Raw genomic sequence first — 126,220 nt, forward strand, 5'->3', positions numbered from 1 at the left:
TCTGTGCGGTTGTTGTTCTCAATTCCAAATCCTGCCAGTGAATCAAAATGGCCTCATCCTTCAGCAGTCTAGCATCAGTGAGCCATTTGTCTGCCTTCTGCTGTAGTATGTCCCGCACGTTGTGCGGTGCAAATACCGCCAACGGTGCGCCGGAGGTTGCCTTCTTGGCTTCCTCCACCAGCAATGCTGCAGCGACAATCGCCTGCACGCAGGTGGGCCAGCCCTGCTGACCGGATCCAAAAGCCTTGACAAGTAACCCACCGGTGTCCTGACCCCTGCCCAGTCCTGTGTCAGCACCCCATGTGCTGTGTGACTGCTCACATCCACAAACAACTGAAAGGGTTTCTTCACATCAGGGAGGCTCAGCACTGGTGCTGCTGTGAGTGCTTCCTTGACTCCCCTGAATTCTTCTTTGTCTTTCTCCATCCATTTGATTCGGTCTGTGGTGAGTTTCTCATATAGAAACTTCACCTTTTCGCTGTACCCTTCAATCCACTGCTGGCAATATCCCAACAACCCCAAAAGCTGTCTGACCTCCTGTCTCAGTCTCTCTGCAAGCCTCTCAAGCCCCTGGGCCAGTACCGAGTCGGCAGACACTGGGGGGAGCAGCCCCAACACGGCCGACAGCGGGGAGACACTCTCTGTGCCCCGAGGGTGCTGAGGGCACTTAGGCTGGTTGCCTTCACTGCAGCAGAGACAGCAGAGACATCGGTAGAAGAGAAGGGGCCGACTCCCAGCAGGGGTTAATCCAAGGTTTTATTTAGGAGTCCCGAAGGAGCTCCTGCACCTCAGGGAGCCTCCTGCCGAGAGCCTCGGGGGGGCTGTCCCAAGGTTACATTTAAAGGGAGGTGGAAACCAAAAGTAGATAACATTTTACTAACCAATAGGTATCTCTGGGGGATGGGTGCTGGGGGGATAGACACACGGAACAGCGTATGGGGCAGGGCTTGGGGGGCTGACCCCTAGCCTCTGGCTAATCACTCGATGACTTGGACCAAAACTTCTGGATAGGGGGGATGGGATGCTGAGTGATTGACAGAGAGCCAGGGTGGGGGTTTTGGGGATGATCTCATCCCGGGAGAGGGATAACACAGGTAGAAGGAGGGGGGTACAGTCTGGGATAAACCATTTGGGAAAAATATGGGAATACAAAACAAACTACTTCAAAGTATTACAAAATATAAAAACGCACTACAACATCTCCCTCTTTTCATTTAAATAAAAAAAGGAAGAGGCACCTAAACATTAAATTTCAGCTCGGAGTGATATCAAGCATCAGCAAACCAAGGCTGTTTTGTAAATTCTGCAGAGGTTTCTGTCTCTTCCTCAGAAGAGGTGGGAACAGTCACCTGATTGATCTCTAAAGGGGAAATAGCTTTCGATATCAGTTTGGTCACAATGCTCTTGATGATCCCAAAACTGATCAAAATAAGAAGAACAAGCAAAACTAAAAATACAGATTTCAATGTGGATCTGACCCAGCCCGAGAGTCCCCATCCTTGAAAAAGTCCATCCATCCAGTCCGCTGTTTCTTGCTTGATGTCTTGGACCATTTGTTGCATCTTTCCGATGATTTTGTGGACATTTTCAGCCTTGGATGACAGATTCAGGCAACAGAGACCTTCAAACTCCTCACAACGATGATTATGTAGCAAGAGAAGAAAATCAATTGCAGCACGATTTTGTAGGGTGGCTTGCCTTGTTGTTTCATCGTCTGCCAGGAGGTCTGAAAGTGCAGCTGATGTAATATTGGCCTGTTTAGCAACCCAACACTCTAGATGTGATAATTCACCTAGAGCTTTAGCTGCAGACACCCATGGCAAAAACACGGTGATCGCAAGCCCTTTTGGTTTGGACCAATGTACAATTTCAGAATCGCAATTTGGGTCCAGATTCCTTAAATCTCTCTTTTTGCGGGCCGAATCGCGGGCGCTGGTTTTGGTTCGCCAAACCATGATTTGGGTTTTGTTGGGTGTAAACAGGCTCAGCTTTCCAATGGTGCATGGACCTCCGATTAGACGAGAGGGGATGCCTGCCCATGCCCTGTCACCACAAATGAGGAAAAACCCCTTAGGAAGGGCACGGGGCTTATTATCAGGGGTAGAAGGCATTCCTACTTGGGAAATTTTCTTACACCAAATTTTTGCTGTATAATTCACTTTAAACTGTTTAACTTCATGGTACAATTCTACTTGATCTTTTGGTGTAAACGTAAACTGAACACAATAAAATGCTTTTGCAGAACCAAGGAGTTCAAATTCTTGGGGTTCTTTTTCTGATACTGCTTGTCTATCAATTAATTTTGCCCAAGGGGATAACGGATTATATACTGGGGGAAGGGGAGCAGCTAATGTTGGCGGAAATTCATCATATTTAGATGGGATCCCCACAAGGCAAGTGGACATCGGGTCAGACACAGAAGAGGCTGACAAACAAATGTGGTCTTGGTTGAGGACTCTGGCGAGGGTGGTCCACACATTTGCCTGAGGCTGCGGAACGATCCACATCTGACTTGGATGGACGGCTGTCAACAGAAGCAACGGAAGGATGGGGCTCATTCTGATGACACCAGGGCTGAGTTCAGATCAAAGGAAAACACTAAAACTGAAAATAAAAAATGTTAGGAATAAGGTTCAGGTGACAACAATTTAACTTTAAAGAGTCTGACGGCGCTTCCTCCTCCAGCAGGCACTGGCTACCTGTGTTGTAGCTTTGTCCTTTGACACCTTAGGTGTGGTAGGCCAGGGACAGGCGCTCGGAAGATTTCGGGCTGTAACGGAAAGTTACAGGAATCCTTCTACCCCCCTCCCCATAGATAAGGATCACCCTTGGAATGTAGCCAGACGTGTAGCCCCCCTAACCTATGCATGCCAGTAACTTTCCACTCCATACTAACCCTAGAAAGTATAGCCAAACCCCTGTCTGACGTAGAGAGACCCCTTAGTCCATAAATACCCTTAAGACCCCTCAATAAAGGCCTTTAACCATCCACCACATTGGTGTCAGCGTCCGTTATTGGCCACAAGGGATCCCACAAAGGAGATCGAAGTGTTGGACCCTGAAACCAGGTCGCCGTGGCCTTCACAAGAAGGCAACATAGTGGTGCCGAAACCCAGGATCGGGACGAAGGGACAAGTCCGGGCGACGGGAGTACTCCTGGCCAGGGGACAGCACTCAACGCCGGAACGGCCATAGCGAAGAAGGGGGACGCCCCAGAGACCCGCGATTCGTATGGAAGCGATAGCGAAGGTCGTAAGTTTGATACATATGCAATGGGGAATCAAATGTGAGCTCAGGAATTTTAATCTCGCATTGACGAGACTCTTAGAGCTTGGGGTCATTTCTCGACCCATAGATATATTACACTCTGAGGTGTGGCAGAAATGTACTGTCGCGCTAGCAGAGGACACAAAAGCCACAGGCAGCAGCAAAAGCCTGAAAGCGTGGGGGAAGGCAGAAGCCGCCCTACGCAAAGCATTAGAAGAACGGGAGACGTGGAATGCTGCACGCTCCTGTTTCTTAATCGCGCCACAGCTGGGGGAGGGGCCGATAACGCGAAACCCCCCTGGTGGCGACCCGATTGAAAACGGGGAAACGCGGGGGCCGGGCGCATCCCATCCCTCCTCCAGCCCAAAGCCCCCGGAGCCCTCGGAGCCCCCGGGGGACCCCCTGACCCCTTCGGGGGACCCGCCGGGACCCAGACCACCTCCAGAGCCCTCTGGGGTGCCCGCGGACCCCTCGCCCAACCCTTCCCCGCTGCTAGCCGACTTAGCGCAAGAAGCGGAGGGACTCGCACGGTCCTTTTGGGAGGGGTTGGCGGCAGAAGCCCGAAATATCGAGAGGGCTGGCGCGCGGGCGAGCGGCGGAGGGGATCCGCCGCCCTACCCGTTTGAATATGGCGCGGGTGGCCAGGGAGAGGGGTGGAGCCCGCCGGCTCGCGGTGGGAAGAACCCAGAACCGCGGCCAGCCGCGAACACGCATGCGCGGGAAACCAGCGCTGAGCCCATGCCCGGCCGAGAGCCGAGGGTCCCAGCAGACGCGCATGCGTGGGGGTGCGACAGAGGGCAGGCACTCGCTTGGGAGCCGCGCCCACTGCTGCCACCATATATGGGAGAGATCCCTCCCTGCGGGAGGCAGGGCGAGCCCAGGGGGCGGCACCGCCAGCAACATCAGCACCGCCCCCGAGGGGAGGAGCGGGGCCGTAGCCGGACAAAACGGCAGCAGAGACCGGAAGTATATTGGCAGTCGACTTCCGACTCTGAAGGGAGCCACAGCTCCCCAGATCACTCTGCGGAGCCCACCGAGTCCAGCAGCGACTCGGAAGCAGAGAAAACAGAATCAATGCGGTTTCGGACGAAACCAATTAAAACTTTTAACACAACCGGGAACCAGCCCCAATACGAACTCACCGACTGGGGTAAAATCAAAATCGAATGCGCGGAATGGGCATCCGCAGCATCGGTGCATGCCTTCCCGGTGAGAATTACGGGACCCCAGGGGAACCAGCAAAGAACGTATACTCCCGTTAATTCCAAAGACGTTCAAACAATAGTAAAAGCCATCTCAGAAAAAGGAATTAACTCAGGGGTGGTTTCCACTCTCGTGGATGGTCTTTTTAGCAATGATGATTTACTCCCTTTCGATATAGTGCAAATAAGCCGTATGCTTTTTGATGGGGCGGGTTTGATAATATTTAAACAGGAATGGACGGACCAATGTGCAACCATGCTCGCTCAGACAGCGGGGGAAGGGCAGCCACTCCACGGGTCGAGTTTATCTAGGTTGTTGGGGAAGCACGACGAAGTGGCCACACCCCAGCAACAAGCTGCGCAGCTTCGGATCGAGGAAGTCAGGGCAACTTCCCGGGCGGCCAGAGAAGCTATACGCGCCGCATCCAGGGTGGTGGCCAGACCGACACCATGGTCGACCATCAAACAGGGGGAGAGTGAAAGCTTTACACAATTTGTTGACCGCCTTCAGGCTGCCGTGGACTCTTCTAATCTACCCGCTGTCGCAAAAGGCCCGGTGGTAACTGACTGCCTTCGGCAACAATGTAACACCGTAACCAAAGATATATTGCGTTCCCTACCAGCCGGGGCCAGCCTGGCTGACATGATTAAGCATGTTGTGAGGGAAGAGCAGTTGGCCCCACTTCAGGCAACCGTGCACACCCTAACCAGTGTGATGGCTTGCTTCAAATGTGGTCAGTCAGGTCATGTTGCGGCTAACTGCCCCCAGCCGACACAGCGTCCCCAGGCAACACCCTCGCCCCAACAGCGCCCCAGAGGGACCTGCTGGAGCTGTGGGAAGAGAGGTCACCTCGCTAGGGACTGTAGATCCCGGCCCCGGGGAAACGGGAGAGGGGGGGGGGGCGTGCGGGCCATATTCAGCCCCCTCCCACTATGGATGTGAGACGGCCCATCTATGCCAACCCACAATGGGGCAGGGGATCCTCATACCCTATGCTCCCACAGGAGGCAGTCAGTATCGCACCCTCGCCAGCGATACAATGGCAGAGCTATGCAGTACCACCAACCGTACCCTCACACCCCCCATCATCACAAGCCACGCAAGTGCTACAGGACCAGCAGGGGACGCCCCAAACCGGGACCCCTGGGTGGCCCTGGCCATGAGAATAGGGAAGGAACCCCCGAGGGTGAGGGGGACATGCCGCCTATATGGCAGTCAGGACCCCCACATTATAGGACTTCAGTTTTGGGTAGACACGGGATCAGACTGCACGATTCTCCCTCAGCGACATTGGCCCAGACATTGGCGGTTTAAGGAAGTCCCCCCAGTGAACGGGGTGGGGGGACAAACCCGGGCGTGGAAAAGCACCCAGCTGGTGGCTATCACACTTCACACAAACAAGGGACCAGAACAGACAGTAGCAATTTACCCCTACATTTTGCAAAACTCTCCGCCATTAATAGGAAGGGACGTCCTTGCTATGCTAGGAGTCAAGATTACAAATTTATCATAGGGGCCACTGCTGTACACCCTCAGCTGCCGATCAAATTGACTTGGAAATCATCAGATCCTGTTTGGAGAGAGCAGTGGCCTTTGTCAGAGCCTTGAGTGGCAGCTTTGCTGGAACTGGTCAACCGTGAACTGCAAAAGGGTCACATAGAACCCTCCACCAGTCCATGGAACACCCCTGTGTTTGTAATCCCCAAAAGGTCCGGAGAGGGTTATCGTCTCGTCCACAACCTGAGAGAAGTGAACAAGACGATTCGACCCATGGGTCCGGTCCAGACACTGCTACCCATGAATTCAGCCATCCCTGAAGGACAGCCGTGCGCAGTGCTGGACATCAAAGACTGTTTCTTCTCGATACCCCTGCATCCGGACGACAGAGAACGCTTTGCCTTTTCCGTCGCGTTTCCAAACAGTAATCGGCCTAACCTCCGTTTCCAATGGAGGGTACTTCCCCAGGGCCTAGTGGACAGTCCGGTTATCTGCCAGATCACCGTGGACAGAGCGCTGATGCCAGTCCGACATTCCTACCCTGCCGCAACCATCATCCAATACATGGACGACATCCTAGTCGCTGCACCATCGACGAGCCAGGTGGACCACCTGGTGTCTGCGATCACGGAAACCCTCCGGGCCAACGGCTTCGAGATCGCAAGTGCAAAGGTCAAGAGAGGTCCCTGTGTGACCTTCCTGGGAGTGGGAATCACAAGCTCCTATGTGACTCCTCCCAAGGTAAGGATCAACCAGGACATCAAGACACTTCACGATGTGCAATGCCTGGTGGGATCGCTGCAGTGGGTCCGCAATGTCGTCCTGATCCCCCCCGAGGTCATGGACCCTTTATATGACCTCCTGAAGGGACAACACCCCTGGGAACCCAAGGAGCTGACACCACAAGCGGCGAGCTCCCTCGATTTCATCGATCAGCAGATGTCCACTGGCACGCTAGCCAGGTGGAACCCGGCCATGCCCCTGGACTTATACATACACTTCACGCCAAAGGGCGGAGTGGGGGCACTGGCACAAGGGCCTTCTGAAAAGGCCCGGCCGATCCAATGGGTGGTCCTCGGGAGACCTGCCCGTGCATTCTCCCCAGGAGTCGAATGCGTCGCTAACCTCATCAGGAAAGGCAGGAAACTCGCCCTGAGACACCTAGGAACTGAGCCGACAAGAATACATCTTCCCTTTCGCAAGCAACCGTCTGCAGAGTCACCCGCAATTTCAGAACACCTAGCCCTCGCTCTCATCGGCTTCGGAGGAGAAATCTCCTACTCGGAAAAACCGCCCTGGACTCGGCTGCTGACCATTGTCGACATAGACATACCGCCAAAGGTCAAGGACCGACCGCAGCCAGGACCAACGGTCTTCACGGACGCTTCCTCCACGACTTCTACTGCAACGGCAGTGTGGCAGGCAGGAGAGCAACGGCATTGTATCAAAGCATGTGACCCCACACTGTCAGTGCAGCAACTGGAAGCAGCAGCAGTGGTCTTGGCGTGCGGACTTTTCAAAGATGAACACCTCAATATAATAACAGACTCTATATTCGTGGCAAGGCTTTGCCTAGCCATGGCAGGACCGGGTGTGTCAACATCTACAGCAGCCCTAATGCTGGAAGAAGCGCTTTCTTCACGACAGGGCACCGTATCCATCATTCACGCCAACAGCCACGACCCAATCAAAGGTTACTTCCAGACAGGCAACGACAAGGCGGACGCAGCAGCAAAAGGCGTATGGACGTTGCAGGAAGCTCGTCAGCTGCATGAATCGCTCCATATCGGGGCTAAGGCCCTGGCAAAGAGATGCGGGATTTCAACAGCGGACGCAAGGCATGTGGTGGCTACATGTCCTCACTGCCAGAAGTCACCCCTGTGGACCAGTGGGATCAACCCGAGAGGTCTCAAGCCTTCACAAATCTGGCAGTCGGACTTCACCTTGTGTCAACTGCTGAAGCCCCGAGCGTGGCTTGCCGTGACGGTGGACACTTTCAGCGGAATGATCGTGGCCACACAGCACCCCAAAACTAACTCTAAAGCCACAATTCAGCACTGGCTGACAGCCATGGCGTGGCTTGGCATCCCCAAGCAGATAAAAACTGACAACGGTTCCAATTTCACCTCCAAACCAGTGCAAGAATTCGCCTCGAAATGGGGCATCACATTAGTACAGGGTATACCGTATAACAGTACTGGGCAGGCCATAGTAGAGCGGGCGAATCAGACCCTGAAAACCAGGCTGGAGGTGTTGGCAAAAGCAGAGGGTTTTGTCAATTCCATTCCCCCGGGAGAACAGGCACGCATGCTAGCAACCGCTTTGCTAGCACTGAATCAGTTTCCCAGGGGGGATGAATCAAACAGCCCCGTCCAGAAACACTGGGCCACCAGAGCTCTAGAGGAAGGCCCACAGGTTGTGATTAGAAATGAGCTAGGAGAATGGGAACAGGGCTGGAGGTTGATGCTCACGGGACGAGGGTACGCAGCTGTCAAAAAGGACGGCGAAATTAGGTGGTGTCCACTTAGGTCAATCAAGCCCGACCTTCACAGTGGGCGGGACAAGACTGATGAGAACTGTGAGTTTCTATTTACAGGACATGCTTATTGGCCGTCCCCGGGATGCGTATGTTCCCCTCCCAGAGGAAAGTGACAGTCCACCGAGCCACCGGACAGCACCTGAGAGACCCACACGGGCGAGACCCAAGCAAACACGGTGTTTCTGCGTGATCATGTTATTGGGGCTTGTCGCCGGAGGACAAGCCAGCCCAGACTACTACCCTCATCAGCCCTTCAGGTGGGTCATGCAACATGTTGCTGGTGACAAGGTGCTCAGAGTCATCACCACGCCGAACGCCCCATCCTTCGTGCTTCACATCACCGACCTGTTTCCAGAACAACCAAAGGTAGACCCCCATTCTTCACACGCCACGCACATGTACCTATCTTACTGGTGCCCAGCCTCAAACCCAGGAAAAAGTTATTGCAATCGCCCAGGGTGGGGATACTGTGGGCACTGGGGCTGCGAAACAATAGTTACAGACGCCAGGCCGTCAGGACCTGGGTGGGACCCACAAGAGCCCGACAGATTCCTACGGTTCACCTGGGCACCCACAGGTTGCAAAACACCCGTCTTCCTCCAGGGAAGTTTTTATCGAAACCAACATAAAGTCCCCAAATTCCGGAAATGCACTCACTATAACATGACAGTTCTGCAGCCGAATCACCCTAGCTGGGCCGTGGGCAAAGCATGGACAGTAGTCCTTCAAGGGTCGGAAAAGTGGGTGAATGTGCGAATTACCAGACTCCCACCGTCAGCACCCAGAGCAGTCGGGCCCAACAAAGTGATCAAAAGCACACAGAAAGGGAAAAATATGACCTACCCCAAACCCTTACCCACAAGGGTCACCGACGTCCTGACTGGCGATGAGGAAGCCTTCCAGATAGGCCAATCAGCCAGCTCAGGCTCGAACCCAATCCTTCGCATGTTAGAAGCCACCTTTCTATCCCTGAATGAATCTAACCCTAACCTAACCGAGTCCTGCTGGCTTTGCTATGATGTTAAACCCCCCTTTTACGAAGGAGTCGCTTTAGATACCCCCTTCAGCTATTCCACAGCCGATGCCCCTCGCCAGTGCAGATGGGACACACCCCGCAAAGGAATTACCCTGAGTCAAGTCACAGGTCAGGGCAGATGCTTTGGCAATGCAACCCTAGCTAAGCGGAAAGGCGACATCTGCACCGAAGTAGTTGAGCCCGACAGGAAGAATAATAAGTGGGTAGTCCCATCCACATCTGGGATGTGGGTTTGCCAGAGATCTGGAGTAAGTCCCTGCGTGTCTCTTGCCAAATTCGATAACTCTAACGATTTTTGTGTTCAAGTTCTGATCATCCCTAGGATCCTGTACCACTCAGACGAAGAGGTGTACCACCTTTCCGAAAATAACAACCGGCTCCACAAGAGAGAAATATTAACAGGTATAACTATCGCAATGCTGCTCGGCCTAGGAGCGGCTGGAACGGCAACAGGTGTCTCAGCCCTAGCAACTCAACACCAAGGACTGTCCCAGCTGCAGATGACCATCGATGAGGACCTGCAGAGGATCGAGAAATCCATTTCATTTCTAGAAAAGTCAGTCTCTTCACTCTCAGAAGTGGTCCTGCAGAACAGGCGAGGACTGGATCCCCTGTTCATGCAGCAAGGGGGCCTGTGCGCTGCCTTGAAAGAGGAATGCTGTTTCTACGCTGACCATACAGGAGTCGTTAGAGACTCCATGGCAGAACTCCGAAACAGACTGGCTCAGAGACAGAAAGACAGGGAAGCCCAACAGAACTGGTTCGAATCCTGGTTCAATCAATCACCATGGCTAACCACCCTAATTTCTACCCTAATAGGTCCATTGGCAATGCTGCTTTTAGCTATTACCTTCGGGCCATGCCTGCTGAACAAGCTAGTCTCATTCGTTCAGGCCCGCCTGGAACGGGCTAACATCCCGTTCCTGGGACAGCCACAATTCCTGTGAACTCAACAGGAGACGCTGCCAGTCACGAGAGACTTGCCTGGCAGAAACTTACTCAGGTTTCCCAAGACCCTTTTCCCTAATCAGATCTCATCTTCCTACCTCATTTTAGTGCCTATGTATAAGACTACCTCGTTCATTTGTGAAAGAGGGGGGGGAAGTGTGGTAGGCCAGGGACAGGCGCTCGGAAGATTTCAGGCTGTAACGGAAAGTTACAGGAATCCTTCTACCCCCCTCCCCATAGATAAGGATCACCCTTGGAATGTAGCCAGACGTGTAGCCCCCCTAACCTATGCATGCCAGTAACTTTCCACTCCATACTAACCCTAGAAAGTATAGCCAAACCCCTGTCTGACGTAGAGAGACCCCTTAGTCCATAAATACCCTTAAGACCCCTCAATAAAGGCCTTTAACCGTCCACCACATTGGTGTCAGCGTCCGTTATTGGCCACAAGGGATCCCACAAAGGAGATCGAAGTGTTGGACCCTGAAACCAGGTCGCCGTGGCCTTCACAAGAAGGCAACACTTAGGAATGTACGGTCTCACCCACCTGGAGGGGATCCATCTCAAGCCTGAGGGAGTGGATACGCACGCATATCCCCTACCCCAGACTACGAGCTCATGGGGCCCCTCTATTTTCCAAGTTTCAGGGTCTTTTATGAGGACTGGTGGACGGACTTTTAGTTTGTGCTGACTGTTCTCGTTAAAATGTCTTATAATAGGTGGGTTAAGGTTTTCATAGGTACAGTTCAAAAAATTCAGTGTGAACAGCGCTTTGGACAGCTGGATTTGAGGGGTCTCCATCTTCATAACTTCCCGTTGTCGGTGAAGAACCTTTTTTAGGTTCTGATGGGCTCTCTCCACCACAGCTTGGCCTGTCGGGGAATAGGGGATGCCTGTTTTGTGTTCTATTCCCCATTGCTGCAGGAAGCTCCGAAGGTCTTTGGACTTGTACGCTGGGCCATTGTCTGTTTTGATGACCTTAGGGATTCCTAATGTGGAGAAGGCTTGCATGAAATGCTTCTTTACTTCACTGGCTTTCTCCCTTGTGTGGGCAGAAGCATAGATGGCACCAGAAAAGGTATCCACGGAGACGTGGACACATTTAAATTTGCCAAGTGATGGGATGTGGGTTACATCTGTCTGCCACACTTCGCAGCTCTGCAAGCCCCTAGGGTTTGCTCCTGTACTTAAGGTAGGTAGTGACTGATTTTGACAAGAAGGGCACGTGGCTACGATGGCTTGGGCTTGTTTGTGCTTCAGGTGGAATTGCCGAACTAAGGCAGGTGCATTCTGATGAAAAAATTGATGACTGATCTTTGCTTGTTGGAATACATGTGGGAGCGGGGCCATCTTGGCTGCTGCCGCAAGGGCATCAGCCCTACGGTTGCCTTCTGCAATGAACCCCGGCAGGTCTGTGTGTGACCTAACATGCATCACATAAAAGGGTTGTTCTCGGCAAGAGATAATTCTTACTAACTTGGAAAGTAATTCATATAAAGGAATGTTGGAAACTTCTTGCAACACAGCATTCTCTGCCCTAGACACTACACCTGCAACATAAGCTGAATCAGTAACTACATTTAAAGGCTCGGGAAACTTCTCAAAAGCTCTGACTACAGCGGCCAACTCAGCAATTTGGGGTGATCCTTCCACCTTGGCAATATCTGCTTCCCACTGTTGAGTTTGGGGATCTTTCCAAGTTACCACTGACTTGTGAGACGCACCAGACACATCAGTAAAAACTGTCAGTGCTTTTAGAGGTGTCCTGCTCTGAATACTTGTCAGTGATAATGAAAACTGAACATCTGAATTGAAAATTTTGTGGGCCGGTCGGTGAATCGAAATTTGGCCTGTGTAGCTATCTAGCGCTAATTGCAAGGCTTCATTCTCTTGATAAAATTGCTCTAGCATTGCTTGAGACAAATGGCCTGATTTCAGGTTTAAGGAAATGTAAATGCAGTCAAAGTCACACCCTGCCAATTCTCTGATCCGAATCCTTGCTTTCCGGATCAATTCTGCCATCAGCTCCTGTGGCATTGTCATCCTTTTGGACCTGATGTGACTGAGAAAGACCCACTCTATAATTAAGAGGGGATCTTTCTTGACCTGGTCACCTTTCCTTGCCTGGACAGTTTCCCACTGAAAAATCATCTCATGGAGGTGTGGCAACTTGCCTAAAATGATAAATTTGAAGGGGAGACCCTGCTGGCACCTGTGGGCCTGTCTAGTAGACATGATTTCCTGAACTTTCTCCAGTGCGGTTCTCACTTCCTGGGTGAGGGTCCTAGGAGCACTAACGTCATCTCCCCCTTTTAACAAATTGAAAAGGGGGGCTAGGTCTTCGATGGAAATGCCTAGCCAAGGTCTCACCCAATTTAAGGATCCACAAAGTTGATGGAGATCCGCTAAGGTTTTGATGTCATGTTTGATAGTTAATTTTTGCGGCACAATGGTCCGCTTTCCAATTTCGAGGCCCAGGTACTTCCAAGGTGGCATCTTTTGAATCTTTTCTTCTTGGAGCTCGAACCCTGCAGCAACCAATGCATTGATTGTCAGGTCAAGTGTGTGAGTAAGCATGTCGTCAGTTGGGGCACACACCAGGATGTCATCCATGTAGTGCAGGATGATGGAATCTCCTGCAGCTTCACGGACTGGAAACAACAAGGAAGAGACATACCGCTGGCAAATCACAGGGCTCACCTTGAGACCTTGTGGGAGAACTTTCCAGTGGTATCTCTTCATTGGGGCCTCCAGGTTAATGGTGGGAACCGAAAAGGCAAAACGCGGGGCATCATCAGGATGTAGGGGAATTTGAAAAAAATAATCTTTGATGTCAATTACAGCTAAAGACCAATTTTGTGGAAGCATGCTTGGTGACGGCATCCCTGGTTGTAGAGAGCCCATGTCCTCAATAACGTTGTTGATTTGACGGAGATCATGGAGAAGCCGCCACTTGTCTTTGTTTGGTTTTTTAATGACAAAGACAGGCGAATTCCACGGCGACGTGGTCTCCACAATGTGACCTTTCTTTAACTGCTCTTGTACAAGCTCTTCAAGCGCCTTTAATTTGGTTTTGTTGAGCGGCCACTGAACTACCCTTATTGGAGTATCAGTTTTCCAAATCAATTTTTGGGCATGGCGCACTTCAGCGACCGCTCCCCGAAAAACCTGCGGGTTTTCTGGGATGTCAATTGTGGTTCCCCATTGAACCATTAAATCTCTGCCCCAGAGGGGCTCTGTGTAGTCTAAAACAAACGGGCGAATGGAAGCTACTTTGCCATTAGGTCCTTCAATTTGAACAACATTTTTTGACTGTCTTGCCAATTGAATTCCCCCTACACCTTGCACGTGTCCTGCTACGTTTTGCAATTCCCAGTGTGATGGCCACTCTTTAGATGGAATGATCGTAATATCTGCTCCGGTATCTAAAAGTCCTTGTATAGATTTGTACTCACCACCACGGTGCAACCCACATGATAGCTTGGGTTTTTCTTTTCCCAATACCTGAGTCCAGCAGACATTGGGATGGAGTTTACCTCTGAGGGTGTCTGCTTGCTCCTGGTCCCATGGAGGCTCAGGCACTGGGATGGCTTGGGCTATTATTTGGCCCTTGGGCAAGTACACGGGTGGGTGAGTACAATGGAGCCAAATGACAAATTGTTTTGGGTCTGATGATATGAGACCCGGAGGAATATTAATTTCTTGGGGTGTGTGTTTTGTGTCCCCAAGGACGACATACTTACTGTGACGTTTCTGGCAAAGCTGTGTCCAAGTACCTGGCTGTTCAGGGTTAACAGATATGAAATGCCAGTTAGTGTCTCTGAGATGGAGAGGCTCTGTCAGCGCCAGCCTGTAAGGGTTGTGGGGAGAATCGGTAGTTAGAATTGGTCTGGGATTGTCCCAATCAAATGAATGTTCTGTTTTGTTCAATGCCAGTGCCTCACTTGGCACAAATACATCTTTTGCACTAGATTTCTTGTCCCTCCCCTGTACTTGAATTGAGCCCACCCTATTTTTGTCATAGCGCTGGGGAAAGGAGCGCTCTTTACTCAGTTTTTTGAGGGGTAGTCCTTTGGGGAATTCTGGTTTTTAAGCTTATTGTATTTAAAATCTAAAAACTGCTTTTTCAGAGGGCAGTCAGGCATCCAATGCCCTAACTTCCCACAAAGATGGCAAGGTCGATTAGAGTTGGAGATTCTCTCTTGTGGCATCGTGACGTGCTGAAGCTGGCTGGTGAATGGTGGATCAGGGGTGTCCACCGCTGCAATCCTTCTCTGTGGTTTTGGTCTCTCATCCTGGTCAGCAAGAGTGATGGTAACCTTCCTCTCACACACTTCTAGCATCATTTGCAGTGTTGGCGTTGGATCGAGAGGCAGGCTCAGGATGGCAGCTTTACACTTCTCATTGGCATTTTCTTTAGCAATCTCGGTGAGGATTTCCATCCTGGCTCCTTCGTTCTGAACTTGCAATTCAACAGCTTTTCTCAACCTTTCCACAAAACTCAAAAAGGACTCAGATGAAGATTGTGTTATTTTCAAATAATTTTCAAGCGGAACACCAGGACGGAGCCCAAAGAAAGCTTTCTCAGCTGCTCTAGCACATTCTTTGAAAACCTTTCTGGGAATGCCCTCTGCCTGATTTGCTCCATCCTCCCAGTCCCCCTGTCCACAGAGATGGTCGAGAGATATCAATTTACCATAAACATCATGGACAGTAGCTCTATCAGCCCACAGAGTTGGTAAAATTTCTCTCAATCCTTTTTGCCATGCTGCATCCCACAAGAGATATTCAGAGGAGGATAACAGGCAGGAAAAAAGGTGTTTGATATCAGCGGGGGTTAAAATATTCGCAAACAGTGTAGCTTTAAGGAGTCCTCTAAAATATTCACTTGATCTCCCAAAATCCTTTTGGGCTTTGGCAAGTTCTTTGACAGAATCAACAGAAAGGGGGGTATAGTGTGGCTGGCTTCCCCCGTTTAAATCTGAAATATATGACACAGGGGCTGCAGAAAGAAGCAGTGATGTTTCCGGCTTCTGGCTGCCGAGCTCAGCATCTCTGGTTACACTGACTTGGGAGCCGGAGGGCGGGCCGTGGGGGGGGCGGAGGGAGGCCGCGGTGGGCGGGCAGAGCTCTGAGGGGACAGGGGGGGCGGGGCCAGAGCAGGAGGGGGGGCCGGGGCCGGTGCGGGAGGAGGGGGCGGGGGGAGGGTGCAGGGAGGGCGGGTTTCGGGGGCGGGGTGTTCCGAGCAGAATGGGTTGTTGGGAGAGCGAAAAGGATTTTGGGAAGAAGAAGAAACAGGCACGGCCATGTGGCATCCTCCATTATGGACCGGGGAAATTACCTGAAGCGGATCAGGGGTACAAAGGCGGGCACTAAAGTTGTGGGACAGGGTATCATAACTTGGGGAAGCAGGGGGGAGGGTGGGGTCCCGGGGAGTTTGTCTAGAACTGTCCGGGTTGGAGACAGAGGGCTTCTGAGGGAAACTAGGGAGTATAGCTTTCTTCAGAATGTCTCGGGCCGGGGCTGGGGGTGAGGAAAGAGGGTTAGGAGAGGGAGAACATAACTTGGAGGGGGGTAGATCGGGTTTCTGGGCAACAGAGGTGTTGAAACTGTTCCCGGATGGCTGTTCCTGCATCTTTGAATTAGATTTTACAACATTTCTTATCTGCATGGCTAAAAAAGCAAACTTTGTCGGAGAGATGTCGCCTGACTTCCCTGCTCTCAATAACTCATTACCAATTTTGTCCCAAAAAGCCAAATCACTAATATTTTCAGTTGATACATCGGGAAGATGAAGGAACAGCCACCTAACAAATTGTTTAACATCTGTTTTTGAAAATCGGATTTTTTCACTCTTAAGAATGTTCAAAAGATGATAGTAGACACCTTTGTGAGATACAGAAAGCCTAGCACCCATTGTGGCTATGATTTTAAATTTTGTATCTCAAATTTCACCAACCCAGGTGGCGGGGGGGGGGAGGAAAAAAAGCCTGCGGCTGGCAGCCTGCCAAAAATAGAGAAAAAAAAACCTTGGCTCTCCGTGGCGGGCCTGAAAACAAAGGCAGGGAAACACCCCCCTCCCAAAGAGGGGAGAAACAAGAGAAAGGTAAAACTTACCAATCCAGCTGCAGGACAGGAAAACGGAAGATCCTGGGATGGTGCCTTCTACCTGAAACTGACTTTTGAGGGTACTTCAAAAGCTACCAGTTTCCTCCACAGGAGAGCAACTCACTAAAACGGAGTGTGTTCTTCTGAGGTAGCTTGCCTGCCAAAGGCTTTACGAACAGTCTGAAAGAATGTCCGAGCCCCTTCTGTGAGCTCCGGGGATGGTCTCAGAGCCGCACGTCTGGGCGCCAAGCTGTCTCAGTCTCTCTGCAAGCCTCTCAAGCCCCTGGGCCAGTACCGAGTCGGCAGACACTGGGGGGAGCAGTCCCAACACGGCCGACAGCGGGGAGACACTCTCTGTGCCCCGAGGGTGCTGAGGGCACTTAGGCTGGTTGCCTTCACTGCAGCAGAGACAGCAGAGACATCGGTAGAAGAGAAGGGGCCGACTCCCAGCAGGGGTTAATCCAAGGTTTTATTTAGGAGTCCCGAAGGAGCTCCTGCACCTCAGGGGGCCTCCTGCCGAGAGCCCCGGGGGGGGGGGGGGGGGGGGGGGCGGGGGCTGTCCCAAGGTTACATTTAAAGGGAGGTGGAAACCAAAAGTAGATAACATTTTACTAACCAATAGGTATCTCTGGGGGATGGGTGCTGGGGGGATAGACACACGGAACAGCGTATGGGGCAGGGCTTGGGGGGCTGACCGAAACTTCTGGATAGGGGGGATGGGATGCTGAGTGATTGACAGAGAGCCAGGGTGGGGGTTTTGGGGATGATCTCATCCCGGGAGAGGGATAACACAGGTAGAAGGAGGGGGGTACAGTCTGGGATAAACCATTTGGGAAAAATATGGGAATACAAAACAAACTACTTCAAAGTATTACAAAATATAAAAACGCACTACAAAAACCTCCCTTTTTGTTTGCAAGGGTGGTAAGGCAATAATCCCTGCCACCCTCTCTGGATCCAATTTCTTTTTTCCCCTGGTTAACCAATGTCCCAAGTACCTGACCTCGGGCTCTGTGAACTGCAACTTTGACTTCGACACCTTCAACCCCTTTTCCCCTAAAAAGTTCAAAAGCTCAATGGTGCTCACCCTTACAACCTCCTCCCTTGGACCTGCAACCAACAAATCGACTACATATTGTAGCAATTTTGTCCCCTCTGTTGGTACAAAATGACTCAACACCTGCTCAAGTGCATGCCTGAATAAATTCAGGGAATCCACAAAGCCCTGAGGCAACGATGTCCACCTGAACTGCTGCTTTCTGTTCGTCTCCGGGTCTTCCCACTGAAATGCAAAATAATCTCTGCTGCCCTCTGCTAAAGGACACGTCCAAAAAGCATCCTTCAAGTCCAACATGCTGTACTACGTGTCCTCAGGAGAAATATTATTCAACAAAGTGTAAGGATTTGAGACCATGGAGAACAAAGTCTTAGTGCTCTGATTCACAGGCCTTAATTTTTGCACCAGCCTAATGCTCCCATCTGTCTTTCCCACAGCCAAAATTGGGGTGTTGTGCTGAGACATGCATGGCTCCAACGTTCCTTTCTTTATCAATTCGTCAATCACTGGTTTCAATCCCTTTCTCCCCTCCATGGCGGTGGGATATTGTTTGACCCGTATATTGTTTGACCCTCATAGGGTCTTCTGGTCTCCCAATTTTGACACAAATCTGCTCTATGTCCAACCTCCCAGCTTCCCCTTCAACATACCACACCTTCGGGTCTATTTTCTCCTCTTCCTGAACAGTGAGTTTATACATTCTCACCCTGAGCCGGGAATTCTCCACTGCCAAGCCGATGTCTAGGGCTACCATCATGTCCCGCCACAGTAAATTAAAATCCGCATCCCGTATCATTAATATATGTCCTGTACGTCTTTTGTTTTCCGTTTCTATTTCTACATCTTTTATGATCGGAACCTCAAAGGGTTCCCCTTTTGCCCCGATTACCATCACTGAGTCGTCACTCAGAGAGCACCCTTGTGGCAGCTGCTGCACTGCTGTCCGTTCCGCCCCCGAGTCTACCATAAACCACATCTCCTGCCTGTGGGGTCCTACTTTTAATTTTATCAAGGGCTCCCTCGGTGTCTCGGACCCCAAACTGAAAAGCCCCTGACACCCGTAAACTTCTTGAAACATTGCCTGGTCCTTGGCTTTGTTGGGACAATTCCTTCGGATGTGTCCCTTTTGCTTGCAGTAATAGCACTCGAAATCTCTCCTCTGATCATTCGATCCTTTTCCTTGGGAAGAGTTCTGTTTCTTTGCCAGCGCCTTCTTCGCCGTGTCTCTGACCTGCTCCTGTTTTTCTGCTTCCCTTACCACAGCTACCAATACCTTAGCTTGGATCTTCTGTTTCTCTTCGCCTCATCTCATGTAGACTTTCTGGGCTTCCTGAAGCAGCTCCTGCAACCCCTTTTCCTGCCACCCATGTATCTTTTCTAACTTTTTCCGAATGTCCTCCCAGGATTTTGCTACAAACTGAGTTTTTAGCAAAACTGCCCTGATGGGAGAATTGGGATCCATGACCAAATACATTCTCAAGCCCTTGTGGAGCCTCTCCAACCATTCCGTGGGAGTTTCATCTTTTCCCTGGCACTCTCTGAGTACCTTCCTCATGTTCTGTCCCTTGGGTACCGCTTCCCTGATACCCTGAATTATCATATTTCTGAAAATTATCATTTTCTGCCTCCCCTCCTCCGTCTGGGCATTCCAGGACAATTTTTGGTTTGGCCATCTCTCATCCCCGCTTTCCCTGTTGGGGTTTCTCTTTTCCCAGTCTTTGATCACGGCTAGTCTGATCATGTCCCTCTCCTCATTGTTGAACAGCGATCTCATGATCGCTTGGAGATCCTCCTAGGTGTAGGTGCTGGTCCCTAGAAATTCATCTAGCCTTTCTGCCACCCCCAAAGGATCATCCATTAATTTTCCCATCTCGTTCTTGAACGCTCACACATCACTGGTGTCTATTGGGGCGTGTACAAAGCCAATAACTCCAGGAGCCGTCGGCACCTTCCGTAAAGGGAAGAAATGGGGCTTCTCTTCCTCATCCTCACTGTCTCCCGTGGTTGCCCTCCTCATTCACTGCCTCGTTCAATAGGCCAAGGGAGATCTGACTTTGGGGATGGTTACCTGTTTTTCTTCAGTTTTGGGAAGGGTCGGCAGCAGCAGTTCATCACATGGGAGCGGAGTCGCCGCCGCTTGTTCATGTGGAGGGGAAGGCGCCACAGCCTGCTCCGGTGGGAGCCTGGAGGAGTGGGGGGATCGGCCCAGGCTCTGTGCTTGTTCAGAATCCCTGAGTGCAGCAAACGGGAGAGTTCCCGGCTCGGAGAGGCTCTGCTCAGAGGGAGTCTCTGGCCCAGGAGAGCTCCAAGGGCTCCTTTTGGAGCGCTGTTTGCAGGGCCCCAAGAGAGGGGCTTCAGTCCCAGCAATGCTTCATCCTGGCCGCACTGGGCACCAACAGCTTTCTTTGGCAGGGTGAGAACAGGGATCTTGTGCCACTGAGGGAACAAAACCAGTTCCCAGGGCTGCTGCTAAAGGAAGCAGGAGCTGGTTGGGCAGCAGCAGTGCCTGGAGCAGACAGTGTTTGTGATGAGCTGCAGAGGAGCTGAGCCCAGGGGCTGTTGGCCAAGGCCGAGGCCCAAGGAGCATTTCTCAGCTGGCAGGGTGGCCTGAGAAGGGCAGGGGGGAATGCACCAGCACAGGGCCATGGAACCAAGGGACCATTGTGACACTATGGGGCCCTGTGAGACCAAGGGACCATTGTGAAACTGTGGAGCCCTGTGAGACCAAGGGACCATTGTGACACTGTGGGGCCCTGTGAGACCAAGCGACCACTGTGACATTGCTGGGCCTCATGGAACCAAGGGGACTGTACTGACACTGTGTGGCTCCATGGAATGTAGGGATCATTGTGACAGTGAGAGGCCTCATCAAACCAAGGGTCCATTGTGACACTGTGGGGCCTCATGGCCCCATGGAGACCATTATGACACTTTGGGGTATCATGGAACCAAGGGGCCCTTGTGACACTGCAAGACCCCATGGAACCAAAGGTTCATTGTGACATTGCAAGGCCTCATGGAACCATGCAAAGACAATTAAGACACTTTACAGCCTTAAGGAACCAAGGAGCCATTGTGACACTGAGGGGCACCATGGAATCATGGAGACCATTGTGCCCCTGGGAGTCCCCAGAGAACCAAGAGGACCATTGTGATTTTTTGGGGCCTCGTGAAACCAAGAGGCCTTTGTGACACTGCAGGGCTGCATGGAACCAAAGGTCCATTGTGACACTGCAGGGCCTCATGCCATCACTGGTCCATTGTGACACTGAGCAACCAAAGGAGACCTTTGTGACACTGCAGGGCTGCATGGAACCAAAGGTCCATTGTGACACTGCAGGGCCTCATGTCATCACTGGTCCATTGTGACACAGGGCAACCAAAGGAGACCATTGTGACACTGCAGGGCTGCATGGAACCAAAGCTCCAGGGTGACACAGAGTGGCCTCCGGTCATCAATGGTCCATTGTGACACTGTGGAGCCAGAGGGGACCATTGTGACACAGCAAAGCCCCAGGGTCCAAAGGTCCATTGTGACATTGCAGGGCTCATGGAACAGAGGAGTCACGCGACATTGTGGGGCCTGGGGAACCATGGAGACCATTGTGACACTGCAAGGCCTCATGGAATCCTTGGGACCATTGTGACACTGTGGGGCCTTATGACACCTGGGGGCCACTATGACACTGTGGGACCTAATCGAACCAAGGGGCCAGTGTGACACTGCAGGTCTTCTTGTAATCAAGGGGCCACTGTGACACTGCTGGAACCCATGGAATCAAGTCACCATTATGACACTGCGGGGCCCCATGGATCCAAGGCACCATTGTGACACTACGGAGCCCCATAAAACCAAGGGAACATAGAACAGGTCTGGCTGGTTTGGCCTCCCATGGGCTGCCTGACTGCTCCAAGGGACCTTTGCATGTAGAGGGTCACTTCTCATCTGCTGCTGAAACACTGGGGCTCTATGCTTTCCTTCCCAATGGAAAGAACTGTCCTTCTGCTTCAGGCAGCCATGGCCAGAATTGGGATTTCACCTCCAAATTTCTTTCTATCCAGGGATTCTTCCCATAAGAATATTGCCAGGACAAGTCTGTCTAGAAGTGGTTTCACCTCTCATCTATCCCCAAAACACTGAGGGAGGTTCCATGCTCTCCTTCCCATGGGAAAGAACTGTCCTGCTTCTCCAGGTGCCCATGGCCGAGATTGGGTTTCCACCTCCAAAATACCCTAAATCCACAATCTGCTATTACTGACAAGTCTGTCTGGCCTTGGCCTACTGAGGCTCTCACCTGCCTTCCAAAACTTTGGAGCTCTGTGCTTTCCTTTCTATGGAAAAGAACTGTCCTTCTCAGCCAGGTGCCCATGGCCACAATTGGGATTGCACCTCCAACATTGCCTGTTGTGACAGACTGGAGGAGATTGTTGGCTCCAAACATTTTGTGTGTGGGGGAGGAAGGGGCAGGTCCGGCCTTGCCCTGCCCTGTAAGCCCAGCCCTGCCCTGCCCTGTGACCCCAATGCCCCCAGGGGCCTCCAGTGGGTTTACGGTTTCTACCTGAACCGCGGCACACTGAACCCCCAGCACCGCCGTCCGAGCCTGGGCACTGGGGCCCTCTTGGCTCTACTCAGTGCTGCTGCTGTACTCGGGGCACCCCAAACCCCGGTAGGGACCCGTGTCCCCCCACTCCAGGGATTGTGTGCGACTCACACTGCCTCGATCCTCCACGCACCTGGAGCTCCGTTCGGGGTTTGCGTGCCAACTCACCAATTCGTCTGCCACCCTCAGCACGCCCTGAGGGCGCCTACCAAGCCTGAAGGGGGAAGGCCGACCCCTTGTGTGCCACTCACATTTCTATTCCTCCCACGCCCGGAGCGGGGCCCACCTTATCCCCCTGGGAGGCGTCTCACTCACTCAGGCTTCTCCTGCTTCCCTCCGTTTCTGGCCGGTCCCCTGGCAGGAGTCCGGAACCGCGGTACTCGGAGGCCCACAGCTGCTTCGGGGCTCCGAGCTGCCAGGCCCCGTCTCACACACACTTCTTTCGCTTGCCTCCTACTCCTGACACCGCCTTTACTTACCCATGCTCCTCCACACTCTTTGGTCCTAGGCTGCTGCCGACCGCTCCAGATAGGGCCAGATATCCCGCAGGCCCTCAGTCCTCTTCGGATGTGGCCTGTCCCAGACCAGTCCCCCAGACTGTTATGAATGGCACATGAGCAGCTCTTTAGTGATTTCAGCTTTACTGGAAACAGTCTAGGCAGGGGACCCATGGGGTGTGCGCACACCACCGCTCCTCCCGAGACAGCGTTGAGGAGGAGGAGGTCAGCTCCGTCCTCCAGCAGAGCTGGGTCTTCTTTCCTCACAAGAGTCTCTGAGTAGACGCCTGTTGATTTCAGGTTCATAATCTTTATACTGCTCTTGGCCCACTCTCGTTAGGTTGATGAAGGCAAAAATTCTGACCAGGATCTTTGATATTGTCTTATGTTCTCTTTGTTTAGAGGTGGTATTTTGATTCTTTATTTGCATGGTGGTTGGTTGTTCTAGGGGTTTTTGTTATGTAATCCTTTTCTGCTTAGTCTTATGGGAGTTTCATATTTGTTTATTAGGTGCCGTAATCATCCTCTTTATGGTCTCGGGTGGTTTGCCATTTTAGATGAGAGTGGAAGCAGCGGGGGGAATACGCAACAGTAAGGGGATTTACATAATTATAAAACCTTTAAAAAAACAATTAAAACTACCACCGACACTTTACATAACTATAAAACATTAAACAAACAATCTATACCTATCATTGGAATTTTCTATTAACTCCTTTAACAATGTATTCTCTACAACACTCTGGGAAGTTGTGGAACCAAGGGGATCATTGTGGCACTGTTGGGGCCCATGGAACCAAGGGGCCAGTGTGGAAACAAGAGGCCATTGTGAGCCTGTGGGGTGTAACAGCCCAGAACACTGAAATGCTGCAGGTAACCAAAGGCTCCTTTACTCGAGTTTGGTGCACAGCAGGAACACCAGCCAGATATTCTCAAGAGGTCAAAATGACACAAAATGTTACTGGCAAAGTACAAAAACACAAGAAACTTTGGAAGAGGATTTCATGCAACATCCAATTACACAGAAAACACTTATCATAGCAGTAACTTCATTAACTTAGCTCATTTAACCTCGAAATCATTGAACACGTAAGCTGCTGAGGTGCCCAAAAAATGGTGCATATAAAGAGCATTAGAAGGAGAAGAAAGAGAGAAAGAGAGAAAGACAGAAGCTCTATAGAAAGACACTCATATGATTATCAGTTCCTAGGGTTCCAGTGTGGGTGAGACACAAACCCCAGGAGAAGGCAGAGTCCATACCAGGGGCTGAACTTGTGCTCCGTGTTTTTAAGCCCCCGGGCCTTTGTGGGCCTGCCCCCAGGTGGGATTTCTGATCGCTCAGGCAATCAGGGCTGGGTTAGCACTGTCCCCACTGTGTGACTGATTGACAGCTCATCCCACAGTGTCACAGGACATTGATCTCATCCAGCCTCTGACAGTGACCATGGTGACACCGCGGAACCTCATGGAACCATGGGTCGGTTGTGACCAGGTGGGTCCAAGGACACCACGATGACACTGGGGAACCTCATGGGAACAAGTGGCCATTGTGACGCTGTGGGTCCCAATGGAACCAAGGGAACATGGAACAGGCTGATGCCTTCAGTTTTAGCTGTCATATCTCCAGATTCTGTACTGCATTAGTCTGTAACTCCGGACTTCATACAGAGTGTTAGCAAGTTCTCTTCACACTGTAGTCTGACAAAACAGTCCTTTTCCAGCCCCAGAACCAGATGCTGTTGCAGCTTCAGGCCCCAAAAGTGCAAACAACAGCAAATTGAGAAGAGCAAACTGGGAGGATGGGACTGCATCACCTGAGGCTGTAATTGGACATTTAACCCCAATATTTAAATGGACCAAACCTTATAAAAGTGGGAAAACTCCTGACCAGTCATCCATTTTGAGTCTAGCCTTGGCTGGGCTCTTGTCCTGCTCAAGGTGAATCACTTGAAGGCCTTGTAATAAATCCCTACTTTATTCCTTTAACTCTGCCCAGCCTCTGTTCCAGGGAGCCTCTCCAGGCATCAAGCTGATCAGTGCCTGGAGAGCAAAGGATTGCTCAGGAAGTCTCCCTCACCCTCGGACAGTCCCATCTGACCAGGGCAAAAATCCAGTGGGGAGGAGAACATTATCTTGGGCCCTGGAAGGTGTGTTCTGCCTTTGCTTTGCACTTCCTTTCCTTGGACATTTGTGACGTCCACTTTGAGGAACTGAGGCTCATGGAGCTGGCACCAAATCTCCCATGGGGCTCCTCAGAGTGCACAAAGCCCAAAGGAGCTGCACCTCGACAAGAATTATTTTCAAGAATTAGTTTTGTCAGGAGTGGAATTAATGAAAAATATTTCAATGAGCAATTACTTTAAATGATTTTTTTCCCCCATTTTCAAGATTTTCTCTCCTTAGTTTTCTTTTCATAAGAAGCAATATAACATTATTTTCTAATTGATATTGAAGCAGGGTGTTCCCTAAGGAAGTCTTGATTGGTAGGAAAGGTCTTCCTTGAGGTCAGGCACTGCCTCTATGGATAAAACTTTGCTTCTCACATTTCCAATACTGCCATTTCTCTCCTGGGCCCCCAGGCACCTGCATCCCTTTTCACCTTCTAGAAGGCAGTGAGCTGCATCTCAGCTGCTTTTACTTTTTGGGAAGTTAATGATGTTTTCTGTGGTGGTGAAACAGCAGCCAAAGGCCAACAAACTGAATCCTGACCCGAGCTGACAGAAGCCATGAGAAAGCTGACAACTCTTTGTGAGAACAGAGTTGTGGAGCAGTGAAAAACAACTTGTTTTTCCTGAAAAAGAGCTCTAGGACTGTGATAAACACTAGCCACCCGCATAAACTGTTTTTTCACTCTTAGATAGAAAAATGAAAACTATCTCTCACAAACAACTTTTCCTGCACTTACACACCAGGGGTTTGAGTGACCAATCAATCACCTCTGGGTAAACAATCTCCAAACACATTCTGCACATGAGCCCAACGCAGGAGAAGCAAATGAGATAAGAATTGTTTCCCTTTTCCTCTGAGGCTTCTCAGCTTCCCAGGAGAAAAATCCTGGGCGTAGGGATTTTTTCAGAGAATGTGAATGCCCCAGTGTTAGAGATGAGTAATGAGATGGTTGGCTCTCCCAATTAAAGGGTGAACATGATAAGTATGTTAAGAGAAGTTGTACAGATGTAGAGTTATGTTGCTGCAATGTGTCCCCCCCGCCCAGCATTGTTATCCCGGGATGATCTTGGTAGTGCAGGCATTTGGGGAGGGGCAGATTGTTCCTAAGAGGCACGGCTTAGCAACAGCTGAGCTCCAATCCAGTTCCAAGAAAGCAGTCTGCACCAATGGACAGCGACCAAGAGTCAAGAGACAGCCTTTGGGAGGAGCTAGGGCTGCCTGTTGCAACAGCAAGGATATAAAAGGGAGAGCAGCCATTGTGTGGATGAGCCAGCCCCGTGGTTACCAGCCACAAAGTGGGGGAGGCTCCCAGCACTGTCACTTTTTCCTTATTTAGTCCTTTGGTTGTAAGTTTTGTTAACTTTTTTAATAGACCTTTCAAAATTTTGAGAAGTGAGCACTCATTTCTCACAGGGAAAAAAAGTTTTAAAAGAAAGCTTTTTTTGAATTTATTTTTTGTCTTTTAAGCCCAGGCCATTCCTACCACGCTCACAGTGAACCACAGCCTTTCTCACCACCTGCACAGCCACCCCCCACTCAACCCACTCCCCCTGGACTCTGCACAACTCCCAACACACCATTTGTCTGGGGGAAAGCACAGACTGTGTCAAGGCAGCAGAGCCCAGACCTGGCCTGACTTCCCTGGACCACTGGAAAGGAGGAAATCCAGACCCACGGACACACACACAGACACAGAGCAAAGCTTTGCTCAAAGGGTTTATTGATTCTTGATTGATTATTCTTCAGGGGAAATGGCCCAGGGCTCAAAGGGTTCAGGGGGTTCCTGCAGGGATGATCATCTCCTCATGCCACTGGAGAGGAAAAAGGACACTGGTCCTTGCCAGCCTAAAAGACAAAGCCCAGAAGGTGACCTCTGGAGCCCACTGGGCCATGGCTGGGCTTTGTCCCCAGCCCTGTCCCTGCAGGCACGGCTCACCTAGGCATCCAGAGAGGCAGCCAGGCGCTTCTGCCGCAGGAGAGCCCGCAGCTCTTCAGCCACAGGGGGCTGGGGACAAAGGCAGCGTTAGAGACACACTGGGGGCACTGGGCTGCACTGGGAGGCAGGGGAGAGCAGGGGGGCTTGGGGAAGGGGCTGTGGGAGCAATGGGGTGCAGGAGCTGCTGTGCTGCTGCCCAGAAGCACTGGGCTCCTGGCCAAGAGGCACAGCTGGGGCAGGGGCTGTGTCCTGGCTCATCCAGGGGCTCCTGGGCTGACAGGGATGGGAATGCAGCAGGGCCCTGGGCAAAGGCTTCCCTGGGGAGCAGCCCTGGGGCAGGGCATTGTCTGGGCTGTCAGGAGGGGTGCACTGGGCTCTGCTGGGACAGACTGGGATGGCCTGGGCTGTGCTGGCCAGGCAAGGGGAGGCTCTGACAGCGGCAGAACTCGTGGTACCCACCAGAGGCGTTTCCAGGACCGCGACATTGTCTAAATCCAACTGCAGAGAGACCAGGAGACCTCGCTGGTCACTGGGATGTCCCCGGTGCCAGCAAGGGATGGGGGGACACCACTGCCCCCCAATGCCCTGAGGGGATGCCCTCCCATGCCAGCATCCCACTCACCTCCTGGAGATCATCTTGGGTTCCTTCCAGGAGCGCCTGGAAAGGAGAACAAAGGCTGGGTCTGGACTGGACCTTGTGGGGCTGGGGGGGACACTGGTGCAGGGAGCAGGGCACAGGCAGAGGGATGGGAATTCAGGGCCTCCAAGGAGATCTGTTTGAGGTGGGGGGAGACCCAAAGACACTGATCTGGGGTCACTTGAGGGCCCAGGGGACAGGGCTGGGGGTGTGGAAGGAGAAGGGTGTGAGGTACAGGGGAGGAGAAAGGAATTGAGGTGTAGGGACATGGGTGGGCAAGGGAGGGACTTGGCAGGGACAGAAGAATGAGGACAGGTGGGGACAAAACCAACGGGACTGGGAGATCATTGGAGTATGGGGAGTGAGTCAGGGAATTCTATAGAGAAACCCTCTGCAGTGGCCAGGAAGAAAGGCAAAGGATTGAGAGGGGACAGGAAAGGCCTCAGGAATGGTCAGTGGGGAGGCATTTGGGGACCCTGAATGGGACACAGAGGAGGCACCAAAAGGGTGGGATGGGAGACAACAAAGGGCAGGATGTGGCGACAGCGTTTGGCTGGTGCCTCACCTTGGCCTGTGCCGGGGCGCACAGCAGGATGGAGAAGAGCAGGGCCACGCTGAGCACAGCCACCTTCATCTTCTTCTCGCTCTGGGCAGCGCTTCCTGAGGCTGCAGCAGGTGAGGAGCACCTTTATCCCTGCCGGGACTCCTCCCTGCACCCTCCCTGCCAGCCCCCAGGCCAAAGCCCAGCCTGGCACAGCCCCCAGCCCTGGCCACAAGCCCAGCCCTGGCACAGAGTCCACCCCACCCCACCTGTGGCACGGATCCAGCCCCCTTGCCCGGCATCCCTCCAGCTTCCTGCACGGGGCAGCTGCCCCTGGAAGGGCCCAGGCACCTGGGGGGCCAAGGGGGGCAGGCAGGGAGCCAAAGGCACCTGGGGACCCTGTGGGGACAGCCCCCAGTCCAACACAATCCATCCTCCAACAGCCCCCAGTGCCAGATCCCCCATCTCCTGCTGCCCCTCCCCTCCCAGAGCTTTCCCTGGGGGACACCCCAGAGCTGAGCCCGGCCCCAAACCCAACATGTGGGAGAACAAGGGGAACAAGGGACATGGGATCAGGTGGCTGATTGGCATCTCAGTCACTGCAGACACTGGGGAGCACTGGGCAATGCTGAGCACCTGCAGACAAGGCTGAGGCCTGGGGAATGCCTCACGAGTGACAATTCCCACATCCACACAACCCGATATCCCTTTCCCTGCAGATGCCAAACCCCACCAAGCTCCATGCCCACAGCCCTGTCCGAGGGGAATATGCCCTGCCCTGCCCCTCATCCTGTCACACCTGCAGCCACGCAGCCCTCCCAGAGCACCTGGGTCATGGCCCTGGCTCTGGGCCCAGGCCAGCACTGGCCCTGAGCAGGATGTGCCCATCCCAGGCACATGGGGAAGTGGGCACCTGTCCCCAGGCAGCCACTCGGAGCTAATTGGGGGAACAGAGGTGCCCTGTGAGGAGGAGGGGTGTTGGTGCCCTGCCAGCCTCTCTGACAAGCCCTGTTTACCCAGGCCCTGAGGCACCAGGAGCACATTCAGACATCTTGGGCTTCCAGGAAGGAAAATCCACACTGAAGTGGTTCCTGAGAGCTGTCCATGGCTGTGATTCCTCTTTGATATTCCAGGGCGTTAGTGAAGGGTTCTGCACATCTCTTTCCCCAGGGACAATGTGCATCCATCAGAGAAGTGTTATGGCTCAGCTGGGAAAACATTTCAGGCCACTGCCTTGATTGTTTGCTCTGGAACTCACCCAAGGAGGTACAGGGCCCAAGGGGGATGATTTCCCTCGGGGGTTTTGCTGCTTTGTGCCCTTGGAGGAGACACCAGAGTGTCCCCGTGTGAGATTCTTGACCAGATGGATAAGAGCTGTGATGTCATTGCTTTTCTGAGGTCACCTTGGAGAGAAATTGAGGAAGTGTCTGCAGGACCCTCAACAGTGAATGAATGGATGAAGGAGATTCTCATTGTCCTGACCCACTATCCAGCAAAACCACAGCCAAGGGAAGAGGCCTGGTGGAATCAGGGGGGAAGGAGACCTTGTTGAGCCTGGTGCACACTGGGCACTGTGGGGTGATCCCCTGCTGGTGTCCCAGCTGTCAGTGCAATACCACTGCTCTGATAAGACTGGGTCCTTAAGAAACAAAAGAAGTGCTCAAGCTCAGGGGAGGAGGGGATCTGCTCGCACTTCTCTTCTCTGGCAGTTTCTCTCCCAGGGGGGACATTACATGAGAATTGGGATGCGGTAAAGGACAGGGCTGAGGGCAGCTGCTCCCTCTCTCTCTGGGCTTCGCAGGAGGACGCTGGGAGCAGCTGCCTGGGAAAAGGAATTGGTTGCTGCGGGTGGCCAGAGCAGCTTCCCCAGGCAGGCGCTGTCAGGCGCCTGCAGCACCGAAAGCGTCTCCACTTGGGGCTGCCTTGACAACTGCCCCAGCCCAGCAGACGCCTGAGCCCGGATGGTGCAATCAAAGCCTCACCAGAGGGACGAGAGGACTCCTCGCAGAGCAGATCCAGCCGGGTTTAGTAAGGGAAAATCCAAGGGCCCAGCTGCAGTGAGGCTGAAGAGGGAAACAGGAGCAAGCAGGAACACAACCTCTGCTGAAGGGAACCAGAGGCAAAGAGCCAGGAGCAGGGCTGGGGCCAGGGTATATAACTGGAGGAAGGCAGGAGGGCTCAGGGTACAAATTATCCAATGGGGAAGGGAGTCAGGGCTGGAGTTAAGGTGGGGTGACACGGGACGCACCAACGGGGGAGCAGATTGGGAGGGGTCTCTCAGGGAAAGCCAATGGAGGAACGGGGAGTACAGAACTTTCTGGAACTGGGGGACGAGCAGCAGTCGATTGACAACAGCACATTCACATTAACAAGCAAAGAACCATGGGGAATTGCACCAGTCTCTCACCTTAACTTAAACAGTGGTGTCCTCCAATGACATCCCAGGTTTGTCTTCTCCATGCCTGTGTCTCACATCTCCCCCTTTTTTATTTATTAAATAAACATTTCTCAGTGTTTTGTCAATTCTTTTCTTAAAACACATCAGTGCTGCTGAAATGATAGCAACTATGAGAAGGACCCACAATAAACTTTTAAGAATGGGGGCACCCACACAGGAGCACTCCACTGCATGAGCGTTTTGTCCATCATGTCCACAACTTTATTTTCAGTAAGAAGAGTCTTCATTTGCTCTGGCATTTCTTTGATGGTGGCCTGGATCGATGTGCTTTTCCATGACAGGTTAAAACAACAAAGTCCTTTGAAATCTTCACAACCATGGCCACGGGAGAGCAGCAGGAAGTCGATGGCCGCTCTGTTCTGAAGGGTGGCATGTCTGGTGGTTTCCTCGTCCGCTAGAAGGTCTGATAAGGCAGCGGATGTAGCCTTGGTCTGCTTACTAAGCCAGCACTCCAGGTGAGAAAGGTCACCGAGGGCCTTCACAGCTGCAACCCATGGTAGAAAGATGGAAACAGTGACCCTCTTCATCTTGCCCCAATTATAAATTTGGCCATCACAATTTTGATTGAATTGGGAGTACGATCTTTTCCGGCACACCAATTGAGTTTCTTGTTTCCAATTTTTAATTTGGGTAGTGTTTGGGGTGATGGTAGTAAGCTGGCCAAGACTGCAGGGGCCCCCTTTGATCTTCGAGGGGATCCCTGCCCACACCCTGTCACCACAGATGAGAAACACTCCCTTGGGAAGCACTCTGGGAAAGGGAGAGGACTTAGATAATGTTTTGGCAGTATAATTGCACCAGTCAACATCATTGTATCTATTACCATTTGGTGATATATCTTTTGTCACTATCATCTGTGGTTCAGATTTCTCATGCCAATTTTGTTGGGGTGGCTCATAGAAAAAGTTGACACAAGAAGTCGCTTTGAGGAGCCTGGTAGGTCTAGTTCTTGGAGCTCCTGTGGTGCATGTGGTAAAATCTTCATCCACTCGTCCCATGTTACTACCAGGGTGGGCTTCTTACCTACACAGGCATATTCATTTGGCGACAGGGGGATTCCCACCAGACATGTAGACAGCGGGTCTTTTGCACCTCCCATGGCCATGCAAAAGTTATCCTGCTTGAGAGATTTCCCCAGTGTGACCCAGAGGTTTTCTGTTGGTTGTGGCACGACCCATCCAACCGCTGTTTGGATGCACAGGAGCACAGTGACGCTGGCAGCAGCTGTTAAGGTATTTCGAGGTGTCCTGGGAGTGGCCATCTGGTCCTCCAGTGACTCAGTTATCGACTGTTCAAGCACTGATAGAAACATGAATGGTCAAGTTAGTTGTCACTGTAATTTTCTTCGTTTTGTCCCTATGGTAGGGAGGACGAGGGATTGGCAATTGGGGCAGGTGGAGACAATTGCCTTGGCTTGGTCTCTGGAAATCTTAAATTGACCTACTAAAGCTGGAGCATTCTGAGGGAAGAATGCATGGCTTAGACGAGCCTGTTGAAAGACATGTGGTGCAGCGGGGGAAATGTGGGTGGCACTTGCTGCCATTGCTAACAAGTCTGCTCTCCGGCTGCCCTCAGTGATGCATTTTGGCAGCTCTGTGTGCTACCGGACATGCAGGATGTGATAAGGTTGCTCTCTATGGGAGATGAACCAAATTAATTCAGAGAGCAAGCTGTAGAATTTTTTATTTTGGACTTCCTTGAGCAGGGCACGCTCTGCCCGCTCTGCTATCCCAGTGGCATATGCAGAATCTGTGACTGAATTGAAGGGTTGTTGGAATGTTCGAAACGCCCTCACAGCTGCAGCAAGTTCTGCAGTCTGGGGGGAACCTTCAACAACCTGGATATCAGACTCCCACTTCTGAGTGTCCGGGTCCCTCCAGGTGAACACTGACTGGTGAGATTTGCCTGAACCGTCAGTAAACTGCGTGATAGCGTTTTTGAGTGGAGTTTCACTTTTATCTGATTTTGGGGCCAAATGCAGTGAATCTTTAAAAAGTCTGTGTTTAGGATAATGAATTGAAGTTTTTCCAGGATAGCTGTCTAATGGAATTTGCAGATGTTCATCTGTTTGTAATAGAGAATCTAATTGTTCCAAAGTATAAGGGTGGTAAATGCACGCTGGATCGCAAGCTGCGAGGGTCCGGAGGCGATGTTGGCCTTTAATAATAAGTTTGGCTACAAGTTCTGGTGGGGTGGTAACTGTTTGATGTGGTTGGTGCAGCAGAAAAAGCCACTCGATGATGATGATGAGTGGGGTTTTTGAAGTATCATCCCACTGAAAGAGCAGCACATGGAAGTTTGGGCACTTACCAGAAATACTGAGGCTGAGGGGAAGGGACCGGTCTGTCCGATGTGCCTGGTGGTGTTTGATGGCGCTGGCGACTCTCTGCAAAGCCTCCCAGGCTTCTGGCGTTAGCGAGCGTGGGGAAGCCAGGTCGCCGTCTCCTCGTAGAAGGTCGAAGAGCGGTGCCAGTTCTTCTGTGGTGGGGCCCAGGAGAGGTCGGATCCACGTGATGACGCCGCACAGCTGTTGCGTGTCTCTTAATGTCTGGGGGTGCTCGTTGATGGACAGAGTTTGAGGCACGACGGTCCTTCCTGTGATTAAAAACCCAAGGTACTTCCATGGGCTCCATAGCTGGATTTTTTCCTGAGCTATCTGAAACCCCACGCTTTCGACAGCCGCGACAGTCTTGGAAAGTGCTGCGTCTGAGTAAGACTTGGTGGAAGCACAGATTAGTACGTCGTCCATGTAATGTAGGTGTGAGACTCTGTCTGAAGTTTCTCTCATCTGCCTCACCACCGTCATTGGGGACCACTGAAGAAAAGCCCCTTGTCTGAAGTTTCTGGCCCTGGTGGAGAAAGTTACATGCCAAGGGCTCCAAGACCTGAGCACAGCTCCTGGCATTGCTAAGCTATTGTTCACAGGTGTGTTTGCTGTATGCTACACTGAACCCAATGAAAGGAAGAAAGGGGCCCCTTGCCTTTTTGCAACAATAGCCTTGGAAGTTGTCCCACCTCTCGGCCTGGCTGGACTTCTCCTGAGTTTTGGGTGGTCCCCCACAGAAGACCCCTCACTTGTCTTACAATGGCCGTGACAGACAGACTGAGATGTACAAGGCCTCTCCATCCATGACTGAGACATGAAATCCCTATGTGAAAAGGCCCCCCCACACTCTTTCCAAGGACTGGGACTGAGACCCCTAACCTGGGGGAGGTGTGTGGGGGAGGCAAGCTAACCAAAGCAAGATGGATGTTGCAGGTGCGAGGAGTGGACCAAGAAGACGATGGCTCTCACCGACTGCAGAGAACATGGACTGTGTGTACCCTTCTCTAAATACCATTTTTTCTCCCAAAAATACAATAGACCACCTTTGATTCGGTTTCAAGTTTTACCCCTTCCCCCATCAACAAAAAGAGTATAATAAGAGTTCGGATGAACTGCAACCCTGAGATCTCCCCAGATGTGACCTGGTGAACTCCATTGGCTGGACATCAAAGGACATCGCCGTTTCTATGTTTGGTAGCTCTATACCTTCCTTTCTCTTCCTTCCTCTTTTTCCCTTTTCCCCAGTTCGTCCCCAATGCATTTTGTTGTGGTTATTCAATAAAGGTACATTTGTTTTCATTATCACTGCAACCCCCTGTACCGTGTCGGTGTTTTTTGCACTCTGAGATCAACCCACAAACCACCACGAAACCCGTTCGTAAGGATGGATCGTGACACTTGCATACATACTATAGAAACCTTCTATCAAACCTTAAAAATTCTCTACAAATTCATTTCCAACATTACTGGGTCTGGCACTGTCCAGATCTGGTGGTTGCTGCCACCTCCAGTGCCCAGATCTGGAAATTCCCTTGTTCCGGCAGAGCCAAGTCCAGCAATTTTCTGGTAAAGAAAGACAAAATCTGGCAATTTCCCACTGCTGACACTGGCAATGCCAAGACATGGTGTTTGCTGCCACCGCCCATACCCCAATCTGGACATACTCGGTTCCAACACAGCCCAAGTGCAGCAGATTTTTGGAAAAAGAAGACAAAACACAGCAATTTCCTGGTGCCACGACTGTCACAACCCAGACCTGGTGTTTGATGGCACCACCCATGCCCAGATCTGAACATTTCCCTGTGCCACCACAGCCCAAGTACAGCAATTTGCTGGCAAAGAAAGCCAAAACCAGGCAAATACCTGGTGCCTACACTACTCCGATCTCGGGTGTGCTGACACCGCCAGTGCCCAGATCTGGAATTTTTCAGATGCCTGCACAGCACAATTCCAGCAGTTTGCTGGCACAGAAAGGTCACATTTGGCAATTTTCCAGTGCCAGCACATTCCCCGCCAAGATCTGGTGTGCGCTGGCACTGCCAGTGCCCACATCTGGCAATTTCCCAGTGCTGGCACAACCCAAATGCAGCCATTTTCTGGCAAAGAAAGCCCAAACCCGGCAGCTCCCAGATCTGGTGTGTTGGGGTTGGTTTATAAGAAGAAGGAGACCTTGGCTTAAGGCCATGGGAAAACCCTCTTTAGTTGGGGTCAGCAGGAGCTCCCGCCCATAATCCTCTTGTTCAGTTATGCAGATTGTTACTAGAAAGTTCTGAGTTCTCTTTGCTACCATTGGTTACATTTTACTGCAAAAATTGTAATATTCATCATCCTTCCTTCCTCTTGGATCCTTCCCTCAGATCCCACCTTAACCCCTCCCCATATATAAATGGATAATTATCCCTGCTGGACCCTGGGCCCAGGCTTTTTTCTGCTTTGCTCTGTGTACTGTGCACGCCATCCTGTTTGTTGTGTTTGCCTTCATTAAAGTTCTGTTTCCAGACAAGCAGATGAAAGCAGTCTCTCTCTGTAAAGTGGCCAGCGCTGGTTCTCAGGGAAACCACTGGCCAATGGTCCGGACGAGGACCAGAAGGTTTCACTGGTGTTTGCTGGCACCGCCAGTGCCCAGATCTGGAAATTTCCCTATTCTGACACAGCCCAAGGGCAGCAATTTGCTGGCACAGAAATCCAAAACCCGGCAACTTTCTGCTACTGGCTCTGGCACCACCCACATCTTGTGTTGGCTGTGCCAGTACCCAGATTTGGAAATTTCCCGGTGCCAGCAGAGCCCAAATCCGGCAGATTTCGTTTGCTGCCAATGACACCACTCAGATCTGGTGTTTGCTGGCAGCGCCAGCGCCCAGATCTGAAAACTTCCTGGTGCCAGCACAGCCCAAGTCCAGTGATTTGCTGGCACAGAAAGCCAAAAGTTGGAAATTTCCAGGTTCTGGCTCCAGCACCATCCAGATCTGGTGTTTGCTGGGACCACCAGTGCCCAGATTTGGAAATTTCCCGATGCCTTCACAGCCCAGGTCCAGCAATTTGGTTTTATCTAGCTTAGGCAGAGAAGTTCCTGGGACTGGGACTTTCCTTTTTCTTGGAACTGTTTAAACCTGCTCTGGACTGAAAACCCAGAAAAACACCGGCAGCTCACACCTGTGGCCCACCGAGGTCTGGGCCGCTGCATTCCAGCACCAGAGGGACTTAGAAGAGACCGAGTGAGCCAACTACAACCCACAAAAAGGACTTTCTGAATTTGCCATCTCTTCAGCACTGTGAGAGGTTTCATTTAATATTATTCATTTTTCATGCTTGGGAATACTTTACTTGTTAAATAAACTGGTTTTCTCCACTTTTCTCCAGGGAAGTTTTTTCCGGAACTAGTAGGGGGAGGAGCCGCTTGAAGTTGCTTTCTAGACGGACCCTTTTGGAGGTTTCCTCCCAAAATTTGCCCTAAAGCAGCACAAACAATCACAATGGAAACTTTATCAGTGGCACAACACCCCAGCGCTCCAGGAAAAGAAAGGACACGTAAAGTTCTCCAAACATTTGTCCTGCTTTGCTGCAAAACTCCTGCTGCAGACACTGTGCAGTGTGGAAAGCCAAGAGAAGCTGCAGCTGGCGGCAAATCTTGGGACAGAAGCTTGACCTTGTTCTCCAGGAGAGATTCTTGGCAAGAGCAGACAGGAGAAGATTCCTGGAAAACTGGAACAGCTTTCCAGAAGTGAAATGAAAATGAAAGAAACAATCCAAGATGTTTTCCTCTATTTATTTCTATGCTCCCCTTTTCCATGTTGCACTACTTCTCCATCCCAGTAATTCCAGATGCACTGCACCTCTAAGAACGGTGACTTAAGGATTTTTAGACACTCTAAAATACCATGAGGCACACAGAGTTTTCCTTCCCCTGTTTTTACTGGAAGGCAACACAGGAGATGTAAGTGCAGTGCTGGGCTCAGGTAGGAATCCTAGCCCAAGGGAAGGTGTCCCGACAGTGTTTGCCCCTCAGCCAGGCCAATGCAGAGCAGTAAGCGAGGGGATTGCTGTGCCAGTGTGCAGGAGTCAGGGCTCTGCACCTGGGCTCAAGGCTGCAAAGTTCCCGTGTTTGGACAGACTCAGGGGCTGTGCCCGGGGCGCGCGGGGCTCGAACGTGGGGCGAGCGGGGCGAGCGGGGAACGGACACGGGGACGAACGGCCCCGGTGCTTCAGTTGCAGCGGCGGCAGCGGCGGCAGCAGCAGCGGCGGCAGCAGCGGCAAAAGCAGAAAACCAGATAATCTATAACGATCTTTCTCTTTCTATCTTTCTTTTTCTGTCTCTCTTTCTTGGTCTTTCTCTCTTTCTGTCTCTGAGTCTCCCTTTCCCGCCGTCGGACACCCCTCTCCCGGGGTCCCTCGCCCGGCGTCCCTCTCCTCTCCCCGCCTCCCTCTCGTGTCCCCGCCTCCCTCTCCCCCTGCCGGGCCGGGCCATGCCCCCGGCCCGCCCTCGGCCCCGGGCGGGGCTGCCCCGTGCCCGGCCCCTCCCGTCCCGCCGCGGTCTCGCCTCCGCCCGGCTCTTGCCCTACTGGCGGTGGCGCTGCTGGGCGGGCATCAGTGCCGTGTGCGGGGGCGGCATCGCCGCCCTTTGCCTCCGCCTGGCCCGAGCCCGGCCCCGGCCCCGGCCCCGAGGCAGGCTCCAGCCCCGAGCCCGGCCCCGGCCCCGGCTCCTCCCGGGGCCCGCGGAGGACACAGGCGGCGCGGCCGCTGCCGCCGCCTCCGCTGCGGCTTCCCCGGCCCGAGCTCCGCCGCTCGGCAGCGCGGCCGCCGGCCCCGAGCCTCCCGTGCCGCGTTGCGAGGAGCGAAGGCCTGGGCATGGCCGGCCCGGGGCGGCTGAGGGGCGCTCGGGGGCCGTTGCTGGCCCCGGGCCGAGCGCTGACAGCCGCGTCCCGCCCGCAGGGACGGCGCACGAGGCCCTGCAGGAGCGCTACCGCCTGGGTTCGCTGCTGGGGCGCGGAGGATTCGGCAGCGTCTTCGCGGCCACGCGGCTCTCGGACGGCGCCCCGGTGAGCGGCGGGGCCGGCGGCGGGCGCAGGAGGAGGGGACGGAGGAGGAGGACGAGGAGGAGGAGGAGGATGGGGCTGGGCAGGGCGGGCGGCGAGCTGAGGCCGCTGCTGTCCTTGGCTTGCAGGTGGCCATCAAGAGGGTGCCACGGAACCGCGTGCGGCACTGGGGCGAGCTGGTGAGTGAGCGGGGCCAGCGGCAGCAGCCAGGGCTGCCGGGCGGGGATGAGCCGAGGCCCGGCACGGTGGAAGCCGCCAGGACCCCTCGAGGGGGAGCGGGCGTGGGCGCAGCGCAGGGCGCAGAGCATCCCGGGCTGGCTCAGGGCTTCCCCAGGCCTGGCACGGCATCGGCCCCACTGAGGGCATCGTGCTCCTTCCGCAGCCCGACGGCAGCAGGGCCCCGCTGGAGATCGTGCTGCTGGACAAGGTGTCCACTGGCTTCCCCGGCGTGGTGCAGCTCCTGGAGTGGTTCGAGCTGCCCAACCACATCGTGATGGTTCTGGAGCGGCCAGAGCAGTGTCAGGACCTGCATCGTGTCATTCGGTCACGGCGGTTCGTGCCCGAGGAGGTGGCGCGGGAGCTGTTCCGCCAGGTGCTGGAGGCCGTGTGGCACTGCACCAGCTGCGGGGTCCTGCACCGCGACATAAAACCCGAGAATATCGTGCTTGACCTGGCCACCGGGCAGGCCAAACTGATTGACTTTGGCTGTGGCACCTACCTGCAGGACACAGCCTACACCCACTTTGCAGGTGAGCCCACGTAAGGGTGTACTCCTGGTCCCGGGATCTCATGGCCCAACATCTCCCAGCCCAAGCTGGCTGTGGCAGCGGGGATTCTCCCTTTTGCTGCCAGTCAGGGGACTGAGTCTTCAGCTGAGTTGCTTTAGAGCGGGGCTGGGTGGGGAGCCATCTTCCAGCCCTGCTGGCAGCCTTTGCCAGCCACTCTGCCCAGGACTGGGGCTGGGCTGGGGCAGCCAGCCCGCCCAAAAACCCCCATGGGTGGGGGTAGCAGAGAGGGGGGTGGAACCTGTGCTCCAACCAGTTTGGTGTGCAGGCGAGAGGAAGGGTTTGGACTGCTCCACTCGCCCTGTTTGCCTTGGCTTCCTAATATTTTTGGGGCAATGCAGACAGGGAGGATAAGGGCATGTTTTCCCCAGCACAGAGAGGGTTTTTCCTTTGCATGTCATGGTCAGGCTTAGCCAGGGCTTCCTCTGCCCTCTTCTGACACCAGTGACTTCTTTTCCAAGCCTAAGTTTGTGCACAAGTCCCAGGTGCTGGCGAGAGGGCAGTGGTCACCCTGTGTGCCACTGATGCAGCCCCCGCAGGCCCAGGGATGCTGGGGCCAGGCTCTGGGAGCAGCAGCATCCCCCTGCTGAACTCCATCTGTATTCCATAGGAACACCATCCTACAGCCCCCCGGAATGGAACGACTTTGGCTGGTACCATGGCGAGGCAGCAACGATCTGGTCCCTGGGCATCCTGCTGCACCAGATGGTCTGCGGGGAGCACCCTTTCAGGAGGGGCCGGAGCCTCAGCTGGGGCCAGCTCCCGCTGCCACAAGGGCTCTCTCAAGGTGGATCCTCTTCTCTGGGCACGGGGGGAATCCCAGTGCTGGGAGCCAGCAGCGGGCTCGTGAGCATCCCGCTCTGGCAGCTGCTGAGGAGGTGGCACATGTCCTGCTCTCCTCCAAAACAGGGAATGGATGGGAAAGTTTAGGCCCAACCCTGAGCACATCCAGCAAGGCCTGGGCATGGCAATAGTGGGGCAAAGCAGACAGGAGCCTTCTCTGGCTGACTGGCAGTTTCTGCTTTCTCTGCGCAGAGTGCAAAGATCTGATCAGGTGGTGTTTATCCGTGAACTCCTTGGACAGACCCACATTAGAAGACCTGTTCTCTGATCCTTGGGTGCAGGATATTCCTCGGCCCTAGAAGAAGGGAGAGAGCCACAGGCACACTTTGATCCAGGGCCCTGGTAAGTTGCAGCTCCACACATGCCGTGGCAATCAGAAGCAAAGGAACCCAGACCTTTTTGTGCTGCCTGTGTCACTGCACAGGGTCATGGGATGGGCTGCTCTGCCCAGCACTGGTGGCCACCATCCAAGCTGGTTTTGCTTGTGCTGGTTCCCTGACAGCTGGGGCCCTGGGCAGAGCCCTGAGAGCCTGGTCTGCCCCCAGGGAAGGAGAAGGAGCCCCTGGAGAAGCTGTACCGGGTGGGGATGCTGCTGCTGCTGCTGCTGCTGCTGCTGCTGCTGCTGCTGCTGCTGGAGACAGCCAGGATGGCACCAAGGATGAGAAGCTCTTCCTCAGCCTGGCCACTGGAGGCTGAAGGTGATGGACTTTGATTCTGGCACCTTCTTCAAAGCCAGACTCCACAGGGAATTTGCAGGTGAGTCCCCACGCGGGGAAATGCTGCCAGATTTGGGCATGGCCCAGCCTGGCTGGGAAGCAAAGGTTCCCCCTTTGCTGGGGAAGATGCAACTCATTCTTCAGTCGCTGCCCAGCTGTTTTTGGCAGGGCTGGGGCATGGGCTGGGCTGGGTATGAAATGGGAGTGGGCTCCTGGCCCTTCCAACAGCCCCCAGCACCCACCATGGCCTGGGCTGGGGCTGGGGCTGGGGCAGCCAGCCCGACACAAGCAAAGCCCCATGGTGGGAGCAGAGGTGGGACTCCAGAGGCTGTGCAGGGGCTGCTTTGCTCTGCAGGGTGGAAGTGAGAAAGTGTGGGCTTCCCTCAGCCATGGCTGGGTTTTTCCCTACCATGTAGGAGTTGGACCGTCCTCAAGGCCCTGACAGAGATAAGATTTTTTCCCGTTTTTCTTGTTTTCCCTTTTTGTCTCTAATCTCTTTTCAAGAATGTGTTGTTTGTTTTTCCACAGGAAGCGTTCCAGGTGGTCCATTGCAGATGGGGAAGTGTTTGGAAGCAGCTGTGGCGTGGATGGGCGGTGACCTTGGAGAAGGCTGAGGCCATGGTTTTGGAGCAGCTTTTCTTGCAGCCGTGGCTGGCGTGAGGTGGGTCCCTGTGTGCTTGGCAGGGTGGGATCAGAGCTTTTGGGAGATGGCAGCGAGCACAGGAGCATCCTGCTCTGGGCAGCTGCTGAGGGCTGGATGTGCCGTGGCTGGCTGCAGGCTGGGCACATGTCCTGCCCTCCTGCTCTGCTGCCAAAGGCAGCAGGGATGGGCAGCTCTGGGCACAGCTCTGGGCACCGCAGGCCTTGGCACAAGGGCACAGGAGCCCTCAGCTGAGGGGCACTTTCTGCTTTCTCTCCTTGCAGCTGGGCTCTGCGGCTGCTGAGGCTGCTCTGGGCTCTGCCAGGGCTCTGCTGGGCTCAGCCCTGGGCCCAGCTGGGCTGGCTCTGCCCTCACATTGCTCTGACAGCTTTGCATCAGACGAGCCCCTTGCGAGCACAGCGCCTGAGCTTTCTGCTTTGGCAGCTGAGTGAGACTCTGCTGCAGGCCCAGAGATTGTAGCTGGGGACACACATCCAATTGGCAAGAACCCAAACCCTCCACAGTCCCAGCTGAACGCCTGGATCTGCACAGGGTGTTTGTCTGTCCCATTCTTCCTTCTTGATTGGCTGGAATTGTGCAATTGCACTTTCTTCCTCCTCTAGAAGTGCCTGAGTGGGCCAAAGCTGGCGAGTGGGCCGTGTTCCTGAGGCAGTGCAGTCTGGAGCTGATGGATGGAGAATTGCCCTTCTGCACTGCCAAACCAGAGCAAAAAGCCCTAAGTGGCACTTGGTGTCTCTAAGAAATCCCTGACAGTTTCAAAGGGAATGTGCAGCTCCTTGCCAGGCTGAGAAGGAAGGGCATCTTCTAAAGGATTTGGGCTTTGACAGAGTTTCCATTCCCAGTCCTGCTTGGAGCGGGAAGGGCACAAAGCAATTTCCTCTTGCTTTGAGCACAATTTCAAATGGCAATGTTGGAAACAAAGCCCAGAATCTTTTCAAAGGCTGCTGAGGTCAGTAAGATGGATCCATGCCATCAGCACATTTACAATGTAAATAACTGAGTTCCCCTTTAAAAAAGATCATTTACCTCTAAATGCAAAGTTTCAGAAGTTTTTCACTAACACTTGGGTTTTGTTTTCATCTTTCACATTTTATATAGTTTTTTTTCTTTTTCCTTTTTTTCCTTTAAATAGAAAACATGTCCTACAGAAGGAGTGTCCTTTGCTCCTGGTTCCTGTGTGGAGCAGCTCCCTTGCTGCTGGCTGAGCTGCTCAGGCAGAGCCCGGCAGCTCCTGGCCCTGCAGGGCTGAGGCTTTTCCCCGTTGCTGGGCACAGACTGATGGAGCAGCACTGCTGAACACGGGCACACACAGAGGGCCCAGCAGCAGCTGCCTTTGGCCACCTGAGGCTCCAAGGCCCAACCTCTGAGCAGCCAGGGCTGGAAGAGACTGGCAGCATCTGATCCCTGACTCTGGGCCAGGGCTGCACAAATGACCCCACAGCAGCGGCAGCAGCAGCAGCAGCAGCAGCAGATGGAGCTGACTTTCAGCACAGCCCCTGCCCCTGTTCCCTCCCATGTGCAGCGGTGTCACAGCAGCCTGAGGCACCTGGGAGCCCCCAGTGCCAGCAGGGATTTGAGATGGCAGCCCTGGGCTCCTGGAGGCTGTGCAAGGAACGGAGCTGGGCACTCCCTGTCCATGGGGAGCTTGCAGATGGAAAAGGCTGCTGTGCCCAGGCAGCTCCAAGGGCACAGAAAGGAGGCTCTGGAGCACTGGATCTGTGCCAGTGCCACAGTCCTGGGCAGCAGCCAGCCAGCCCTGGGGGAACAGAGGGCACAGCAAGAGGGGCAGAAGCAGGCAAGGGCAGAGACTGGGAAGAGCCCGGCCCACGAGCAGGAACAGCTGCTCCATTGCACTCTTGGAGAAAGCTCTTGGCTGCTTCAAAGCGCTGAAAGGCGTGAAGGGCAGAGAGGAGGCCACAGCAAACAATGCTCCTGTTTGCACAGCCTCCCCTCTCCGTGTCCCAGAAGGAATTGGATGGACTGGATTCATCTCTCCGAGTGGTCTCGTTCAGCATGAGCAGCTCAGCACCAGGAGCTGAAGGAGCTGAAGCCTCAGGCCACAGGAGCTGGGCAAGAGGGAACTTCTGGAGCAAAGTAATGCTGCTAAAATAGCCCCAGCTGAATGCAGCGGATATCATCATGGAATCACAGAATCCTTTCTGTTGGAAAAGCCCTCTGAGCTCACCCAGTGCAGCCGCTCAGCCAGCAGTGCCAAGCCCAGCACTAAAGCACGTCCCTGAAGTGCCAAGGCCTGGACAGCAGCCCTGAGTGAGGCCTGGACAGCAGGCCCTGAGCCCAAGGTGGCCTCTGGAGGAACCTTCCAAGCAAAGGTTATCTTTGTATCTGCTCCCTGCTGAGATCTGCATGGTCATTAGCACTGTGATAGATGTAGCCACTCCTTAGTGAAAGATGGATGTACCTTTGTGTATTTAGAAGCCAGAGAAGGCCATGAAATCTGACATCTGGCCTTGTGTGGGGCTGAAGGATCAAAGTCAGCTGCCTTGGCTCCTCCTTGAGGCCTGGCCAGGCTTTGGGAGGGAGCCAAGAGGAGGATGAAAGCAGATGTTGCCACACTAGCAGTGCTGTCAGTTTGTTCATGCAGCACTGTCAGAGCTGGGCCCTCTCCCAGCGGGCTTGGAGCCTCAGCTGGGGCTGGAGGCACCTGCAGGAATTGCCAGTGCCCAGGAGTGGCTCTGCAGCCCTTGGCTGTGACAGCTTCCCCAGCTGCTGTGTGCATCTGGGGGATGGGAAAGGCTGAGGGGAAATGCTGCTGCATCTTTCTTAATCACTGCAGGCAATCTTTGGTGGGGATGATTGGGTGCATTGCTGAGCTGCTCCTTTTGTGATTCTTTGCTGCTCTGAACTGCAGGAAATGACACTGATTCCTTCAGCTGGAGTCTGTGTCTTTGGTGCTGACTTTGGCCACTGGTCAAACCAAACTGGCCCAGTCTGGCCAGATCCCAACCAAATGTCACTTGTTCAATGTCAATGTGAGGAATCAGTGCCATCAGAAATTCCCAGATGGGAAGCCCTTCCCTGGAGTTCCCTGGCTCTGGAGTGGGCTGAGGTGGGAGCCCCGTGGGAGCAGTGGGGCAGTCGGGTAAAAGAAGCTGCAGCCCTGGATGTCTTCAAATGCATCCAAAAACTGCACATGGAAAAGGAAAAGGACTTGTGGGTTTGGGCAGACAAAGATGAATTTGTTAAGAGTCCAATGGAAACAGCACCTTCAGAAGGAACAATTATTGTTGGAATGCTCCCACATGGAGCAAGAGCAGAAGGTTTTAATCTTGAGCTCAGCTGCATTTGTGCCAGTGAAATATCAATATACTACATAACTATATGTATTTATTGTATAATAAGACCTTAATATATATATATTATAGATATATTATAGATATATGTCTGTATCTATCTGTCTATATGTATATCAATATGTATATCTACATATAAAATAATAATAATGTGAAATAGTGCTGACAATACTAATTTGGTAGCTTTGGCTGCTCAAGAATGTAACTCTAAATACCCTACAGAACAGGATTGGCCAGGACCCTCATGTCAGTGGTCAACTATGTGAGATTGTAGACAATTAAAAAAGGAGGAAGGGATGAAATTGGCTATTTTCCCAGGGTTTGGTGATACTGTGATGCAGAGGGCTTTGTCTGTTGTTGTGAAAAATACAGGGATGAAGCCTGCAGGGTTTTTCATGTACCAGACTATGCACAAGCTGCAGGATTGGTTGAACGGGTGAAGGGGTTGTTAAAAGAGCAGTTGATAAAATGAGGAGATGGGAACCTTTGCCCATGGAGAACCCATCTCCCAGATGTGCTCCATGCCCTGAACAATGGCCCACGGGGGAAATGGAAACCCCCTGGCTGTGCACGGCTGCCCCCAGTTTGCAAATCCAACCATGGGCAGTGAGACTTGGACTGCCTGGGAAATTGTTCTGGCTGTGATGGCCCCTGGCAGGGCCAGCCCAGAGGCTGCAGGGCTGGGCCTTCATGCATTGGAATTGATGAGGAGAAATTCAAAACCAATGAGAGCCATCAGTACTGAAACAGGAATTCAGATTCCTCCAGGACACTTTGCTTTGGTAACTGCTCCCTTGGAGCTTGGCCTTGCAAAGTGTTCATGTCATGGCAAGAGGAATTGATGCAGAATATGCAGGAGAAATTACAGTAATTCTGTGAAACAATAGTGACCAGGATTGGATTATTCAACCCCATGACAGGGTAGCACAATTATTGATATTGCAATTTTGAGAACAATTGTGAAAAAAGGAGCTCCAGCTCCAATCACCACCGTTTGTGGAGATAAAGGGTTTGGATGCAGCAGTGCTAATAATGGAGCCAGAGTGTGGGTCCGGAGGCCAAATGGCCCTCCCGAGGCAGCTGAAGGAGCAGCTCCTGGGATAGACAACTCGGAGTCCTGAAACCTGGGCAGGAACAATGGGAATGTGTCCCTGCAGCCAAGGATTGTGTGTGAGAAACAAGTAGATCTGACAGGATATTGTTTTACACATGCTGCCAGACCAAATCTCCCTGTTTGCCCCAAGGGCCCCTTTGGCAAATGCTCTGATCCACGGGGCTCCATGGGAAGGCTGCTGTGACACTGAGGGACTTGCACAGGAATTGCATCCAGGAGCCTGGGAGCCCCTCAGGGACTGGGCCCCGGCCCCTTCCAGCCAGAGGGGAAAGGGCCCCCCAAGCCTTGTTAGCCCCAGACAACATGGTAAAGCTGAACAGCAAAGGGCCTGGGGACATTATTCTGGAATTCAAAAGGTGCCAGCTCCATGGACAACAGAATTCTTGTTCCTAACTCCAAGGAGATTGAGAAAAAAGAATTAAGAACGGTGTCACTGAAGTACTACTGATGTCTGTAAGGTGTACCTTGATAGTCAGCCAGAATCTTTGTCTGCCACAAACACCACTAGTGTTTGACCAAGGGGTTAGTCATCAAAATGTAATGATGAGTTCTGATGGATTGCTGAGCTTATCCTTTTGTAATTCTTTGCTAATGATGATGTGCTTTGCTGAGCTTATCCTTTTGTAATGCTTTGCAGCTGTGCATGATATAAATGCCACAATTCCTTCAGTTGGTGTCTGTGTCTTTGGTAGTGACCCTGCCCACTGTTGAAACAGGGCCCCCTCTTGCCTAAGTGTTAGCTGGGAAGGCAAAAAGCCTCCCTCCAAAATTGCCCCCTTGCTCCTTGTTCCCCCCCTTCATACCCTGAGCATGATGTGCTCTGGTCTGGGCTGTGCCCGGGGTCAGGTGGGGTCACCTGTCCTGGCTGTGTCCCCTGCCAAGCTCCCCCGCAGCCCCAGCCCCTCCCCAGCGTGGCTGGACGAGGGGCAGGACAGGCCTTGGCTGTGCTGCAGCTCAGCAAGAACAAAACCATCTCTGCGTGCTCAGCGCTGTGCTCAGCACCCGGCCCAGCAGTGTCTCAGTGCCAGGGGCTGTGCCCTCAGTGCCTGCCAGGGCTTTCCATGGCAACTGCCAGGCCAGGTGCCCCAGGTGTCCCCCCCAGTGCCGGTTGCCATGGAAACAGTGCCCAGCCCTGCCCCTTTCTGTCTGGCTGACCTGGCCTTTGGCCCTGGCAGTGCCCTTGGCTGCTGGTTCCTGGTGCCTGAGCGGCCAGCGCGGCACAGGGCAGGTGGCCATGGCACAGCCCCCAGCAAGGGATCCCCTCTGGCTCTGGGCACTGACACCAGCCCTGAGCAAGGGGCCCAGGGCAGCTTTCCATGCCCACCAACCATCACAACGGCTCCGGGCATTGCTTGCCATGGCACCAAACCAAGGAACGGGTCCCCGTGGCCGTTGCCATGGCACCTGCTGGCACCCACCAGTGTCACTGCAATTGTGCCTGGAACAGCCCTGGCACCGCTTTGGCCTCAGGGTTGCCATGGCAGCCCAGGGCAGCAGCAGCTCTGCAGGCAAGGGGCCATGGAACCTGGCTGCAGAAATGGCTCCTGGGGCTGCTTTCCAAGGAAACCTGAACTGATGGCAGTTGCCATGGCACCCAAACCCAGCCCTGGGGTCCCTGCAGTGTCCATGGCAGCAGCCCCTTGCAATGGCCCACTGCCTGTTGGGATGATGATCCACCCTCACAGCTGGCCCAGGGCAGGGCTGGAGTGCTCTTGGTGCCACCTTGGGCTTGGCACACACTTGAGGAGGATGTCTGTTTGCAATGGGGAAACTCAGGAGTTTTAGATGGCTTCAAAACTCAAAGAAGGAAAATCCCTCTTTGCCTGAGTGCAGCCACTTCTCCAAGCAAAGCAGCTCCCAGGTGAGTGAGGAGAGACACCATGGGCTTGGGGAATGTGGAGCAAGGTTGTCCACACTGGCGCAGAGCTCAAGGCACAGCTTCTCTGAGCAGGCCAGACCTCCTTAGGACAGTCCCTGCATCAATATCAGTCACCGAATGCTGCAGTCACCTCTTGTGTAATAAGAAAAGCAATAAAAGACACCCTTTAAAATAGGAATACATATTTCCTAGAAGCTCTTTGAGCTATTTCTCCATAACTATTTCTCCATAACCCTCCTAATGAACTGCACTGGAGCAGAGGGAAATCAAGGCAGAGCCATGGTTTGTCAGGACTTGCTTGATCCTCATGAGCCTCACTGTGCATTTGGAGCTGAGCCCTTGAACCTCAGGGCCTGGGAGGAGATTGCACAAACCTTGCCAGGAGTCAGAGTCAGAAGAAACACCCAAAGTGTCTCCAGGCATTCATGGCTCCCACTGAGGTCCCTGTCCAACACAGGCTCCTCATGGACTCCTTGGAGGAGAGAATTGGTGGCCAGGACGGCACAAAAACCTCTCAGACACTCAGTGTGGAAAGGAAAATCCAAAGTACCTTCAACACCTTGAGTGTCTCAGAGCATTAATGAGCCCCACTGAGTGTCAGTACAAAGCTCTCCAGGGACTCACTAACGCAGATAATTGGGGCCATGATTGCACAAAGCTCTCCCAGAGTCTGGATCCAAAGGGAAACACCAAGTACCTTAAAAGAACTGAAGTACCTTGAAGCATTCATGAGCCCCACTGAGTGGTGTTACTGACAGAGCCTCTGCAGGGACTAATTACAGCAGGTAATTGGAGGCCATGATTGCACAAAGCTCTCAGAGACTGCAAGGCCAAAGGCAAACCCCAAGTCCTTTGAAAAAGCTGCAGCCCCTGCAGGGAGCATTCAGGAGCCGCCAGGGCCATTGCTGAGCAAGGCTCCCCAGGGACTCCTTGCAGCAGATCCTTGAGGCCACTGGGATGTGGGCTAGGGGGGGATGCAGAGGGCAGGACAAGGGGCTGGCAGTGCCCAGCCTGGCTGGGGCTGGGCCAGGAGGCCCCAGGGCCTCAGCACAAGGTGTCTCCTCCCAGCCCTTGCTGGCACAGACCCTGCTGTGCCCCAGGGCACCAAGCCTTGGCTTCTCTTTGTCCCCAGCTGCCATCAGTGCCTCCAGTTCTCTGCTCTGCCTGGGGCCTGGGGACACTTTCTCTGTCGTGTCCCTCAGTGGGAGCCACTACAAGTCCCAGAAACTTTGGAGTTGGATTGTGACTTGGAGTTCTGCAGAGGCTTCTTCAGCTCCCTCTCAGGGACTGATGTTCAGGGCCTCAGCACAAAGGCCCAGAGGATCCTAAAGTCCTTGTGCTGTGTCTGTGCTGCTGAGCTGGGCCGGGCTCCTGGCCCAGAGGCAGCTCCTGGCAAGGGCAGCAGAGCTGCAGAGAGACAGCTCTGGGCAGGAGCAGCTCCTGTGCACAGCCCAGCAGGGCTGGGGCACTGCCTGCAGCCAGCCCGGGCACAGCACAGAGGCACAGAGAGCTTCAAGCAGGCAGGGCTGGGAAGGGGCTGGGAAGTGCCTGGGGCACAATCACTGCCAGCCCTTGGCACAGCAACCTCTGGCTGCAGGACAATGCAGCTGCAGCTCCTGCACTGATCTCCTAAAGCTGCAACATCCCAATGCCTGCAGACTCTGGCAGTGCATCTCTGAGGATTTCTGCTGCAGGGGAGCTGAAATGCTCATGAAGCTCTCACATGCTGATCAGTCACAGAATATTTCCAAGACAAGGATTTTGATTGAAATTAGGCAATTTCCTAAGACTTTGTCTTCAGATTCCTACTACTGGAGAGTGGCAGGGAGGGGGGATAATTATTAAAGGATGATTATGAATTATTAGTTATGAATTTTGGCAAGTGGTGCCTGAGATCACCAAACTGTTCCTTCTAGTGACCAGCAGGTTCACAGGAGATCCCTAATGTGCCTTCAGCCACTGTGCCCATGGACAGCAGCAGCAGCAGCTTTGCTGGAGCCATCAGGCTCAGTCTGAGCTGTCCTTTCTGCAAGCTGCAAAGAGAAGCTGCCCCCAGGCAATGCCCTGCAAACAGGCAGGGTTCTGTCAGGCCAAGGAGAGTGCACAGAGCTTTGGGCTCTGTGAGTGCTGGCACAGAGAGATCAGGCACAGGGAAACCCCTGCAGGAGGAAAATCTCCAGGAAGCAGAGAGAGGATCAGGGAAGGAGAGAAAACAGAACCCAGCAATGCTGTGGCAGGGAGAGTTGAGAGATGTGCACAGGATCCCCTGCAGTGCAGCCCCTCCGTCTGAACAAGCCCCCTCCCTCCTGTGCCCCAGCCAAGCCTCTGCCCTCAGGCCCGGGGCTCCAAGGTGTGCAGCCCCTCCTGTGCAGGCAGAGCTGCAGCAGAGCCGTGGGGCAGCTCTGCAGCCCCGGGCCCAGTTCCCTCTGCAGAGCACAGGGCTGGGAGCAGCTGCCCGGCCCTGGGGGCTCTGGAGGGGGCACAGCTGGCTCAGGGTGACGCTGTCCCCAGGGCCCGGCTCTGGGCAATGCTGTCAGGGCAGCCAGGGAAGGAGCTGCATCTCCCTTCAGCCAATGCCAACAGAAGGACACTTGCAAGTCCCTCTGAGATTTCAGTCCAGCCTGGGAGCTTCACCCCAGCGTGCAAACCTGTCCTGGAGCATCTCTGAGTGATAAGATCCATGGGCAAAGGCAGAGGTGTTGTGACACTGAAAATGCTGCTGGGCTGGTAGAATGAGCAACGTGAGTCCTTGGCTACAGAAGTGGAGCTGGGCTCTGCTGGATCCATCTGCTCTCACGGTACCTGGGCGTTTGTAAGAGAAACATGGGAGTGTGAACATCCTCCAGCTGAGAAAAGTGAAAGCCCAGAGGAACTGCAAACAGAATGAAGTGACAGATCATCTGCCCCCAGCCTCCACTCATTATCTTGCCTCAGGGAAATCACTCTGTTCTACCAGAGGGCAGCAGAAATGCTCAGGGTTTCTGATATCCAAGAGTACCAGGAAGTCCATGAAAGGAGCTTAAAAGGAAAACATCAGAACTCTGAAACACAAGAGCATGTCCCTGTGTATTACAAAGGAGGGGTGTGGGAATTGGCTTTGATTTTGGTTACAGGTATCTCCTCTAACCCTTCACTGTCCTTTTCTCCATGAACAGGTGCCCACGTGCAGCCACAGCAAATGTCCAACAGCAGCTGCATCAGCCACTTCCTCCTGCTGGCATTGGCAGAGCCGGGGCAGCTGCAGCTCCTGCACTTCTGCCTCTTGCTGGGCATCTCCCTGGCTGCCCTCCTGGGCAACGGCCTCATCATCAGCGCCGTAGCCTGCGGCCACCCCCTGCACACGCCCATGTTCTTCTTCCTGCTCAGCCTGGCCCTCACTGACCTGGGCTCCATCTGCACCACTGTGCCCAGAGCCATGCACAATTCCCTCTGGGACACCAGCACCATCTCCTACACTGGATGTGCTGCACAGGTCTTTTTCTTTTTGTTCTTTATCACAGCAGAGCTTTCATTCCTGACCCTCACGTGCTCCGACTGCTACGTGTCCATCTGCAAAGCCCTGCACCACGGGACCCTGCTGGGCAGCAGAGCTTGTGCCCACATGGCAGCAGCTGCCTGGGCCTGGGGCTTTCTCACTGCTCTGCTGTACATGGCCAATACATTTTCCCTGCCCCTCTGCCATGGCAATGCCCTGGGCCAGTTCTTCTGTGAAATCCCCCAGATCCTCAAACTTCCAACCCCAGGGACCTTGGGCTTCTTGCTGTTGGTGCCTGTTTATCATTTGGCTGTTCTGTGTTCATTGTTGTTTTCTCCTATGTGCAGACCTTCAGGCCGTGCTGAGCATCCCCTCAGAGCAGGGACAGCACAAAGCCTTTTCCACCTGCCTCCCTCCCCTGGCTCTACCTCTGTTTATCAGTACTGCAGTGTTTGCCTGTTGTTGCAGGCTCCCAGCCAGGTAATAATTAGCATTGTCTCCATGATTGCAGAAGGCTGATCCATGGCTTTATTCTACTGTATTATATCATATCCTACTGTACTTATTAAGGAACTCCTCCCCTTACAGACAGTGCGATACAGCTTTGACCTAATTGCTCAATCCCTGCAAACACCGTGCAGTGGCCAGGCAGAACTGTCAGCAAAGGAAGGGCCCAGCCAGGGGGGGCAGCCGGGGGATGCCAACAGCCTGCAGGGACAGAGGCGCAGGGCAGGGACACCATGGGACAGCCTGGGCTGCACAGGGCACAGGGATGGGCAGCAGCTGCAAGACAGCCCTGCCAGAGCCAGCTTGGGCAGCACTTTGGCCATGGCTGCTGGGCCTGGGGCCAGGAGGGGACAAGTGACCCTTGCAGGCCTGGGGCCTCATTGCCTCCTTGTCCCTGCTCAGCAGCCTGGCAGGGGCCGCCCCACGCTCCTGCCCCTGGCATTGCACATCCCCACATGCCAGTGCCCATCCCGGGAAGAGCCCTGAGCAAGGAGGGAGGGACAGGATCTGCCTGGCCAGGCCTTGGCCCTTTGCATTCCTGAAACACATCCAGATGTGCTCAGCACCAGAGACACCTTTGCCTTGTTTGTGCCACCTGGCATCACTGCCTGCAGTGTTCTGCTCTAGCTGGAACCTGGGGACACTTTCTCAGTTGTGTCCCTGACAGGGATCTCTTCAAAGTACAAGAAACTTCAGTGTTTTATTAGAACTGAGTTCTTGAGGGTTGTGACATCACTGAGGGGATGGTGACATCACAGAACTGGCTGTGACATCACAGAGCATATTATGAGGCCATAGAGAAGAGTCTGCCATCACAGAGGGTGGCTCTGTGGCATCAGAGAGTGGGTTGTGACATCACCTGGTGGCTGTGTGACATCATAGAGCAGGCTGTGACGTCACAAAACAGATTGTGACATGACAGGATGACTTTGGGATATCAGTCTTCTGTGATTTCACAGCACTGCTGTATGACGTCACAAGGTGACATAGAGTTGGCTCTGTGACATCACAGGGGCAGTGTGACATCACAGGGGCAATAATAGTGACAATAGCAAAAAGAAGAATTAATAATGGTAATAAAAACCCTACCATGCTTATACTTGGTTTGCATGGCCAGGTTTTGGTAAGGGGAGCTCGAGGAGCACCTTCTGTGAGAGGCTGCTGGAAGCAGCTGCTCCTCTGTGTCCCACAGAGTCAATTCCAGCCAGCTCCAGGATGCACCAGCCGCTGGCCAAGGCTGGGCCAGTTGGAAATGGTGGTAACACCTTTGGGGCAAGAGATTTAGGAAAATGGGTGATGGTGTAGGTGTAACTGTGAGCAGGGAAGAGCAGGGTGAGAACACGTGAGAGGAGCAACTCTGCACACCCCAGGGCAGGGCAGGAGGAGGGGCAGGAGCTGCTCCAGGGGCTGGAGCTGATTGCCCTGAGATTCCCTGGGCAGCCCCTGGGGAGGCAGCTGGGCCCCTGCAGCCCATGGAGGGCCCGGAGAGCAGAGATGCACCTGCAGCGCCTGGAGGAGCCCGTGCTGGAGCAGGGGGTGCCTGAGCAGGGGCTGGGACCCCATGAGAAACCTGTGCTGGAGCAGGGACCCAGCAGGGACCTGCAAAGCCGTGGAGAGAGGAGCCCACGCTGGAGCAGGGTCCTGGCAGGACTTGTGAGCCCCTGGGAGAGTGAGGCAGCTGCAGCAGTTTGTGAAGAGCTGCTGTCCGTGAGATGAACTCACCCTGCAGAAGTTCATGGAGAAGTGTCTCAGGAGGGACCCCTGGCACAGCAGGGGAACGACTCCTCTCCCCGAGCAGCAGAGAAACAACGGGTGATGAACGGAGCAGAGCCCCCAGTGCCTGTCTGCCTGCACCACTGGGGGAGGAGCAGAGCTGGGAAGGAGGGAGGAACAGGCAGAAGGTGTTTGTGAAGCTTTATTTTACTTCTCACTATCCTGCCCTGATCTGGATAGAAAGAAATTCAATTAATACCTGTAATTTCAAAAATGTTTTGCCTATGATGGCATTTGCTGAATGATCTGTCCCAGTCCTTAACTCAAGCCATGAAGCCTTCATTCTGTTTTTTCTCCTGTCCATCTCTGGAGGGGAGTGAGAGAGCAGCTTTGGTGGGTGCCTGGCATCCAGGCAGGGCCAAATGGCTACAAGTTTCTCTTTTCTTTTTACTTTTTTTCCTTTCCCCTTTCCTTTCCTTTCCTTTCCTTTCCTTTCCTTTCCTTTCCTTTCCTTTCCTTTCCTTTCCTTTCCTTTCCTTTCCTTTCCTTTCCTTTTCCTCTCTCATTCTTTCTTTCCTGTTCTTTTGTTCTTTCCAGAGGTCACAGTGCAGAGGTTGAGTGGGGCTGTGATGGAGGCAGTGGAGGTGGCGGGGAGTAGCGGGGACAGGAGGCACAGGGCTGTGGCACAGGCACCCGAGGGGCCCGGGCAGCTGGCAGGGGGCAAGGCCTGTCCCCCTGGGCCAGCAGCAGCCCCGTGCCCTGCTCAAGGCGCTGCCAGCAGGGGCTGGGCCCCAGAGGCAGGGGCAGAGCCCAGCCCCGGGGGCGGCGTTTGTGCCCCGAGCCCCGTCCAGCCCAGCCTGCCCCGAGTGCGCAGTGAGCGCTGGCACGGCTGCCCTGGACAGCGTGGCCTGCTGGGGACACTGAGAGCTGCCCCGCTGTGACCCTGCCCTGGGCACTGCACAGGCACCAACCCAACCCCAGCCAGCAGCACCCCTGGGCATGGCCCAGGCACTGGAGAGCATCACAGCCAGCCCTGCTGCTGCTGGGGATGTCCCAGGCACCAGAGCCCATCCCAGCCCTGCTGCTGCTGGGGATATCCCAGGCACCAGAGCCCATCCCAGCCCTGCTGCTGCTGGGGATGTCCCAGGCACCAGAGCTCATCCCAGCCCTGTTCCTGGGATGTCACAGCCCCTACAAGTGTACCGGGTGTGGGAAGAGCTTCTCCCAGAGGTCAGCCTTGACCCAACACCAACACAGCCAGCACTGAGGGAAGCCCTGCCAGTGCCCCCAGTGTGGGAAGAGCTCCGTGCGCTGCTCCAGCTCCATCCCCACGGGAGGATCCGCGCTGGATGATCCCCAGTGACCCCGGTGGGCAGAGCCCCGGTGATCCGTGGTGCCGGTGATCCCTGTTGGGAAGACACCTGGCTGGGGGCTCCACATCCTCCTGGCTCCTCATGGCCTGGGTCTTCTTTTCACATTTCTTCATTCTTTCCAAGCTTTTACCCAAAACCTGGGTAAAAATAAAGATGTTGAACTAAGATGGGGCTAGAGAAGTGGGGGGCTGTTCCAGAGATGTGGGGGATGCTGGGTCCGAGGGAGCTGAGAGTTCCTGGGAAGGACTTGGGGCTTGCTCAGGGCTTTGGGGACACGAGGCCGAGCGGCTCCGGGTGCTTTGGAAGATGCTGGTGGAGATTCTGGGGCTGCTGATCAAGGACTTCCCGGCCTGGAACTGTCCCTGTGTCCCCTTGTCCCGCTTCCTGGTGTCCCCTGTAGCAGATACCCCCCTCCCTGCTGTCACTCCCCTTTCCTCCGCCCCTTCCCGTGTCACCCCACTCTCAGTCCCGTCCTGCTCCATTCCCAGTACGGGCCCCATTCCCTGTCCCCATTCCCCATTCCTCATTCCCATTCCCTGTCCCCATTTCCCATTCCCATTCCCGGTCCCCATTCCCAATCCCGGTCCCCATTCTCATTCCCATTCCCCATTGCCCATCTCGCATCCCCATTGCCCATCTCCCATTCCCATTCCCTGTCCCCATTCCCGGTCCCCTCTCCCCGGACGCCGCCGCCATCGCTCCGGCCCCCCTCGGCCCTCACGTGACCGTGCAAATTCCGCCCTCCTCCCGCCCACCAATCCCAGCGCACAAATGCTCCCTGATTTGCATAACCACGCCCTCTGCTTCGGCCCCGCCCCCGCCGGCTGCAGCCGCGTCCGGGCGCTGTTTGCTCCCAGTTCCCTCCCAGTGCTCCCAGTAAGAGCGGGACCGGCAGGGAGAGCGCTCCCAGTTCCCGCCCGCTGCTCTCACCATCGTTCCCAGTGCTCCCAGTATCGCTCCCAGTGCCGGGCGTGGCGGGGCCGCTTTGGAACCCCCCCAGGCCAGAACGCGGCTGCTTTTGGGTGCCGGCACTGCCCGGGCCGGGCTGGGAGCGGAGGAGGAGCGGGAGGGAGAGGAGGGACAGAGGAGGAGGAAAAGGAAAGGGAAAGAGAGAGAGAGGAGCGGGAAGAAGAGGAAGAGGAGGGCCAGAGGAGGAGGAAGAGGAGCAGCGGGAGGAGGAGCCGCAGCACCAACCCCACGCGGTTCCCCCGCTCGGGCCGCGGCTGCCCCGGTTCCGCCCCCTCCGGAAGCCGCAGGTGAGCGGGGAGGGGGAGTCGCCCCAAATCCATGGCGGAGAGGGGCGATCCCGGTGCAGAGGGACCCCCGGCAGCCTGGAGGGGTGGGGGAGGCTGGGGATGAGCGGGGTCCGGGCCCCCGAGGCTGAAAGGGGCGCTGACTTCTCCAGCTGCACTTGGGCACCGGGACCATCAAACCCGACACGCTCAGCCCTTGTTTTGCCACCCAAACCAGGATTTCCCATTCCCAAACCTTGGCCAGGTGGCGGAGGAGGCTGCGAGGAGGAAGAAGATGCCCCAGGACACCCAGGCAGGTGAGGAGGAAGTCAGTGCCCCTTTCCCCCTCTCTCCTGCTCCATCTCCCAGCCCAGCACGGCCCCCGGCTGCAGGACAGCCCCACTGCTGATGCTGCCCAGCCAGGGATGCACTGGGGGGATCTCCTTCCCCTTCCCTGTGGCACGGAGGCAAATCCCATCCTCTCCTTGTCCTTCCTCCCCCAGGGAAGGAGCTGAGGATGGAGAGCAGGGAGGACAAATCCCCACAGCAGAACCTGGTGGCTGAGGCCGTTTGGAGTGGCTCCAGGGCACAGGAATCCAACGGGGAGGAAAAGTCCCCGAGATCCCACACAAGGAGGGGCTGCAAATGCAGATCACGGGGATCCGAGGAGGAAAGACCCACCTTGGGCCGGGAAGGTGACCACAGGTCAGAGTTGGGGGTCCCTGAGCAGCTTCAGGATGGGGAGAAGTCCCACAAGTGCTCGGAATGTGGGGAGAGCTTCAGGTGGAGCTCCTGCCTGAACTCCCACATGGGAATCCACACCAGGGAGAGGCCCTATGAGTGTGGGCAGTGTGGGAAGAGCTTCAGCCACAACTCCAACCTGATCCGCCACCAGCGTGTACACACCGGGAGAGGCCCTACGGATGTCCTGAGTGTGGGAAGAGCTTCAGAGCCAGATCCAGCCTGATTTTCCACCAGAGGAGCCACACGGGGAACGGCCCTACGAGTGTGATAAATGCAGCAAGAGGTTTCAGATCAGCTCCAATCTCCTCCATCACCAGCGCACTCACACAGAGGAGAGGCCCTTCCGATGCCCCGACTGCGGGAAGGGCTTCAGGGACAAGTGCAGCCTCCTCAGGCTCATCCACTCCGGGGAGAGGCCCTACGAGTGTCCCAGGTGTGGGAAGAGCTTCAAGACCAGCTATGAAGTGACTGCCCACCAGAGGAGCCACACGGGGGAACGGCCCTACGAGTGTGGGGAGTGTGGGAAGAGCTTCAGGACGAGCGCCCACCTGAGTGCCCACCAGCCCATCCACAGCGGGGAGAGGCCCTATGAGTGTGCCTGGTGTGGGAAGAGCTTCTCCCAGAGGTCAGCCTTGACTCAACACCAATGCATCCAGCTGTTGTGTTGTCTGTATAAGTTGGACTGTTCTGTTCCCCCTATCATGCAATGGTTCTGCCCTGGTTCTCCCTTTCCTCCTTTATGCTGCCAGTTATCCCAACTCCTCCCCAGTTGCCTTGGAGATTAATGTACCCTTTCTCAAATCCCTCCCCGGTGCCCTGTCCGTCACTCGGCGCTCCCACCCTTCTCTCTAGAACTCTCTAGAAACTTTCAGCTAGAGCGTCAAGTGATTGGCTCAGGGGCCGGGGCCCCACCCTCAAGTTATCCCCATTGGGGTTTTCCCTAAGTCAATCTTTTGTATCCCACTCCCCTCTGAAACCCTATTCGTCCAAGGACTGACTCCTCCCCTGTGTCCCTCCCTCCTTATAAGCTGTTGCAACTTCCCCCTGGCTCTCTTTGGTTGTCGGTTTCCCCTGGGACCCAATAAACCTGGATTCACCACAGCTGGAGAGCGCTCTCTCATTTCTGCTGACTGTAGCCATAAGCCAAGCCACATCCTGCCACAAGGTAACACTGCTGTCACGGCACAGAGCGTTTGCCTTAGGTGCTGTCCCGAACCACAGAGATCGGGATAGTGCCCCCCTACTGCTAGTGGTGCTGGACAGCCGGCCGGGACGTCCGAGAAGGACAATCAATCACTCTTCCTCCAGCTGGACCGCTTCATCCAGCACTGAGGGAAGCTGTGGGAGTGCTCCCAGGGCGGGAAGAGCTTTGTGTGCTGCTCCAGCTCCACAGCTCCATCCCTCATTGGAGGATCAGCACTGGATGATCCCCAGTGACCCCGTTGGGCAGAGCCCTGGTGATCCGTGGTGCTGCTGATTTGTGTTAGGAAGACACCTGGCTGGCTCCTGGCTCCCCGTGAGCACCTGGACACACCCACAGACCAACATCAGAAATCCATTGTGGAGAGCTGTCGCCCTGACTTTTGAAGATTTTTCTAGGCCTTCTGATGTTTACATTCTTGTAGCAAACTTTCTCACATACTTCCTGTAAATAAGGTATTGTTTTGCATTCTTTTATGGAGGAGAAGAAATTTGATGGACTGTTGGTTTGTCCAGTGTCATTGGAGAGGTGGCACTGTCACCCTCCAATCCACTGTCACTTTTGGAAAACTATAAATGTTGGAGTCAGGAAATAAACTTCCCTTTTCTCACCTTGAGAACAGTGGTGTGTGCGCTCGTGTTGTTTCATGTCCTATAGCGACATGGAGCAGATTTGTCGACTTCTGACCCCATAAAAATCTCACTTCTTGCGTCTTCCTGGTGGCATCAAGTAACGCTGGGTGGCCTTGGAGGTCTTCTCCAATACCAATCCATCATTTTAATTCTCTCTGCCCCACAGGCATCTTCTACAACCAAATCGGGTCAGACTGGGGCAAAACCCATGATTTTGGAGACAGTGGGGTTGGAAACCCCTCCAAAAAAGGTTCTTCTCACCCACCCAAGCACGTGGATGCTCTTCTGGCAGGGACACATAAATCCTTTTGGTTTTGCCTTCAAACACAAAGGTTTCTGTTCATACTTTTGAAAGCCCTGAAATTGGGGTAAAAATCAAGACATTGAACTAAGGCTTGGATAGGAACACGTGGGGACACAGCCCTGGGTGGGGACCTGAGTTGGAAGTGGCCATGGACAGGGACATGGGGGGACACAGCCATGGATGGTGACATGGGAGGACATGATCATGGATGGGGACATGAACTGGGACAGCATCAAGGCCACCACCTGTGCCACCACAGTGCCACCAGCACCTTCATCTCAGCCATAGCGCTGCCTGATGCAGTTCCTGTCACCACGTCCCCCCTGCCACCATTGTGGTGTCCCAGACGAATGTCACCACCCACCAGGGCAGGATGGGAACTTGTTCAGCTGGTGACAAGTGGCCCAGGAGTGAGTGACAGCCACCAGGGTGTCCCAGGGCCACCGCGCTCAGGGGACCCCAACCGCCCCTGGGGACAGGGCAAGGGTCAGTGTCACCCACAGGGGCCATGTGGGCCCATGCTGGGTGTCACTGGAGGCGTCCTGGTGGCAGCATCCCCACAGGTGTGGTGACATTGTCCCCTGGTGTGTGTCCTGGTGGCATCATGTCCCTTACATGTTGATGACCCAAGTTACATCATCCTTGTTCTCCTCCCCATTTCTAGAATGTTCCCCACTCCCACTTTCCTATTGGTTCCCGTTGCCTGCAGCTCCTCCCCTGAATCCCAGTTGGTTGCTGCCCTTTTGTCCCGCCTTTGCACCACCCTTGTTCCCTCTGCCCATTGGCCCTCAGGCCCAAAGTGCGCTGGTGTTTGCAGGGGTCCCAGGACGAGGGAAGAGACGAGAATCTTGACTCCATGTTTCAGAAGGCTGATTTATTATTGATGATATATATTATCTTAAAAGAAAATGATATATTAAAACTATACTAAAAGAATTGAAGAGAGGATTTCATCAGAAGGCAAGCAGGGAATAGAAAAGAATGATAACAAAAGCTCATGACTCTCAGAGAGTCCGGGCCAGCTGACTGTGATTGGCCATTAATTAGAAACAACTAACATGGACCAATCAAAGATGCACCTGTTGCATTCCACAGCAGCAGATAATTCTTGTTTTTCTTTTGCTGTGAGGCTTCTCAGCTTCTCAGTTTCAGAAAATATCATGGTGACACCAAAGCTCCACCTCCCTTGTCCCATATAAAACCCCGGACCCTGCTTTGTTCTTGGTTCTTGGTGCCTGGACCCCTCGGGTGTGTTGGCCCATAAAGCACCCCTGGAACTCCAAGCAGGGATCCCCTCCCGCCTGTTTTCCCCCCGAGCTGCAATCGCCATCGGCCTGGTGCTCGCTGAGCCATCCCTTTCCTAGAGGAGACGCCCTGGGGAAGGCAGTGCCTGGTGCTGGGGATGGGCACTGGGGACTGCTTTGGGCTGGGGAGACTGAACTTCCTTCCAGGGGCTTCTCTGGGGCAGGGCTTGGATTTGGCCTGGAAACAGAGGGAAGGTTCCAGGAGGGTTTTGTTCCTGCCCAGAGCCAAGGCCTTTCCTGTTCCTCATCCTGCCCTGGCAGCGAGGGCTTGGGGAGCACCAGAAAGGGGCAGAGACGCAGCTGGGACAGTGACCTGACTTGACCCCAGGGCATTCCCAGACCATGTGGAAGAAGAATCAGTCTGGAAAGAGGGGGAAGAAGCAGAAAGGGGGGCATGCTGGCAGTGATGGCATTTGTGTCCCCAGGTCACCATTGCCTGGGCTGGAGCCCTGCTCACCTGGGCACGGATGAACACCCACCTGCCCGTGGGAAGCAGGGAATGAATTCCTGGTTTTGCTTCCTTGCACAGCTTTTCCTTCCCCCATGGACCTGTCTGAGTCTGAGCCCAGGAGTTTGGGCTCTTTGTCTCTTTCACTGCCTGGATTCTCCCCCATGGGGTGCTCCAAGGAACTGGGCCTGAGGCCAGAGAAGGAGACAGGAGAGATGGAGCTTTGCACTGTGGCCATGGCAACAAGCAGGGCACCCTCAGTCCATAAATAAAATCGGGCACAGAAACGGGCAGATGGGATTTTACACCCTTCCCTGCTGCTTGCATTTCCTGCAAGCTTTCTGCAGTGTTGCTGGCAATATTTTTGTACTTTTTCAGGTGATTTACACAACACCTCACAGGACACACTCACAGGATCAGGAGAATTATGTGATATCCCATGGATTCATGTCCCTAGGATATACCAAGGCTCTAGTTGATTAGTTACTGTTTGAGTCCAGAAGTGGGCAGTACAAACTTCCATTTTTCACTTCCAAGTGCTCATGGGGAAAGCACAGCAGATTCTTCCAGATCTTTGCACAATATTTGTTAGCTACATACAATAACAAATCTCATTTACATCGCTGCTCAACAGCTCAACATAAGGAACCCAAACTACTGGCCTATCCCTAAGACTACACAAAAAGAAGAAAACAAATCTATTTTGCTTCCCAGTTCACCTGCATTTGGGATTTTTGATTTTGCATTATATTTTAACATGTACTTGTAGTTTTCTTGTTATGTCTAGGCTCTGAAGTAGGGTTTGTTGCTGTTGTGAAACCAAGATTAATCAAGGATTAATTCAGAAATAGATGTTCTAATCTATCCTTGGACTTCTGCTGGTCCCTAGGAAGGCTGGTGGGTGATTTCTGTCTGTGTTCAAATATTTAAAGCAATAACAAATAGTCCCATACTTGATATTTCAGATAAACAATTTAATGGCATCTGAACATTGTTTTCACGATCTTATACCGTGCATCTTTTACTCCTTGTGAAGCTGAAATCTTTTTAAATACAAGCAATTCTACTGCAATTTTAGAAGTTTCAAAACCATTTTAACATACTGAAAACAAAACAGTCTAAAAAGACAGGTCTAACAGCCATTAAAATGCAGGAAAAAGCAAGAGGACTTCAGGTAAAAGAACATACATTGAACAGCAACATTTCTTCCACTATGTATTTATGTGTTAAGAAAAATTGAGTAAATTTAAAGAAGTTCTTTAAAACCAGACTTTCTAATGCCGGAAACAGCTTTGAAACAACTTTCTATGCAGTTCTATTTATTTCAAAATTTAAAATTGGCCAATTTTTGTCCCAACATTTTGAAGCACAAGGGAGGAAAGGTGGAAAATGCTCTGCAGGGGTTGCAGTTATAGATCTATAAAGTTCATATCTGTAAAGGAATGAACACGGTATTGAACACACTGAGTATGACAGAAAAATGCAACAAAGCACTAACTCTGAGAGAAAAACAACCCTGCAAGCAATGCCAGGGCACTGGGTATTTCTGCATTTTAAGCAAAGAACTTTACAACATCTTTAATTTTCCTTTTCCTGTCCATTTTGGAGAGCGCAGCCCAGCCCGCCTCGCGCATTCTCCTCGTGGTTTTGAGTTTCAGAGCAGAGCCTGGAGATTTCACACTGGATGGAGCTGGGGTCCAGGAAGGAAAATAAAGCCATCCTTTAGTTTCAGTAAACAATCTGATTAACTGCTTGCTTTAATCTTAGGAAAGGCTAACATACCTTTTTTGGTGCTGTGGAATGTAATTGTGAAGCTTGTGGATAATCTTTGTACAAATTTTTAAACATTTCTTCTTCCGAGACTATGCTCTAATAAATGAAAAAGTTACTTACTCACACTATATTAAAAACTACTTTTTCTTTCCCCCTAAAGATATTAAACTATGAAAAATAAAAAAAATTAAGATGTCATTATGAGGCAAAACAGTTCAATAAAAAGAATGTTAATTATGTACATACAATTCCAGAAAGAACCAATCAATTAAAAATATACACATAAATATTGGCTTGAATGTGGAAGCCCAAACTGTTTATTTTCATTCTCAGACCCAGCAGTGAGCACAAAGAAGTGCTCAGCACATGATTTGCTCTCTGACTCTTACCAGGAGGTCAGTGTGCTCAGAGCTGTCTGACTGAGTGTCCAGCTGCACAAGCACTTTCTGCTTTTTCCTGCTGCTCTGCTCTGAAGGCAGGTTTGTGCTTCTTCCACTGTGCATTTTATCCATTGGAGGAGTCTTGATAGCATATGTCTGGGAAAGAAAACGTTTCTATTTTTAGATTTTATTTTATGGGGCAAGAATGGAATCTAAAGCCAAACTCAGGAGCCAGTTTACAGTCTGAGTGTCCAAGAATTCACCTGAGAGAAATGGTGGAACTCTTTCCATCCAAACACGAAGCAATGACCCAAACAAAGTGGGGTGGGGTGGAAATATCATTTTTTATATTATTTTTGTTGCCAAATGAGGAGAATGAAGGGGAAGCTATGGAAGAGCTGAGTTTCATGGCACATTGTATTTCAGTTCTTCATGCTTATCTGCAGAAATTCAGGTTATTCTGAACTGTAGCCACTACATGTGGACCATATCAAACATCAAAGAAAATGGGAACAAACAAAACTGCAGGAAAAGGCTTTCAGAGAAAGATTGATAGCTATATCAAGACTGGTGTTACTTAAAATAGTATTTTCACTAGAAGTTAAACTGAGAAGCATTGAATGGTCCAGTGCAGTCCTTTTTAGACAGATAACATCAAAGTGGTGCTGGATTCCATTGCTCCAATATGAAACCCACAAGTGAACTCCTGACAGGGAAGAAGGGTAAGTTCTGCAGTCAGGACTACTTTGACACTTTGACCATTTTTACAGCTAGATCAGCTTTGTTCTCTTCCATAGAGGAAAAGTGCCTTTTCAAATGGACACGTTTAAGACTGAGTAAAACAATTCCAGAGACATAAAAAAATCAACAACTGAGCAAGAAAAATTACACAGTGGGAGCCCTTCCAGAAACTGCTGTCTAATATCTCCATGGAATGGTAGGACCCTTTAAAATCCCTTCTTATCCCAGGGAAAAAAAATCATCTACAGAGAAGTAAGAAATACAGGCAGAAAAATGCAACAAGAAAAATTCACTGTTAGGAGCTACAAAACTTCAGTGTTGGACTGCCCAAGGGACTTCCTGCACTGAAGGAGGTATTTTTTATTTTTATCTTTTTAATTTTAGGAATATAATTTGGAGACTTTCTATTTTTACATGAGTAGATTCACTGTATAGATCTAAACAAGGTTTAGAGTCCCAGGAACATAAATTTTTATTTTCTATAATTTAAAAAGTTTGAAGTCCAAAGCATTCCAATGTCTTTTGTTGAATGCAAATAAATTATCATGGCACTTCAATTGATTCTACACATATAAACACTACCAAATTCTAAAAGCAATTAAAAAGTTGAAGTTACCTTGTGTTTCTTTTCACTTTCAGGAATCATACTGTGAGAGTGCTCTTTTACAAGATTCTCCTACAAAAGAGTTATGTGACAGCAAGGAAATATTTCTTTGAATTCAGTTGTTAAAAATCTTCTTGGTGTAATTACAGAGCACAGTCTATAATCACAGACTGTTACAAAGCTCACACAAAAATGTGACCAGGTTTAGCACAACCTCAGCATTCAAAAGTCACTGAAAAACCCCTACAGTTTAGGGAACTTTTTTGCTTTAGCTAGTTAAAGTTAACTAAAATAAAGGAGAGTTTTGTTATGTTGTTAATTTATATATAATCTATAATCACAGACTGTTACAAAGTTCACACAAATATATGACCAGGTTTAGCACAACCCCAGCATTCAAAAGTCCCTGTTTTTCTGATCAGTTTCATTTCTTATCCAACTCCTCCCACAGCACAAGCCCAGGCCACACCTCTCACCCCCACTGCTCAGTGAATAAAAAACTCCACCTTTTCTTCAATTTCTGCTTTCAGTTGTTCCTTAAGGGAGGCCAGTTCACTTTTCAAACATGACAGCTCATTTTCCTACAAACCATTAAATAAAGGACAGGGTTAACTATGCACAGCCCAGAAAAAAGAAAACAGTCCCAAGTGAGACAGTAATTAACAGGGACACTCATTAGATACACAAGAGAATTCTATTTGCTTTTCAGCCCTATACTTGAAGCTTTGCTTTAGCTTGTTTAAAAAGACTGAAGCACTATAAGAAACAGGAACTTGATCAGAAATGTTCAAGGTAAGACCTTAAAACACTTGGGAGAACAGGGCTGAGAGGGCACAATCGAAATATTTAAAACAAAAGTTTCCTATTCCAAGTGGGAAGTCAGAGCATGACACACTATCTGCAAGAGCAGACACAAACACACTGCCACTCCAATTCATTTCTAGAAACATTTGGAGTTTTTAGTGCCCAGAATAAGATCTGCTGCAGCAGCTTGGGTGGGACTGCTACTGGCAAAAATTAAAACCACACTGGAAAAGTTCCCAGAGAAGTGTCTCTGGTGGGAAAGACCCCAGAGCACAGCAGGAAAAAGAAACTCTCTAAGCAACCTGAAAAAAGATTTTTAGAAGTCACAAACTGACTGAAGATCACATCTTTTGTCTCTCTGTGCTGTCGGGGGGCAAGAGGCAGGGATTGGGAAAAAAGGTGTTTTAAAGGTTTATTTTAATTCTCATTACCCATTTTTAATTCTATTAATAATAAAATATTTGATGCTATTTAAGTTTGAATCTGCTTTACCCTCAAAGTGTTTTTCTCCTAATCCTTATCTCAACTTGAATTTTTCTTTCCCCTCCTCTGCTCAACTACAGCAGAGAAAAATGAGTGAATGTTTTTGTTGTGTGTGCCTGGCCCTTAGCCAGCATAAAACCACTACACAAGGACATCAGCCCCTTCACTGAATTATTGAACATTGGAAAGTACTCCTTACCAGTGCTCTTGCTGATGAGAACTGCTTTTGCTGTTTCATTTTATAGACTTTTAACTCTGCATCTTTTTCTTCAACCATTTTATCATATTCATTCTGGGTTAAAAAAACCAAACCAACAACAAACTCAAAACATGTGACTAAATGTTACAATTATAGAGTTATCCAGTCTTAAAACATCATTTATTTCAAACCAGGCTCTTAAGATTCAGAAAGAAAAGATTCATTGATGCTTCTGCAGAAACTGTAAACCAGAAAATGCTCAATTCAAGTATTATTTTGTGGACTGGCAGAGAGTGCTTGATTTCTGTGCAGCAATATGTGCTCAGCACTAAGAGCCAGCTGTGCCATCTTTATTAATGTATCTGCTAAAGATATTGCAAAATAGAGGAACAGAAAGGAAAACTAAAATGTGTCAGGCTAAACTGCTGACAGTCACTAAGGCATCTCAGAGAAAGAGCCAAACTGATACTGAAAAAGATTGCACTCAGATGGTATCAAAGGAAGCCTGAATTGAAGAAAAATCTAAAAATCCCAGAAGTTTCGATGAATGGAATTTATCTGCCCATAGGAATCTTTTGAAAATCTTCAAATGAATTTGATTTTAGATGATGCAAAGTCCAGCATGTGTTCAGCTTCCTTTTCCCAGATTCAGGCCTGTTTCTGCTTTGGAAAGGTCATGAACGTGGTATCACAAGTTATAAACATGCTGTTAACATGGTATCACACACTGCAAACCACAGCAAGCAGGAAAATCTCTTCCCTTGTGCTTTTCCATCAGTGCCATCATCTCAGTTAGCTTGTGCTGACATCTGGCATCAGTTTCTCTCTGTATCATTGCTGTTTCATCACAAAGCAACCTCATCTTTTCTACCTGTCAGTAATAAATTGCATTTCATTCATCAACATAACCATCTTTTTAATCTTAATTTCTTCTTTCCCCTGTGGGTGCAAAGTTTGCAGTCCCACTTGGGCTTTATTTGCTTTTCAGATCCCTTTCAAATCCCTCATCTTTTCTGCAGATTGTTAAAATGGGCAGGATCAAAGGTACAGCCATGGCAGGCAAGTTCACTTCAAACCAAAAGGCCATTTCAAGCACTCTGCCCTAACATTTCTTAGCATTGCCATCAAAAAAAAAGTGTGGGCAGAAAAATACTAATATGGGAGAAGTTATAATCTAATTTAACTGTGCTGACTTTATACCAAGGGTGGAATTTCTTTGAACTATATCTTGAAAGCAAGAAGTTTTAATGGAGTTCTTATTTTCAAAGACATATTCAAATACGTCAGCCTAAGCACCTCATGTACTAAAGCTTTGCTCACAGGCATACACAAATTCCATTTATGTCTGAAATGGAAGAGCAAGGACTCTGGCCAATAAAGCTTCATAAAAACATTTTAAATTAAAAAAATTAAATTGCAGTAAAAATTAACACCTCTCACCTCTTCACAAAGTTTATTTTCATTTCCTTTTCTTGTTTCTATGTCTTTTTGATAGATGTCAACTGCTTCCTTATGTTGCTTGTTCATATTTTCCATCTCTAACTGCAATTTATTCACCTTTTGAGAATGCAGAATTGCTGCTGTTATTTGTTTAGGAATTACTGTGTTAATGATTTTTTCTTACCTCTTGTTTTTGAGCACAAACACACTGTTACTGTTCAGGTATATGATTAAAGTGTTTCCTATTTAAAAGTTCAGCTTTTTTTTTAATAAAGAGTTCAACTTTGGCCTGAAGTGAGTTGGAAAATACTCAAAGAAAGAATGGCAACAGCCCAGTGGGGAAGACTGCCCTAAGCAGTCACCCTAAATGCTGTGAATGCCTCAGAAAAAAACAAATACAGATGGAGATTTGATTCCCTCTCTTGTAAATCTGTATCAGATTTTACCAGCTTTTATGGTACATTTTTCTCCCAGCTGTGCATCTTGATTACAGTTTTTCCTTTTAAGGTTATCATATGAATATCCTCAAAAAAGTCCACTTTTCTTCAAGTGCAGTACCCAAAGCTGGACACAATATTCCCATCAGAGGGATTGCCACTGCAAAACACATTTAAAGAACAGCCTTAAAAAAGTAATATATATATATATACATATATGTATATGTCTTTTAAATGCTTTTCTGTTACAATGAGGTTGCTGAACCCTGTTCAGTCCACTATCAACAAAAGAAAAAAAAAAGGAACAGATTAGAAACATCATTAATTGCAACATGAATCCATCTCTTAAATGTCCAACAGTCAGTGCCCAATGATTAAAAATGGAAGCATCTTCTAAAAACTGTGAGCTCATTCCTGCAAAGTCTGTATCCCAGATCCCAAACCAGCTCAGAACGTATTGAACAAGTATTATCATTACTTACAGTGGCACTTAAAAACACTCACCTCATCTTCTACAGGATGTTATTTAAACCTACCTTCCCTTCATAAGTATTGCTTTTCTTGCTTTCTGCAGTAAGTTTCTTTTTCAGCACCTTATTCTGGTGAAATAAAACAAAACAAGCACTGTACCTTAATAAGTAAATAGAATTATGTAATGGTTTAACTGCATCAAGAAATTCCAGCTTTCATCAGGCAAATAACTCTCTGTTGTGCAGCTCAGGTTCCAGAACAATTCTTCAAACAAATGAATGTTCAACTAACTTCTGTGATAATTACTGTTTCTTCATGACCTTAAGAAAGGCTCCTCCTGAGCAAGAGCAGGGAATAACAAATGAAGTGCAGAATGGGAATTACAACTAAGATGCTGCTGACAGAAGGTGTGAAGATGTCATGACAAAAAATACAAGTTCTTTATTTTTACAGTGAAGTTACTACAGTTTGTGCCAGTGCAGAATTATTTTCTACTAGTGGTAACTGAGATACTTATTACAAGTACAAAAATAACACTATGCAGTGTTATGAAAAATGAAGTTTATTAAAGATATTATTTTTGTAATTGCTCTTTTCAAATTAAGGCACATTTAACAAATCAAGTGATTCCTGAGATGACTCCCTAATTTGCTCAGGGTTAGGATAAGAAAGGAGAATTTTTAAATTACATAGGTGTATCTAAAGATATCACAGCAGACACAAACCTGCTGAAAAGGCAGCCCAAAATATAATGTGTTTATGTATTTGTGAAATGAAAATCTCTACCCACCTCCTGCTGCAACTCTTCAATGCATTTGGTTTTATTTTCCACCTGCTTCTTTAAATTGTTCATCTGAAAGAGAGATTTCAGACATTCATTAGTAAGTTCTACAAATGACTCCCTATGTGAGCAATTCCTGTAAATGTTCTCAAACCTGCACTTGCACCAGTCTGGTTTGTTCCAATGGGACTGAAACACCAGCTGACATGTTAGAATAATCAGAGTTTTAGCCATAAAGTACCACAAGATGTTAATTAATAGCAGTGAACCAGTTCCTTAGTGGTTATGGAATTAAGAAAGAAGAAGAAAAATACCCCAATATCTTCACAATTTAAAAATACACTTGTAGGAAGTTCCCTACATCCATGAAAAAATTAATTGCCCCAATTATTTTCTAGAATTTTGGTTTTCCTTTCTTGAAATTTCATTTTCAGTACTCTTTACCTGAAATGACAATTGTAAATCTTTGACTGTTACAATGAAATTCTGAAATTTGCTAAAAGCCCCAGGTTGCTTTGAACCAATAGAAAGAAAGTAAAAATGTTTGAATCTATTTAAGCTAAAACTCACACTACATATAAAAAGCTAATCCAGAGCCCATCCATCACTATGTGGGTATATGAAAAATCAGAAAAGCAGGTTCTCTGTTTGCCTGAAAAGAACCAAATCTTTAATATGAAACTTGCAGCAAAGAGTGAAGATCCCCGTGACTGTGCTTGTCTTTTGAAATACCAGGGCTCAGCATGGGCACACACAATGGCACAGCTGGCAGCAGCTGAGAGAGAAGAAACCTCTGGCAGAGATCACATCCCCCAGGCAGAGCTTTGCAGAAAAATCCCAACACAGATTTTACATTAATGCTGTCCTACAGGTTCTGTAAGATACTTTCATGACACAGGACATACATTTTCTTCTCTTTCATCCAGTGTACTTCTCATCTCTTCACCTGTCTTTGCCATTTTCTCCTTCAAAGACTCCAGTTCATTTCTAAGTGCCAAATTAACAAGCATTAGTAAATATTTCCTTCTTGCCTTTAACTTATTTTCAGTACTTCTAAGAAACCCTTCTTTTATTTTCTAAAAAGAGCTGCTAATGTTGATGGGAACTTCATAAGCTGCTCAATGAAAATGTTCTTAAAATGCAGCAACATGCCCAGTAAGTCAATGTGTGAACTGTCCATACTTTTTTGAAGTAGGAAAAGATGTTCCAGCTAAGCCAAGGAAAATACATCCTCACCTGGACTATTGCAATGCAGCTGTGAAACATGGGAGCTGCCTGTCTATTGAACTGGTGATACAGAGAGTAACTCTTACCCAGTTTTGCCTTGTCACATTTAATCCATAACCTTCACCTTCCATTTTCATTGCCTTCTCACCTGAGGTGTCTAATGCACAACAAGACAGCTCCTACTATGTAACACAAAATGATGGCAAACACTGTTCCTGCAGCAATTGGTATTTCTAATCTGAGAAAATTTCTACTTGGCCAACAGCAATTCTCAATAGTTTCTGTTTAGCTATATAATCTAGAAAAAACATTAATCAAAAAATCCCAGAAAGCAGCATTTGAACACAACTATTTGAGTCTACTTCCTTTCACAATATCAGTTCTTAATATTTGTTTTTACTTGCCTTAGCTGGCTATTTGCCTCTTCTAGATTTTCAACTAACTGCTTTGTATTTTCTTCTTTTTTCTTACTATCCTAAATAAAGACCCATGTGTCAGCAAAGAAATAAAATTCAAAGTGACTTCTTAAAAATTCAAAGACATCCAAAGCACACTGACCTGCCTTGCTCACAAGTGTAAATACACTTCCTTTCCAACTCAAACACAAAAAACAGCTCAGGTACTCTACAGACCCAAGTCATGTTGCAGCTCATCATCTAATTTGTAAAACTGAGTAATTTGTCAAATTGAGTATTGTCCTTTCATGAAACCTGGAAGTTTACAACTTGCCTCTTGTTGTTCTTGCAGTTTCTTGACTTCTGCAGCCACAGCATTTTTCTCTTGTGCTGTTTGTTCTTTCTCTAGTGAAAGCTTACTGAGATCCACTGTTAGTTGTTCATTCCTTAACCTAATTTCAAACAAATGGCCAAGAGGAATAAGAAGATGCCTTTTGAAATCTCCTGTTAAATTAAACATACCCATTATCAAGTCTTATTCCATGCTGAAAGAAGTCCAGGCCTTTATCTACAAATATAAGCTTTGCAGCAGAGTCAGAGAGATGTAAAAAGGTGACAGAAGAAGGAAAGAAAATCAGAGTCAACTTTTATATAAATCTCATGGTTAGTGAAGATGATGTAGTTCAAAGCAAGATTAACCATGAATTCAGAAACTTTCTCTTCTTGTTAAGTAAGTCAAAGAGATATGGAACAACTACATATGCCATAGAATACATACAAATAGAGAAAGTGGAATTTAGAAATGTAAGTCTAGAATTAATGGCATATATGTGGTTCAAAAGTTTGATTAGAAAACAATCGTAGTTCATTTCACTGTGGATTAAAGCAACTCCACCAAAACTAATTAAATATTATATTTTCAAAATGGTCATACGCCTCTTGTTCAAGATCTGTTTTCAGAGTCACAAGCTGCTTTAAATAATCTTGTTCCTTCTCAGCTGTACTTGTCAGCTGTGCTTTCAAATCCTGGAATTCTTTCTGCAAAATGAAAAGGAAGAGTTTTGAGTATCCATGTGCAAACTCCAACTGCTGGAGGTTATCAGACATGAACTAAGAGCACAAGGCTTTCAGAAGAACCCAACAACATCCATGGCATGGATTATCCAGGTTGGATCTTTCCAGTCTCTGCTGGGATCTGGAAGTGCTGTGAGATAGTGAACTGTGACACCAGTGCTGTTCATGTCTGTCCCCTGCTGTGAGTTTAATTACCTGGGCTGCAAAATTAGGGTGGGACACTGCTCTGGGTGCTGTTTCTTATGCATAAACTTGTGTACAAGTCATGATGTGTAACTTCACTATTTCTAAAATATGTTACTATTGCCCTACTTCAGACCTCTCTCATCTGGAGAGCATTTTCATTGCTCTCTCCACATTTTTCTCTCTCTGCATATTTTCTACAGTAGCCTCAAGACTCTTCTTCAGTAAAGGTCCTCCAATTTGCCCATTTTAGAAAATGAGTGAAACTCAGTTCAGAACACTCAATGCACAGATTAGAACAACAAGCAAACACAGTGAAATGCACACCTGATTTCCCACTATCTTAACTTGAGTTGATATGGATTCTTGTTAGGCTTGTAAATATAAAATCATAATGAAAAGAAACCTCTGTTCAGAGTGTATTTCATATAGCTGAGACTTCTGTGACAGAAAATGGGCCTGTGTCACAGTACAGCAGGGTTCACAGAGGCCAGAGCTAATTACCTTCCTGTAAGGAAGAACAAATGGGAAAACTTTATATCCACAGGGAGTGGCATTTGAATGGGCATGAACAAAGAAGGAAATAACCAAAAACCTTGAGAAGGAAAACCAAAAACATGGGAGACAAGAAAAACTAAAAGCACAGGAGACAAGAAAAACAGTGGCAATAAAAAAGTTCTTTAAAGAAAACACTGAAATTGTGTGTGAGAAAGTTTAGTAGAAATGTTAAGGTAGACTGGATGGTGTTTATTTATGACATTTAAGATACTTACAAAGCAAGAGGAATTTCATACGAAGAGCAAATGCCATGAGATTAATAAAATGAATATTTACCAGAATTTCTGACAGCTCTTCAAGGTGCACTTCTTTATCACATTTTACTTTAGTCATCTCTTCTACAGCACATGGAATGTAAAATCAATGGAACAAAAATGATTTTTCATATTTAGCAGGCAGTATAAAACATTTACCCCTTTGCAATACCCAGTTCTCAAAACTTGTTGGATTAAGTTAAGAAGCTGAAAAGCTAATTTATGACTTAATCTAAATGTAGACTTGAAAAATGATTCAGACATTAGCAAATCTCTATCTGAAGAGAAACTAAATATTTATCTTAAATAAAGTTTAGAGCCTATTATTTCCCACAATTATAACTTCAAATAACCATGGACTGTTAGACTAGAGTATTCTGCAAGTATTGATGCACCTGCATTGTTCCAGAAAAAAATCTGAACTGCTGAAGGTACCACATGGATATGCTGAGAAAGGAAACCAGTTGTTACTGACTTCCAAATGGTTTCTCTGTGCACATTGACAGTGCTGGTATTTTTTGCAAGTTCTCAGCAGCAAGGCAGAGCTCTTACTCTGGGGACTAAGGAGCACATCCCTAGAAAGCACAGGATATCAAATTGATGATATTTAAAGACAGCCCCTGCCAGCATCATTCCACTTCCAGCACGGGGAGGGTCCCAGAAACCTCAATGGGAGGGTTTTATCTCTGCTGCAGAAGTCACTCCTGGCACCTGCAGTGCTGCTGCTCTTAGCTGGAAACCAAAATTACCTCCAGAAGAATTCATGCAGGAATGGTCTCACTATTGGAGCTCTGCACAGCACTGCCCTTTGGCTGCTGCCAGTACCAATGACCCCCAAAGAAAAGGGATCAGCTGAGTCAAAATAAATTCAGGCATTCCTGATAGGTACAGGTACTGTAAAATCATTTCTCCACCTACTAGAGACAGTCCATTTCCAGACAACAGCAGAAAACATTTTTATTACTGCCTGGCTCATTTTCTGCCTTTCTACAAGCCTTACCCAGTTCAGCAGATTTCTTTTGGAGCTCCAAGGTAAGCAGCTTTGAATCATCTTCATATTTCTTTAATCTAAGAAAATGGTAAATTAAAAACCCCAAATGTAGGGTACAAAGCACTCACTGCATTTGAAACTTCAAGGACAATAAGACAAAGTCTTAGCACAAGCACTTTAAGAACATTTACCTTTCAACAGGCAGATGATCTATCTGCCTGCAACACATATCAAATTACACTTTTACAACCTCAGAACAGTAGACATAAAAGTAAACAAATATATACCTACAGAAATCTCTATTTCTTAAAGACAGAGTTATGAAAGTTGGAGGGGGCAAAAATTTACTTTTTATAGACCAGTATCAACTATCACCAACAAAAAAATTTACATTAAGTTCTCTGCATTTAGACCACTGTGTGGAAAAAACCTCCAAATTTCAGCTTCATTTCCAATTGTTCTTGATTTTGTCATAGACTGCAACCTGTAAGATCACTCTTGGAATTGAAACTCATTACTTTACCTATTTTGCTCTTCTTGCAGCAAGCTTTTCAAATTGGCAACAGAAGTCTCCAACTCCTCTCTCAGGGCTGCAAGCAAAGCCTTCATTTTTTTACATTCTTCCTCCTGCTCTTCCTTTTCTCCAGTAACCTGAATTAACATTTTCACTCTAGTCTGGAGCTCAGTTTCCAAGTTCTTTTGAGTAACCTTCAAGACATGATATCATTTCTAAACATGTTTTGCAACAAACAGCTACAGCTGTTTCATCTCTAAAGTATCCATAATTATTGATGCAAATACTCCTCTAGTCTATTTCTACTGCAAAACTATAAGCAAGGGGTACCTCTCCTTTTGCAATGACATTTTAGCCTCTTCCAGCTCTGCCCTCAAATGTTCTTTACTGACCTGGGATTCCTTTAACATTTCTTCATGATGTACTAAACAAAAAAAGATGTTAATATTTTTAAAAACAGGATATTTACTAAAAAGTACTGCTAAAAATGGAAAATTACATACATTTAAAGAATTTAACAAAGACCAATGGTACTGACATCATATACTATAAAATAATAGATAAAATTTGAATATAGATGGCTTAAACATATTGAAAATCAAGTTCTGAAAAGTAAGTTTCCTCAGTGACATCTGCCTGACTGTAAATTTGCAAAACTGAAGCAACATATTTTCCCCTTGCAATCTTCCAAAGCTCTCAGTGCTTGACTCACCCTAAAAACGACCCTGCCAGTCCTGCTCCCACATGAGCAGCTCCTGCTCCAAACAAAAATAAGGCCTTCAAGGCCCCAAAATTCTGCTGCCAACCAGCCACAGAATAAAACCATCATGACCCTGTTTCCTATGCTTCTATAAACAATTACATATCATAAATAAACAATCATAAACAATTACATTTAAATTCTATAAACAATTACATTTAAACACAGCAGGCAGAACTCTTACATTTTGCTTCCATTAAGTCAGCAATCTTATTTTGTGACGTCTGCAGCTGAGCCTTCATGTCTTTTATGACAACATCTTTTTCATCTCTCTCTATGGCGAGAGCTGAAATCTAGAAAAATGCAAGAAATATCATCATGAAGTCTGGAAAAGGGACAGATGCTAATTTTCATTTGTACCCCAGGTATGATAAGCAGACATTTTGCTGTCATTCAAGTTAGATTAAATAGATAGATAGAGAGATAGAGAGATAGATAGACAGACAGACAGACAGATAGAAAATATTTGGCTAGATATAATCTTAGCCAAATATTGATCAAGTCACATTACTCTAAAGAAAAAAGTTCTCCAATTCAAAATCAAACCATAAATTCCAGTAGACTAAAGGTACTGAAAGATCACTAAACTTAGCAGAATTTGACTTAAATGCAGCTTCAGGTGTTATTTTGTCTTTTTTACTAATACCCAGAAACACTTCTTGGCTCTTGCATTGCCCCTTTAGTCACAAACAAAGCTCTACATAGGAGATGGTAAAATGAGCAAACCTGCTTTTCCTTTTGACTGACTTCCAGTTTGCATTCTTTTTCAAACTTGTCCACTTTTTCTGCTTCTTCTTTTACTTTTGAGATACAGTAACATCCACAGTTAACATTCTAGCTGAAACATACTCCAAGTTCAATACAACTTCCACTTTAAGATTGCTTGGAATTGTACAGCTGTACCTTTTGTTTCCCAAGAGTAATTGTTGAGGCAATGTTTGGTTTTATAATCAAAATACAAACAGAAAAGAGCATGTGAAAATGAAACAGGAACATACCAGGCTATACATACAGAGAGAGAGCATTTAGCTCAAGTTTCTGTAGCTATACACTAGTGCATTATCATTTAAATAAACCAACTATGTGAAATAGGTATTGATCTCTAGACTGTACTTCACAGACAAAACTTCAATGTTGAGCGACGGTTTGAAAAATAAAGTTCCAAATTTGGCCCAGTGGAACAGCAACAGAAGGGGCCAGGCAGTGAACAAAGGCTGCATGAATAAAAGAAGGGTCCCAGTGTCTCAGGGTGACCTGCTCACCATTCCAGCCCTTCACATCTGTCTGCCCTGACCCTGCATGTGGAACACAAGCTATGAAGTACAAAATTGAGCCAGCTGCATAAACACAATAAACTGAATTCTCACGTTTGAAACTCATTTCCGATCTGTCGTTCTCTGCTTGCACACGAAGCTCTTCAAATGCCGCTGTCATTCTCTAAAAACAAAATTTAATATCTGAAGTTCAATACTGGCAACCCTGGAACTTCTCCAGGGGCTGCTGCCCACCTCAGCCATTCTGAGGAACCAGCAGGTGGGTGAAACAGAGCCCAGAAAGAAGCCAGAAGTTGTGGCAGTGATCCAGCACTAAGCACCCATCCCACAGATCACAGGGATCCACATCCCACACACTGCTGCACTTTCTCCATTGAATGTGTTTTATGGAACACAAAAATCATTCTTGAAAAGGGATTGAAAGCCCAACTTCCTGCATCACACACGACATGATACCCACACATGATGGATACAAACAGTATCCCAACATAAACATGGAACTCAGCTCAGCTCACACAACTCACATTCCTTTCATCAAGCCTGGTCACTTACTTCTATGATGCTATGAAGTTCCTCATACAATTGTATTGTTTCTGCCTTTTCCTGTTCATCTATCAAAGCAAGAACACATGAGAAAGTTTTTCTTTTGAACAAGAATGCCAGCTGTCCAAGTCATTATACTTAATCAGCATGAATTAAAAAAGGAATTACCAGCTCCATTCTTATTAAATAAGTCCTTATGAAATGTGGTGCCAAAAGTTACAGAATTTAGGGAAAATGTGTAGTTCATTGAAACATTAAGCAAGCTCAGCTTTTAAATTTCCTTCCTAAGATATTTTTTTCTGTGAAAAATGTAATTCTGGATCAGTTGATGTGACCATATTAATTATTATAGTATTAATGCTGTTGAATAATAATGTATCAACACTTTCTAAACTGTAATCTAGGGTTTAGCACTGAATTTCTTCCTATCAGCAGATACCTATAACCACAGAGCTGTCATTAGAAAATTGCAACACTCCATGTCCATATTTTCCTTCTTTCACTTTTGTAATTGATACTATTTTTCCCCAAGAAAACAATTAAAAAGAGAACAGTAAAAGAAACAGCTATCAAAAAAGAACAGTCCATCTATATACAAGTGTTTCTAGAATTAAGGCTAAAAAGAAATAGACACTTCTTAAGTATCCAGGATCAAGTTAGTAAAATTCGAATGATTAGAATAACAATTCTAAATTGCATATAAAGTAGAACTTCCAATCAAGAACATATTTTAAAACCTCAAGAATTTAAACTTCATTAAGTTATCCAACTGTCTTGGCTTGTTCAGTTTCATGAGAAGAATTCCAGTTACTCATTATACCTTGGGGTTAAGACCTTTTCTCCCCATAAATGTGTGATGGCTGAAAACAGGAAATGTCAGCTCTGGAAATTTGTTAGAGAGTGCTGGGAATTTAGAGTAGATTCTACTGCCTAAAAACAGGCATGAAGTGTCACTTCTTATGTCTTAATATATTCCCAGTGTGTGGGTGGCCCTGCAAACCTTCAATGGGCTGAGCAGCCTTGAGGAGCCCTGCCCTGCTCTGGAGCGGCTGCCAGGGCCAGTCAGGGCTGTGGGCACGGCCTCAACCCTGGGTCACTGTTTGGGCACCCAAAGAGCTCCCAGGCTGGCACCTTTCAGCAAACAATTTCACTGGCTTCAAAAGCCCTCTGCATTCAGCATTACAAACCAAAAGTCTGTTAGGCCTGGGGCTTCACTTCCAATTTTGTGAGCCACTTAAAATGCACTTTTCACTCTGAGAGCCACATCCAGTCGATCCCAACTGGAGAACTTCTCTGAACAGCACGAGAAATTTCTTCTTCTTTCTTCTGTTTGTGAATTTAGAGCAAGCTAGAAGTACATTTACTCTGATCAATAAAAGCTAAAAAAGCATTTACGTTTGCTGGTCTTCTCTGTGAAGCGAGTGCAGGTTTCCTTGAGCACATTACACAGATGCCTCGAAGCAGCAGCTCTAAAGGAGGGAAAAAATATCCTGTTTGCACAGGAGTGCACAGTACTTTGTGTACCTAAGGAGTAACAATGGAAATGACCTTCAAAATTTCACAGCTACATAAAACTGCCCACATGGAAACTGATTATTTCACCACAAGAATATATACTTGGTTCTATTACTTACTCTTTCAAGAGATCTTTATTTTCACATATCTCATCTTCCAGTTTCAAATGGAGTTTTTCATTTTCAAACTAATTTCATAGGGAACAAATGCAAAAAGACACTGTTATTGAAAAATAGATTAGAAATGCACTTTGACTTCTCAAATCCCTCATGAAAAAGTAATTTGGGGCATCAGTAGACAGAAGTCTGTTTTAGCTGGTATTACATGCTGAGTCATCTTTTGCATGAAAGATGCAATCATTAATGAACAATAATTTAGCAGCAAATGAGACACTTACAGGTATATTCTTCAGACAAACACTCACACGGGACAGGTGCCTGCAACTTCTCAAAATAATCATTTTCTCAAGGCACAAACCAAACTGCAACAGTCTTTACGATTTAATTGTATCAATAATAGTGTCATACTGAATCAGGAAGCGCTTAACTTTGTTTATTGAATGTACACTATACAATACTGGCCTGCAGTTCTTGAATGGCTTTATTCTGTGCTTCAATAGTCTTTTTATTTTCCTGGAGCTTTCTTTCTTTCTGGTTTAATTCAGTTTCCACAGTCAGTTTCCACTGCTTGATCTTCTCAGCCTCTTTGTAGAGTTTTGAGAACAATTCATTCATTGTTTCTGTATTCTATTGAAACAGGTTCCACAATTTAATCTCAAATACTATCTAATTAATAGTACATAATATCTAATTCATACTGTTGTAGATAATGTATTTATCTCTTAGAAACATCACAAGAGTAATATTTTTCTACAGATGGTGATAGAAGTTGATATATGATCAGGAGCCCAAGTTTATGCACAGGATGCACAAATCTTTGTGCATCCTCTATGTATGTATCAAAAGGCTTTACAGAGCACACAGGAGAAACAAATACAATGAAATATCCCAAACCCCCTTCAGACATCACCAAATAGATGGGCTTAAAGACATGGATAACTGCAGTCCACCAAAATCAATAAAGTTTTGTCAGAATTATCAGTGAAGCCAAAATTCCTTCTAGCAGGTTCTTCACACCATTTCTGTCCTCTCCTTCTGACAGACACTGCTGAGTTAAGTAAAAGCAGCTTCAGAGACTTTGCCCAAGAGTACCTGTGATCTTGCCATGAACACACACAGAATCACAGAGTCACAGAATAATGAGGTTGGAAGAGACCTCTCAGATCATCGAGTCCAACCTCTGCCCCAACACCTGGGCTATAGCACCAAGTGCCATGTCCAGTCTTTTTATAAACACATCCAGAGATGGTGATTCTACCACCTCCCTGGGAAGAGCATTCCAGTGCTTCATTATTCTTTTGGTGAAAAATTTCCTCCAAATATCCAACCTGTCCCTTCCCTGCTGTAGCCTGAGACTGTGTCCTCTGGTTCTGTCAGTGCTGCCCGGTGGAAGAGACCGACCCCACCTGGCTACAACCTCCCTTCAGGCAGTTGGAGAGAGCAATAAGGTCACCCCTAAGCCTCCTCTTCTCCAGGCTAAACAAGCCCAGCTCCTTCCAACGTTCCTCACAGGGCTTGTGCTCCAAACCCCTCAGCAGCCTTGTTGCCCTCCTCTGGATGTGCTCAAGCACCTCAACATCCTTCCTAAACGGAGGGCCCAGAACTGGACCCAGCACTCAAGGTGCAGCCTCACCAGTGCCCAGCACAGGGGCAGAATGACCTCCCTGCTCCTGCTGCCCACACCATTCCTGATGCAGGCCAGGAGCCATTGGCCTTCTTGGCCACCAGGGCACATTGCTGGCTCATATTCAACCGGCTGTCAGCAGCACCCCCAGGGCCCTTTCTGCCTCAACACTGTCCAGCCACACTGTCCCCAGCTTGGAACATTGTGGGGGAGTTTTGTGGCCAAAATGTGGAACTCAGCACTTGGACTTATTGAACTTCATGCTGCTGCACTCTGCCCATCCATCCAACTGATCTAAGTCTCTCTGCAGAGCCTTCCTTCCTTCCTTCCTTCCTTCCTTCCTTCCTTCCTTCCTTCCTTCCTTCCTTCCTTCCTTCCTTCCTTCCTTCCTTCCTTCCTTCCTTCCTTCCTTCCCTCCTTCCCTCCTTCCCTCCTTCCCTCCTTCCTTCCCTCCTTCCTTCCTTCCCTCCTTCCTTCCTTCCTTCCTTCCTTCCTTCCTTCCTTCCTTCCTTCCTTCCTTCCTTCCTTCCTTCCTTCCTTCCTTCCTTCCTTCCTTCCTTCCTTCCTTCCTTCCTTCCTTCCTTCCTTCCTTCCTTCCTTCCTTCCTTCCTTCCTTCCTTCCTTCCTTCCTTCCTTCCTTCCTTCCTTCCTTCCTTCCTTCCTTCCTTCCTTCCTTCCTTCCTTCCTTCCTTCCTGACATGCCCTACCCTTCGTAGAGCCACGCTGGCTGGGTCTGATAGCCTGGCCATCCTGTGAGTGCTGTGGGATAGCACTCAGTATGAACTGCTCCATTATCTCACCTGCTGGCACTGAGGCCAGGCTAACTGGCCTGTGATTACCAGCATCCTCCTTCCTACCTTTTTTGTAAATGGGTGTCACACTGGCCAGTGTCCAATCATCTGCAACCTCAGCAGTGAGCCACAACTCTTGATAAATGATGGAGAGAGGCTTGGCAAGCTCATCTGCCAGCTCCCTCCTCACCCTGGCATGGATCCCATCTGCACCCAGGGATTTACAAATACCCAAGTGTCCCAGCAGTTCTCTGCTCACACACAGAGCAGGAAGGAAAACCACCACCCTTGTGCCCTTAGAACACCTTGAAAGTGTCCTACAAGCAGTGCTGGGCCAGTGGTCGAGGCAGGGAGAGCAACACACGAGCCCAAAGGGCCCTTTGGTTCACTTACAACACCCCAAACACCATCCTTGTTTTGGCTGCATCACAGTTTTGTTACAGTCCTGATGGCGCTTTAATAGCTTAGGATTAAAAAAGTCTAAAAAGTTGTCAGGGATATGAAAATCAGCAGGGAGAGTGCTAGAAATGTGTTTTATTTTGTGGTAGCAAAGAGTGTTTTGTAGCTGCAAAGTACAGAAGCTATTGCAAAAAAAAATGAGCTGGACTGAGTTGTGCTAAAGCAGAGATCTGCTGGTAAAGACACTGTCAAAAGAATCCAGTGCTTGAGGAAACCACTGAATTCATTGTTTTACAGATAAAACAAAGCCAGACAAGGCTGGAAACCACTCAATTCATTGTTTTACAGATAAAACAAAGCCAGACAAGGCAATGGGGATAATCTACTTCAGATTTCCAAAGAATACTCTGACTTCAACCCTTCTGCCCCTCAACAGAATATTCAGAACCAGTTCCACAAGGATACTTAAGTGTTTAAATCTTACTCTAATTAAAGCTCATGGACTTCACAGGCACTTCAAACAAAGAAAGAACAACAGCAATATTGCAGTCACCTTAATTTTTAAAGATTTGTTTCCAGGCATGTTCACTAAATCACAAATATCTCCTCTAAGTGATTCAGCTTTAAACAGGAGACAGAAAACATTATTCCCTTTTGACTACTTCCTTTAGCCCTGAAATATCTACTGAATAATGCTTTAGGCACTGTTTGGGAACAAATTCAAAAGACCCCAAGGAATTAGATGTGCAGAGTTGATACTTAGCTGACCTCTTCATCTACTTCAGAGCAAAGTTTCACTTGCTGTGAAATTGTATCTGAAACATGAAGAGATTTTGATCAATGTCTTTCTAAAAACTGTAACAGTGAAACTGTATTTAACAGTTACAGATATGAAACTGTGAGACTACTCATGAAAATTAAACCTTGACAAGATATAAAAATCTAAAGAAGGTGCATGGCAAATATTCCAATCGTACCTGAATCAGTGATTTCGCCACGGTTCGACACATCAAATGGCAGCTTAAAGTCATCATCTGAGCATCTGTTCAAACCCTGCACAACTTTAAACATTAGTTCCTTATGGGTACATTTGTAAAGAAGAATTATAAAATCCATAAAAAATCCCTACAGATGATGTGAAAATAGAATTTGTCATTAATAAAACAGCTGCCTACAAATTTCAAAGCCCAAGGTATTGGTAATGGCTTTGGAACTCACTTCTTCCTGCCCAGTGGTTGATCAAACTGTTGGTGTCCTGCAGTTTGATTTATAGACTGTGGCCAAAGGGGAGCTTTCAATGCAGGGAACTCAGCAGCTCCTGCCTGGCTGGGCCCTGGTGCATGGCAAAGGACTCAAGGAGACAAATTACTTTTTTGAAGACCAGTAGTTGATATTTCTTTCTTGCTTTGCTTCCAAGGGCACTTCTAAACTATATCTGATTATGTTTCAGCATGAAAATACCCTTTTACAAGGTTTTTAAGTCACAGAGGTTCATCCTGTAAACAGCTAACTCATCTGCTGTCAGAATGTCCCATTTGAATCTCAACATATTTCATAAGGAGCTTCAACATGAAAAAATAAGTTGTTGAATTCCCATAACTCAGTGTGGGGACAGAACATTTTCCCTGCACACCTGATCTGGTGAGACCAAGACACCAACACCAGTGCGAGCATCTGAGTGGGGCCTGTGGGAATCCATCAAATCAGAGGGGTTTGGGAAAGCTGCAAAAGGCAGCCTCAGAGACAGCAGAACTGTGATTAGAGCCAAGCAGTAGCCATGAGATAGGTCAGCAGAAAAATTATTTAAAAAGTAGAAAAGTAAGGGCAAATAGAACAATGGTCTGTGTATTAACGCTTGTCTAGAATAACTCCCTAAGTTACAGAAAAGTTTATCTAGCGAGATATTAGGAAGTTCTAAGCTTAATAATGGAGCTCTGTGCATTGTGTTTTAAGGCTTACAAGCAGCAGGTATTGTATTCAAAAAAGGCAAGCATTGTTTGAACCAAAGGTACCTGTGCTTACAGTGGTTGGATAGAACTACTGTCAATATGCTTTTGCTTTGTGTGATTGGTCAAAAAACTTTGAAAGTAAGTTGTAACATTAAGTTCTTTGTCTGCTGCCTGGGATGTGAGCTGCTGACATCTTCCCATTGTCATCACCATGTAATGAGACTGATGCTGGAAAAGAAAACAGCTCAAGGCAGTTCCTCAGCAGTCCCGTCCCGTTTGTGATTTGTACACAGAGCCCGGCCGGCGATAGAGCCCTGCTCGCTCTCTGGGCTCAATTACCCACATCAAGCGCGGACTTACAGCACAGAGCAGATGCTCGAGAAGATGATTCCCTTCAGTTTTGATAGAAAACAACAACAGAAGTCTTTGAAATTCAAACCGAAGATGTCTGTGCATATGCCAGAAACGAGTAGGCAGGAGCCGTCTCGGCCCACGCAGGGGCAGGTGTGTGTGTGCTCCAGGCCGGGGCTGTGCCGGGGCAAGGGGCAGGTGTGTGTGTGCTCCAGCCCGGGGCTCTGCCGGGCACTCCCCGGGCCCAGCACTGTCCCCGTGTCCCCGGGGAAGGGCCCCTGCGCTTTCCCCCCGTCCCCTCCTCAGCCGCGGCCTCCAGAGCAGCACAGCCCGAGGGGCGGCCGGGGAGGGGGGCTTTGGGGCCGCCCTCAGCGGCCCCGCGGCCGAGCGCTCACCTGGGATCTGCCCGTAGACACCTGCCCAGCGCTCAGGCGCGGCGGCATGAACAATTTAAAGCGGTTTTCCTTCTCCATGGCTCCGATAAAAGGGCGGGCGGAGCAGCCCCACCTCCCGGCGGCCGCTGAGGGCGGGCGGGAAGCGGCAGCGGCCCCTCAGCGCGGGGGCGGGGGCGCCGCCTAGCGGAGCTCGCGGGGCACGGCCCGGGCACGGCCCGGCCGGACAGAGCGGCGGCCGCGGGGCCATCGGCGGGGCCATCGGCGGGGCCATCGGCGGGGCCATCGGCGGGGCCATCGGCGGGGCCATCGGCACCATCGGGGCCATCGGCGGGGCCATCGGCGGGGCCAGCGGCGGGGCTATCGGCACCATCGGGGCCATCGGCGGGGCTTGCTCGTCGCCCGTGGACGCCAGAGAGGTCTCGGGGCAGCCCGGGGGCCCGGGCGGGTTGGCGATGTCGCCGTGGTCGCCGGCCGGGGACAGCACAGCGGGACTTTGGCCGTCGCGGGGAAGGCGGGAGAGGTCTGAGGGGAAGGGGGGGTCCCGCCTGTACAGGGAATAAATGGGGGAGCTCAGTCCTCCTGTGTGAAAAATGCGTATTTTATGATTGGCTTTTCGCAAATACTCAAATGAATATTATATGTGTTTATGTCAGAAAGTTTTGCTGTATTAATTTTCTTAAGTAGTGTGTTAAATCTAGTTTTAGGGTATAACATAATGTTAAAATGAAAACTATGCTATGTGAGATACTTTTTTTTTTTAAAGAAAGGACTTGCAGCGAGATAGCAGCCACAGGACACCTAAATCTTTCAGAGAAAGAGAATTTATTACTTTCCTATCAGAGGAAACGAACTTCTTCCTGCCTCCTCAGCCCTGAAGACGCCGTCAGGATTCAGAGGAAGAAGTTGACACTGAACAGACTCCTTGGTTTGAATGGAATTTATGCATCATGTATGAGGTGTATGAATATGCAACAGGTTATTGTTTTTAAGGGTGAATCCTCTCTTAAAGTGTGTCTTTTTTCAGGCTTCTTTTGCCCAGAAAAAGGTACCCAGATGTCCATAACTCTTTGTTTGTATTGTCTCATATTGTCCTAATCCAAATTATCCAAGTTATTATTACTCTAATTATATTGATCATTTTCTAACCATTGTATTACTATGAAACTTTTAAAAATTTAAAAAACAAGTGATTGGCGTTTTTCACATCCTGTGAGCCCCTGGTGTTGTAAATGGCTCCCCCAGAAACATCAGTACATGGGATGTTGTGTGTTGGGCACTGTGTGAAAAACACCAATCACTTGTTTTTAAACTTTTAAAAAATTGTTATAAAACAATTAAATTGTTTTATAAAACAGTAATATAATTAAAGTAATAAAAATTTGGACAATTAGGATTTAGGAGAATACGAGACAATAAGAACAAAGAGTTACGGATGTCCAAGTACCTTTTTCTGGGCAAAAGCATTGTGATGGTTGGTGGGCATGGAAAGCTGCCCTGGGCCCCTTGCTCAGGGCTGGTGTCAGTGCCCAGAGCCAGAGGGGATCCCTTGCTGGGGGCTGTGCCATGGCCACCTGCCCTGTGCCGCGCTGGCCGCTCAGGCACCAGGAACCAGCAGCCAAGGGCACTGCCAGGGCCAAAGGCCAGGTCAGCCAGACAGAAAGGGGCAGGGCTGGGCACTGTTTCCATGGCAAGCGGCACTGGGGGGGACACCTGGGGCACCTGGCCTGGCAGTTGCCATGGAAAGCCCTGGCAGGCACTGAGGGCACAGCCCCTGGCACTGAGACACTGCTGGGCCGGGTGCTGAGCACAGCGCTGAGCACGCAGAGATGGTTTTGTTCTTGCTGAGCTGCAGCACAGCCAAGGCCTGTCCTGCCCCTCGTCCAGCCACGCTGGGGAGGGGCTGGGGCTGCGGGGGAGCTGGGCAGGGGACACAGCCAGGACAGGTGACCCCAACTGACCCCGGGCACAGCCCAGACCAGAGGACATCATGCTCAGGGTATGAAGGGGGGAACAAGGAGCAAGGGGGGAATTTTGGAGGGAGGCTTTTTGCCTTCCCAGCTAACACTTAGGCAAGAGGGGGCCCTGTTTCACCAGTGGGCAGGGTCACTACCAAAGACACAGACACCAACTGAAGGAATTGTGGCATTTATATCATGCACAGCTGCAAAGCATGACAAAAGGATAAGCTCAGCAAAGCACATCATCATTAGCAAAGAATTACAAAAGAAGCTCAGCAATCCATCAGAACTCATCATTACATTTTGATGACTAACCCCTTGGTCAAACACTAGAGGTGTTTGTGGCAGACAAAGATTCTGGCTGACTATCAAGGTACACCTTACAGACATCAGTAGTACTTCAGTGACACCATTCTTCATTCTTTTTTCTCAATCTCCTTGGAGTTAGGAACAAGAATTCTGTTGTCCATGGAGCTGGCACCTTTTTAATTCCAGAATAATGCCCCCAGGCCCTTTGCTGTTCAGCTTTACCATGTTGTCTGGGGCTAACAAGGCTTGGGGGGCCCTTTCCCCTCTGGCTGGAAGGGGCCGGGTCCCAGTCCCTGAGGGGCTCCCAGGCTCCTGGATGCAATTCCTGTGCAAGTCCCTCAGTGTCACAGCAGCCTTCCCATGGAGCCCCGTGGATCAGAGCATTTGCCAAAGGGGCCCTTGGGGCAAACAGGGAGATTTGGTCTGGCAGCATGTGTAAAACAATATCCTGTCACATCTACTTGTTCTCACACACAATCCTTGGCTGCAGGGACACATTCCCATTGTTCCTGCCCAGCTTTCAGGACTCAGAGTTGTCTTTCCCAGGAGCTGCTCCTTCAGCTGCCTCGGGAGGGCCATTTGGCCTCCGGACCCACACTCTGGCTCCATTATTAGCACTGCTGCATCCAAACCCTTTATCTCCACAAATGGTGGTGATTGCAGCTGGAGCTCCTTTTTTCACAATTGTTCTCAAAATTGCAATATCAATAATTGTGCTACCCTGTCATGGGGTTGAATAATCCAATCCTGGTCACTATTGTTTCACAGAATTACTGTAATTTCTCCTGGATATTCTGCATCAATTCCTCCTGCCATGACATGAACACTTTGCAAGGCCAAGCTCCAAGGGAGCAGTTACCAAAGCAAAGTGTCCTGGAGGAATCTGAATTCCTGTTTCAGTACTGATGGCTCTCATTTGCTTTGAATTCATCCTAATTAATTCCAATGCATGAAGGCCCAGCCCTGCAGCCTCTGGGCTGGCCCTGCCAGGGGCCATCACAGCCAGAACAATTTCCCAGGCAGTCCAAGTCTCACTGCCCATGGTTGGATTTGCAAACTGGGGGCAGCCGTGCACAGCCAGGGGGTTTCCATTTCCCCCGTGGGCCATTGTTAAGGGCATGGAGCACATCTGGGAGATGGGTTCTCCATGGGCAAAGGTTCCCATCTCCTCATTTTTTCAACTGCTCTTTTAACAACCCCTTCACCCGTTCAACCAATCCTGCAGCTTGTGCATAGTCTGGGACATGAAAAACCCTGCAGGCTTCATCCCTGTATTTTTCACAGCAACAGACAAAGCCCTCTGCATCACAGTATCAGCAAACCCTGAGAAAATAGCCAATTTCATCCCTTCCTCCTTTTTACATTGTATACAATCTCACATAGTTGACCACTGACATGAGGGTCCTGGCCAATCCTGTTCTGTAGGGTATTTAGAGTTACATCCCTGAGGAGCCAAAGCTACCAAATTAGTATTGTCAGCACTATTTCACATTACTATTATTTCATATGTAGATATACATATTGATATACATATAGACAGATAGATACAGACATATATATATAATATATATATGTGTAAATATACAGATAAATATATATATTAAGGTCTTATTATACAATAAATACATATAGTTAGTTATTATATTGATATTTCACTGGCACAAATGCAGCTGAGCTCAAGATTAAAACCTTCTGCTCTTGCTCCATGTGGGAGCATTCCAACAATAATTGTTCCTTCTGAAGGTGCTGTTTCCAATGGACTCTTAACAAATTCATCTTTGTCTGCCCAAACCCACAAGTCCTTTTCCTTTTCCATGTGCAATTTTTGGATGCATTTGAAGACATTCAGGGCTGCAGCTTCTTTTACCCGACTGCCCCACTGCTCCCACGGGGCTCCCACCTCAGCCCACTGCAGAGCCAGGGAACTCCAGGGAAGGGCTTCCCATCTGGGAATTTCTGATGGCACTGATGCCTCACATTGACATTGAACAAGTGACATTTGGTTGGGATCTGGCCAGACTGGGCCAGTTTGGTTTGACCAGTGGCCAAAGTCAGCACCAAAGACACAGACTCCAACTGAAGGAATCAGTGTCATTTCCTGCAGTTCAGAGCAGCAAAGAATTACAAAAGGAGCAGCTCAGCAATGCACCCAATCATCCCCACCAAAGATTGCCTGCAGTGGTTAAGAAAGATGCAGCAGCATTTACCCTCAGCCTTTGCCATCCCCCAGATGCACACAGCAGCTGGGGAAGCTGTCACAGCCAAGGGCTGCAGAGCCACTCCTGGGCACTGGCAATTCCTGCAGGTGCCTCCAGCCCCAGCTGAGGCTCCAGGCCCGCTGGGAGAGGGCCCAGCTCTGACAGTGCTGCATGAACAAACTGACAGCACTGCTAGTGTGGCAACATCTGCTTTCATCCTCCTCTTGGCTCCCTCCCAAAGCCTGGCCAGGCCTCAAGGAGGAGCCAAGGCAGCTGACTTTGATCCTTCAGCCCCACACAAGGCCAGATGTCAGATTTCATGGCCTTCTCTGGCTCTAAATACACAAAGGTCCATCCATGTTTCACTAAGGAGTGGCTACATCTATCACAGTGCTAATGACCATGCAGATCTCAGCAGGGAGCAGATACAAAGATAACCTTTGCTTGGAAGGTTCCTCCAGAGGCCACCTTGGGCTCAGGGCCTGCTGTCCAGGCCTCACTCAGGGCTGCTGTCCAGGCCTTGGCACTTCAGGGACGTGCTTTAGTGCTGGGCTTGGCACTGCTGGCTGAGCGGCTGCACTGGGTGAGCTCAGAGGGCTTTTCCAACAGAAAGGATTCTGTGATTCCATGATGATATCCGCTGCATTCAGCTGGGGCTATTTCAGCAGCATTACTTTGCTCCAGAAGTTCCTTCTTGCCCAGCTCCTGGGGCCTGAGGCTTCAGCTCCTTCAGCTGCTGGTGCTGAGCTGCTCATGCTGAACGAGAGCACTCGGAGAGACGAATCCAGTCCATCCAATTCCTTCTGGGACACGCAGAGGGGAGGCTGTGCAAACAGGAGCATTGTTTGCTGTGGCCTCCTCTCTGCCCTTCACGCCTTTCAGCGCTTCGAAGCAGCCAAGAGCTTTCTCCAAGAGTGCAATGGAGCAGCTGTTCCTGCTTGCGGGCCTGGCTCTTCCCAGTCTCTGCCCTTGCCTGCTTCTGTCCCTCTTGCTGTGCCCTCTGTTCCCCCAGGGCTGGCTGGCTGCTGCCCAGGACTGTGGCACTGGCACAGATCCAGTGCTCCAGAGCCTCCTTTCTGTGCCCTTGGAGCTGCCTGGGCACAGCAGCCTTTTCCATCTGGAAGCTCCCCATGGACAGGGAGTGCCCAGCTCCGTTCCTTGCACAGCCTCCAGGAGCCCAGGGCTGCCATCTCAAGTCCCTGCTGGCACTGGGGGCTCCCAGGTGCCTCAGGCTGCTGTGACACCGCTGCACACGGGAGGGAACAGGGCCAGGGGCTGTGCTGAAAGTCAGCTCCATCTGCTGCTGCTGCTGCTGCTGCTGCTGCTGCTGCTGCTGCTGCTGCTGCTGCTGCTGCTGCGGGGTCATTTGTGCAGCCCTGGCCCAGAGTCAGGGATCAGATGCTGCCAGTCTCTTCCAGCCCTGGCTGCTCAGAGGTTGGGCCTTAGAGCCTCAGGTGGCCAAAGGCAGCTGCTGCTGGGCCCTCTGTGTGTGCCCGTGTTCAGCAGTGCTGCTCCATCAGTCTGTGCCCAGCAACAGGGAAAAGCCTCAGCCCTGCAGGGCCAGGAGCTGCCGGGCTCTGCCTGAGCAGCTCAGCCAGCAGGAAGGGAGCTGCTCCACACAGGAACCAGGAGCAAAGGACATTCCTTCTGTAGGACATGTTTTCTATTTAAAGGAAAAAAAGGAAAAAGAAAAAAAACTATATAAAATGTGAAAGATGAAAACAAAACCCAAGTGTTAGTGAAAAAGTTCTGAAACTTTGCATTAAGAGGTAAATGATCTTTTTTAAAGGGGAACTCAGTTATTTACATTGTAAATGTGCTGATGGCATGGATCCATCTTACTTATCCCAGCAACCTTTGAAAAGATTTTGGGCTTTGTTTCCAACATTGCCATTTGAAATTGTGCTCAAAGCAAGAGGAAATTGCTTTGTGCCCTTCCAGCTCCAAGCAGGACTGGGAATGGAAACTCTGTCAAAGCCCAAATCCTTTAGAAGATGCCCTTCCTTCTCAGCCTGGCAAGGAGCTGCACATTCCCTTTGAAACTGTCAGGGATTTCTTAGAGACACAAAGTGCCACTTAGGGCTTTTTGCTCTGGTTTGGCAGTGCAGAAGGGCAATTCTCCATCCATCAGCTCCAGACTGCACTGCCTCAGGAACACGGCCCACTCGCCAGCTTTGGCCCACTCAGGCACTTCTAGAGGAGGAAGAAAGTGCAATTGCACAATTCCAGCCAATCAAGAAGGAAGAATGGGACAGACAAACACCCTGTGCAGATCCAGGCGTTCAGCTGGGACTGTGGAGGGTTTGGGTTCTTGCCAATTGGATGTGTGTCCCCAGCTGCAATCTCTGGGCCTGCAGCAGAGTCTCACTCAGCTGCCAAAGCAGAAAGCTCAGGCGCTGTGCTCGCAAGGGGCTCGTCTGATGCAGAGCTGTCAGAGCAATGTGAGGGCAGAGCCAGCCCAGCTGGGCCCAGGGCTGAGCCCAGCAGAGCCCTGGCAGAGCCCAGAGCAGCCTCAGCAGCCGCAGAGCCCGGCTGCAAGGAGAGAAAGCAGAAAGTGCCCCTCAGCTGAGGGCTCCTGTGCCCTTGTGCCAAGGCCTGCGGTGCCCAGGCCATGCTGGCTGTGCCCAGAGCTGTGCCCAGAGCTGCCCATCCCTGCTGCCTTTGGCAGCAGAGCAGGAGGGCAGGACATGTGCCCAGCCTGCAGCCAGCCACGGCACATCCAGCCCTCAGCAGCTGCCCAGAGCAGGATGCTCCTGTGCTCGCTGCCATCTCCCAAAAGCTCTGATCCCACCCTGCCAAGCACACAGGGACCCACCTCACGCCAGCCACGGCTGCAAGAAAAGCTGCTCCCAAACCACGTCCTCAGCCTTCTCCAAGGCCACCGCCCATCCACGCCACAGCTGCTCCCAAGCACTTCCCCATCCCCACTGGACCACCTGGAACGCTTCCTCTGGAAAAACAAACAACACATTCTTGAAAAGAGATTACAGACAAAAAGGGAAAACAAGAAAAACGGGAAAAAATCTTATCTCTGTCAGGGCCTTGAGGAAGGCCCAACTCCTACATGGTAGGGAAAACCCAGCCATGGCTGAGGGAAGCCCACACTTTCTCACTTCCACCCTGCACTGCCCCCCAAAATCACGGTGATCCCAAAGCAAACAAGGGCAGTGCAGCAGCCCAGCCCTTCCTTGCCAGCAGAGCAAAGCAGCCCCTGCACAGCTTCTGGAGTCCCACCTCTGCTCCCACCATGGGGCTTTGCTTGTGTCGGGCTGGCTGCCCCAGCCCCAGCCCCAGCCCAGGCCACGGTGGCTGCTGGGGGCTGTTGGCAGGGCCAGGAGCCCACTCCCATTTCATACCCAGCCCAGCCCATGCCCCAGCCCTGCCAAAAGCAGCTGGGCAGCGACTGAAGGATGAGTTGCATCTGCCCCAGCAGAGGGGGAACCTTTGCTTCCCAGCCAGGCTGGGCCATGCCCAAATCTGGCCGCACTTCCCCACGTGGGGACTCACCTGCAAATTCCCTGTGGAGTCTGGCTTTGAAGAAGGTGCCAGAATCAAAGTCCATCACCTTCAGCCTCCAGTGGCCAGGCTGAGGAAGAGCTTCTCATCCTTGGTGCCATCCTGGCTGTCTCCAGCAGCAGCAGCAGCAGCATCCCCACCCGGTACAGCTTCTCCAGGGGCTCCTTCTCCTTCCCTGGGGGGACACCAGGCTCTCAGGGCTCTGCCCAGGGCCCCAGCTGTCAGGGAACCAGCACAAGCAAAACCAGCTTGGATGGCGGCCACCAGTGCTGGGCAGAGCAGCTCAGCTGCAGCACAAGGGCTGCGTGTGCCCATCCCACGACCCTGTGCAGTGACACAGGCAGCACAAAAAGGTCTGGGTTCCTTTGCTTCTGATTGCCAAGGCATGTGTGGAGCTGCAACTTACCAGGGCCCTGGATCAAAGTGTGCCTGTGGCTCTCTCCCTTCTTCTACGGCCGAGGAATATCCTGCACCCAAGGATCACAGAACAGGTCTTCTAATGTGGGTCTTTCCAAGGAGTTCACGGATAAACACCACCTGATCAGATCTTTGCACTCTGGGCAGAGAAAGCAGAAACTGCCGGTCAGCCAGAGAAGGCTCCTGTCTGCTTTGCCCCACTATTGCCATGCCCAGGCCATTCTGGATGCGCTCAGGGCTGGGCCTAAACTTTCCCATCAATTCCCTGTTTTGGAGGAGAGCAGGACATGTGCCACCTCCTCAGCAGCTGCCAGAGCGGGATGCTCACGAGCCCGCTGCTGGCTCCCAGCACTGGGATTCCCCCCGTGCCCAGAGAAGAGGATCCACCTTGAGAGAGCCCTTGTGGCAGCGGGAGCTGGCCCCAGCTGAGGTTCCGGCCCCTCCTGAAAGGGTGCTCCCCGCAGACCATCTGGTGCAGCAGGATGCCCAGGGACCAGATCGTTGCTGCCTCGCCATGGTACCAGCCAAAGTCGTTCCATTCCGGGGGGCTGTAGGACAGTGTTCCTATGGAATACAGATGGAGTTCAGCAGGGGGATGCTGCTGCTCCCAGAGCCTGGCCCCAGCATCCCTGGGCCTGTGGGGGCTGCATCAGTGGCACACAGGGTGACCACTGCCCTCTCGCCAGCACCTGGGACTTGTGCACAAACTTAGGCTTGGAAAAGAAGTCACTGGTGTCAGAAGAGGGCAGAGGAAGCCCTGGCTAAGCCTGACCATGACAAGCAAAGGAAAAACCCTCTCTGTGCTGGGGAAAACATGTCCTTATCGTCCCTGTCTGCATTGCCCCAAAAATATTAGGAAGAAAAGGCAAACAGGGCGAGTGGAGCAGTGCAAGCCCTTCCTCTTGCCTGCACACCAAACTGGCTGGGGCACAGGTTCCACCCCCCTCTCTGCTACCCCCACCCACAGGGGTTTGGTCGGGCTGGCTGCCCCAGCCCAGCCCCAGTCCTGGGCAGAGTGGCTGGCAAAGGCTGCCAGCAGGGCTGGAAGATGGCTCCCCACCCAGCCCCGCTCTAAAGCAACTCAGCTGAAGACTCAGTCCCCTGACTGGCAGCAAAAGGGAGAATCCCCGCTGCCACAGCCAGCTTGGGCTGGGAGATGTTGGGCCATGAGATCCCGGGACCAGGAGTACACCCTTACGTGGGCTCACCTGCAAAGTGGGTGTAGGCTGTCTCTTGCAGGTAGGTGCCACAGCCAAAGTCGATCAATTTGGCCTGCCCGGTGGCCAGGTCAAGCACGATGTTCCCTGGCTTGATGTCGCGGTGCAGGACCCCGCAGCTGGTGCAGTGCCACACGGCCTCCAGCACCTGGCGGAACAGCTCCCGCGCCACCTCCTCGGGCACGAACCGCCGTGCCCGAATGACACGCTGCAGGTCCTGACACCGCTCTGGCCGCTCCAGAACCATCACGATGTGGTTGGGCAGCTCGAACCACTCCAGGAACTGCACCACGCCGGGGAAGCCAGTGGACACCTTGGCCTGCAGCACGATCTCCAGCGGGGCCCTGCTGCCGTCGGGCTGCGGGAGGAGCACGATGCCCTCAGTGGGGCCGATGCCGTGCCAGGCCTGGGGAAGCCCTGAGCCAGCCCGGGATGCTCTGCGCCCTGCGCTGCGCCCACGCCCGCTCCCCCTCGAGGCGTCCTGGCGGCTTCCACCGTGCCGGGCCTCGGCTCATCCCCGCCCGGCAGCCCCGGCTGCTGCCTCTGGCCCCGCTCACTCACCAGCTCGCCCCAGTGCCGGACGCGGTTCCGCGGTACCCTCTTGATGGCCACCTGCAAGCCAAGGACAGCAGCGGGCTCAGCTCGCCGCCCGCCCTGCCCAGCCCCATCCTCCTCCTCCTCCTCTTCCTCCTCCTCCTGCGCCCCCTCGTCCTGCGCCCGCCGCCGGCCCCGCCGCTCACCGGGGCGCCGTCCGAGAGCCGCGTGGCCGCGAAGACGCTGCCGAATCCTCCGCGCCCCAGCAGCGAACCCAGGCGGTAGCGCTCCTGCAGGGCCTCGGGCGCCGTCCCTGCGGGCGGGACGCGGCTGTCAGCGCTCGGCCCGGGGCCAGCAACGGCCCCCGAGCGCCCCTCAGCCGCCCCGGGCCGGCCATGCCCAGGCCTTCGCTCCTCGGAACGCGGCACGGCAGGCTCGGGGCCGGCGGCCGCGCTGCCGAGCGGCGGAGCTCGGGCCGGGGAAGCCGCAGCGGAGGCGGCAGCAGCGGCCGCGCCGCCTGTGTCCTCCGCGGGCCCCGGGAGTAGCCGGGGCCGGGGCCGGGGCCGGGGCCGGGGCTGGAGCCTGCCTCGGGGCCGGGGCCGGGCTCGGGCCAGGCGGAGGCAAAGGGCGGCGATGCCGCCCCCGCACCAGGCACTGATGCCCGCCCAGCAGCGCCACCGCCAGTAGGGCCAGAGCCGGGCGGAGGCGAGACCGCGGCGGGACGGGCGGGGCCGGGCACGGGGCAGCCCCGCCCGGGGCCGGGGGCGGGCCGGGGGCATGGCCCGGCCCGGCAGGGGGAGAGGGAGGCGGGGACACGAGAGGGAGGCGGGGAGAGGAGAGGGACGCCGGGCAAGGGACCCCGGGAGAAGGGTGCCCGACGGCGGGAAATGGAGACACAGAGAAAGAAAGAGAGAAAGAGGAAGAAAGCGAGAACGAGAAAGAAGGATAGAAAGAGAAAGATCCTTATCGAGTATCTGCTTTTCTGCTTCTGCCGCTGCTGCCGCCGCTGCTGCTGCCGCCGCTGCCGCCGCTGCAACTGAAGCACCGGGGCCGTTCGTCCCCGTGTCCGTTCCCCGCTCGCCCCACGAGCCCCACGTTCGAGCCCCGCGCGCCCCGGGCACAGCCCCTGAGTCCGTCCAAACACGGGAACTTTGCAGCCTTGAGCCCAGGTGCAGAGCCCTGACTCCTGCACACTGGCACAGCAATCCCCTCGCTTGCTGCTCTGCATTGGCCTGGCTGAGGGGCAAACACTGGCGGGACACCTTCCCTTGGGCTAGGATTCCTACCTGAGCCCAGCACTGCACTTACATCTCCAGTGTTGCCTTCCAGTAACAACAGTGGAAGCAAAACTGTGTGTGCCTCATGGTATTTTAGAGTGTCTAAAAATCACTAAGCCACTGATCTTAGAGGTACAGTACATCTGGAATTACTGGGATGGAGAAGTAGTGCCCCATGGAAAAGGGGAGCATAGAAATAAATAGAGGAAAACATCTTGGATTGTTTCTTTCATTTACATTTCACTTCTGGAAAGCTGTTGCTGTTTTCCAGGAATCTTCTCCTGTCTGCTCTTGCCAAGAATCTCTCCTGGAGAACAAGGTCAAGCTTCTGTCCCAAGATTTGCCACCAGCTGCAGCTTCTCTTGGCTTTCCACACTGCACAGTGTCTGCAGCAGGACTTTTGCAGCAAAGCAGGACAAATGTTTGGAGAACTTTACGTGTCCTTTCTTTTCCTGGTGGGCTGGGGTGTTTTGCCACTGGTGAAGTTTCCATTGTGACTGTTTGTGCTGCTTTAGGGCAAATTTTGGGAGGAAGCCTCCAAAAGGGGTCAGTCTAGAAATCAAGTTCCAGTGGCCTCTCTCCCTACTAGTTCAGAAAAAGACTTCCCTTGGGAAAAGTAATAAAACCCCAGTTTATTTATCAAGTAAAGTATTCACAAGCATGAAAAATGAATAATACTAAATAAAACCTCTGACAATGCTGAAGAGATGGCAAATTCAGAAAGTCCTTTTTTGTGGGTTGTAGTTGGCTCACTCGGTCTCTTCTAAGTCCCTCTGGTGCTGGAGTGCAGCGTCCCAGACCTCGGTGGGCCACAGGTGTGAGCTGCAGGTGTTTTTCTGGGTTTTCAGTCCAGAGCAGGTTTCAACAGTTCCAAGAAAAAGGAAAGTCCCAGTCCCAGGAACTTCTCTGCCTAAGCTAGCTAAAACCAAATTGCTGGACCTGGGCTGTGAAGGCACCGGGAAATTTCCAAATCTGGGCACTGGCACTGCCAGCAAACACCAGATCTGGATGGTGCTGGAGCCAGAACCTGGAAATTTCCAACTTTTGGCTTTCTGTGCCAGCAAATCACTGGACTTGGGCTGTGCTGGCACCAGGAAGTTTTCAGATCTGGCCGCTGGCGCTGCCAGCAAACACCAGATCTGGGTGGTGTCGTTGGCAGCGACAGAAATCTGCCGGATTTGGGCTCTGCTGGCACCGGGAAATTTCCAAATCTGGGTACTGGCACAGCAAACACAAGATGTGGGCGGTGCCAGAGCCTGTAGCAGAAAGTGGCCGTGTTCTGGAATTCTGTGCCAGCAAATTGCTGCCCTTGGGCTGTGTCAGAATAGGGAAATTTCCAGCTCTGGGCACTGGCGGTGCCAGCAAACACCAGTGAAACCTTCTGGTCCTCGTCCGGACCATTGGCCAGTGGTTTCCCTGAGAACCAGCTCTGGCCACTTTACAGACAGAGACTGCTTTCATCTGCTTGTCTGGAAACAGAACTTTAATGAAGGCAAACACAACAAACAGGATGGCGTGCACAGTACACAGAGCAAAGCAGAAAAAAGCCTGGGTCCAGGGTCCAGCTGGGATATTTATCCATTTATATATGGGGAGGGGTTAAGGTGGGAACTGAGGGAAGGATCCAAGAGGAAGGAAGGATTATGAATATTACAATTTTTGCAGTAAAATGTAACCAACGGTAGCAAAGAGAACTCAGAACTTTCTAGTAACAATCTGCATAACTGAACAAGAGGATTATGGGCAGGAGCTCCTGCTGACCCCAACTAAAGAGGGTTTTCCCACGGCCTTAAGCTGAGGTCTCCTTCTTCTTTTAAACCAACCCCAACACACCAGATCTGGGTGGAGCCTGGTTTTGGCTTTCTTTGCCAGACAATTGCTGCATTTGGGCTGTGCTGGCACCAGGAAATTGCCAGATCTGGGCACTGGCGGTGCCAGCACACACCAGATCTGGGTGGGGAATGTGCAGGCACCAGGAAATTGCCAAATGTGATCTTTCTGTGCCCGTATATTGCTGGAATTGTGCTGTGCAGGCATCTGAAAAATTCTGGATATGGGCACTGGCAGTGTCAGCAAACACGAGATTGGGTTGCTGTAGGTACCAGGTATTTGCCTGGTTTTGGCTTTCTGTGCCAGCAAATTGCTGGTCTTGGGCTGTGCTAGAATAGGGAAATATCAAGATCTGGGAACTGGCAATGCCAGCAAACACCACATTTCCGGAAGGATTGGATCTGGACCCGTTCCCCTCCCTTCCCTTTTCTCTCTCAACAAGGTGCCAGAGGGGCTGGACAGCAGCCAGGCAGAAAGGGACCTGCAGGGACTGGTGGACAGCAGGCGGGACATGAGCCAGCAGTGTGCCCAGGTGGCCAAGAAGGCCAATGGCTCCTGGCCTGGATCAGGAATGGTGTGGCCAGCAGGAGCAGGGCAGGGATTCTTCCCCTGTGCTCAGCACTGCTTGGGCAGCACCTCAAGTGCTGTGTCCAGTTCCTGGCCCCCAGTTTAGGAAGGCCATGGAGGGGCTGGAGCGTGTCCAGAGAAGGGCAACAAGGCTGGGGAGGGGTCTGGAGCACAAGAGCTGTGAGGAGCAGCTGAGGGAGCTGGGGTTGTTTATCCTGGAGAAGAGGAGGCCCAGGGGAGACAAGGTGGTGTCAGGGCACAGGTTGGACTTGATGATCTCCATGGCCTGTTGCACCCTTGCTGATTCTGTGATTCTGTAAGCACCCTTGGAGCAGTTGCAGGATGAGCCCTGGGCCTCCTCTTCAGGAGCTCCAGCAGCCCAGGTCCCTCAGCTTCTCCTGCCAGCCCCAAAGCCCATCCTGTCAGTCCTGCAGAGCCTCTGCAGCTCCTCCTCACTGCCCAGAACAGGGGCCCCAGAGGCAGACACAGCAGCCCAGATGTGCCCCCCTGGCCTGGGGTGCCTCTGGGAGGCAGGGAGCAGCAGCAGGCACTGCAGGAGATTCCTGCAGCACTTGTAGGATGATCCTGCTCCCCAAGGGACGTTCCCATGGGGCCAAGCCAGGAACTGCAATGGGGAGTGGGGCCAGAGAGGGAAGGGCAACCAGGGATGGGCTGTTTGCAGGGGAGGGAGCAGGGGTGGGCAAGAGGAAGAAATTTGTATCAGGAAGAGGAAAGAAAGCAAAGGTGAAGCCAAGGAAATGCTCAGGGCAGTTTGGGGGTGGCTGCCAGGCAGCCCTGGCTCTGAGCAACAGCGTCTGCAGTGGCACAGGAAACTCCCAGCTGATGGGAACAAACCTTCTGGCTGCCTGCAGAGGCCAGGACAAACCTGGGTGGTTTCCCTGCCATTCCCCAGCCCTTGCTGGCCCCAGGGGCTGATGGCATTTGTGCTCCCTCAGGTTCATGTCCCCACAGCAACAGCATGGGGGTGCTGCCCCTGCTGTGTGCAATGCAAACAGGGGCTGCTGAGGCAGTGCTGCCGTGTCTGTGCCTGCAAGGATGGGGCACCTGTGTGAGCTGGGGGAGAGGCCAGGGCTGCAGAGGGGGGATGTTGTTGGCAGCTGCATGAGGACGCTCTTGGACGCTGCCCTGGGCTGTGCAGCGCACTGGGGATGGATCAGCCCCTGCTCTGCTGCTCCTTCCCGTCTCCCCAGGGCCCTTGCAGGGCACCAGCTGCTGCTGCCCTGGGCTGCCATGGCAACCCTGAGGACAAAGCGGTGCCAGGGCTGTTCCAGGTACAATTGCAGTGACACTGGTTGGTGCCAGCAGGTGCCATGGCAACGGCCACGGGGACCCGTTCCTTGGTTTGGTGCCATGGCAAGCAATGCCCGGAGCCGTTGTGATGGTTGGTGGGCATGGAAAGCTGGCCTGGGCCCCTTGCTCAGGGCTGGTGTCAGTGCCCAGAGCCAGAGGGGATCCCTTGCTGGGGGCTGTGCCATGGCCACCTGCCCTGTGCCGCGCTGGCCGCTCAGGCACCAGGAACCAGCAGCCAAGGGCACTGCCAGGGCCAAAGGCCAGGTCAGCCAGACAGAAAGGGGCAGGGCTGGGCACTGTTTCCATGGCAACCGGTGTCGAGAACGGCGGAAGAAATGCAGCACACAATATGCGTGAACAGCAAATCTCAAAGTTTATTGATAACTCACACATATTTATATTGGTGTTAATGAAGCTTATACATATTGCAAAAGCTGAGCTCATTATTGGTTAAAACACACATGAATCAACCACACCTACTTCTATGCTCTAATGATTATTTTGTTTCTATGCTTACATTCTTGTGGCTATTCTACCTAGGCTATCTTCATTTTTCTGGCAAAAGATTTTCTCCCCCATCTTCACGTTGCAGCAAAGGTCACCATGACCCTTGTCAGTGATTGGACACTGATTACTTAATCCCCAGCTTGTTTCCCCTATCCTTATGCAACGGTATCACATCAAAGTGGCCTTTCTCAGCTAGCCAATTATCCACAAAGCTCTCCACATTTCCCCCGTTTTTCTGTTGAACAAGCATGGTTTGATTGAATGTGGTAGATATCATCTTTTGCACCATATTCTGTAAGCATATACAAAAACATGGTAAAATTAATACTAACAACAAAGCTACAATGGCTACTACAATGCCTACCTTAACAATAAAACGTAACCATGATCCTAAGCCTAAAGATTTGAGCCATCCATCAATACCAAGGCCTGATTCTACCTGTAAGTTCCCAGTTAACCTTCGCAACTCAGAGAGCTGTGAGTGAACAGACTGTGCATGATCAGAAAGATTCATGCAACACATGCCTTCAAATTCTTCACAACCATGGCCTTGTGCAAGTAAAAGAAAATCAATTGCAGCTCTATTTTGAAGTGTCGCATGGCGAATAGAATCAACATCAAGCAAAAGACTCGAAATTGCCAAAGAAGTTGCATTTGTTTGTTTAGCAAGCCAACATCCTAACTTGTTTAAAATAGCCTGAGCACCTGCTGCCGATACCCCTGGAGTTAAGAAAGATGCTGCAACTATGGCCGCTGGAGACCAAAACTTTACATCATCCCGGCAGTCGGCTGCAAATGCATGAGCCATTCGTTTGCCTCTACGGTGGCGACAGCTCATGTTCAGTATCATGGATGTGTTGGGTGTAAGTAGAGACAGCCGTCCAAGTGTACATGGTCCCCCGTGCAGCATTGATGGGATACCGGCCCAAGCACGGTCTCCGCATATCAGGAAGTATCCTGCTGGCAATAGAATAGGGTCATTTGATGAGACTCACCCTCTCTTTGTTGTATAATTGCACCAGGCCAATGCATTACGGTAGACAGCCATGCTGGAAGTTACAACATTAGAATGGTTTTTGACTGACAGCAGGCTTCTATAGCTAAAATGAATGCATGCATCTGCCATCACTGACCCTAACAGCTCCAACTCTTGGGGTTCCTGCAGTGCTATAGGAAAGTGAGAAATCCACTGATCCCAATTATCCACACTCGTCCTAGCATTGCTGACCTTACAAGTTGGTATATTTGAAGGGCACGGCCAGGGATCTGCCGGCAATCCAACCAAACAGGTTGTGAATGGATTGCCAGGAGAAGATAATGACAGACAAATAGCCTCCTGTTTAGTTAAGGAGCACGGAGCCTGCTGGGCCTGGAGCTGCCCCTGGGCCAGGTTTCAGGCCAGCGCCTGCGGCAGGGAGATGCAGTGGGGGAAGGGGGATGGAGAGCTGCTGGAGAGGCGGCCTTGGGGCCAGCAAAGGCCAGTTAGAGGAACTCACAGCCAGGCCAAAGACACCCGTTTTGTCCCCATCGGTGGTGCACGTGCTGTGCTTGGGCCAGCTCCCCAGCACGTGCAGCAGTATCAGCAGCACCGGCTCTGCAGTCCTGGGCGAGCACATGATGCTCTTGCACATGGTGAAAGCAGCTCTGTGGGGTTAGAGCTCTGTCTCAGGGGGGTCTCAGACACAGCAGCGGGGCCTGGGCAGCAGTGGGGAGCTGAGCTGGCTGCCAGCTCTGCCTCTGCCCAATGCCACTGGCCAGCAGCAGCCAGGCAGCCCAGGCCTGTGGGGACAGGCCCCTGAGGGGCAGCGAGGGAGCATGGCAGCAGGCTCGGGGGCTGACGTGCCAGGGCTGGCAAAGGGACCAGCCAGAGGGCCCTGGAACTCTCTGTTGCTCAGGCCAGGCTACAACCTGTCCAACCTGGGCCAGGCTGTACAGGCTGATGGGCTGGGGAGCCCTGAGCCCCTCTGGGCACGTGGGCCCCATACCTGTCACAGGACGGGGCCACGCGCAGGAGCGTCACGACTACGTCAGCGGGCTGTGCTTCCGTCAGATCCAGCAGGCACCTGTTCAGCCTGTGCTCAGCAAACTGATTGGCCAGGAGCCACTGGTGGATGTACCTGACCATGGCGGGCACCTGGAGAAGGCACGGGGAGACTTGGAAAGCTGCCAGAGGGAGGAATGTCCCCAGCTTCTCCAGACAAGTGCTTCCCTTGCCACCACACTGCCATGGCCTCCAAGAGTTCCAGTGAGCAGCAGGCATGGCTTGGGAGAGCAAGCAATTCCTGGCAGGATCAAAGCCTGGCCACAGGCTGCTTACTTGCTTTGGCTTGGAAAAGCCCTCCTCTACGAGCATATCCAGCAGAGCAGCACTGGTCTTGCTTTTGAAGATGTGCGAATAGGCTCTGAGACCAGTGCCCATGGTGCTGGTCTCTTCCGCCCGAATTTTCTTGATGAATTTGCAAACCAGCTGTAGGAGAAGGGCAAGAAGCCAGGCATGTTGCAGGCAATGCTCCAAGCGCGGTGCCAGCAGGCCCAGCCCAGGTGGGGATGGCTGCAGCTACCTGCGCTGTTCTGCGGAAGAGGCCACGGGCGGGCTCCTGCTCTTGTGTGCGCTCCAGGGCTGCACCTGGCAAAGAGCGAGCGCAGCCAGAGCTGAGGGGCTGCGGGAGAGGCCGGAGAACACGGCCCAGCCCTGCGCTGCCCAGGCAGGGAGAGCCCCGGGATGCCCCAGGGGATGGAGCACAGCCTCTGCGGGGTGTCTGCCCGGCCCCTTTTTTGTCCTGTCCATGGGCATGGCCCAGGGGATGGCATGGGATGGGATGGGATGGGATGCAAAGGCGCCAAGCTGGCTGCAGGCACCAAGCCTGTGGCCCAGCTCTGCCACTCACCCTCCTGCGGCAGCTCAAATGGCAGCACCTCTTTGGTCTCCTGTGCTGGAGCAGCTGCAGGGCCTTCTTCCGCCTCTTCCCCCCAGGGCACCTTGGGCTCTCTCAGGGGTCTCTGCTCCATGTTAGTGGCTGGATTTTTGGCTACTTTCAGGAGAGATACCTCGGAAAAGCTCCGAGTCAGCAAGTCCTGCAGTTGTGCTTGGAAGGCACCTTCAAGACAGAAGACTCGGCAAGGCTACAGGACAGCAAGTCCTGCACTCTGGTCTCGAGGGCTCCTGCCACAAGGACAGGAGACTCCTGGATTGTGGAGGGGTCACGGATTCAAGGTGTCAATGGTTGTGGTCAGGCCTCGAGGGCACTGGTGGCAGGGATGGGAGATGCCTCTGGGGCACCAAGTCCCACGCCCTGCCCTCGAGAGCACCTGCAGAAAAGAAGTCTCGGCAAGGCCACGCGTCACCAAGTCCTGTGGCCTGGCCTGGAGCTCAGCTGCAGGAATAAGGCCTCGCAAAGGCTGCGGGTCAGACAGGAACGAGTGTGCTGTGCGGGGCCTCCTCACGGCACCGCTCTGTCCTGTTCTGCCCCGTTGCATGCTCCCAGCAGCCGGGCAAGCTTCTATTTCCCACGTGTCACAAAGGGGCCTTGGTCACCGGGTTCCCTTCCATGGCACGCTGACCGTGCTGCAGCGTGCCAGCCAGGGCCCTTGCACACACTGCCTTCTGCCCTGGGGCTGCCCCCAGCCCAGCCCAAGTGGCCCAGCTTGGAAGGAATCCCTGGCACCAAGTGTCTAAGACAGCCCAACAGGGTCTTTAGGACCGGCTCAGACCATCAGCAAATGCTGCCCTGCTCTGCAGGCTCAGGGCAGCAGAATGAGCCCCATGGTCTGATGCCGTGCTGGGAAGGGCACAGGACCTTCCAGAGAAGCTGGCACGGCTTCCTTGGGACTCAGCCCAGCTGGTGGCCATCCTAAACCTGCGGGTATGACATGGACAGGAACATGTGGGCCAGGGCATGAATGCTGCTCTGACCCCTGGGGCCCAGGGAGTGCTGACATCAGCAGGTGTGGCAGAGTCCCTGCCCAAGCAGAGCTGCCACCCCCCGAGCCCTGGCAGCGCTGGTGCCCATCTCCTGCCCCAGAGACCTGTGCCCCCGGGGGGCTTCTGTGCCACAGGGAGCCAAAGCCCACGTGCATTGGGGGCAGTGCTCCTTCCTGCAGGGGCTGTTGGCAGCAGCACCTGGAACAACTGCTGGCAACACTTGGTCTCTGCCAGAAGGTCTCACTCCCTGCTGAAATTATTTTCTCATTGAAGTCATTTCCTTCAGCACAAAAACATCTTACTGAAGGCACAGAAGAATCTGGGGTTTAAGATTCCTCAACTCAGAAAAGCTTTACTTTCCATTGCTCAACTCAAGTAGTTCCAAAAAGTTGCAAACTTCCCACATTCATTGGGATTGCCTGAGAAGGTGAAGAGTTGGAATCTTGCTTATCATTGTTATAAATGATCAAATCGTGAGCCAAAATTATCAAAAATTTAGCAAAGATTCATTAATTTGTCTGCGAGACCGAATTCCGATGTTCGAAACCACCACAGCCAAAGAGACAGCGCCGAGCCCGAGTTTGGCGCTGGGTGAACCTGGACCTGACCCCTCGAGTGTCAGAGTCTCCCCCATTCACGCACGCTGCTTCTTGCAGCGAGGTTTTATACAGTTCATTGTGCCCAAGGCAAAGATGACCAAATTTCCTTTGTAACTCTTCACACGCATCGCTGTTTCTTTCCATGTGCAGAGCTGGACAAAAGCCGGGTCCAGGTGTGCCATTGGTGTCAATCGGCTCCGGGGAAGCCGTGTATGCAGATGTATCAGTTTGGCGCCGCTGACTGTCTTGAGAGATGCAATTGGCAAGGCGATAATCGCTCTTGGGTGGCTCCTGAGGACTCGGGAAACCGGTGATCACCGCCCTGGATGCTTCTATTCTTACGTTAAGGCATCGATCGTTATCTTAACGTGTGTCCAGGAACTAGTTGAATCTAAATAGACAGCTGCTCCCGGCTGGCATGGTCAAAGGCATGCTTTTGGATTTCATAATATTTTTTACCATACATTAATAGCATGAATTATCCCTACCATATTATACAATCCCTCCCCTTTTATATCACTAATTTAATTCATGCTTCTTTTATAGCCCAAATTGCTAAATTCTTTTTATATCTCCTTCTATTTGCCACCATTAAGGGTCTTTCACAAAGAGAGTAACCTTTATTAAACTATTCTGTACTCCCCTTATGGAATACCCTGATACTCAGTATTGTTTACACTCGTTTTTGCTCGTTTCTTAAATTTTGCCAATACTTGGGCAGCATTGCTGGCATACTTCTTTTCTCCCAGGCTCATGATCTTAGGTGTGTTGCTTCCGGAAGCCAACTCCGGGTGCACGGGCACTATTGCTATCTGCATCACCTGTACGACGGAGTGGATCAGTCTAATAAAACAAGGAATTACACATGGCAGGAACAGGATTCCAGCTACTGAATACAGCACAAAGAACATAGTTGTATTCCACCAGGCCCCATCAAACAATTTGTCCCACCATGAAGATTGCAAAATTGAATTCCATATTTGAACAGGGACATGGGCCACTTTCTTGATTTTGTCTGCCAATCCTCTCATGGTCTCCCCATAACTGTCAATCTCAATACAGCATTCTGATTCATTGAACTTTCCACACACTCCCCCTTCTTCGGCCAGCAAATAGTCTAAAGCTATTCGATTTTGGTACACAAATGCCCATACCTGGGTGTGCTGCTGACTAAGTAAATCCAGGGCCTCAGAGGTGTGATTTGATACCATTTCCACCACTGCCTGCAGCCGAATCAGCCGGCTCAGTAGGTAAATCGGAGTCCTATACCCGTAGCTTCCATCTTGAGCCCACGTGCTCGGTCCATAATAATCAATTATTCTTGCAGCCGGCCACTCTTCCTCCCCCCAGGTTTGTTTACCACTTATTACAGGTATCATCTTTTTCAAGCTTCTCCTCTCCCTCCTCAGGGTCTCATACAGAGGAGCCCCTAGTAGGTTACTTTTCATTCGAGGGAGAGTAAAGAAGACTGGCCGGATCATGCCCAGAGTGCATGATCCCTTCCACCTTGGGGGTAACTCACTGTATGCCTTTTTCCCGCAAATTCAATCAATTCCATCTGGGGCTTTCCATCTGATATTCGTCCTCCCTGGGTCTCCCCAGTATTCTCTCAAGCCCTCCAAGGATTGGAAAGGGTTGGCTCCAGGATTTTTGACTCAGCACAGTCCTATCCTTTTGTTCCATTCGCAATTGGTCTCATTCTTCCGGCTCCAGTACCCCGTAGGGGTTCTGGTTGCCAGACCTTGCCCTTGTTGTTTGAATTTACTGTCAGGGTAGTTACACACGGAGTGTATCCCACCATCTCAGTATATTCCTTTCCTTCCCGACTGATGCAAATAGTTCCAATTACCCTCTGGTCCAAAATCTACCCCTCAGGCCTCTGTGCCAACTTTGAGACTTTTGGATTGTCCCATTTCAGAAGCTGTTCCGGAGCCAAACCTTCCCCTTTTCATGGCCATTTCTCTGCTGACTTCAGCCCCTCACAAATCCAGCAATTTGACAATCCCAATTCAGTTGCAATTTCTTGCATCAAATCAATCGATTTCTGTCCGGGGAAGGCAATTCCCCATCAGCATATTTTTTCTCAAGTAATTCATTCTGTTCTTCCAGAGTTTTTAATCTCTCTTGTTCAATTCTTTTCTTCCTCAGTTCTGACTCCCTTCTCTTCAATTCCTGAGTGATCTCTCATTCTTCCCTCAGGATCCTCACCATCTTTATTTTTCATGAAACAGACAACCCGGTCATATTGCAGGCACACCCTATCATCATTCACCTGTGCCAAATCCAATATGTCATAACACAATGGGTTCACATGGTGATACGCGACAAAGATCGATTCAGTTTTTCCCCCAACCCACATGGTTCGATTGCATTGGTTACAAACGGGGATTGACATTATTTCTGCACTCCGTTTCCGTATCTGATGCTTGTGCTCATCTGACTGCCCGTTCCTTGACCCTGCCTCAGAATTGATACACCAAATCTCCTTGTCCAATTTACATAATTTGACCCTTGTGCCGTTCACCCAACAGTACCTGCCAGGCTCCTTGATGCATTCTTCCGGGGTTTGGTATGCTGAGGGTTTCCCATCCCCTTGCACAACTGGGACCACCTGAGGGCAACTTCCGCACTCATCTGCAGAGCTCTCGTTTCCGCCTCTCATCGGGACCTCAATGTGCAGACTGCGTCCTGCACATGGCCAGGCTCAGGCCAGTCAGGATTCCCACCAGGCGTACTCCTCTGCCTTTGCCTCCTCCCCCTGGGGTGCCACCAGCGGTGGGGAAGACCATCTTCGCAGCAGCAGGAGTATTCTTCAGGGAACACATTTTCTGACCTAGCCGCATACCTCCTTTTAAAGGCGCCTCACCGTGAAACCTTGACGGCATCTGAACTGCACGGTACCTTGATTGATTTCCAGCACTCCACATCCAGAATCTCTGCCTTTGATCTAAGCTTTCCACGCACCCCGTTCTGAAAAATCTGAAACCACTCCTGTGAATCTAATTCAATGATTCCTAGATTTGTGGCTAGGGTTAGGATTCGGTCAGGCGGCTCAAGCTCCTCCTCCAGACAGTGAGTGCACAACCCCTTTGGCCTCTGTCCCCTTCTACAGTGTACAACAAACACCCCCTGACAGTATTCACATTTGAAATGTACAAACAGATAGCATACACAGTCAGACAGTCTACAACCTATCCGATCACTGTTGGTCATTTACAAGGATGTTGGAGTCTGAGTTTCAAGTTGCCTGGGGAAGAAGTGACCTTCCACTCGGGCGCTTCCTCCTGATGTTCGACTTTCTTCACCCTAGATGTGTGCGTCCAGCCTTTCTCCGCCATCCGAATGGCTGTGTCTGTTGTCAGGAGCACAAGAAAGGGGCCTTCCCAGTGAGGGGAGAGGGGTACATCTTTCCACACTTTCACAAGCACTCTGTCACCCGGTTGGATTTTGTGGATAGTGAATCCCAGAGAAGCACTCTGAGATATTATCCCTTGTTTCCTGAGTTCTTGCAAATTTTTGTTGATTGTAACCAAATATGGTTGAATCTGACAGTCCTCAAGCCTGGGGTGTCCATCCCATGTCTATATGGCATCCCATACAGCATTTCAAACTGTGAGAGTCCCGTCTCTGAATGAGGCATCATCCTGATATTAAGCAATGCTAGAGGCAGGCATTTCAACCAATCCGAGTTTCTAAAATTAATTTAGACAACTGCACTTTCCAAGTCGGATTCATCCTTTCCACTTGTCCTGAGCTCTGGGGATGCCACAGAGTGTGGTATTCCCACCAAATGCCTAGCACATCAGCCATCTACTTAATAATCTTTGATGTAAAATGTGTTCCTTGGTCTGAATCAATGCAATTCACCACCCCATATTGGGGTACAATTTCCTCTAGTAATTTTCTGGACACTGTCTGAGCCCTTGCCCATGGGCTAGGAAAAGCCTCCACCCAATGGGTCAATTTGTCCACGATCACAAGCACAAATTTGAATCTCCCCACTTTTGGCAATTCTGTGAAACCAACTCGAATTCTTTCAAATGGTCGGTACGCTACGGGGCGATTCTCCAGGATGGCCTGTTTTGCCCTTGTCTTGTTGACTTTCTGGCAAATCAGGCATCCTTGTACCTCTTGTTTGGCCAATTCGTAAATTCCCTTGCACCCAAAAAATTTCAAAAATTGCTCTGCCAGGGCCTGTGCCCCCCAGTGTGTTCGCTGGTGCAGTTTCCACAAATCCTCCTGGTAAAACCTTTAGAAACTAGTTCTCTCCCATCAGGTAATCTCCACTTACCTTCTTTCAATTTTCCTCCAATCTTTTCATAACATTCAATCTCCTCTTGAGAGGGCTGTGGAGGATCATCTGGGACCTCAGTCCCTTTGATCTCCGGGGTATTCACCGTCATCAGTGCCATGGTCTTGGCTTCCTGGTCCGCCAAATTGTTTCCCCCGGTTCAGAACTGAATTCCTGCCTGGTGTCCCTTTACATGGAGCACCACAGTTTCCTCCGGCCCCCTTAGAGCTTCTAAGATTTGCCGGATCAATTCTCCGTGCATCAGTCCCTCCCCCCTTGTGTTGATCAGCCCCCTTTCCTCCCAGATTTTCCCAAAAGTGTGAACCACTCCAAAGGCATACCTAGAATCTGTAAAAATTGTTCCCTTTCTCCCTTTCAGTCCCTTCAAGGCTCTCAGAACTGCATACAGTTCACATGCCTGTGCTGACCAACTCGCACTCAGGGCACCTCCTTTAATCACTTTTCCCGTCTGTCCATCCACGACTGCGTATCCTGATTTCCTTTTCCCATCAACTACCCTGCTTGATCCATCCACAAACCACTTCTCTCCTTCATCCAACTCTTCCTCTTCTAAATCCTCTCTGATCTTTGTTTGTAATTCAACCACCTCCATGCAATCGTGAACAAGCTCCTCTGAAGCTTCCCCAAACAAAAACTCTGCAGGGTTCTGTGCGGTCATTGTTCTCAATTCCAAATCCTGCGAGTGAATCAAAATGGCCTCATCCTTCAGCAATCTAGCATCAGTGAGCCATTTGTCTGCCTTCTGCTGTAGTATGTCCCGCACGTTGTGCGGTGCAAATGCTACCAGCGGTGCGCCGGAGGTTGCCTTTTTGGCTTCCTCCACCAGCAATGCTACAGCGACAATCACCTGCACGCAGGTGGGCCAGCCCTGCTGACCGGATCCAAAAGCCTCGACAAGTAACCCACCGGTGTCCTGACCCCTGCCCAGTCCTGTGTCAGCACCCCATGTGCTGCGTGACTGCTCACGTCCACAAACAACTGAAAGGGTTTCTTCACATCAGGGAGGCTCAGCACTGGTGCTGCTGTGAGTGCTTCCTTGACTCCCCTGAATTCTTCTTTGTCTTTCTCCATCCATTTGATTTGTTCTGTGGTGAGTTTCTCGTATAGAAACTTCACCTTTTCGCTGTACCCTTCAATCCACTGCTGGCAATATCCCAACAACCCCAAAAGCTGTCTGACCTCCCTTTTTGTTTGCAGGGGTGGTAAGGCAATAATCCCTGCCACCCTCTCTGGATCCAATTTCTTTTTTCCCCTGGTTAACCAGTGTCCCAAGTACCTGACCTCGGGCTCTGTGAACTGCAACTTCGACCCCTTCAACCTCTTTTCCCCTAAAAAGTTCCAAAGCTCAATGGTGCTCACCCTTACAACCTTCTCCCTTGGGCCTGCAACCAACAAATCATCTACATATTGTAGCAATTTTGTCCCCTCTGTTGGTACAAAATGACTCAACACCTGCTCAAGTGCATGCCTGAATAAATTCAGGGAATCCACGAAGCCCTGAGGCAACGATGTCCACCTGAGCTGCTGCTTTCTGTTCGTCTCCAGGTCTTCCCACTGAAATGCAAAATAATCTCTGCTGCCCTCTGCTAAAGACAGGTCCAAAAAGCATCCTTCAAGTCAATCACGCTGTACCACGTGTCCTCAGGAGAAATGTTATTCAACAAAGTGTAAGGATTTGAGGCCATGGGGAACAAAGTCTTAGTGCTCTGATTCACAGCCCTTAATTTTTGCACCAGCCTAATGCTCCCATCTGTCTTTTTCACAGCCAAAATTGGGGTGTTGTGCTGAGACATGCATGGCTCCAATGTTCCTTTCTTTATCAATTCATCAATCACTGGTTTCAATCCCTTTCTCCCCTCCATGGCGGTGGGATATTGTTTGACCCGTATAGGGTCTTCTGGTCTCCCAATTTCGACACAAATCCGCTCCATGTCCAACCTCCCAGCTTCCCCTTCAACATACCACACCTTCGGGTCTATTTTCTCCTCTTCCTGAACGGTGAGTTTATACATTCTCACCCTGAGCCGGGAATTCTCCACTGCCGAGCCGATTTCTAGGGCTACCATCATGTCCCGCCACAGTAAATTAAAATCCGCATCCCGTATCGTTAATATATGTCCTGTACATCTTTTGTTTTCCGTTTCTATTTCTACATCTTTTATGATCGGAACCTCAAAGGGTTCCCCTTTTGCCCCGATTACCATCAGTGAGTCGTCACTCAGAGAGCACCCTTGTGGCAGCTGCTCACCGCTGTCCGTTCCGCCCCCGAGTCTACCATAAACCACATCTCCTGCCTGTGGGGTCCTACTTTTAATTTTATCAAGGGCTCCCTCGGTGTTCCGGACGCCAAACTGAGAAGCCCCTGACACCCCTAAACTTCTTGAAACATTGCCTGGTCCTTGGCTTTGCTGGGACAATTCCTTCAGATGTGTCCCTTTTGCTTGCAGTAATAGCACTCGAAATCTCTCCTCTGATCATTCAATCCTTTTGCTTGGGAAGAGTTCTGTTTCTTTGCCAGCGCCTTCTTCACCGTGTCTCTGCCCTGCTCCTGTTTTTGTGCTTCCCTTACCACAGCTACCAATACCTTAGCTTGGATCTTCTGTTTCTCTTCGTCTCGTCTCACGTAGACTTTCTGGGCTTCCTGAAGCAGCTCCTGCAACCCCTTTTCCTGCCACCCATGCATCTTTTCTAACTTTTTCCAAATGTCCTCCCAGGATTTTGCTACAAACTGAGTTTTTAGCAAAACCGCCCTGATCGGAGAATCGGGATCCATGCCCAAATACATTCTCAAGCCCTTGCGGAGCCTCTCCAACCATTCCGTGGGAGTTTCATCTTTTCCCTGGCACTCTCTGAGTACCTTCCTCATGTTCTGTCCCTTGGGTACCGCTTCCCTGATACCCTGAATTATCATATTTCGGAAAATTATCATTTTCCGCCTCCCCTCCTCCGTCTGGGCATTCCAGGACAATTTTTGGTTTGGCCATCTCTCATCCCCGCTTTCCCTGTTGGGGTTTCACTTTTCCCAGTCTTTGATCACAGCTAGTCTGATCATGTCCCTCTCCTCATTGTTGAACAGCGATCTCATGATCCCTTGGAGATCCTCCTAGGTGTAGGTGCTGGTCCCTAGAAATTCATCTAGCCTTTCTGCCACCCCCAAAGGATCATCCATTAATTTTCCCATCTCTTTCTTGAACGCTCGCACATCACTGGTGTCTATCGGGGCGTGTACAAAGCCAATAACTCCAGGAGCTGTCGGCACCTCCTGTAAAGGGAAGAAACGGGGCTTCTCTTCCTCATCCTCACTGTCTCCCGTGGTTGCCCTCTTCATTCGCTGCCTCGTTCAATAGGCCAAGGGAGATCTGACTTTGGGGATGGTTACCTGTTTTTCTTCAGTTTTGGGAAGGGTCGGCAGCAGTGGTTGCTCACATGGGAGCGGAGTCGCCGCCGCTTGTTCACGTGGAGGGGAAGGCGCCACAGCCTGCTCTGGTGGGAGCCTGGAGGAGTGGGGGGATCGGCCCAGGCTCTGTGCTTGTTCAGGATCCCCGAGTGCAGCAAACGGGAGAGTTCCCGGCTGGCAGAGGCCCCGCTCAGAGGGAGTCGCTGGCCCAGGAGAGCTCCAAGGGCTCCTTTTGGAGCGCTGTTTGCAGGGCCCCAAGAGAGGGGCTTCAGTCCCAGCAATGGCTCATCCTGGCCGCACTGGGCACCAACAGCTTTCTTTGGCAGGGTGAGAACAGGGATCTTGTGCCACTGAGGGAACAAAACCAGTTCCCAGGGCTGCTGCTAAAGGAACCAGGAGCTGGTTGGGCAGCAGCAGTGCCTGGAGCAGACAGTGTTTGTGATGAGCTGCAGAGGAGCTGAGCCCAGGGGCTGTTGGCCAAGGCCGAGGCCCAAGGAGCATTTCTCAGCTGGCAGAGCAGCCTGAGAAGGGCAGGGGGGAATGCACCAGCACAGGGCCATGGAATCGAGGCACCATTGTGACACTGTGGGGCCTAGTGAGACCAAGGCACCATAGTGACACTGTGGGGCCCTTTGAGACCAAGGGACCACTGTGACATTGCTGGGCCAAATGGAACCAAGGGGACTGTACTGACACTGTGTAGCTCCATGAAATGGAGGGATCATTGTGAAACACAGAGGCCTCATCAAACCAAGGGTCCATTGTGACACCAGGGGGCCTCATGGCACCATGGAGACCATTATGACACTTTGGGGTGTCATGGAACCAAGGGGCCATTGTGACACTGCAAGACTCCATGGAACCAAAGGTTCATTGGGACATTGCAAGGCCTCATGGAACCATGTAAAGACAATTAAGACACTTTACAGCCTCATGGAACCAAGGAGCCATTGTGACACTGAGGGGCACCATGGAATCATGGAGACCATTGTGACACTGGGGGTCCCTAGAGAACCAAGGGCCCATTGTGATTTTGTGGGGCCTCGTGAAACCAAGAGGCCTTTGTGACACTGCAGGGCTGCATGCAACCAAAGGTCCATTGTGACACTGCAGGGCCTCATGTCATCAGTGCTCCATTGTAACACTGGGCAACCAAAGGAAACCATTGTGACACTGCAGGGCTGCATGGAACCAAAACTCCAGGGCGACACAGAGTGGCCTCCTGTCATCAATGGTCCATTGTGACACTGTGGAGCCAGAGGAGACCATTGTGACACAGCAAAGCCCCAGGGTCCAAAGGTCCATTGTGACATTGCAGGGCTCATGGAACAGAGGAGTCACGCGACATTGTGGGGCCTGGGGAACCACGGAGACCATTGTGACACTGCAAGGCCTCATGGAATCCTTGGGACCATTGTGACACTGCGGGGCCTTATGACACCTGGGGGCCACTGTGACATTGTGGGACCCCATCGAACCTGGGGGCCAGTGTGACACTGCAGGTCTTCTTGTAATCAAGGGGCCATTGTGACACTGCTGGAACCCATGGAATCAAGTCACCATTATGACACTGCGGGGCCCCATGGGTCCAAGGCACCATTGTGACACCCTGGAGCCCCATAAAACCAAGGGAACACAGAACAGCTCTGGCTGGTTTGGCCTCCCATGGGCTGCCTGACTGGTCCAAGGGACCTTTGCATGTTGAGGGTCACTTCTCATCTTCTGCTGAAACACTGGGGCTCTGTGCTTTCCTTCCCAATGGAAAGAACTGTCCTTCTGCTTCAGGCAGCCATGGCCAGAATTGGGATTTCACCTCCAAATTTCCTTCAGCCCAGGGATTGTTCCCATAGGAATATTGCCAGGACAAGTCTGTCTAGCAGTGGTTTCACCTCTCATCTGTCCCCAAAACACTGGGGAGGCTCCATGCTGTCCTTCCCATGGGAAAGAACTGTCCTGCTTCTCCAGGTACCCATGGCCGAGATTGGGCTTCCACCTCCAAAATTCCTAAATCCAAAATCTGCTATTACTGACAAGTCTGGCTGGCCTTGGCCTACTAAGGCTCTCACCTGCCTTCAAAACTTTGGAGCTCTGTGCTTTCCTTCCTATGGAAAAGAACTGTCCTTCTCAGCCAGGTGCCCATGGCCACAATTGGGATTGCACCTCCAACATTGCCTGTTGTGACAGACTGGAGGAGATTGTTGGCTCCAAACATTTTGTGTGTGGGGGAGGAAGGGGCAGGTCGGGCCTTGCCCTGCCCTGTAAGCCCAGCCCTGCCCTGCCCTGTGACCTCAATGCCCCCAGGGGCCTCCAGTGGGTTTACGGTTTCTACCTGAACCGCGGCACACTGAACCCCCAGCACCGCCGTCCGAGCCTGGGCACTGGGGCCCTCTTGGCTCTACTCAGTGCTGCTGCTGTACTCGGGGCACCCCAAACCCCGGTAGGGACCCGTGTCCCCCCACTCCAGGGATTGTGCGCACACCACCGCTCCTCCCCAGACGGCGTGGAGGAGAAGGAGGTCAGCTCCATTGTCCTGAAGAGCTGGGTCTTCTTTCCTCACAAGAGTCTCTGAGTAGACGCCTGTTGGTTTCAGGTTCAGAATCTTTATACTGCTCTTGGCCCACACTGGTTAGGTTGATGAAGGCAAAAAGTTCTGACCAGGATCTTTGATATTATCTTAGGTTCTCTTTGTTTAGAGGTGTTATTTTGATTCTTTATTTGCATGGTGGTTCGTTGTTCTAGGAGTTTTTGTTATGTAATCCTTTTCTGCTTAGTCTTATGGGAGTATCCTATTTGCTTATTAAGTGATGTAATCATCCTCTTTATGGTCTCGGGTGGTTTGCCATTTTAGATGGGAGTGGAAGCAGCGGGGGGAATACTCAACAGTAAGTGTTGCCTTCTTGTGAAGGCCATGGCGACCTGGTTTCAGGGTCCAGCACTTCGATCTCCTTCATGGGATCCCTTGTGGCCAATAACAGACGCTGACACCAACGTGGTGGACGGTTAAAGGCCTTTATTGAGGGGTCTTAAGGGTATTTATGGACTAAGAGGTCTCTCTACGTCAGACAGGGGTTTGGCTATACTTTCTAGGGTTAGTGTGGAGTGGAAAGTTACTGGCATGCATAGGTTAGGGGGGCTACACGTCTGGCTACATTCCAAGGGTGATCCTTATCTATGGGGAGGGGGGTAGAAGGATTCCTGTAATTTTCCGTTACAGCCCGAAATCTTCCGAGCGCCTGTCCCTGGCCTACCACAAGTAAGGGGATTTACATAATTATAAAACCTTTAAAAAAACAATTAAAACTAACACCGGCACTTTACGTAACTATAAAACATTAAACAAACAATCTATACCTATCATTGGAACTTTCTATTAACTCCTTTACCAATGTATTCTCTACAACACCCTGGCAAGTTGTGGAACCAAGGGGATCATTGTGGCACTGTTGGGGCCCATGGAATCAAGGGGCCAGTGTGGAAACAAGAGGCCATTGTGAGCCTGTGGGGTGTAACAGCCCAGAACACTGAAATGCTGCAGGTAACCAAAGGCTCCTTTACTCAAGTTGGGTGCACAGCAGGAACAGCAGCCACATATTCTCAAGAGGTCAAAAGGACACAGAATTTTACTGGCAAAGTACAAAAACACAAGAAACTTTGGAAGAGGATTTACTGCAACATCCAATTACACAGAAAACACTTATCATAGCAGTAACTTCATTAACTTAGCTCATTTAACCTAGAAATCATTGAACACGTAAGCTGCTGAGGTGCCCAAAAAATGTTGCATATAAAGAGCATTAGAAGGAGAAGAAAGAGAGAGAGACAGAAAGACAGAAGCTCTATAGAAAGACACGCATATGACTATCAGTTCTTAGGGTTCCAGTGTGGGTGAGACACAAACCCCAGGAGAAGGCAGAGTCCATACAAGGGGCTGACCTTGTGCTCCGTGTTTTTAAGCCCCTGGGCCTTTGTGGGTCTGCCCCCAGGTGGGATTTCTGATCGCTCAGGCAATCAGGGCTGGGTTAGCACTGTCCCCACTGTGTGACTGATTGACAGCTCATCCCACGGTGTCTCAGGACATTGATCTCATCCAGCCTCTGACAGTGACCATGGTGACACCGCGGAACCTCATGGAACCATGGGTCGGTTGTGACCAGGCGGGTCCAAGGACACCACGGTGACACTGGGGAACCTCATGGGAACAAGTGGCCATTGTGACGCTGTGGGTCCCCATGGAACCAAGGGAACATGGAACAGGCTGATGCCTTCAGTTTTAGCTGTCATATCTCCAGATTCTGTACTGCATTAGTCTGTAACTCTGGACTTCATACAGAGTGTTAGCAAGTTCTCTTCACACTGTAGTCAGACAAAACAATCCTTTTCCAGCCCCAGAACCAGATGCTGTTGCAGCTTCAGGCCCCAAAAGTGCAAACAACAGCAAATTGAGGAGAGCAAACTGGGAGGATGGGACTGCATCACCTGAGGCTGGAATTGGACATTTAACCCCAATATTTAAATGGACCAAACCTTATAAAAGTGGGAAAACTCCTGACCAGTCATCCATTTTGAGTGTAGCCTTGGCTGGGCTCTTGTCCTGCTCAAGGGGAATCCTTTGAAGGCCTTGTAATAAATCCCTACTTTATTCCTTTAATTCTGCCCAGCCTCTGTTCCAGGGAGCCTCTCCAGGCATCAAGCTGATCAGTGCCCGGAGAGCAAAGGATTGCTCAGGAAGTCTCCCTCACCCTTGCACAGTCCCATCTGACCAGGGCAAAAATCCAGTGGAGAGGAGAACATTATCTTGGGCCCTGGAAGGTGTGTTCTGCCTTTGCTTTGCACTTCCTTTCCTTGGACATTTGTGACATCTCCTTTGAGGAACTGAGGCTCATGGAGTTGCCACAAAATCTCCCATGGGGCTCCTCAGAGTGCACAAAGCCCAAAGGAGCTGCACCTCGACCAGAATTAGCTTCAAGAATTAGTTTTGTCAGGAGTGGAATTAATGAAAAAGATTTCAATGAGCAATTACATTAAATTTTTTTCCCCCCATTTTCAGGATTTTCTCTCCTTAGTTTTCTTTCCATAAGAAGCAATATAACATTATTTTCTAATTGATATTGAAGCAGGGTGTTCCCTAAGGAAGTCTTGATTGGTAGGAAAGGTCTTCCTTGAGGTCAGGCACTGCCTCTATGGATAAAACTTTGCTTCTCACATTTCCAATACTGCTATTTCTCTGCTGGGCCTCCGGGCACCTGCATCCCTTTTCACCTTCTAGAATGCAATGATCTGCGTCTCAGCTGCTTTTATTTTTTGGGACAGGAATGATGTTTTCTGTGGTGGTGAAACAGCAGCCAAAGGCCGACAAACTGAATCCTGACCTGAGCCGACAGAAGCCATGAGAAAGCTGACAACTCTTTGTGAGAACAGAGATGTGCAGCAGTGAAAAACAACTTGTTTTTCCTGAGAAAGAGCTCTAGGGCAGTGCAAAACAACCGACTTTCCCTGAAAAAGAGCTCTAGGACTGTGATAAACACTAGCCACCTGCATAAACTGTTTTTTCACTCTTAGATAGAAAAATGAAAACTATCTCTCACAAACAACTTTTCCTGCACTTACACACCAGGGGATTGAGTGACCAATCAATCACCTGTGGGTAAACCATCTCCAAACACATTCTGCACATGAGCCCAACACAGGAGAAGCAAATGAGATAATCATTGTTTTCCTTTTTCTCTGAGGCTTCTCAGCTTCCCAGGAGAAAAATCCTGGGCGGAGGGATTTTTTCAGAGAATGTGAATGTCCCAGTGTTAGAGATGAGTAATGAGATGGTTGGCTCTCCCAATTAGAGGGTGAACATGATCAGTATGTTAAGAGAAGTTGTACAGATGTAGAGTTCTGTTACTGCAATGTGTCCCTCCGCCCAGCATTGTTATCCCGGGATGATCTTGGTAGTGCGGGCATTTGGGGAGGGGCAGATTGTTCCTAAGAGGCTCGGCTTAGCAACAGCTGAGCTCCAATCCAGTTCCAGGAAAGCAGCCTGCACCAATGGACAGCGACCAAGAGTCAACAGACAGCCTTTGGGAGGAGCTAGGGCTGCCTGTTGCAACAGCAAGGATATAAAAGGGAGAGCAGCCATTGTGTGGATGAGCCAGCCACGTGGTTACCAGCCACAAAGAGGGGGAGGCTCCCAGCACTGTCACTTTTTCCTTATTTAGTCCTTTTCTTGGAAGTTTTGTTAAGCTTTTAATAGACCTTTCAAAATTTTGAGACGTGAACAGTCATTTCTCACAGGGAGAAAAAGTTTTAAAAGAAAGCTTTTTTTTTAATATATCATTTTCTTTAAAACCCAGGCCATGCCGACTTCTCTCACAGTGAACCACAGCCTTTCTCCACCTGCACAGCCCCCCCTCCACTCAACCCATTCCCCCTGGACTCTCCACAACTCCCAACACACCATTTGTCTGGGGGAAAGCACTGACTGTGTCAAGGCAGCAGAGCCCAGACCGGGCCTGACTTCCCCAGACCACTGGAAAGGAGGAAATCCAGACCCACGGACACACACATGGACACAGAGCAAAGCTTTGCTCAAAGGGTTTATTGATTCTTGATTGATTATTCTTCAGGGGAAATGGCCCAGGGCTCAAAGGGTTCAGGGGGTTCCTGCAGGGATGATCATCTCCTCATGCCACTGGAGAGGAAAAAGGACACTGGTCCTTGCCAGCCTAAAAGACAAAACCCAGAAGGTGACCTCTGGAGCCCACTGGGCCATGGCTGGGCTTTGTCCCCAGCCCTGTCCCTGCAGGCACGGCTCACCTAGGCATCCAGAGAGGCAGCCAGGCGCTTCTGCCGCAGGAGAGCCCGCAGCTCTTCAGCCACAGGGGGCTGGGGACAAAGGCAGCGTTAGAGACACACTGGGGGCACTGGGCTGCACTGGGAGGCAGGGGAGAGCAGGGGCGCCTTGGGGAAGGGGCTGTGGGAGCAATGGGGTGCAGGAGCTGCTGTGCTGCTGCCCAGAAGCACTGGGCTCCTGGCCAAGAGGCACAGCTGGGGCAGGGGCTGCATGGGACATGGGGAAGTGGGCACCTGTCCCCAGGCAGCCACTCAGAGCTAATTGGGGTAACAGAGGTGCCCTGAGAGGAGGAGGAGGGGTGTTGGTGCCCTGCCAGCCTCTCTGACAAGCCCTGTTTACCCAGGCCCTGAGGCACCAGGAGCACATTCAGACATCTTGGGCTTCCAGGAAGGAAAATCCACACTGAAGTGGTTCCTGAGAGCTGTCCATGGCTGTGATTCCTGTTTGACATTCCAGGGCATTAGTGAAGGGTTCTGCACATCTTTTTCCCCAGGGACATTGTACATCCATCAGAGAAGTGTTATGGCCCAGCTGGGAAAACATTTCAGGCCACTGCCTTGATTATTTGCTCTGCAACTCACCCAAGGAGGAGCAGGGCCCCAGAAGATTTTTCTGTGGAGTGCCCCAGGGCTGAGAGACCAGAGGGTCCCTGTGGGGGATCCTTGACCAGATGGACAAGAGCTGTGATGTCATTGGCTTGCTAAGGACACCTTGGAATGGAATTGAGGACGTGTCTGCAGGGTTCTAATTGCAGAATAATGGCCAAGGAGAGATCCAGACCTCCTTGGAGATCAGTGCCAGTCACGGGGGTGGCGCTGGACAGCCACCTACCACGTGCCAACAGCCCGGGCAGAAGGAGCTGGACGTGCCCAGAGGCTCCCAGTGTGGGCAGATTGGCCCTGCAGCCTCAGGGACCCCATGGGAATGTCCCTGCCGCCCTCGGGGCTGTGCATGAGCTGTGCAGAATCTCTCCCTCCAGCTCTCAGCAGCATTTCAGCAATGAGCTATTTCCCCTCTTTGACTGACCGGTGCTTTTGCACAAACAATTTACATCAGGGTCCTCAGCACAGGAAAGGCTCAGACTTCATGGAGCAGCTCCAGAGGAGGCTGAGATGCTCCAAAGTGTTGGAGCACCTCTGTGACAGAGACAGGCTGGGGGAGTTGGGGTGGTTCAGCCTAGAGCAGAAAAGGCTGTGGGGAGACCCCATTGTGACCTTGCAGCACTTCAAGGAACCTCACAGGAAATGTGGGGAGAAATGTTTTAGTAGGCCTGTCTCAATTGGAGAAGGGGAAATGGTTTTAAAGCAGAAGAGAATAAGTTCAGACTGGAGATAAGGAGGAAATATTTGATGCTGTGGCGGTGAAACCCTGGCATAGGTTTCCTGGACACCTGGTGGATGCTCCATCTTTGGAAATATTCCTGGTTGGATGGGCTCTGAGCAGCAGGATGGAGGAAAAGATGTCTCTGCTCCCACCCCACAGGAGGCCCTGTGGTGTCAGCTACCAGAGGGGTCAGTGTCTCTTGCAGGATTCAATTCCCCCGGAGAGCAGAGGGAACACACAGCAGCACAGATGGCAGGAACGTCCTTCCATGGACATGGGAATATTCTGGATCAACAGGCTCAGGCTGCCCAGTTTTGTGTCTTTGTAGATGGACACCGGTGTCAGAAGAGACTGAGAACCAGGAGCCCCCCCAGTGTCTCTGAGTGCCCTTGGTTCCAGGAGGCCCCACAGAATCCCAGGGTGTGGCAGTAAGTTCCTTTGTTCTGAAACTGTGGTGCTATAAGCAAAAGTAGTTTGTTCCAGTTGTCTCCCATGCATGTTGGTTTGCCCTGGGGATGTACCTTCCCATCCCCCTGTCCATCTACCTCAAGACCTCCTGCTTATTCCAGATCCTTCCCTGCCACTCAGGGAAACCCTGCCCGCCTCCCTTGTCCATTACAGAAACCCCACCTTTCTCTCTAGAAACTTCTGGGTCCATCTTGTATCCCTCGAATACCCATTGGTGTGCTCAGTCCACTCTCCTCCCCTGTTGTTGCCCACTGGTTGCCATAATGTGTGCCCTGCCCTGTGCTCCTCCCCAGGTTTCTGCCATTGGTCCTTGTTTGTATCCTCCCCATGTTCCCTGTCCCGTACTGAAGCTGTTGTAACCCTGCATTTGCTGTCACTTGTCCCTGCACCCTCTTGGAGAGTAAAACCTGTTGGGAGCATGCAGAAGTGATCCCTCTCTTTGCTTGGCTCTGGATTCCTCAGCTCGGGACAACATCAGTAGCTGCACAGAGCAGCTTGCTGCTTCTGGGAGACAAGCAGCCCTGCTTGTACCACCAGCCAAACCGGCCCCAAGGGCGGGCAGGGAGTGGCCACTCCTGGCACGGGCCAGGAGACAGGGCTGGCTGCAGACACTTGCGAGTGGCCACCGTGTCACCAGGGCCCCTTTGGCTCCATGAGGCCCCAGAGAATCCCGGGGCCCTTTTGGCTCCATGAGGCCCCAGAGAATCCCAGGGCCCCTTTGGCTCCATGAGGCCCCAGAGAATCCCAGGGCCCCTTTGGCTCCATGAGGCCCCAGAGAATCCCGGGGCCCTTTTGGCTCCAAGAGGCCCCACAATGTCACAAGGACCCCTGGACACCACAAGGCCCTGAGGTATCCCAATGGATCCTTGGTTCCAACCGGCCGCGCTGTGTCACAAGGGCCTCTGGATTCCCTGAGACCCCCCAGTGTCACAGTGTCCCCTTGTTTCCACAAGCCACAGGGTCACAATGGTCCCTGAGCATCTTTAGGCACCAGACTGTCGCAGCATCCCCTCAGTTCCATGAACTCCACAGTGTCACAATGTCCCCTTGGCTCCATTTAGTCCTGCAGTGTCACAATGGTTCCTGGGATCCATGAGGCCCTGAGGGATCACAGTGGATGGTTCCATGAAGCCCCACAGGTTGGCAGTCTCCTCTTGGTTCCATTCTACAAGAACCCAGAGTGTCACAGAGCCCCTGTGATCCCATGAGTCCCTGCAGTGTCACAGTGTCCCCAGGAGGCCCTTGCAGTGTCACAGAGGAGCAACACTGGAGTGGGCACAGCACCAGGGGAGGTTTGGCAGCGTTCCCCTCTCTGTGACACCACAGCAGTGGCAGCTACAATGTTCCCCTCTCTGGGACACTACAGGTGTGGCAGTACCATGTCCCCTTCTCTGTGACACCACAAGGGTGGCAGCCCCAAAATTCCACTCTTTATGACCCCACAGCAATGGCTGCTCCAACGTTCCCTTCTCTGTCAAACCAGAGCAATAGCAGCACCAACATTCCCCTCTGTGTGATACCACAGTGGTGGCAATCCTGATCTTCCCCTCTGTGTGACACCACAGTGGTGGCAATCCTGACCTTCCCCTCTGTGTGTCACTGCAGCTATGGCAGCCCTAAGTCCCTTTTCTGTGACACCACAGCAGTGACATCCCCAACGTCGCCCTCTCTGTGACACCACAGCTGTGACACCCTAATCTCCCTCTCTGTGACACCAGAGGTGGCACCCCCAGCGTTCCCCTCTGTCTGACACCAACACAGTGGCAAACCAAAGATTCCCCTCTCTATGAGGAAACAGTGGTGGCAGCCCCAGCGTTCCAATCTCTGTGACACTGCAGCAGTGCAGCCCCAACGTTCCCCTCTCTGTGACACCACAGCAATGGCAGCCCCAGTGTCCCACTGTCTGTGACACCACAGCGGTCACAACCTCAACTTTCCCTCCTTGTGACACTGCAGCTGTGGCAGCCCAGAAGTTCTCTCAGTGACACCATTGCTGTGGCAGCCCCAGTGTCCCCCTCGCTGTGGCACCGCAGCGGTGGAAGCCCCAAAGTTCCCCTCTCTCTGTCACTCCAGGGGTGGCTGTCTAAAGTTCTACTCTCTATGACAGCAGCACAGTGGCAGTTGCAACATTCCCCTCTCTGTGACACCTCAACATTTGCAGCCCCAGTGTTCCCCTGTCAGTGACACCACAGTGGTGGCAACCTCAGTGTTCCCCTCTCTGTGACATGACAGCGGTGGCAAAACCAATGTCCCCTTGTCTATGACACCAAAGCGATTGCAAGCCCTGTGTTCCCCTGTCTGTGACACCACAGAGGTGGCACCCCCAGTGTTCTCCTGTCTATGACAGCATTGCAGGGCCAGCCCCAACATTCCCCTCTCTGTGACCCCTCAGCCCTGGCAGCCGCTGTGACAGCACAGCTGTGGCAGTCCCATTGTCCTGGTCTCTGTGACGGCACAGCTGTGGCAGCCGCTGTGTTCCCCTCTCTGTGACACCACCGTCCTGGCATCCCCAGTGTTCATCTCTCTGTGACAGCACAGCTGTGGCAGCCTCAGCGTTCCCCTCTCTGTGACAGCACAGCTGTGGCAGCCCCGGTGTTCATCTCTCTGTGACAGCACAGCTGTGGCAGCCCCGGTGTTCATCTCTCTGTGACAGCACAGCTGTGGCAGTCCCGTTGTCCTGGTCTCTGTGACACCACAGTGGTTGCTGCCCGAACATTCCCCTCTCTGTGACAGCACAGCCCTGGCAGCAGCACTCGAACAGAAGCAGCAGCTGTGGAACAACAGGGGAGCAGGGGAGGAGCAGAGACGGAACTCTGGAAGAGCAGGAGATGAGCAGTGCTGGAGCAGTGTTGGAGCGATGTTGGACAAGCAGGGGAACTGTGCGGGAGCACCCCCAGAGCAGCAGTGGAGCAGCTTTTGAGCAGCAGTGGAGTAACCATGGAAAAGGTGGAACAGTGGTGGCACAGGAACCACAGCCATGAACAGTGGTGGCACATTGGTGGCACATTGGAGGCACTTTGGTGGCATGTTGGTGGCACGTTGGTGGCACATTGGTGGCATATTGGTGGCACGTTGGTGGCATGTTGGTGGCACATTGGAGGCACGTTGGTGTCACGTTAGTGGCACATTGGTGGCACATTGGTGGCACATTGGAGGCACTTTGGTGGCATGTTGCTGGCACATTGGTGGCATGTTGATGCCACGTTGGTGGCACAGTGGTAGCACATAGGTGGCATATTGGTGGCATGTTGGTGGCACATTGCTGGCATGTTGGTGGCACATTGGTGGCACATTGGAGGCACATTAGAGGCACGTTGGTGGCACATTGGTGGCACATTGGTGGCACATTGGAGGCACATTGCTGGCACGTTGCTGGCACATTGGTGGCACATTGGTGGCATGTTGGTGGCACATTGCTGGCATGTTGGTGGCACATTGGTGGCACATTGGAGGCACATTAGAGGCACGTTGGTGGCACGTTGGTGGCTCAGGCCCCACAGCCGTGGAGCAGCGCCGGAGATGCCGAAGCTGCGGGACACAGAGCGGCTCCGAGCGCTGTGTCCTGCAGGAGCCGGCCCCGTACACCAGAGCGATCCCGTCAGGCTGACCCAGAGCAGGGGCAGCAGCAGGAATTGCTGCTGGGCTCGGGAAGGTGCAGATGGAGAACATTTAATGGTGGCCTGGGGGTTTGATCCTGCTCATTGTGGCCGCTTCTGGCGTGCCGGGACAGTTCCAGTCCATCTGAAGTCATGAACTCAGGAGATACTGAGGGCAACAGCAATCAAATTGCCTTCTTTACTGCAGGGAAACACAGCTTGGGAGAAGTTTCATGATTTCTGATTTAGGAACCAAACTGGGTCAGTCACTGGCCTGTGCTTTCTTCTAGTCCAAGGAGAAATTTCCAAAGTGCTGCGATTTGGAGTTACAAACGAGCAACATGCCTCATCACCTAGATATTGCACTTGGAGTACAGAGCTATTTGTGGTTGTTATGATCAAGAAAACCACTGGAATTCTTTTCCCAATTTCACTCTTTATTCCTCTCTCTGGGATGAAGCCTCCAGGACTCCCTGCAGGTTTGCTTTCCAGAATCTGCTCCTCTGGAGTTGGGCTTGGACAAATGAGCAGTGGGAAGAGGGAGGAAAATGGACTGTTCAAACTACAAACTCTGTTTTTGTAGCCTCTGGATTTCCAGTGTTTAGAAATTGTCATGTTTTCAACTATCTGCCCAAATCCCACATTTCTCACTTTTGCCCTGGCAGAAAACCTTCCTTTGGCCCCATTTAGGAACTGACCCTCAGAAACACCTCAGTGCAGATGCTTTTTGGTTGGTTTTGCTAACAGATGACAAGAAAATCAGTGCAAGGGGAGGCATGAGGTAGAGGGCAGAAACAATTCCTTTCTTTTGTCTTCCTGGTAGAAAATCTGCAGAGGTTGTGCTGCAGGCAGAGACTTGGTGGGCCAAGGGCTGAGGGAAGCGATTCAGCTGAGGCAGCTGAGACATCTCCTCCCTGGTTTGCAGCCCTGGGGCTGGCAGGGGACACAGCTGCCCCCCGTGAACCCCACAGCCCCTGGAATGGGGGATTCTTCCTGCCTCTGCCAGATGCTCCTTCTCCATCCCTGGCCTGGGTGCTCCTGCTCTGAGCTCCCTGCCGTGGTCATTGCTGGCGGTGGGGAGCAGGAGGGAGGAGTTCAGCGCCAACCTGGGAGGTGCCAGTGGGGCAGAGATGTGTGGAGGTGACAGTGACAGAGCGACAGGATGTGCAGATGGACACAGGGACAAGACAACACCTCTGGGAGAAACCTCTTTGAGATTTAGAGAAATTTCCTTTGGAACACACACACGGACACAGACACACAGACACAGAGTGTAGCTTTGCTGAAAGGGTTTATTTCTCATTTGAGGAAAAAGGCCCAGGGCTCACAGGGAATCAGGTGATTTCTCCAGAGGTGATCATCTCCTCATGCCACTGGAGGGGGACAGGACATGATTTTCACCAAGCGTTCCAGTGCTAAAAGACAGAGCCCAAAATGTGATGCCCTGTGTCCCCTGGACAGGAGAGGGGCCTCGTGCCCACCTCTCTTTCTAGAGGGTGAAAAGAATTGAGGTTCTGGATAAATCCAGGACAGGATTTGGCCCCTCAGATCCACAGCGTCCCCAGACCCCCTAAGCCCTGGGATGCTCCAAAACTGGCCTGAGAACCTCCCTGCCTCCAGGGGGACTGTGGGGTTCCCAGAGCTCCCCAAGTGCAAGGAAAGACTTGGGGCTGCTCTATGCAGCCACCTTGGGAAACAGATCAGTGAAAGCTCCTTTGTGTCCCTCTGCTGGCCCCAAACTCTGCCCACTCAGAACACCCCAGGGTCCCCCATGAACCTCCCAGCATCACGTGGGGGTCAGGGGAGCACCAAGTGCTGCTCACCTATCCATGGAGAGCGGCAGCCAGGCGCTTCTGCCGCAGAACAGCCACCAGCTTTTCAGCCACAGGGGGCTGGGGACAAAGGCAGCATTAGAGACACACTGGGGGCACTGGGCTGCACTGGGAGGCAGGGGAGAGCAGGGGGGCCTTGGGGAAGGGGCTGTGGGAGCAATGGGGTGCAGGAGCCACTGTGCTGCTGCCCAGAAGCACTGGGCTCCTGGCCAAGAGGCACAGCTGGGGCAGGGGCTGCGTCCTGGCTCATCCAGGGGCTCCTGGGCTGACAGGGATGGGAATGCAGCAGGGCCCTGGGCAAAGGCTTCCCTGGGGAGCAGCCCTGGGGCAGGGCATTGTCTGGGCTGTCAGGAGGGGTGCACTGGGCTCTGCTGGGACAGACTGGGATGGCCTGGGCTGTGCTGGCCAGGCAAGGGGAGGCTCTGACAGCGGCAGAACTCGTGGTACCCACCAGAGGCGTCTCCAGGACCGCGACATTGTCTAAATCCAACTGCAGAGAGACCAGGAGACCTCGCTGGTTACTGGGATGTCCCTGGTGCCAGCAAGGGATGGGGGGACACCACTGCCCCCCAATGCCCTGAGGAGATGCCCTCCCATGCCAGCAGCCCACTCACCTCCCGCAGATCATCTTGGGTTCCTTCCAGGAGTGCCCGGAAAGGAGAACAAAGGCTGGGTCTGGACTGGACCTTGTGGGGCTGGGGGGGACACGGGTGCAGGGAGCAGGGCGCAGGCAGAGGGATGGGAATTCAGGGACACGAAGGAGATCTGTTTGAGGTGGGGGGACACCCAAAGACACTGATCTGGGGTCACTTGAGGGCCCAGGGGACAGGGCTGGGGGTGTGGAAGGAGAAGGGTGTGAGGTACAGGGGAGGAAAAAGGAATTGAGGTGTAGGGACATGGGAGTGCAAGGGAGGGGCTTGGTGGGGACAGAAGAACAAGGACAGGTGGGGACAAAACCAACGGGACTGGGAGATCATTGGAGTATGGGGAGCGAGTCAGGGAATTCTATAGGAGGACCCTGCTACAATGGCCAGGAAGAAAGGCAAAGGATTGAGGGGGGACATGGAAGGAAATGCCTCAGGAATGGTCAGTGGGAGGGCGTTTGGGGACCCTGAATGGGACACAGAGGAGAGACCAAAAGGGTGGGAAGGGAGGCCAGAAAGGG

At 51.2% G+C, this 126,220-nt stretch overlaps 2 protein-coding genes, 1 long non-coding RNA gene and 1 pseudogene across 3 annotated transcripts; 2 read left to right on the forward strand and 2 right to left on the reverse strand.

The window, feature by feature from the left end:
* Positions 1 to 28,007: 28,007 nt before the first annotated feature.
* On the forward strand, positions 28,008 to 51,128 carry LOC129125071 (serine/threonine-protein kinase pim-1-like). The gene is made up of 6 exons (XM_077184761.1): positions 28,008 to 28,170; positions 37,750 to 37,856; positions 37,982 to 38,032; positions 38,236 to 38,602; positions 39,249 to 39,425; positions 51,106 to 51,128. The coding sequence occupies exons 1-6, from the start codon at positions 28,008 to 28,010 to the stop codon at positions 51,126 to 51,128; spliced, it is 888 nt and encodes a 295-aa protein (XP_077040876.1).
* A 4,115-nt stretch (positions 51,129 to 55,243) lies between these two features.
* Positions 55,244 to 57,307, forward strand: LOC129124909 (uncharacterized). Its single transcript, XR_013183948.1, has 3 exons — positions 55,244 to 55,486; positions 55,701 to 55,779; positions 55,966 to 57,307. It is a non-coding gene; the product is annotated as an uncharacterized LOC129124909 (long non-coding RNA).
* Positions 57,308 to 61,488: 4,181 nt separating this feature from the next.
* On the reverse strand, positions 61,489 to 83,202 carry LOC129124908 (synaptonemal complex protein 1-like; annotated as a pseudogene).
* Positions 83,203 to 83,280: 78 nt separating this feature from the next.
* LOC143695042 (serine/threonine-protein kinase pim-1-like) lies at positions 83,281 to 101,774 on the reverse strand. Its single transcript, XM_077184762.1, has 6 exons — positions 101,654 to 101,774; positions 93,480 to 93,586; positions 93,301 to 93,351; positions 92,731 to 93,097; positions 83,492 to 83,703; positions 83,281 to 83,304 (listed from the first exon to the last, which is right to left on the reverse strand). Exons 1-6 carry the CDS (start codon positions 101,772 to 101,774, stop codon positions 83,281 to 83,283), a joined length of 882 nt encoding a protein of 293 aa, XP_077040877.1.
* Between the last annotated feature and the right edge of the window lie 24,446 nt (positions 101,775 to 126,220).

The sequence above is a fragment of the Agelaius phoeniceus genome, chromosome 11 (genome assembly GCF_051311805.1).
Source record: "Agelaius phoeniceus isolate bAgePho1 chromosome 11, bAgePho1.hap1, whole genome shotgun sequence".
Taxonomy (NCBI): Eukaryota; Metazoa; Chordata; class Aves; order Passeriformes; family Icteridae; genus Agelaius; species Agelaius phoeniceus.

What these genes read in the sequence shown, in the direction of transcription:
- LOC129125071 (XM_077184761.1), top strand. Translation starts at nt 28,008, where the DNA reads ATGGGAGACAACAAAGGGCAGGATGTGGCGACAGCGTTTGGCTGGTGC. An exon ending in GCTTCCTGAGGCTGCAGCAG is followed by an intron (nt 28,171 to 37,749) that starts GTGAGGAGCACC and finishes TCCCGCCCGCAG; the next exon opens with GGACGGCGCACGAGGCCCTG. An exon ending in GGCTCTCGGACGGCGCCCCG is followed by an intron (nt 37,857 to 37,981) that starts GTGAGCGGCGGG and finishes CTTGGCTTGCAG; the next exon opens with GTGGCCATCAAGAGGGTGCC.
- LOC143695042 (XM_077184762.1), bottom strand. Translation starts at nt 101,774, where the DNA reads ATGGAGCAGAGACCCCTGAGAGAGCCCAAGGTGCCCTGGGGGGAAGAG. An exon ending in ATTTGAGCTGCCGCAGGAGG is followed by an intron (nt 93,587 to 101,653) that starts GTGAGTGGCAGA and finishes TCCCGCCCGCAG; the next exon opens with GGACGGCGCCCGAGGCCCTG. An exon ending in CCCCGCCGATGGCCCCGATG is followed by an intron (nt 83,305 to 83,491) that starts GTGCCGATAGCC and finishes GAGCTCCGCTAG; the next exon opens with GCGGCGCCCCCGCCCCCGCG.